The 102,690-nt window shown below is 43.1% G+C and overlaps 1 protein-coding gene across 1 annotated transcript; it reads left to right on the forward strand.

Moving 5' to 3' along the window:
- The first annotated feature begins 33,077 nt into the window (after positions 1–33,077).
- Positions 33,078–102,299, forward strand: KCNQ3 (potassium channel, voltage gated KQT-like subfamily Q, member 3). Its single transcript, XM_011938232.1, has 17 exons — positions 33,078–33,187; positions 35,991–36,124; positions 37,321–37,456; positions 43,059–43,149; positions 44,856–44,982; positions 48,615–48,787; positions 53,347–53,502; positions 54,605–54,715; positions 56,277–56,372; positions 58,482–58,576; positions 65,329–65,355; positions 87,559–87,761; positions 88,714–88,816; positions 90,907–91,038; positions 94,430–94,528; positions 96,885–96,969; positions 99,263–102,299. The coding sequence occupies exons 1-17, from the start codon at positions 33,078–33,080 to the stop codon at positions 99,995–99,997; spliced, it is 2,613 nt and encodes an 870-aa protein (XP_011793622.1). The 3' UTR covers positions 99,998–102,299.
- The last annotated feature ends 391 nt before the right edge of the window (positions 102,300–102,690 follow it).

The following is a 102,690-nucleotide window of genomic DNA, read 5'->3' on the forward strand; positions in this document are numbered from 1 at the left end:
TGTTAGCCAGGATGGTCTCGATCTCCTGACCTCGTGATCCACCCACCTTGGCCTCCCAAAGTGCTGGGATTACAGGTGTGAGCCGCTGCGCCTGGCCTCCATAAAGATTTTTGTGGTACACAAATGTGATCCTGATTGTTCCCTCTCTCCCTATGTCAAACCTTTCAATGGTTCCCTCTTATCTGCAAGATAAATGCTCAGCTCCTTAACACAATGTATAAAGCTCTTTAAGCTCTGGCTTTCATCTTCTTGGCTCTATCTTGTAGAACTCCTTTGTCCTTTTCTTTGCTTGCCTCTTTTTATTTTTCAAGAGTCAGCTGAGGGGCTACTGCTGGAGGAAGAGTTTCAGGCACCCCTAGACTGGGATAGGAACTTCTTCCCAGCACCCTCCCCGAAGAACATACTGAACCTTTACTACGGGGGACTGAAAACATGTTTTCTTGTCTGATTATATATCAGATAGCAATAAAAATTAAAACTATATTTTTTGAGTGTTCACTATGTTCTGGGCATTTTTCTAAGTATTTCCATGTAGTAATTAATCTAAAAGTCTCAACAGTTCTCTGAAGTAGGTACCAGATTTTGAGCTCCTTGGCAGCAGGGACTGTGGAGTGTTTCTTCGTAATTATGTATTGCCAGTGTCTAATTCTAAACCAGACACGTACAAGGGACACATACACACTCTCTCTCTTAATAACTCAGTGAATGGATAGGTGGATGGATAAGTCAGTGAGTTATTCAATGTCATACAGTGCCTTTCTGTCCATACTGCTTACTACAATTATTCATTTGTCACTTTGATGCCTGAATATTTTGGATTCTTGAAGAAAAAAAAAAAAGACCCACTATTTGGGAAATCATATGGACTGACTTCTGTAAATCAAGAAAGTTTACCCAGAGGCAAAACTGTTTGGGTCTTGAAACTATTGACAAATTAATATGAGCACCATCTGACTAATTGCAGCGGCTTTGGTTTTATCAACATCATTTTGCATGAGCAAAGGACTTTTCATCAAAAGCAAGTTACTTACTGTCGAAGGAACTAAACAACACAATCATGTTGGATTTATTGGTTTTTTTTTTAACTTCTGTTTGAACTTGAGTGTGTTTCTTCACTCCTTTGAGCCTGAGCATTATCTGAAAAAAATTGGCATAATAGCACCAACTTCACAGAACTCAGATATGAAGACATTCTAGCACACAATAGGTGCTCTGTGTGAAAGACTACCTCTTCCCATTGATCGTGGTTCTAATTGCCATTTGGTTCCCTCTGCAGTCATACTGAACTCATTTGACTGGTGTGATCACTGGAAGTGCAAGAATAGAACAGATGAGGAACTGAGATGGGCTATGGATTTCTCCTTGGAGCCCCGGGAGAGTGTCATTTGCCCCCGGCACCTCCAGTGTTGTCACCTTCAATCGGGTTTCCACAAAGGGCCAAAGAGGTCCCCTGTATTAGCTTACTAGGGCTGTCATAAGAAAACAACACAAACTGAGTGGCTTAAACTGCAGAAATTTGTTTTTCCACAATTCTGGGGGCTGGAAGTCCATGATCAGTGTGTCAGCAAGGTGTTGGGTTCCCAGAGGCCTTCCTTTTAGACTTGCAGACATCCGGCTTCTCACTGTGTCTTCATGCCCTTTCCTCTCTGCACACATACCCCATTGCCTCTTTGTGTTTTCAAATTTCCTCTTATAAAGACACCAGTGGGGTTGGGCATGGTGGTTCGTGCCTGTAATCCTGGCATTTTGGGAGGCTGAGGCGGGCAGATCATGAGATTGGGAGATCAAGACCATCCTGGCCAACATGGTGAAACCCCATCTCTACTAAAAATACGAAAATTAGCTGGGCATGGGGGCGCATGCCAGTAGTCCCAGCTACCCAGGAGGCTGAGCCAGGAGAATCACTTGAACCAGGGAGTCAGAGGTTGCAGCAAGCGGAGATCGTGCCACAGCACTCCAGCCTGGCAACACAGCGAGACTCCATCTAAAAAGAAAAAGAAAAAATGAGTGAGATATGTTTTAAGTACTTAATTATATATTGTCTTGTATGTGCCACTTCCTTCTCTGTGACTATGACAAGTGACTTAAGCTCTCTGAGATCCAGTTTTGCCTTGTGAAAAATGAAGTCAATGATATTTTTCTCCAAAAATGCTGGGATGATTCAACAGGATAATGGATGTGAAATTTCTAAACCTTTATACGAATGTCATTTCTTATTTTTTATCCCTCAGAGAGTGTTGCCAAAATATGGACACAGTGATATCCTCCCCAGCCGGCCATGTTCATTGATTTCGTTTTGGCAGGATCCACAAGAAGACCCATTTCTTCTGCTTAGTCACAGACTTCAGCTCCAGGAGCTCATTGACACTTGATACCCTGCTGTCTTCCTGGGGTGACCACATGCTAGCCTCATCCTGCCTTTCTTTATACTTCTGCAAAATGGCATGGTCCTTAATAGCTACAACTCAGATTTATTTTTAAGAACACCATGCCTGGTGTGTAAGATTATGTCATTCTGGTTCTGTATTTCTCGGAAATTATAACAATTTGGACTTTGGCTACTTGTCAATTCCTTAGTTTATTTCAGATATACCACAAAACCTTGAATCCCTTTACCTGCCTCCACTGCCCTACATGTGCACGCACACACACACACACGTACATACACATACATACACACCTTTTTCCATCAGCAGGGGATAGAAACGTTATACAGTGTGGTATTTAATTCTCATGTGTATGTTATCACCATGAAATGATCTTAAAATCCTCTGTAATTTTTTTCTTTTTGTTTTTCTTTTTGAGATGGAGTCTTGCTCTGTCTCCCAGGCTGGAGTGCGGTGGTGCGATCTCAGCTCACTGCAAGCTCTGCCTCCCAGGTTTGCACCATTCTCCTGCCTCAGCCTCCCAAGTAGCTGAGACTATAGACACCCACCACCACGCCTGGCTAATTTTTTTGTATTTTTAGTAGAGATGGGGTTTCACCATGTTAGCCAGGATGGTCTGTATCTCCTGACCTCGTGATCCATCCGCCTCGGCCTCCCAAAGTGCTGGGATTACAGGTTTGAGCCACCGCACCCTGCCAAAATCCTCCATAAATATTTTTTAGAATAAGAATGCAGAATCTCAAAGTAGGGAGTAGGCTTCAAGCTCATTTGTTCCATGCCCCTCTCTGACACTTGAATCTCCTTGCTTATATCAGTTGAGGAGAAATGCATTGTTTCCAAGGCAACCAATGCTACCTGGATACAGATCCAGCTCTAAATTTCTGGTTGTATGCAGGTCCTGGTGGCTGTTAGCTTGGGCTCTATAAGTAGTGACCTGCTAGTAAATGTTGTATAACTTCTCTTAAAGCAAAGTCCTGATTCATAGCATTTGCCACTTTCTGTGGTGTAAATACTCCCATGATAACCCATTTCAAGCTGCCCATGTGAAGTGACTGAAATTGGATTTGGAAGGGGTGCCCATAGTTGGCTTTTGCAAGATGGTGTTAGCAGGCTGCAGCACATCACTGCCACCCTCTTGGTAGCATATATAAGTAGGATAAAGATCTTTCAGATCGTCCCAGTTCTTGGTTCAGAATCCCATGTACTCAGCCATCCTGTCTTCTGATGTATCTGAATTTGCATTTGACCCCAGTTGCTTTTTATGAGTTTTTAGAAAAACTTCAAGCTCTATACTGCCACAATCTCCTTCTCACTCCCTAAAAAATGATTCCAGTGATCTTTCCAGGTGAATTACCTGATTTTTCCTTGAATACTTTCAACTCCAGCTAAGAACTCTGTGCCCTCTACCTTTGAGCAGGAACTCAACCCTAGCTACTTTTGTATTGGTCTCATCACATCCCTATTAGAACTGTGAAGATATTTTTTAAAAGTCCTTTTCATTTAGGCACAATATTCTTTACTGTTGCTTCTGCCAATAGAGTGCAGTTTTTCCTACTGGGGCAAGTCCTGCTGGAAATCACTTCCAGATCTCTTCCTGATTTGCAAACAGAGGACAAACTGGTGGGTCTATTCTGTCTCATTCTTTACTATAAATGATTGATTAATGTAGCATCATTCTGTAAATTGTAAGCGCAGGGAAGGAAGGGACCATGTCTGCTCTGTTAATCATTCTACTGGTGCCTAGTGTAATGCTTGGAACACAGTATACACTCAGTAACAAGACCTGACACTTTCCCTGCCGCCTCTCCCATTTTCCCTTCTTCTTCCAATTAGTTGAATAACCATCATGTATCTGATGCGAGTACAACAGATTGCAATGAGCAGAATGGAAAGTTAGGACAGAGCATTGCTGAGAGCTCAAAAAACGGTAACAAAATCAAGGTATTTGAGTGAATATGGACTAGAGAAATTGGCTTTTTTTCAGCTGCTTAGAAAGAGAATTGTCCTGTTCCCTTTAACTTAATGAGCCATAATAAATCTAATTTTAACGCTTTTCAGGAATAGAGAGTATTACAAAATATGAAAGCATGCCTTGGGGTTTGGTTCTTGAGAGTACATTATGTGCCTGCTGATGGATAAACTTATGAGTCAGATCTCACCAGTGGAGACCAATCAGTAGGGTGACCAGTGAGAATTAGGTAGTAACAAGGAAGAATGTTCTTAAGGACAGTTTCTTACTTTCAAGTACATATAGACACTCAGTGCCTCCACCACCAGGAGGCACCCATTGGAATGAGCCTGTTAATCAATTAATAAAATTAAATTTTAAAAAGCAATTAATTCTGTTTATATTTTTAATTACAGGCTAGCTCCATCACTTTCTGGAAGGATGCAAGTATAAATTTTAAATCAATAAATTAAATTTATTTGAAAACAAAATATTGACCAGGTACAGAGGCTCACGTCTAGAATTCCTAATACTTTGCAAGGCTGAGGTGGGAGAATAATTTGAGGTCAGGAGTTCAAGAGCTGCTCTGACAACATAGCAACACCCCATCTTTCCAAAAGCAAAAAAAAAAAAAAAAAGTAGCCTGGCATGATGATGTGTGCCTGTAGTCTCAGCTACTTGGGAGGCTGAGGCAGGAGGATTGCTTGAGGCCATGACTTTGAGGTTGCAGTGAGCTATGATCACACCACTGCAGTATAACCTGGGCAAAAGAGCGAAATTCTGTCTCAAAAATATAATTCTGGTGGTTAGATTTGTTATTGGATTTTTAATAATTTATTATTTGTTGATGTTTACCAAACATTTATTTCAACACTTCCCATATGACAGGTATTGTGCCCCCTACTAAGGAATCCAAAGTCAGTAAGATCCCTGACATGTCTAATTTAATCTCTCTCTGTGTACCTGTCTACAGCATCAGAATCTCCTAGAGTGTGTAAAAATTTCAGATTAATCCAACCATACTCCATGCATACTGTATGACCCTTTAAGGGAGAGTTCCAAATGTATGTTTTTAAATAAATTGTACTGGTCATCTCATGCAGTTTAATGCCATTCATTGCAGTAAACAATAGTAATAGCCTGCATTCGTGCTTTTCCAATAGTGCCATATTTTAGGATCCATACACTGTAGCTCCTTAAAGATCTTAATTATAATTAATACAAATTGATAGCTCCTCCTGGCAAAATGTGCTAAACTCGAATACCAGCACCTCTCCCAAGCTACCCCTGCTCTGACTGATTCCCACAAGTTTTTGTGCATATTTTTATACCTGTGACTCCTGTCAGGTGGGATTGCAGTGATTTGCTCAGCTGTCTGCCTCCCTGCTGGACAGCAAGCCCCTTGAGGAGGAGGAGCGTGCTTCATTCTTGTCTGAGTCCCCAGACCTAGTACATTATTATATTCTTAGCAGGTCCTTAAAATTCCTCCCTCTCACCCTCCCTTATCTTTCCCATCCTTTCTTCCCTCCTTCCCTCTTTCCTTCCTTTCATGAGGAGAAGTTAGTCATTATTCTGTGTATTATCTCACTTCATTAGTTTTGCTGAATGTATGAACTTACACATTTGCAAATGAATAAATGAATAAAAAAAGCACTTCCATCCACAGTGTAGCCTTTGCTGGGACAACCAGTAATGATCATGGATACATTATAGCTTTAGCCAAATTGTTTGTTAATTTTCAGTCATTCTTGCTCTCCTGGATTTTGTCACATCCAAGCTGGCATTGATTTAATATTTTTCTCGTGAAGTAAGTGATACTATCTGTGAAGTCATGTATCTGATGTGTGAAGTTGTGCTTTCTTCAAATTCACATTAAGCACATAACTATGTAAGCACCACTAAATGTGCCCTTGCATCCCACCCACGTGTGTCCCACACTATGAAACTCACTGTCCTTCATCTTCCTGTGACTGACTGCACTAGACACTGGAATGTTCAGTTCTGATTTTAAGCTCATCTATGTCTGGTTCTTAGCTTTCTCTTCCAGCCTGATGTCCTCTTTAATGTACCCAGCACAAATAGACGTGTCTCCCTGACTCTGCATTGGCTTCTCTTAGAATCTTCATGGAATGTTACCTTTTCCACCAACCCAAAGTCCACTTAGAATACCTTCCCTTGCCTTAAGCCTACCCTAAACTCACTCTTCTCAGAATCTAACTAAACCATTCAACTTAGCAACGAATTATATGCCAAGTATCCATTATTTTCTCTGAGAACAGCAGGCTTCTTACTATATATGCACTCACTCAAGGAATATTTATTAACCTACTGTGAATATGTTTTCTAACCACTATCCTGAATGGTTTTCAGATCAATGGGTGGATGTGAGATACCAATTTTAGTTATCATTGTTTGCTCACATGAACTTGATAAAGAGAAGCTTTTTTTTCAGTTGATTTTCTGATTTAGGGACGGATTCACCTCATCATAAAATGAAGATGAGTTATTAGTAGATTCTGGATATTAGTCCTGTATCAGATGGATAGATTGCAAACTTTTCTCCCATTCTATCAGTGCCTGTTCACTCTGATGATAGTTTCTTTTGTGGTGCAAAAGCGCTTTAGTTTAATTAGATCCCATTTGTCTATTTTGGCTTTTGTTGCCATTGCTTTTGGTGTTTTAGTCATGAAGTCCTTGTCCATGCCTATGTCCTGAATGGTATTGCCTAGGTTTTCTTCTAGGGTTTTTATGGTTTTAGGTCTAACATTTAAGTCTTTAATCCATCTTGAATTAATTTGTGTATAAAGTATAAGGAAGGGATCCAGTTTCAGCTTTCTGCATATGGCTAGACAGTTTTCCCAGCACCATTTATTAAATAAGGGATCCTTTCCCCATTCCTTGTTTTTGTCAGGTTTGTCAAAGATCAGATGGTTGTAGATGTGTGGTATTATTTCTGAGGCCTCTGTTCTGTTTCATTGTTCTATATATCTGTTTTGGTACCAATATAAGAACTTAAACAAATTTACAAGAAAAAACAAACAACCTCACCGAAAAGTGGGCAAAGGATATGAACAGATACTTCTCAAAAGAAGACATTTATGCAGCCAACAGACACATGAAAAAATGCTCATCATCACAGGTCATCAGAGAAATGCAAATCAAAACCACAATGAGATACCATCTCACACCAGTTAGAATGGCGATCACTAAAAAGTCAGGAAACAACAGGTGCAGGCGAGGATGTGGAGAAATAGGAATGCTTTTACACTGTTGGTGGGAGTGTAAACTAGTTCAACCATTGTGGAAGATAGTGTGGCGATTCCTTAAGGATCTAGAACTAGAAATACTATTTTACCTAGTGATCCCATTACTGGGTATATACTCAAGGGATTATAAATCATGCTACTATAAAGATATATGCACACATATATTTATTTTGGCACTATTCACAATAGCAAAGACTTGGAACCAACCCAAATGTCCATCAACGATAGACTGGATTAAGAAAATGTGGCACACATACACCATGGAATACTATGCAGCCATAAAAAGGATGAGTTCATATCCTTTGCAGGGACATGGATGCAGCTGTAAACCATCATTCTCAGCAAACTCTCACAAGGACAGAAAACCAAACACTGCATGTTCTCACTCATTGGTGGGAACTGAACAATGAGAACACTTGGACATAGGGTGGGGAACATCACACCCTGAGGCCTGTCATGGGGTGGGGGACAAGGGGAGGGATAGCATTAGGAGAAATACCTAATGTAAATGATGAGTTAATGGGTGCAGCACACCAACATGGCACATGTATACCTATCTAACAAACCTGCACATTGTGCATATTACACTGGGTATTACATACCCTAGAACTTAAAGTATAATTTTTAAAAAGTAAAAAAAAAGAAAAAGTTTTATGCCATTGATATTATTTTTATTTATTTTTTAATTTTTTATTTTATGATTTATGTATATATTTATTTATTTTTAAGATGGAGTATTACTCTGTCACTCAGGCTGGAAAGCAGTGGTGCCATCTTGGCTCACTGCAACCTCTGCCCCCCGGGTTCAAACAATTCTCCTGCCTCAGCCTCCTGAGTAGCTGGAATTATAGGCATCCATCACCATGCCCAGCTAATTTTTGTATTTTTAGTAGAGACAGCATTTCACCATGTTGGCCAGGCTGGCCTCGAACTCCTGATCTCAGGCGATCCGCCTGCCTTGGCCTCCCAAAGTGCTGGGATTACAGATGTGAGCTACCACTCCTGGCCATATCTTTAAAAAGAATAATTACTTGGGAAAAAGTCCATCAGCTCAAGGCTCAATATACTAATTTTGGTCAGCTTCTGCATTCATTTTATCATGTCTGGAGAATCAGCTTAAGGTTGGCCATGATGCCTTAAAGAGTATTCCTTCCATTTTGGGAGGGGCAGAGGTGGCTGTGGTCAGTTTTTCTTATTTATCCCTAATTGCCCTGACGCTTGGGATCTCATGGCCAAGTAGTCAGTCTAGTCTGCGGCAGACTGCTTATAAGAACTCACCCAGCCTGCATGCCTTTCTTTATTCTTGGAATTAGAGGGGGTAGGTTTGGAGGGGGCATGGAGACATGAGTACTTTGCTCTCGACTAATAAATGAATCCACCTAATGGAACTTAGGGAAGACATAGATGAAAAAATAAAGAATGTTGTTTATGAGAAGCATGGTGCAATGGAGAGAGAATCAGAATAAAAATATATATATTATCAGGGTTTTGGGGATTCATGCTCACTCCACAGTTATCTTTCTGGGGGACCTCAGGAATGCGATATGACCGCTCTGGGACACATTTTCCTCATCTGTAAAATGGAAGAAATGGAGTATATTGATCAGATGGATTATTACTTTTCTTTAGTAGCAAAATATTTTATTTTCTTTTAAAGTTTGTGTTGCACCACAATATCCACAGCAGATAAAAACAAACAACAACAGAAAAGCTCTGCTTAAAGAGGATTTGAGGCAGGGCAAGAGGGTTAGTGGCTTATCCTTTCTTGAAAGAGTGTAAGAACTAGAGTGACATCATTACGTTTATATTTAAATAGTTCAAAGTGATTATTTTGTGAAAAAAAATGATTCAAAGAGGCAGGATTACAGGTGCAAAGACCATTTTTAGGTATTATTGTTTAAGCCAGACTGAGAGAGAACAGCAGGGAAGTTTGGGGGCTCCAGGGTAAACAGTATGATGTCCCAGGGACAGAGAAGGGGTAGAGAAGAAGGTAGCTAGCCAAGGTCCGGTGGGGATAGCGAGGGCCTACCTAGGTCTAGCAAGTCACCAGTGTAATTGGTTAACTGGACCTTCATCAAAGCAAGAAGAACTGAGAACTGGCTCCACACAAGGAGATGAGTTAAGAGTTGCTTATAGCTCACTGGGCATGAATAAGGCAGCGTGTGCAGGGACTTGCTCATCAAGGGTGGACTGAGACTCACAGCCTTGGCATCACCCAGGAGCTTGCCAGGCCCCACCCAAGACCTGCTGAATCAAAATCTGCACTCATCAGGGTCCCCAAGGATTCAGATGCACACTGGAGTTCCAGAAAACTGTTAGTGGAAAAGCACTTTAGAAACAGATAAGCCAGATTCTGAGATGTTCCATTTGCTGGTATTGACTTTAGCCAAATCACTTCCCTTTTCTGAATTTTCTCATCCTCACCACAGAGGCCATAGTGTTCACCTCACAGAGAGTTTTGTGGGACAGAGATGCTGTGAGTAGAGTTTAGCCCTGAGCCTAGGCAAAGGCCAATGTTGTAGAAAAATAGTGAAAAACAGTAACAAAGCATGCACAGTCATCCCTCCATTCCTCTGTGGCCAAGGAGAGAAGAGAAGTGAGGAAGGGAGACTGGGCCTCCATGTGTTTCTGCTATGAATTTTTTTGTTTTCAATTTTCTATCTTCCCCAGTAAGGGAAATTCATCATAGCTTTTTTGGAAGCAGAGAAAAGATTTTTCCTTTTAAATTGACTATTTCCAGGAATATTTGCTACCATTGCATAGTACAAGGTATGAGCATGGATTTTGAATCCAAACATACCAGATTTTGACCTCCCTCTGCACTTCCTATCTGTGCAAATGCTGAGTGGACTGCTTACTTCTAGTTTTTCTCACCTGTAAAGTGGGGATAATAAAACCTTCCAGGTATTTGTGGGGGTTAAATGAGATGTGATATAAAAAAAAGCCTTATTCTCTTTATAAATCTCCATCCCTCCCTTCTTTTATTCTGTGATTGTTTTCTGCCTATTGTTATTAGAAGATCCTTTTTGGTCAAATCTGTGGTTAGAATTATAGCATAGAAGCATTCACTCATTCATTTATTCATTCAGTCAAAATGTACTGTGTGCCCACATGTGCCAGACGCCATTCTGGGTGCTTGGGATGTCTGTCCATTTATGTTTCCGTTTTATGCCCCATCGATCCTGTGGGCTACACCTGTGCTAGGTAGTGCCCTAGGTGCTGGGGGTGCAGCACATGCGGGGTTATTATTTTTCTACTTCATGCCCTCGTGGGTTGCATCTATGCCAGGGCTACCTGACATGAATGGAGCAGAGCTTTTTTTTCTTCGTGGGGTACAGGCAAGGTCCATGGTCATTTGTATAGAATTCACAAAGCCTCCTTCATTTATGTTGCAGGGATAAAGCTCATTTTGCAAGGTTTTTCCATACTCTATTAAAAATACACCCACAACCACACACTTGGCTAAGCAAATTAATAACATAAACAAGACTGAAAATATTTAACCTCCTTAGGAGAACAAACTGTTTTTCAAGGAGCCTGGAAGGGCCATTTGCATGCAAACACTTAATGGGCTGCTTTTAAATGATCCTTATCTATTTATTGAAGTAGGCTGGCCAGACCCCTCCTTGGCAGCTCTTTGTTAGCTATTAGTTGGAGCCGCCGCACATGAGCTGGAAAGTCATCAAAAGGCACTTATTGAAAGATACTCAATAGTTTAGACTCCCAGTGGGTTTTTTTGTTTGTTTGTTTGTTTTGTTTTGTTTTTTGAGACAGAGTCTCACTCTGTCGCCCAGGCTGGAGTGCAGTGGCACAAGCTCCGCCTCCCAGGTTCACACCATTCTCCTGCCTCAGCCTCCCAAGTAGCTGGGACTACAGGCACCCACCATCACGCCTGGCTAATGTTTTGTATTTTTAGTAGAGACAGGGTTTCACCATGTTAGCCAGGATGGTCTCAATCTCCTGACCTCGTGATCTGCCCGCCTCGGCCTCCCAAAGTGCTGGGATTACAGGCTTGAGCCACCACGCCTGGCCGACTCCCAGTGTTTTATATGGGCCTTTATCCCAATGAGGTAGAGATTCTGTGAATCAGCTTTGTAGGCTAGCCATGAAGAAGTGGTGACTAAATGTAAATTGTACATAGTAAGTAATCAATAAAATGTTGAATGAATGAATGAAGTAGTTTGATTTTCTTCCTTTGCCATCTGTCTGGACTCTTCTCCCATGGTGTGTTGAGGAATGTTTAACAATCACCTGTCATGTTTGCCAATTTATCTGGTGTAAATACTGCCACCATGGTAAATTTCAACTTGCCAATCTGACCTCACTTAACATAGAGTTGGGCAGAGAGGTGTGCCATTGTATAATAATTCCAAGATACAGATGCAAAAGATATAATTGTAAGGTCATAGATAATAATGAAATGAAAAATCATTAGGTGCTGATGAGTTTTGAGCATTTATTGCCTTTGTTTTTAAAATAATTTATTTTATTGTAAATATATATAATGTGTTCTTTAATAACAGTTTACCAGCCTTGCAAAATTCCAGAGACTCTTAAGAGTTGGCCCACAAGAGTTCTTAGGAATTGGCTCCAGCATACCACTTCTTCTTGCCCACTGAACATACGTAAGCTCTGAGTAACATGACTCTAACAGGTGCCCACTCTGCCCTCTTAGTGTTGTCAGAGAGGACTATGAGCTAATAAGTGCTTCCTAACATGCAAATAACCAAATGATAGTGTGTGCACCCTCCCTCTGTGCAGCACCTCCAACTCTTTGCACCCCTTTGTGTGGCATTTTTCACTTTTCCTATGTGTGTTAAGAATGATTTATGTACTTGTCTCCTAGGCTGGGGTCTATGCAATCAAAATTTCGAAACCCGGGTGTCAACTGAAGTACTCCGCCTTTGGGATCCAAGTGAAATTGGTTCCAATGCATTGTGCCACTAGTGGGAGGCTGCGTCCCTCCCATCCAGTCTGCCCAAAGACAGGGCTGGGGAGGGATCATGTTTGCCTGCTGTCCCCTGGCTGTGAAACCCTGCAGGGTATGCCTTCCTATCCCGGAAAGGAGTCATCATTATGTCCTTGTTAGTGCCTGTGGCATCACAGCCCTGGTGCACAGCACTTTCTCTCTGATGTCCCTCAGAATATCACGCACTCAAAACACTTGGGCATGTAGCACATTTCACTGAGGTTTGGGCTACTTCAGAGTTGTGTTTTGTTGCGTTGTTGTCATAGTTGCTGTTGCTGTTGTCATCACTGCTGTTTTACATTCCCATGTTGAAAGGAAAGATAGAAAGGCTTTACAGAGAATAAAGGGCCAAACAACATGGGGATATATTTACTGATAATCATAGACTCTCAGGTCCAAGTCTCCCCTTTATCTTACGTTGAATTCCCAAAAGCTGGACTAGAAGATGAGGCGTCCTGAGCAAGAGGGAGCAGAGAAGAGAAGGAGAGAGGCACAGACAGAGGGACAACTTTAGCAAAGTCCCACCCAATGGAAGATAGCTTCAGCCTCCGCCCACAGGGGAACTCTGGAATGTGAGTTACCCACCCAGGGCAGGGAAGCCCAGCCTTCACCAGCACCCTCACCTATCAGTCATGGACTAAGCCCGACTCCCACCTGGCAGGCACGTCTGCTCTCTGCTGATGACCACAGAGAAAGCAGTTCCAGTAATTCATGGGCTACTTCCTTCAACAAACAGCAGTGGTTACAGGCTCCTCAGAGGCAGAAGCCTGGGAAGCAGTAAAAGATCCTTGAGGAGAGAAATGGGGCAGAGCATGGACAGCACCTGCTACAGTCTTTCAGGGCAAAACAGAACTGCCCAAGGCTTTAGAACACATTTCTTTCTCTTTTTCTGCTTAATCATCTTCATGGAGAGAAGAAAACAGAACAGAGATGCATCTTCTTCTACTGTGAATTATGGAACTGCCCTTACATATTATGTTGCTGTTGTCCCTGTGGTTGTTAACTGCAACATAAATAACTATAGTTAATTTTGACTTTAAATATTTTTCTATCTTCCACACACTTAGAATTAACTCCGTATTTCTTTCCTATACATAATCTCAGGGCACCCACATAAACATTGCATGAGATAAATGAGATAAATATTGTTATTAATCCCATTTTTCAGTTGATGGAATTAAGCTTCAGAAAGATTAAGTGACTGGCCTAAGGTCCCACAGCTATGGATTGGTTGAATTGAGACTCAGGTGTGGGTGATGGTGCTACAGCTACAAGCTGCCTGAGCGCATGGCTCCATCTGCCTTCTCCGGCCAGGGGGAAGGACAGGTGCACTCCCCTTCATAGAAGCCCGACTGACAATCCAAATTTACAAGGTGACATTTGGAGGTGATCACATGTCCCAGAAAGCAGTCCGGCATCTGTGGATGGGCAGAAGTCAAAGGGTTTGGAGCCCCAGTCCTGGCGGGAGTTGATTGAGGAAGGCCCAGAAGTCCTAACATTCATTCAAAATGATTCCTGGAGCACCTACTGAAGTCCAGACAATGCCCCAGGTGCCGCACACAGCAGTGATCAGAACAGACACATCCCACCTCTAATCTGCCTAAGTCTCCTCACCTGTGGCATGGGGGTGATTTCCCAGCCTGGCAAATTTGTAGAGGAGAGTTAATGAAGGAATAACATAAACGTGCTTTGCCATGTGGCAGTGTCATTTTTGCTTTCTCAGGTAGTGTACTCATCAAGATGAGGATGCTTTGAAAAAGGAATTCTCCTAATTCTGTGTTTTGCAAATGGTACCAATTGTATGTGTGCATATGGAGAAGGGAGATGAGAGGGCACCAATTGTATGTGTGCATATGGGAGGGAGGACAGGATGTCAAGGGTGAACAAACAGGCAGGGTTGCCCCTCACCACCCCACCCCATAATGCCACCAAGCTTTTTTTCTATTATACGACAGTATTGGACTTGTCCCTAAGATTTATTTTGAATAAAGAATTCTGCTCCTAACAGAAGGAAGGAAAGAAGGGAAGGAAGTTGAGAAGAAGGAAAGAAGGAAAGAAAGGAGAGAGAGAGAGAGAGGGAAATATTGGCTTGGTTCATTTAAAATCATCTTCAGTTGCAGGAGGAAACATTTACCTGCTTGTTTTCAGGAGCCCATTGATTGCATAAATTGTGGTCTGTATCTCAGAATCAGAACTAGAAAAGACCTATGGAAATTATCCAGTTACTAGGACGGAACTGTAGCTCAGTGAGGTAAAGTGCCTTGTCCGACAGTACTGAGGTGATTTGTGGGCACAGCCAGGACTAGAACTCAAGTCTCCTAACCCAAGTCTTAGGTCTTTTTACTGTCTCCCTACTCTAGAACTTTATTTATCTTTATAGTGAAGATGAACACAGGGACCTACAATGCCTTAGCTAGGCACATTCTGAGTCATTCTGTGTATTTTCCATGGTTTTTTCTTGTCCTCATTTCAAGGAGAAAACTTAGTGTCCTCACCTCTATAGAGAGAGAGAAAAAAAATCCCATTTGAAATGCTGCACTCATGACAAATTTCTCATGCAGTTTCATAACTTAGTCTTGAGAGGCATTGATTTACTCAGTCCCCATTAGAGCCCCATGAGGTCAAGGGGACCTTGATAAGTGGATCTGGGGTCTTTGTTACTGTGGCTGCGAAGGTTTTCAAACCAGAGCTTGCAATACCTTACTAAAGTGATGGCTGGCTTTTAGATGGGCCCTCTCAGAAAGTTCTCTCTCTCTGCATCCTCTGAGCCTGTGGCCTTTGAGCAAGGGAGGAACAGAACAAGGGTGAGCTCTGCCACCAGCTCAGTGTGAGAGGGGATGACATGCACTCTGCAGTAGGTGAGGGTAACCAAGATTGGGTTGGGTCTTCTGTCCTGACCCTGGGAAGTTGTTAGCAGCTATTCTTGGACACAGAAAAATGAAATGGCCTGTCCTGCCAAACTGGGAAAGCTCCTTCAAGGAGACCAACTCTGGGGCAGAGGGAGTGGGAAGTCTAAACCAGAATCCTTTTGCCCCCCAGGCAGTTTGGGAAGTGAAGAAAGGGGAAGCAATTAGAAATTGCAGAAGGAGAGTGGCACCTTGGTCAGTGAAATGGAGCCTCTGGTCCCACTGGTGGGACTATCAAACTGTCAGATGACGAAGCTGGAAGGGACAATTAAGCTCTGGTGGCAGAACTGAGTTTCCAAAATAATTACAGTGGCTGGTGTTATGGGCTGGGTCTAAGAAGAAGAAATTGAATGAAGATCAATGTGAAGGCCTGTGCTTAGGTCCAGGAAGAAGTCCATTAGACACCATTGATAAATGATCCATGGTTTCAAAATAATGTTTAAAAAAAAAAAAAAAAAGAAGTCTTGATTTTAGTTTTCCATAAGTTCACTTTGAAAGGTCAACAGGATCATGATGCAGGTGTCCTGAACTCCAGTAAATACAGAGGCTGTACACATAGGTTCCTGGTGTGACTGGAAGAAGCACACCTGCTCTGTGGGTAGTGCCAGGAAGTGCAGTGGCAGCTGCCTACAGGTCTGTGTTTGCAGAAGGGCATCCCAAGGATGGCTGAGGCCTGGAGGGAGTCCTGCATGGGGAAAAGCCAAAGTCACAGGCTAGGGGGATGGTGACAGCAGTGGAAGTGAAGCAGAGTGAGGTGAGGAGGATGTAGTCTGTGGGAGGAAGCACATAGTCAACAGCAGAATAACTGAGACATGGCAGGATGCCTTAGTCTTCAGCCAGGATTCCCCTTCTTAAAGGAACCTGGCAGAACACACAGATGGGGAAGGCCTTCTACTTGACATGGACCTGATGAGCCTTTGAGTAGAGTTAAAGATCACTTATTCAATACACAGGGAGAGTGGACATGTCCCGAAGAGAATGATTGGGATGGTAAAGATGCTTGAAAGTCGGTCCTAGAAGACCAGGTTTAAGGAACATGATTCTGAAAAAGAAAAGAGAAAAATTAAAGAGCTGCCTCCCAATGCTTGAAGAGCTTTTCATGGAAGAAAGATGGTATTGCATATGCTTCCAGAGGAGAGAAAAGGGCAATTGAGTGGAATTTATGGGAAGACAGGTGCCTGCTCCTTTAAGGGAAGGATTTGTAGAGGTTTTTGGTGCTGAAGCCAGTGGTGAGGGCCTTTTGTCTGAAGCTACAGGAATTGCAGGAATTAGGTAAACTCTTGAACTGAAAAAGTGAGTGTGTGAGCCCATGTTCTGTGTGTGATGAATCAAATATAATCAGGGTCAGCTGAGCAAAGATGCAAATAATGCATCAGTTGGCACCTGCTCTGTGTTTAGCACTACAGAAAGTAGTAAAAAATGTGAATCCTGATGTAGCTAAGCCCAGGGGGTCAGGGTTGAGAGGTGAGAGGTGAAGGCCATCTCTACCAATTATTAGCCATGGCTTGGGAAATATATGTAACCTTGTTAAAAGGTTTTTGTTTTGGTTTTTGGTTTTTTTTTTTTTGAGACGGAGTCTCGCTCTGTCGCCCAGGCTGGAGTGCAGTGGCCGGACCTCAGCTCACTGCAAGCTCCGCCTCCCGGGTTCACGCCATTCTCCTGCCTCAGCCTCCCGAGTAGCTGGGACTACAGGCGCCCGCCACCACGCCTGGCTAATTTTTTGTATTTTTAGTAGAGACGGGGTTTCACCGTGTTAGCCAGGATGGTCTCAATCTCCTGACCTCGTGATCCACCCGTCTCGGCCTCCCAAAGTGCTGGGATTACAGGCTTGAGCCACCGCGCCCGGCCGGTTTTTGGTTTTTTTGAGATGGAGTCTAGCACTGTTGCTCAGGCTGGAGTGCAGTGGCATGATCTCGGCTCTGCAACCCCCGCCTCTCAGGTTCAAGCAATTCTCTTGCCTCAGCCTCCCAAGTTGCTGGGATTACAGGTGTCAGCCACCATGCCCAGCTAATTTTTTGTATTTTTAATAGAGATGGGATGTCACTATGTTGGCCAGGCTGGTCTCAAACGCCTAACCTCGTGATCCACCTGCCTTGGCCTCCCAAAGTGCTGGGATTACAGGCATGAGCCACTGTGCCCAGCCAAAAGACTTTTTTTTTAATAAAAAAATAGACTTATGACTCTCATAAGTATATAAAATGAATGCACATTAAAGATTTTCTTTAACTCATCAGTCAGTGAAGGAACCAGGCAGATCTTATAAAGGACTCAAAAGGTTATCTGAAAAAGTGACACATTTATAGATCAGAGTATTGAACTAAACAGGCAAATGGAGGCAATTGTGATTCTTCACAGGAGGAGGGAGAAAAGTCAATTGAAACTTTACTAGACAGGACAGAATTCACATATCTAAAGGCGATAATTATTTTTGCATTGCTATCAGTTGTTTATAATTTACAGAGTTGTAAAATAGCTCAAAGACAATAAAAGACTTGAGTCAGGTCACCTGGAAGGGTGTAATCTAACCAATGTCCAGTTTTCTACTGAAGCACAATTTTTTCTCATATGTATTGGAGTCTATTTTTGTCCGTCTTGGAAATGGCAATAATTGTATATCAATAGTTTGCTGCGAGGATTACAAAAGATGATACATGACTTGCATTTTGATCAAATCTTTGATCAAAGCTGGTCACATAGCAAGATTTCAGTGAGGGCCCGGTAGGCTCAAGGAGTACATGGAAGATATGCTGTGATAGAAGACAAGGCAGGCCTGTGCGGAGTGCTGTGGGAGCCCAGAGGAAGACCCAATGCTCTCTGCCATGGGAAGGTATGCAAAAGTGGCTTCTGTGCAGGACTTTACTAATAACATCCATTGAGTGATTATGTGCCAACCCATTTTAATGAACTGTCTTGTTGAATTTTTAAAACCACCCCGTGATGTAGATATTAACTTTCCAGATGACAATACTGTGGTGGACAGAGTTTAAGGTGGCCTCCATGATCTCTTGATATAACATCAAAGTACAGCACCATCTTGCTAGAGTTTTTCTCTCTCCTTTTCTGGCTTTGAAGAAGCAACCTGCCGTGCATCTCTACGGTCATAGGAAATCAAATGAAATCTGCCTACAACCTGAGTGAACTTTGAAGTAGGTTCTTCCCCAGTCGAACCTCTGATGAGAACCCAGTCCTGGCCAACACTTTGTGGCCTTCAATAGGAGACCTAGATAAGCTGTGGCAGTCAGTTGACCCATAAATTCTGTGACATGACAACTGTATGTTGTTTTAACTGCCGTTCATGGTAATTTGTTACACAGTGTAAAAATGTCAAGAAAATAGTAAGTATATAGCTATCAAGTAACTTGCCCACTGCTCCTCAAAGTATCAGAACCATGATTCAAACCCCATTCTTTCTGACTGCAGAGACACAGCCTTGCCCATGGCAAGCACTCACTGCAGGCTCATGTGTTTCTTTGACAAGTGACCAACTAGAGACAGGACTCACCTCCACACAGTCTGCTCCTCAAAGTATCAGAACCATGATTCAAACCCCATTCTTTCTGACTGCAGGGACACAGCCTTCCCCATGGGAGGCACTCACTGCAGGCTCATGTGTTTCTTTGACAGGTGACCAACTAGAGACAGGACTCACCTCCACACAGTCTGCTCCTCAAAGTATCAGGACCATGATTCAAACCCCATTCTTTCTGACTGCAGGGAGACAGTCTTGCCCATGGCAGGCACTCACTGAAGGCTCATGTGTTACTTTGACAGGTGACCAGCTAGAGACAGGACTCACATCCACACGGTCAGACTCCAGAGCCCATGATGAGAGCTGGTGATTTCTTCCTTATGGAAATTGGCTTTTAACCCTGACTGCACATGACTATCACATGAGGAAGTTTAAAAACCAGACCAGCATGGGCTCCACCCAGAGCTAGTGCATTAGAAGACATGTGGGATAAAGATAGACATTGGTGTTTGGTTTCTTAAGGTGCACAGGTTATTTTAATTCACAGCTAGCTTTGCAGACCAGGGTTCCGGGACACTGTGATGCCCAGGGAATCTAGGTCATCATTATATCCTGGAAGAATATCCTTGTTAAAATAAAATTTTCTAGAAAAGATACAGTCATGATTCTTACACAGATAGAAGACAATTTACACACACACACATATACACACATACACACACGTACACAGAGGCTTATTGAATTATGACAGGGTGATGTCCCAGTAAACCCATCATAAATTGAAAATACTGTGAGTCGACAATGCATTTAATACACCTAAACTACTGAACATCATAGCTTAGCCTAGCCTATCTTAAGCATGCTCAGAACACTTCCATCAGCCTACAGATGGGTAAAATCATCTAACACACAGCCTACTTTGTAATAAAATGGTGAATATTTTATGCAATTTGTTGAATACTGAAGTATGGCTTCTACTGAATGCATATCACTTTCACATAATTATAAAGTAAAAAAATTCAAAGTCAAACTATGTAAGTAGGGGACCATCAATACGTGTATGTGTATGTGTGTGTGTGAATTACCTATATTGTACAAAAAAAAGGCTCAATGACAATGAACAGGCCTAGAACCTGATAACCCAGAGCAGGCAGAATTTTCCATTGAAACATAAACATTTTTTCCACACCCAGCTCTTTTTGACTAAGGAGGGCAAGACACCATTCAGTCTGTGTTTGGCTGGCACCAACCATCTTCCCCAAGTGCCCTGACAAGTCTGCTAAAGAGATACAAAGGAAGGGCACAGAGGAGGAGCACAGGTTTAGAGAATGAGGAGGGCACCTTTCAGGGAGGGCAGAGACTTACTGATGGATGAGACAGGCAGAGGCCAGTGAATGGGAAGTCTGACCACCCATTATCCTCAGAGAAGATGTGCCCTGTTAGAATTGCTCCCAGTGTGTCTGGAAGCTCAAATACCCACAAGTGACCTGTCTCTCTTCCCATGCAGATAAACGGTCTGTGAGAAAGGACCTGTCTGCTTCCTGTTGATCTCTATTCCCAGATAATTGAACCCCTGGGGCCTGTGCTGAGCCATACTAGCTTGTCTGCCTCCTTTGCAATAGCCCGAAGCCCAAAATGCTCCCTGCTGCCCGCTCCTAGACCCTGATGCACGTACAAGTTACAAACCTGCTCTAGATCCAGGAGGTGTGTTAGGAGGGAGAGGTATGGAATGAGCCTGAACTGAAGGCCTCCTATGTGCCAGGTATGGCACTAGAATTTTCTGTGTATGCTCTCACTTGATTCTCCCACCCAACCTCTTACAATTGCTCTAAGAAGTCTATTGATTAGACCCATTAGAAGTCTATTGATGAGACCCATTTTGCAGGTGAGGAAATTGAGGCTCTGAGTCAGCCTAGTCCAGTATTGCCCAGGAATTTGGTGGCAAAAACTGAAAATCATATTTTCTGACCCTGATATTCCTTTTCCTTACTACCCCTCTTTTTCTACATATCAAAACATATGCAGCCTGTTCTTACTTTCTCAGGGCTCTCCCAGATTAATATTGTGTCTCATTTCACAAAGTTTAATGCTGGTCCTAGGAGTTGGAAACAGTAGGGCCAACAGAACTGAAGCAGGTGTGGCTCTCACAACACCAGCAGCTAGTGAATACCCTTTTTGCATTTTTCCCCCCAAAGTGAAGTGACTAGCCTTAACTTAGGGGTCTCAAAGCCACAAAATGCTGTGCATTATTTTTTTAATTGCAGCCAATAGCTGGTCACCACCAAGAGCTTGGTAGGGTACTGTTGACCGCCCTTTGTCCCAGCAGAGTAGCATGTGCCATGCCTACCTTAAGGCTGATTAAATTAAGTGGTATAATTGGTTTCCTTATAAGGCCATGCATATCTTAAGGGCAGAACTGATTCTTGGGTCACCTCTGTACTTTGACACAGGGTTTGGTACAGAGTAATTGCTCAGTAAACACATGTTGAACAAAGGACTGAGTAAGTAAATATAAAATCCAGGAGCATTTAGAGATGAACATGGAGCCCAGGGAGGGAAGAAAATTGCTACAACAATCAGCCATCATGGCTATTGTCTCTAGAAGCACAGCTGGGCGAGCAGAAGCTGTCTCTGCCATGCTAATGCTGGTGTAATGCACGTTCTTTTTTTTTTTTTTTTAAACTTTCTCATTTTGGAAACTTGAAGCCACTAAATGTTTCCATTCTAATGAGAGTTCCAAAAGGAAAAGAAAAAGGTCTAGAATAATCCATGTTTGTGTCATGCTGCTGGGAAGCATCACAGGACTCAGATCTGACTTTGTGTCTATGTGTTTGGCTCTCAAAAGAAACAGTGGGGCCATTTGTAGGAAGGTGCTAATGGGATAAAAAAAAAAGTCTGAGATGTTTACACCTTTCAGTTTGAGTCTGAGAGGACCAATTTTTATATCTGAGTGAGAAAAGTCTCCAGGGCATGGTAAGAAATGTAAGTAATATGCCAATTACTCATTGGCAATTTCCCCACTGCCTTCAGCCTGGAAGTGGTTGAAAAGGCTGGAGTCTGATTTGACTGCTGTGTAGGTGGAGAAGGTAAATGCCTACTTGAGGTAATTTTGGAGCTGCTGAGAATTCTAGTTTCCATTTTTCCTAGAACCTCTCTTCCTCAGTTGGGGGTCTGATAAGAAGTGGCTTAGTCCTTTGGCACAAGGCTTTATTCCCTATTAAAATCCCAATTCCAGGTGCCATTTTGTACCTATTAAAGTAGCAATACAACTAGCAAATAGTAATCACCAATGCTGGTGAAATTGGGATGAAAATAGTCCTCATACCTTACCCTAGAGATAGCGTAAAATCACGTCACTCTTTAGTCAAGCCATCTGGCAGAATGGAGCAGAAATCCGTACAGATGTTCAAAGCCCAGAAATGCCAAAGACTTATTATGAGGAGTTGGTCTTAAAGAAAAACTGTATGCACAATGGTATTTCTCATAGTATTATTTATAATAACATACAGTTGGAAGAATCTAAACCCAAATATCTAGCAGTAGGACAATGGCTATACATATTTTAGAGCACTGATGTCATAGAATGTTGCTCTTTCATTAAACATAATTGTTTTGAATATTTTATAGCTAAGTGGAAGACTTTATGCTTTAATAATAAACAATCTAAAAATGTATCTTAAAGAACTAGAAAAGCAAGAGCAAACCAAGCCCAAAATTAGCAGAAGAAAAGAAATAAGAATCAGAGCAGAAATAAATGAAATCGAAATGAAAAAATAATACAAAAGATCAATGAAAGAAAAAGTTGGTTTTTTGAAAAGTTAAACAAAATGAAAAACCTTAACCAGACTAGGAAAAAGAGAGAGAAGATTCAAATAAATGAGATAAGAAATGAAAAAGAGACATAACAACTGATACTGCAGAAATTCAAAGGATCATTAGTGGTTACTATGAGCAAATATATGCCAATAAATTTAAAATCTAGAAGAAATTGACAAACTTCTAGATGTGCTTTAATAATATAAAATGTGGACTACCACATTGTGACAGTGCAACTTTGTGAACATTGTATATGACTGTGTCCTTGGTTTGGAAAGGGAATGGATGGAAATAGTTGATTTATTAGGTTTTGAGTTCAATATAATGGTTCTTTTATTTTGATTTCCACTGTTTGCTTTAGATTGTCTTTTGTGAATTGAGTCTTTTAAACCCAGAGGACTAGAAATGCATAGGACCAAGGTGACTGTCAGTAGACAAGCAAAGTGACCATGAACCAATCAGAAATTGGAACAGTTTGGACTTGCAGTGGGAAATTCAGAAGAAAAGCCTGGCGGGGCAGAATTAGAGAGCTGGGAGGCTGTCTCATTGATATAGGGTGATATAGGGTGGAAGGACAGGGATGACCCAGAGCAGGTGCTCTAGATCCTAGGCTCTGGACTAGAAGCCACAAGCCATTTTGAGACATCCTTATGGCTGGAAAAACATGGGGCAGGACTGATGAGAAAATGCTGGCATCTACTGTGAGCCTATTATAGATACGTCCTCTTCTCCTGGAAAATGTGAGAGGTAGAGGGGAGCCATACTACCTCTTCTCCATTCCTCATACCACCTTCTCACCTTCCACCCTCACATACCAAAGTCTTCTCTCCCCGGGCCCAGGGAAGAGCAGCTGAGGGACTTCTGCTAGAGAGAGAGGTGATGCTCTGCCTTGCACTTCTATTAATACAGCCACTCTAGATATTTCCTGCCCTGGCCTTCCCAGAAGCAGGGTGTTGTGCCCAATACCTGCAGTCACAGCCAGACTGTCATTGAACCCACCTATTGAATATCTCCGCCTACCAGAGGGTCTTCCAGAGACTTTGCATCCTTTATCACCAATTTCTACTATAGTCTCACAAAGCGGACACTGCTGTCACCAAGTTACAGATAAGGAGGCTAGGGCTAAGATCAATTACCTTATTAATTTAAATACCTTAGCCTGAGTCACAAAAACTTGAGGATAAGAGGCTGGGATCAAAGACAGCATCTGGTTCTGAAGCTCACGCTCTTTCCCCAAGTCTGTACTGCTTTTAGTTTAGTACCTTGTACACAGACAGTGCTTTGTAAATGCCCATAGTAGGTGCTCTATAAGTGTTTGTTAAATTAAACATCCTCCTGACGTTTGGCATCATTTTCATGGCAAAGTGGGTGTCCGTGGAAGGAAGGATTCAGACCTCAACAAATACCATCCATAGTGCAGGCAAATAATGTTTGTTTACAAAGCTGACTGGACTTTGATTTGAGGTTTATGGATTTTTAATAACACCTTTGTTTCTCCCACCTTAGAAGATCATGCAGATTCCTACAATGAAGAGAAGTAAGCTTCTCTCTTGGTGCTTCTCTCTTCTGATAGTTCAAGGTTTACCTTCTTATCTTGCTGGAGAGCGAGTACCACACAACCCCATCCAGCTCTCAGATACAATGTGTCCTATGACAAGCTCTTGAAGAAATTAGGAAAAAGTCAATAAAAATGAGAGTGAGTCTGATGAGATTGATGAGAGTGAGCCACCTGGAAATGAAGCTCAGGCATTTTTGTATATCGTCCAAGCTTCCAGGATCAGCTTTCCTTGATGGGCATTAGAGAAGGGCTGTGCTATGCATGTCGGGATGCTCTGTAAGAGGACATAATCTTATCACCATGGCGAAAATTAAGGAAGAAAACAGAGGGGGCGGTCTGCATTTCAGGCATGGAGGATGATGAGAGAGGGTCTGAATTAACCAACTTTTACTGATGCTGGCTTTTCATTTTCTCTGGAATAGCAGTGCTCTGGTATGTAAATATCTACAGTGTCATTTTATTAGCCTCATTTCATAAACAAAGTGCAGTTTCCAGCGGTGAGGCAATGTGATCAAGTGCACATGGATAGAAATGTGATTCAGAAGTTAAACCCAGATCTACCTGACTCCTAAGAAGACCCTTTACTTTCTAATAAATCAAGTTGCCCAAATGCCGAGTGGCTCTGTGTGTATAAAGGGTGGGGGTGAGGAGATGGTGGGTTAGAAGGAGAGAGAGGAGACAAGGAGCAGAACAAGTGTCCTGATGCCCAGTCAAGGCTGGAAGTTAGGCAGAGGATGGGTGACAGGAATGAGGCTGGGGAAAGATGAGTCTTTCTCAGCCTTAGTCATAGACACAGAGAGAGGTAGACCAGATGTTAGATGTTATTTCAAAGGAAAAATGGACACCATTTGCTAGTGGATCAGGTGTGCCAGAGGCTATGCAGGGATAGTGCACAGCTGTGGTGTGGGAAGGGGAAGAATATGAAAAAATAGAAAGGCTTAGGCCAACTAAACCCTGCCTTCATGCACCTGCCATGCTGGTGTTGAAGACGTAGGATCTGCCTCCAGCGTGGCTCACTTCTTAACACTGTCCTATTTAAAAGGTTTGTCCTCAAGGACTTGATTATAAAGAACATTTACCTACTTCTGTTTCATCCGCTCTAAGATGCACATTTTTCCCACTTGGACATCTCTAAAATGAGGATGTGAGACACAATCAATGGCTGTCATAAGTTAATTGTCAGTTTTCCTTTCTTAGTAGTTTGTACAATTATTGTATGTGTTACAATTGATGGTATCTGAAAGACAATGAAATATAGTGTCTCTTGATAGAGGTCCCCAAAGATATATGTTTGACGAAATCCAAATGTACTGTAATAGTGACAGTTGCTTTCAGTTGTTAAGAATTTACAAATTCCCCAGGCACCATGTTATGTGATAATAAAAGTAACAATCGTTAATAATAATCATCCCTGAAATCTATCAAGCACTAGACTAAACATTTTATTATCCCTATTTTACAGATGGAGAAATGAAGGCATATTTAGTTCTCACAGCAACTCTTTGAGTTTGAATGATTCTTCCCATAATAAACGCAAGGGATTGGAGAACCAGAGAGGTTAAGTTACTTACTCAAAGTCACACAGCAATAAATAATGCAGTCAAAATTCAAACTCATTCCCTGTCTGACTCCCAAATTTATGTTTCAAATGATAAATAATTTGCAAGGGAGCATGCCTTGGTCAGCAAATTGGAGAGAAAGTACTATTTACTGAGTCACTACTGCCTGCCAGTAAAGATTTTATATCCATTATTTTATTGAATCCTCTTATGAGGTAGACACTTTATTCTCACTTTAGAGATGAGGAACCAGAAGTCCTGTGCTGAGATTGGGTTTGAAACCCTGATGGGTCCAGTTCAGGGACTCAGGGTCTTCCCTGACAGGAGCTCCCCATGATGCTTGGTCAGGTCATAGGGAAGTTTGCCTCAAAGCCTAAAGTAACACACAGTTCATATCATGCTATGGTTTAAATGTGTCTCCTAAAGTGCATGTGATGGAAACTTACTCCCCAGTGCAACAGTGTTGAGTGGTGGAACCTTCGAGAGGCAGAGCCCTCACGAATGGATTAATGCTCTTATCTCAGGAGGGGTTTGTTCTCATGAGAGAAGGTTTGTTATAAAAATGAGTTTGCCCCTCTCTTGCTCTCTCTCTCTTCCTCTCACCTTGGGATGGGATGATCCAGCAAAAAGACCCTCACAGGACGCCAGCATCTTGGTATTGGACTTCCCAGCCTCCAGAACTCTGAGAAACAATTTTTTAAAAATAAATTACCCAGTCTGTGGTATTCTATTATGACAAAACAAAGATAGAAAATTAGTACTGAGAGGTGGGGCTGTTGCTATAGCAAATACCTGAAAATGTGGAAGGAGCTTTGCAACTAGGTAATGGGCAAAGGCTGCAAGAATTTGGAAGAGCGGGCTAGAAAAAGCCTGTATCCAGAGAATTGCTTGAACCTGGGAGGTGGAGGTTGCAGTAAGCTGAGATTGTAATATAAGTGGTAAAAGCCATTTGGATGAGGTCTTACGTGAAAATGAGGAACAAAGTATTGGCAACTAGCGTAAAGGCAGTCCTGGTTATAAAGTGACAAAGAACTTGGCTAAATTGTGTCCATGCCCTAGGACATTAGGGAAGGCAGAAACTAAGAGCCATGAACTAGGATATCTGGCAGAAGAAATAGCTAAGCAGCAAAGCACTCAAGGTGCTGCGGGGCTTCTTTTGGCCTTCTTGCAATAAAATGATAGAAGAAAAGAAATGAGTTAAATTATAAAGGAATTTATAATTAAAAAAGAAGTAGAATTGAAAGATGTGGGAAGCTCCCAGTATGGCCATGTAAAGAACAAAAAAGCATGTTCAGGAGAGAATACCAAAGGTGTGATCAAGCCACAGTTTGAGAAAGATATTAATATAGATAGAAGGAAGCCTAGTTCTGTTCATCAAAACCATGGGAAAATGAACTGAAAGGCATTTCAGATCTTCAAACTCTAGGACTTTGAGGGCAAGATTTCCAGAGAGGTGCCTGTGTGCCTCTCTTTTCCAGAGAGGCTTCCAGAGAGGTGCCTCAGCATTTGCTATTCCCTGCCTTAGGTCTCTGCTCCCCAAATTCCAGCACAGCACCCCTCAGCCACCCCAGCCATGACCCAATTGGGTCAACAAGTTGTGGCTCAAAATGTGCAAACCATAAACTTTGGCAGTATTCACGAAGAAATACATGATAACAGTACCATGAAACACAAAGAAATGCATGATATCGTGCCGTGAAACTTAAACGTGGTGCTAATTCTGCAGACACAAAGAATGCAAGAGCTATGGGGGCATAGGGACCTACACCTAGATTTCAAGGGATATTGCAAAGAGCCTGGGGGCCTGGGCAGAGACTTGTCACAGGTGCAGAGTTACAGAGAGACCTCGCTAGGGCAGTGCCCACTGAAGTCACGAGAATAGGCAGCCCCTGAGACCCCAGAACTATAGGACCACCCACATGCAACTCTAGCAGGCATGAGGCTCTAACCTGTGAGTGCTGCTGGATGGATTGACTACAGCAAAGACGTAGGGACCATGGCCTGGAGGGTCCGTCCTCCACTCCAATGTGTCCGGGAGGTGGCATATTGGGGAGAGATTATTCCGGAGTCTTATCTTAATGTTTAATGTCTGTGCTGTTGAGTTTTGGACTTCTTTGAGGCCTTTAACTTTTTTCTTCTTACTTGTTTTTTCTTTTCGGAATGGGAGTATGTATCTTGTGTCTGTCCCACCACTGTATTTTGGAAACAGAAATCTAGTTTGATTCCACAGACTCACAGCTGGGGAGGTATTTGCCTCAGGATGAACTGTGCCGTGAGCCTCACTCACCCATGTCTGATTTAAATGAGACTCCAGACTTTGGATTTTTGAGTTGATACTGGAAAGAGTTAAAGACTTTGAGGGCTATTGGGATAGAATGAATGTAATTTACATGTGAAAAGGACATGAATTTGGCCAGTAAAGGGTGCCACAATGTGAAGTGAATGTGTCCCCCAAAGTTCTTGTTTTGGAGATGCAATTCCCAATGCAACGGTGTTGAGAAATGTGGGACCTTTACAAGGTGATGAGGTCAGGCGGACTCTGCCTTCATAAATATGTTAATGCCATTATCTTAGAGATGTGTGTTTGTTATTGCAAGAGTGGGTTTCTTATAAAAGTGAGTTTGGCCCCCTCTTGCTCTCTTGCGCACCTGCTCTCTAGCCATGTGGTGCCTTCTGCCATGTTATGACCTGACAAGAAGGCTCTCACCAAATGCTCACACCATGCTCATGGGCTTCTTAGACAAAATTCTGTTGTTTATAAAATATCTCTGTCTGTGATATTCTGTTATAGCTGTCTGTGATATACCAAAAAAGGATTAAGACACCCTATCCATAAACATGCACCTGGGGCAGCAACAGTGAGTTCAAACAAGGTTGTTGACTTAGTTAAAAACCACTAAGGAGAAGATGAGGCAGTCAGGAAGACACTCATGATAACATATTTAAGTGAAACTTAAATAGATGTTTCCAGAGGCAGATTTATCACAGTACTAAAGAAGCTTAAACTGCAGGCCCTAAGCTAATTTTATTCATAATTTATATTAATTTCTTTAAAGAGGCTTCCATAAAACCTGTATATTCCCCTATTTTATTCCTCTAATCATTTTAAATGCTCCATTATCTAACTCAACAGGGAAGTTTTTAAGATTAGGTCCCCTATATTTAAGTTTTAAATTTTTTTCTGTACAATATTAGACATGTAACATGTCCTCAGGTGGTGCTGTGTGAATTAAATTGCCCTTGTCTCATAGTTTAGATCAGGAGTTGGCAAACTTGTTCTTAATGAGTAAAGTAGTAAATATTATAAGCTTTATAGGCCAGACTATCTCTGTTGCGACTACTCAGGTCTTCTGCTCCATCACAAAAGCAACCATAGACAATAATTAAACAAATGCAGTGGCATAACAAAAATTTATTTACAAAAATGAGCAGAATGCCATAGTTTGCTAACACCTGGGTTAGGTGGTCAAAACCTACCTCTATCTTATACATCTGTGGATTTATAGATGGATAGGGATATGATATAGATATAAACATACATATGGACCTAGAAATAGACATAGATTTGTCTGTGTTATTTATAGGTATGATTTTCTTTCCCCATTTCCAGAATATGGAAGTTTTTAAAGACAATTTATTTTTGTTCCTACATGTATTAAGTCAATTTTGGAGTATTTTCTATGATTATACGATAAGAAGGAACAAGATAAAAAAACTAGCATTTGATAAGTGCCCACTGTGTACTAGAATTTTCAGGCACTTTTACACATTTATACTTTTTTCTTTTTTTTGGAAACAGAGTCTTGCTCTGTCACCCAGGCTGGCGTGCAGTGGTATGATCTCGGCTTACTCCAACCTCAGCTTCCCAGGTTCAAGTGATTCTCCTACCTCAGCCTCCCGCGTAGCTGAGATTACAGGTGCCTGCCACCACACCTAGCTAATTTTTGTATTTTTAGTAGAGACAGTGTTTCATCATATTGGCCAAGCTGGTGTCGAACTCCTGACCTCAGGTCATCCACCCACACAGGCCTCCCAAAGTACTGGGATTACGGGCGTGAGCCACCACACCTCACCAACATTTACACTTTAAATGATACTCTTTTAATCCATTTGATTATCCCACAAGGTAGATTTAGAGGAAACTTTTTATTCTACAGTTAATAGGAATCAATAAAAACCTACTTAAGGGGAGCCTATTGAAAACGAGAACCAATACTTCATACCAAGAGGGAAGACAAAAATGCCATATTAGTACTTTCTCTTTAAAAAACTAACACAAAAATGTGTTTATTGTATCTCACACTTAACAAAAATTCAGGTTATAATTGCAACTGTGCTCTAATTTTTAGAATGAACAAAGACTTAATCAGGTATTAATTGAGGGATATGTTCTTAATGCCAAATTATATATTAATTGAGGGATATGTTCTTAATGCCAAATTACATATTACAATATGACTTTACATTTTATTTTCACAACATTCAGGGGTAGGATTGGATGAAGTTTTTAATCCTTTAAAGTATCAATTGATTTTTTTTTTCTTGCAAGATTATCACCTGTCAATGGCCCTGCCGTATTTCAAACAGCTTTCCATCAGCATTTCTATCAAGTTTGTGAAAGCCTGCATCTTTTGTAAACTTTGCCTTTTTGTTTTGCAAGTGGTTCGTGTTGTACTATTGAATGGTGTATCTGATGGTGAGGCAGAGACTGACCTGCAAAGCCATGATGTGCCCAGGGTATAGGTTGCTGTGATATTGTCAAGGATGTTTGCATAGAGACTTCATTAGGGTAGTGCCTTCAGTTATAAAGGTTTTTGCTGTCCTGTGCAATCTCTTAACCAACAGGACTGAAATGAGGAATATTAAGATAACAGAGATACCTTAATTTTGTTTTTGTTTTGTTTTTGTTTTTGTTTTTTTGACATGAAGTCCAGTTTTGTCACTCAAGCTGGAGTGCAGTGGCACGATCTCGGCTCACTGCAACCTCTGCCTCCTGGATCCAAGCTATTCTCCTGCCTCAGCCTCCTGAGTAGCTGGGATTACAGGCACCCACCACTGTGCCCAGCTAATTTTTGTATTTATAATAGAGATGAGGTTTCACTGTGTTGGCCAGGGTGGTCTTGAACTCCTGACCTCTTGATCCACCCACCTCAGCTCCCAAAGTGCTGGGATTACAGGCATGAGCCACTGTGCTCGGCTGTTACTCCTGTTTTATAGATAGGAAATTGAGCTTTGGAAAAGTAAACCTGCCAAAGATCATCATGTTGCTAAGTGGTGAGCTAAGGTTCAGATCCTGACAAACTGGTATTAGTTATCTATTCCTGCCATAAAACTTAGCTGAATACAACACACATTTATTATCTCACACTTTCTGTGGATCAGGAGTCCAATCATAGCTTACCTGGGTCTACTGTTCAGAGTCCCTCACAAAGGCTACAGTTAGTATTGGCCAGTGCCGGGGGCTCATCCGAAGGCTCAACTGAGGAAGGATTCTCTTCCAAGCTTTCTTTTGTGGTTGTTGACCAGGAGCCACATTTGGCTCTATACTACATGGGCTTCTCTAGCACAGCAGCTTCAAAGCCAGCAAGAGAGACAGTCTACTTGCAAGACAGAAGTTGAAATTGTTTGTAACCTGATCACAGAATTGACACCCTTTATTGTAGTCTATTGACTGGAAACAAAGCACAGGTCCCACCCAACTTTAAACAGAGGGAATTACCTAAGAATGTGATGAGCAGAAGGCAAAGATCACTGAGAACCATTTTAGGGTGTACTTGCTACAAATAGACTCTGAAATATTTACTCTTTTCCTTTTTGGCACCAGCTTATGCGGGAAACATGATAGGTACTTGCAACATGAAGATGCCTAAAGTGTAACCTTACATCACTTTGTAGTACCTATTACCCTGGCGTGAAACTTTTGGATGTTTAATAAAATGCTTTGCTAGTGATGAGACCTCAGTCCACAAGAGAAGGCAAATACTTCAGTCCCTAGCATGCCTGATACATAGAAGGCATGCCACAAATGACAAATCAAATGTCACCAGATTGACCTTAGCATCCCAGGATGTATCAGAAACATGGTTTGTCCTGGAGAAAAAAGGGAAAACATCTGGAGATAGACTGTTTCTCTCTTCTTGCTTGGCCCAGATTCCCACTGTGCCTGCCCACTCAGTGTGGCCAGAGAATCATGTGGACTTGGAAGTTCCTAGCTAATGGCTTGTCTCTAGCCTACAGGGAGAAAGGAATGTGACTTGCCAGAGCTTGACTAGCATTGCTTTGATATGCAAGTGTCAAATGAGAACAGAGATAGAGAGAAGGTGTTGGAGGCAGTGTTAATGGGGCTGTTGTATATTTTAGCTGATGACAGTGTTAGTGTGGAGGAGGACATAGGCATGGAACAGAGCTGCTTGTCCTGGTGAAGGCTGAGAACCCTATTCTAGGCAGAAGCCTCCACTGCAACCCCCACCCACCCAAATATGGCATGCGTAGAGCAGGTTGGCTGAATCTGGGAATACTGACAAAAAGGAGGTCTTCAGAAATAGACAAATGGTTACTCAGACTGGAATCGATGGGGCAAAGGACAGTGTGTAAGGGAGCTGAGACATCATCTTGCTAGGGGTTCTACAAATTTTTAGTTGATTTGCTCATTATACATAAAGGAATCCCAGGTCTCATAAAATGGCAAAAAAAAAAAAAAAAATTACATGAACCATGGTGGGACACAGTTATTGGCCTGACCATCTAAACTAAAATTCACTCTTGCAATAGCTAACACATATCAGCCCTGTGTGCTGTGCCAAGCACAGCACTATGTAGTCTGTGAGCATTTATTTTCACAACAGCCCTGAATTAGGAGCTATTTTCATCCCTATTTACGGATGAGGAAACAATCCCTTAGGTGCTAAGTGGCAAAGCTGAGGTCTGAACTCAAGTCTATTTATCTTCGATAGCCTTTCCAGACCCTCCCACCAGGGTTATTGGCTCAAAGGCTGAACCCATGATAACAGACCTGACAGGCCTTGGGGACCATCTGCTTTAATTCCTTCATTTCACAGATGTAGGCACTGAAATCTGAGGAGAGGAAAGAACTTCTCCAGGCTTCTACAGTGAGTAAACAGCAGAACTGGAAATAGATCTGAGATGTGTAGTTTCTTCAGTCAATCCTTTGGGTTGGGCACTGTGATCCCAAGAGGAAAATGGTAGCATCTCTGCTTCTCCAGATTGGCCTACGAGAGAACACAGTAGCATGGGTGCAAGCACAATGTGATGTGCTCTGTTCATCATTGAATGCCCAGGGTCTAGAATGGTAAGTGCATGTCAAGGAATGGGTGGATTCTGTGAGGGGATAAGAATAAAATCCTACGGGAATGCACAAAAGGATTTTTCTAATGTTGACTGGTGAACAAGAGAGGATGAACAATTAGCTCCTAGGGGACAATGGACTGTCTATTCCTAACTCTTGGAATACAATGAATGGTCAGTAAATATTTCATTGAATAAATGAATTAATAGAGGAGGTGACATTTGAGCTGAGCCTTAAAGAGTAGAAAGGAGGAGTCATTTGGATGAGGGAGAGGAAGTATATGATGGAGAAGAACCGAATTTTGAAAGGCCTGCCACATTTTGATGAAATTGTAAGTTTGATGTGACTGGAGGGACAAAGAATGAAGAAGTAAGCTTAGGAAAGAAAACTGATATATTTTGGAGATCTATTAGGTGCATATTAGGTATGCATGTGTTTATAATTGTAATGTCTTCTTAATGGATTGACCCTTTCATTGATAGATAATGTCCTCTTTTGTATCTTGTAACAATTTTTGTCTTCAAGCCCATTTTAAAGTCTAATATTACTATAGCCACCCCAGCTCTATTTTGGCTCCTGTTTGCGAGGAAAAGCATTTTCTATCTTTTCACTGTCAACCTATTTGTGTCTTTGGATCTAAAGTGAATCTCTCATAGACAGCATATAGTTGAATCATGCTATTTATCCTCTTTCATGACATGATCTGATTTGGAAGAAGCTGGTTTACCTTTCTAAAGAGTTGGAACTTTACCCTGTAATGGATATGAGGAGTCCACAGCTGTATTTAGACAGGGATTTGGCATAATAAGTATCCTCGCTTAGAAAAATGGTACTGGAAGGCATGTACAAATGAGTACATGGTGAAGGGCACAATCTTCCAGGACCGTCTCCTGTGCTCTCTTGTCCTCACCAACAGCTCTTGCTGCCTCTTTCCAGCTCAGAGGGCTAAGTAGCACTGAAGACCCCATAAGGGGCCATTGCCTGGCTCAGCTGTGTCAATTTGTTGACCCTGAAATGCAGCCTCACAACACGGGTGTTTATTTGCCTCCCGTGCTCTTCTATTAAATAATTGTGAGTTTTGCAACTTTTAAGATAGTATTAAGAGATGGAATCGTTTTAAATGACTTCAAAATTATTCCTTGCACTTTTTTATGTGTTGTATAAAATTCTGACATTTGACAGCATGGTTTATAGTGCCTAACACTTCATAGGCAAATAAGCACAAGACATATTTGGAGAGAGAAAAAGTATAAATGTTAAATGAAGAAAAACAGTGGTCAACTCTCAAAAGAGAAGGTGAACACATCGGTTTTGTTTTAATTCCCTGAATGACCCTGGTCATTCAGCCTTCTGCCCTGATGTTGGTGGGGTTCGGCAGAAGGGGACAGGTCGTAATCAGGTAAAAGAATAGCACAAATGTCCATAAATATGCACTCTTTGATTTACCAGAGATAAAGTAGAAAGTGGCACAGTGGAGGATGCAGCAGGCTGAGAGTTGGGAGACCAGAATCCTCTTTCTAGCTCTGCAGGGAGCTATTTTGTAGCCATAAGCAAATCACTCAGAACTCTGATGTAGAAATTTCCTTTCTGTTAGATGAAAGAGTAATAGGTCCTTCTTAAGGTTTCCTGAAATTTCCAGCTAATCAAGTTTTTGGAAGAGCTTGGCATGAGTCAAATCAGGAAGAGGAAGATTTAGAAAAACGATTTTAGCTCTGTCTTATGTTTTCATGTCTGGGTTCCAAGAGAATGGCAAATGGTTGGTCTTTTCCTGCCCCTGTGACAGACATCACGAATCAATAATGGCATTTCCCCCCAGTTAACTTGGCTGCAATCTGGATTCTTTTCAACACCCATTCATGGCAGCCTGAACCAATCCATCCTAGTGGGTTTTCAAGATAAAAATGATTTATCAACCCAGTTCTTAGTGGGTGGAACAGTTCTCATTAGGAGATAACCCAAACATCGTTTTTGGGGCTGACTCATAGAAAATAAAGAAACCCCTGGTGCACAGTGGGTGCTTTACATCTGAGGCTTTTCAATTGAGGGTCAGTGGGATCCTCATGCAGTCTGAGGTCTGTCACTGCCTTTTAAGGTTATGTCTCCTGGTTAAGATCAAAGATCAGTAATGGTTGCCAAGGGTTAGGACAGGTGCAACTAACTATGATATAGTAATGCCTCTCTTTTAGACAATTCAATTCTGCCTTCATCTAGCTAGGGAAAATGTTTCTACACATCGCTATTCAATGGCAGACAGACAAAGATTCTAAGAAAGGGAGTCTAGTGCTACCTTCTAGGACATTTTGAGGGCTGCAGATGCTCTGAAAGCTGTCCATGAACAGCTGTAATTATTGCAGGAGCCAGCAGGAGTTTCTGGGAGCTATCTGGAATGTTACTAATATTTTTTCTGCCAAATCTCAGACTCCAGAGGAAGAAAAGGGAAGACATTGACTTATCCCAGCTGAACTGAGAGCAGCAGGCCAGGCTGCTTTCCCTGCTCTCCCTCTGGCTCTGACCACACCTCATTCTCTGCAGATTCTCTTCCAAGGCCCCATTGGTCTCAGCACAGTATCTGACTCTTCACTCCCTTTGTGTCCCTCCTGCCTGAGCTTGGAGGCTCAGTTCCCCATCTGTAAAATGGGGATACAAATAAAATGATAATCTCCTTCCTCACAGTGTTGCTCTCAGGAGTAAAAGAGAAAATAATGCATGAAAAAATTCCTGCATCAATGTTTTCACCGAGTTTGTCTCACTGTGAATGAAGCCTGTGAGGGGATGTTTGGCTGGAAACCTTGCCTCTTACTTCCAGCAGGCTCAGCTTTGGAGCCTATAAATGGATGCCAGATATGAGTGAGAAGAGGCAGCAGAGATTTCCTGGTACCACTGTGGTCATCCCTCACATCTGCATCTGCAAAAGCCCTCCTTGCCTGCTGCCTGACAGAGGTTAGGTATCCAGTGGGCTTGGACAGCACGCACTAGTTCCTGTCCCAAGGCCCCTGCATTTGATGCTTTAGAGCCACCTGCAGCTACAAAGCAGGCTTCCTTGTGTCAGTTCCCTTTTGCCCTCCCCAACCGGGGCTTGGATGGAAGATGGCCAAGGGTGAGGAAAGAATACTGAGTGTGGAAGCATGGAGGCGATGGAAACTGATTTAAGGGCATATTTGTGACTGTTGACCTTGACTGGCATCATTTGCAAAGACAGCCTGGATGCTTCAGACAGAAGACTACTATTGGCTCTCGCCAAGACTCCTGGCCACAAACCCTTGCTCACTCCTGCAGGGTGTAGAAGGGAGAGAGAAGTGGTGGGCAAGGCACAGAGGAAGGAGGAACAAGAGAGGAGAGGAGCAGTGGAGGAAAGGATGCAGGAGAAGGAGAGGAAAATGACTCAGGAATGTCAGGGCAGTAAGAGAAGAGCAGAGGAAAGGAAACAGTCAAGACTATAGAGAAAGACCAGGTGCTGTGGCTCACGCCTATAATCCCAACACTTTCCAAGGCCCAGTTGGGTGGATCACCCGTGGTCAGGAGTTCGAGACCAGCCTGACCAAAATGGTGAAACCTTGGCTTTATTAAAAATACAAAAAAATTAGCTGGGTGTGGTGGTGCATGCCTGTAATCCCAGCTCTTTGGTAGACTGAGGCAGAAGAATCGCTTGAACCCAGAAGGCAGAGGTTGCAGTGAGCGGAGATTGCGCCACTGCACTCCAGCCTGGGTGACAAAGCGAGATTCCGTCTCAAAAACAAAAAACAAAACAAAACAACAACAGCAGCAGCAAAAACCACCAGACTATAGAGAAGGAAACTGAAGTGACAGGACAGAAGAAAAGGAAGAACAGGAATAATTGCTGAGAGTGGAGAGACAGGAAACCAAAACAGGAAGAGAAGCAGAAAACCAGGAAGAAAGCAGCTGGGGGCAGCTCTCACATCAAGACCCCCAGGAGCATCTCCAGCCCCACGTTCAGCGCCACATCGTTGTCCATCGGTGGGACTGATAATGTGGTCTCCGTCTGAAATCAAGTTCATATGTTAAGGGTAAATTGAAATATGCAAGAAACTAAGTTGGAGTGCTTCCCCTTCTCAGGTTAAGGAGGGTTTCCTTGATGCTTTTAGCTGTATAGATTAATGATTGTTCTCCTGTCTTAGAAAGAGGGTTCCTGAAGTTGCTGGTGAGGCGTGAGAAGCGAGAGGCTACGTCCGGCCTCTGCTGCCCCCTCCTGGCCAAAGCGTGGCTCCGCAGGCTCCCTGCGGGTGGGAACTCGGCTGAAACTGCATTTTGGTGGTTAGCGAAGGAGGAATTATCCCTTCTCCTTGCTCTAAAATCAGACTACAAGAGCTGAAAGAGAGTTAGATATTCAGCCCCGACCTTTCCCCTAAGCCTTAAGTTTAGATTTCCATCAGCTGGATGGAGATTTCCACTTGGACCTCAAGTGCAGCAGGACCGCAAGTAGCTTCTTATCTTCACGGTGCTGCTGGCCCCACTGCACAGCTTCTTGATGTCTGCGAACAGCACATTGTCCTCTTTCTTCCCACCCCAAGACCTTCGAGTGCTCCTCTTGCTCGATCTTTATATCCCACTAGTCACGACTCCTGCCAAGACCGCAGGATGCTCTCTCATGGGTCCCTTGTCATCTCTCCAGTGCACCCTCCTCCTCTCTGGTCAGCTCATATACACACACATATATGTGTATATATATACACATACATATACACACACATATCCATCTTTCTACATATATCTATCTGTATATATATCCATCCATATATTCCATATATATATATATATAGAGAGAGAGAGAGATAAGTATATATGTATGTGTGTAGATAGATAGGTAGATAGATCTTCTAGGCTGGGCATAGAAGCTCATGTCTCTGACGCCCATGCTTTAAGAAGCTAAAGAAGGAGGATCTGTTGAGTCTAGACTTTCAAGACCAGCCTGGGAAGCATAAGGAGACCCCATCTCTATAAAAACAAAATTAACCATGAGTGGTGGTGCACACCTGTCCCAGCTACTTGGGAGGCTGAGATGGGAGGATCACTTGAGCCTAGGAGTTAGAGATTACAGTGAGCTATGATCACGCCACTGCCTTCCCACCTGGGTGACAGAGTGCAACCATGTATCTTTAAAAAAATTGTCTACTGCAGAATAAAGCTCAAACTATTCATTTGATCTACAAAATCTTTCATATCATGCTCCCAGCCTGTCTCTCCAAGTTCACCTTATGTCCCTTGCCTTTAATTTCAACAACCAAGGCCATTACTAATTGCTGAAATTATTTGTATTCATTCTCTAAACATATATTGGTTCTTAATAAGTGTCAGGTTTGAGCTATTCACTAAGATACAGAGAGGAACAAGACATAGTCTCTGCCCTCCGGGAGTAGAGTCTAATAGAGCAAATGTACCCGTGCAGCCCAGACCTCCTTTGGGTTACCCTGCTGTATAAAAGTGAGATGCACTCGGTGCAGATTCCCATTCCACACGATATTCGTTTTCTGTTGCTACATAAAAAATTGCCTCTAACTTAGTGGCTTACAACAACACACAATTTTTTAATCTCAGGTTCATGAAGAGTCTGGGCATGGCTTCACTGGGTCTTCTGCTGAGCTTCTCATGAAGTAGCAGTCATGGAGTTGACTGAGGTGTGTTCTTCTCTGGAGCTTGTGAGAGGACTCCCCAGTATCCCATGATTGTTGTTCCTTGCAGTTCCAGAACAGGTCCCACTTTCATGCTGGTCATCAGCCGGGGGATGCTCTCAAGTCCAAGAACCCCACAGTTCCTTGCCATATAGCTCTCACTGGCCTTTCAGAACAGCAGCTCACGTCAAGAGCAGCAGGAGAATCTCTAGCCCCAGAGTCTCATATAATGTAACATAATCACAGGCATGACCATCCAGTTGCCTTTGCCATATTTAAAAAAAAAAGTACACAAAGTAGTGACACCCTATCTCTTTTGGTATATTCTATTGTTAGAAGCAAGTCACAGGTTCTTCTTGCACTCAGAAAAGACAGTTATGCCACTGCCTGACTCATTGGAGATTACTTTAGGGCATGCCCACCATACACACAACTTGAATCTTTCACGATAGATGGATAGATAGATAGAGAGATAGATAGATAGATAGATAGACAGACAGACAGATAGATGTTTCCGAAGTACAGGGAGCTGTGTAAAATCTCAGAGTCCAGCTAAGGACTCCTTTTCCTGCCAAATTAATTCAGCTGTGGGACACCAACCTGTCTCCTTTCCCCATGCACTGATCCAGCCATGGGTTCCAGCACCAGGATTGATGCCAACTAAAAACAAACTCATTTACGGGGCTGTGGTTGATGACTTGCATTGTTGGACCAAGAACTTAAAATTTTAAACAATCTTGTTCTTAAAAATCCTTCAGCATGTGACTAGACCGTATCCTCTTCTCTCTCTCTCTCTTTTTTTTTTTTTTTTTTTTGTCATTTTTGGCCCTCAACACCAATCCCCATCTCTAATTTTTGGATAATTTTTTTTTCAAGATGGAGTTTTTGCTCTCGTTGCCCAGGCTGGAGTGCAGCGGCACGATCTCGGCTCACCACAACCTCTGCCTCCCAGGTTCAAGCGATTCTCCTGCCTCAGCCACCCGAGTAGCTGGGATACGGGCATGCACCACCACACCTGGCTAATTTTATATTTTTAATAGAGATGGGGTTTCTCCATGGTGGTTAGGCTGGTCTCGAACTCCCGACCTCAGGCAATCCATCTGCTTCAGCCTCCCATAGTGCTGGGATTACAGGCATGCGCCACCGTGCCCAGCTGTTTTTGGTTAATTTTTATTGCTAAGTGGTTTAGCAGTCTCATGTTTTTAGGGTTGCAACTTTTACCTCAATTGAATCAATAAAGTATTTCCCTAGGCAAAGGCAGTTCCTTCCCTTAAAGGAGTCTGTTTTCAGGTGTTGAGACAGTATGTTTTATTTAGCACATGATGTACTCAGTTAGTTACATGATGATAGTGGCTTGTGGTCCATGCTGGAGTAGAAATGAATCAGGGTGCTCTGGGATCCCAGGGATGAGATCACACAAGGGAGCCTGTAGAGAGCTGCTGGGGTCAGGGAAAGCTCTAGAGGCAAGGCATGACTGGCGCTGCCAAGACATTAGCAGGTTAATGATGGGGATATGGCAAAAGTGGGCAGGGAAGAGGACCACCAAGACAGAAGGCACATGGGCTCAGATAATTTGAGGAAGTTCTGTCATTCCTATGACCAGTCTGGGTGTGGGGAAGCAGTGGGAGATGACAAGGCTGTGAGGAGGGCAAGGCTAGATCACAAAAGACTCACATCCCTTGTTAAGAAAAATCAAACCTGGTTCTTTGTCCATGAACTTTTGTACCTCCTGCACACATACATGTTGTTCATGAGGCCTAGGGGTGCAGACTCCAGGTCAACACATAAAATGGGGAATGTCCTGGATAAACTTGGACATATGGTCAATTGCAGCATAGCTTTGAATTTCCTTCCGACCTCTTGGTTACAGCCCCTCCAGGATGCTCCCAAAGCATGTGAACACTTGGGTCATAACCTCAACCACATTCTGCAGTAATTATGTGTCTTGTTTTCCACATTGAATTAAGGAGTGCTTGCATAATGAGGAATAGGTTTTATTCATGTTTGTATCCTTAAAACCAGTACTATGTCTGAGACAAAAGAGGCACCAAATAAATTGGTATTAAATTGCAATAAATGATGGTTAAGTCTTACTGAAGGCTAACTTTTCCAGGCATCTGACATGGATTACATCATTGAATAATGGAGGATATGGACGTTTAATTGGATTCATTTTACACAGAAGGAAACCATGATTCAGAAATGTTTTGTATTTTGTCTAAGAACACACAGGTCATAAGAGAAAGAAAATAATTGTAAGCAAGGTCTTCTCTACAGAGCCTATGAATGAATAAAATAAGGTCGAGTGAATCATAATGTGGACTTGCAGAATCTTCTGAGAGTGATTAAGTTCCCTGCCTTCTGACTGGCCAATGATGAGCATGTTTCTATGAGAGCACCATGATCCTCAACAATTGACTTAACAATATCCCACATCAATTATTTCCTGAAGTCCTCAGAATCATGGTATGGTGAGCTCTAGGCAGATTCATTATTCTCATTCCCCAATGACTGGGATCTACCAAGTCAATGAGCTGCTCAAAATCACATAAAAGGCACCAGAGCTTCCTTTTAAGCCCATGTCTTTGGACTCCAAGCTTTGTGGTGGTCATTTTACTGACAACATAGTTACCCTGATGGTAGTGATTCTTTGTGATGAATTTCTTCATCTCTAAAACGAGAATGGTCATATCTAACTTTGCAGGTTGTAGTAACAGTTACTGATGTTGTTACCATCATCAGCACCACCATCAGCAACATCACCACCACTGTCATCACGACCATCACCATCACTACCACCATCATCACCACCACCACCACCATCACCATCATCATCATCAACTGTGAAGACTTGGGGCTTAGGAGAGGCAGATATCAAACATGGGTCAAAGTCGAATTTCACATAAAATGGCCAAACACAAGGAGTTGGGGATCTTGTTTGGGTTCCTGGGCATGATTGGAGACACAAAGATTCAGGTCTGAAGATCAGCAGGTTTATTTATCAGAAAATATGATCAGGATCACAAAGGGTCAGAGGCAGAACTTGGTCCCAGCCAAGGTCAGAAGGAGACATTTCCATCCTCCTTACATCATGGTCCTTATTGTCACACCATGAGACAACTTTCTGTGTATCTGGACTGTGAGCTCATGAGGACAGATCCAGCTTATTCATCATTGAATTCCAGCTCTGTATGCTTAGTGTCTGCCATTTAAATATTGAATGAATGAATGAACAAAAGTCACAAAAGCATGGGTAGAACCTAAGTAGAACAGAAAACCAGAGTACCTGGAGTAGGAGAGCTTAGAGTATGTAGTACCAGGCTTCACCCATAAACCCTAGCTTGTAAATTCCCTATTGGACACCCAGGGAACCTGGTACTGACAACTAAACCAAAGACTCTCCACCAAGAGGGAGAACCATTTTCCTTGGTGAAACAATGAAACATGTACTCTCTCTCTCTCTCTCTCTCTTTCTCTCTCTCTCTCTCTCTCTCTCTCACACACACACACACACACACACACACACACACACACCTCTCACAGAGTTTATAAAGATAACAATCTTAAAGAGTTGCAGTTCGCTCCTGCCTGAGCCTGGGCATGAACCAGGTGACCTCTCCGTGAATTTTAAAGAACCAGCATTCTGAATCCTTCAGTGTAGCAGTTCCTCTTCTTTCTAGCTTTCAAAAACAATTCCAAAGATCCCGAATTGAAAGAGATTCTTTCCTTTTGTATCAATTGACTGTAAAAATGAACAATATTCATACTTGGTGACAGAAGCCTTTGCTGAATTTTTCAATCTTTGGAATAAATTTGTGTTTTCTTCATTCTAAGAGAACATTTTCATATATTTTTAAATCAGTCTTATGTGTGTAGAACACATTATAAATTAATTCATATTCTTATTGACTTGTGAAAAGTTGTCTTGACTTTTGGAATTTCAGCAATGTCCTCCAGTTTGGAACCAGATGATCTAGTTTAAATTATAACTAGCTGATTCTACTAACAGGCTGGTTAAGTAAAAGTATGTACATTGGTCAACTTCTCTCACCTTGTTTTGTCTAACTGGAATGATTGTTTCTGCCTGCCTCGCAGGTTTGTCATGAAGATTGAATGGGATAACATATAAAGCACATGTCAATGTCCAGCGGAAGTTGCAGCTTCATCCTGGAAGACACCTTTCCCCATCTTAGCCTCAAAGCAAGCATGACTCAAAGGTTCCTTAGTCTTTCTTTCTTCCCCTCTAGGTTCCTGATTGTCCTTGGGTGCTTGATTCTGGCTGTCTTGACCACATTCAAGGAGTATGAGACTGTCTCAGGAGACTGGCTTCTGTTACTGGTAAGATTGCATTCTGGGGTAAATGCTTCTGGTTGGGCTTCCACAGTGATGAAAAGGAGGTTGCCCTTGAGTACACTCCTCCCTGACTGGTTGCAGCTTCCAGTCAAGTCCAGGCCCAAGGAAAAGCAAAGTCTCCCTTTGGGCACTCCGCCATGGGCACATGTGGAGTGAAGAATGGCATTCCTGGTAAAGACTTGCTATTCCACATTAGTGAGAATGGGAAATAAAGTCAAAGCAAAAACCAGTGCATGTTATTCAATTATAAAATACAGCTTCCCAATCCTCTAAAAGTTAACACAAAGGCATGTTTCATTCTAAAACCTGTCTCTGCTTTTTCTTCCTGGTATCCCACAATCTAAAGTCCAAGAATCTCTCATTCTCTTCAAGGCCAGGTGCAGAATTCCATTTATACCTAAAACCTCTAAATCTTCCCTCCTGGGGCCTCCATTTGTTTTCCCTCTCTGTCCTCCATCAAGTGGTGTGATGGAAACAGAATAGGGTTAGAATTCTTGGGCAAGTCAGCTAATGTACCCCTGACTCTGTTTGCTCAAGTCCTTGCCCAAAATATATAAGGTCAGGTGAGCAGCAAATGCAGACATAGGCTGGGCCCAGCCTCAGTGCCTTGTTGAAAGGAGGCTCTAGCAAGGGTTTGCTGCTTCTGTAGCCACAGGACAGCACTGGTCAACTGGCCCCTTGAATGACCACACCCTTGCATGACTAGGAGTCAGCCCTGCCTCTTCAGGGCAATGCCGACTGCGTGGGGTGAGGCTCCATCCTGCACACAGGGCAGTCGTGTGGCGCCTAGTTAGAGCTTTTAAAATAGTGGAGACTTCTTCTCACACTGGGCAAGCCGTCAAGGCACCAGAGTCAGCACTTCCTTCTGAGAGCAGGGGTTTGCAACGGCATGACCCAGAGCTGAGACCTCAGTGTGGAATTCCTTGGAAAGCACCCAACTCCAGGAACTAGGCTCCAAGGATTGTTGTCAAGCAGCAATGCCTTAGGGGGCCCAGGGAGGTCACAAAAGAGAGAGAAGCAGAGGTGTTGGTGTCTGATTATCAAGGGAGTTGCAGAAGGAAAAGGAGACCCTGTGTCCTGGAGAGTGCTTAAGCTCCTGGGCGCTGCTGCCTAGTTACTTGAGCCTGAGATCCCTTCTTCTCCACTTCATAGCCTTGAAAAACTTGTTTAACCACTCCGTGCCCTGGTTTCTCAAAATGTAAGATGAGAATAATATTATCAAACACTTTGGGGGCTGTCTGGCCCAGGGGCCAGGCTTAATAACCATTAGCCACAATTAGCAACACCAGGGTACAGGCACTGGGTGGAATTAATAGATTGTGTTCGCTGATATCTCTCTTTTCAACCCGACTGCACTTCTTGGGGGCTTTTCATTCATTAAAGGGACTTTTAAAATAATCTATTGGAAGAAAAACATAGAAAAAAGAACAAGCAATCACTGTGCCAGGTTTAGCAGCATTAAGGACAGTTAGTACATCACAATGAAGACGGGAGGCCTCCAAACTGAATGGCGGTGATGGACCTGTTCTCCCCATTCACCTTCCCTGCCCCCATCCCCAGCCATCCATGCCAACCAGACAACCAGCAACAACACAGAAATGGAGTTCTTCAGAACTTCCGAATAGAAATCACCAGCTCCCGACAAGCGGGTCCTGGTTAATCAGTGCCTCTCCATATGCTCTTCCATGCAGGAGACATTTGCTATTTTCATCTTTGGAGCTGAGTTTGCTTTGAGGATCTGGGCTGCTGGGTGTTGCTGCCGATACAAAGGCTGGCGGGGCCGACTGAAGTTTGCCAGGAAGCCCCTGTGCATGTTGGGTAAGTCCTGACCCTGAGCCTCCCAGCCTCCTCAGTTCTCTTCTTTTGGGGCATTGTTTCTCTGAGAAAAGTTTAAGCAGCTATTCTGGGAAATCACGGCACTGTGGAGGCCTGCCCAGCCCCTGACACTGCCTGGATGAGAAGGGACAGTGTCAACCTTCCAGGTCCTCAAATTCCTCCTTCTGTGACTGGTCCTCATAAGGACTGCACAGGGCAGGGATTCTTAATTGGCGGTGGAGGGTGTCACTCTTGGCAACTGGGTTATGGAGCAGCAAGCAGGTTGCAGTGCCTGGACTAGTAGCACCCCCAGTCACTGTGACAATCAAAGATCTCCACAGATTTCCAGACGGGTTGGGATGGAAACTGTAGGCGTGACACCATGACTGGCTGAGAATCTACTTCTACAGCATCACGTTATGTCCATTGTACAGAAATAGAAACAGAGGATCACAGAACTGAGTCATTTTTCAGTCATGCAGGAAAGAGCGGATTCTGTCCTAACACCCAGGTGTGGTCTTGCTTCTTAATCCAATGGTTGCTTTGAGAGGTGTCACTGGAATCCTTCCATTTGTGTGCAGGCAGTTTGATAGTAGAGAAGGTGGAAGCTCTCACCAGCCTACTGGCTCAGTGTGGACTAAAGTCTGTGGATTCACAGGACAAAATCTCCTTGAGTGATGGATAGGAGTCTTGGAGCTTCAAATCCATGGGAAGGTTGGAATTACAGGATCATAGTTTCAGGGCTGAAAGGACCTCCAAAGGCATTTAGTCCAACTTACCATCATGTCTGATGCTCCAGTCCCCAGCAGCAGCTGTTAAGTGGTCACCTGGGCTCTGCTTGCATGCCCCTAGTCACAAGGTGCTCACTACTTATCTGGGCATTTATCTTATTTTAACTCCTCTGACACTCTTCAAGTATTTGAGTCTAGACATTTTATTCCTCCTCTCCACTCCAGAAGAGTCTTCTTTTACCAAGGAACAATGTTATCAGTGGCTTCAACTTACCTTACATCATGCATTCTCAGCATCATACTCCCTCTCCTCTGAGCATGCTACTCATTCTTCACTTTACTTTTGAAAAGTCATTCCCAGGACTGAACACAGTCGTTCAGGGATGGATGGCCAGTTCAGAGAAGAGCTGGACCATATCCTTTGTCCCAGGTGCCAGGCTTCTCTCCATGCAGCCTGGAGTTGCATTGTCTTGCCTACTCCCAGCTGAAAGCTCTGCCCTATTCCCATCTACTGCTAAGGTTGGACTTATGAGGTTTTGGGGTTTTTCTCAGCATTTTGAATATATGGGAGGTATGTGAGTGAGTGTGTGTGTGTGTGTGTGTGTGTGTGTGCAATGTTGGAGGACTTTTTTGATGATTTTTTTATATTTCTTCTCTCTTCCTTTGCCCTGTTTCAGTATCTAATCCCCACTTTTCTTTCTTTCCTCTCTCCTTTTCCTCCTTCCAAGTTTTTTGCAAGTGCAATACAATTAAGCAGACTTATTTTTCTTCTTTGGTGTGACCGATCCAAGGCTGACCAGAAGTTCTGAGTGTGTGGGTGGTAGCTTTATGATGGACTGTGCCCGCATTCAAAGGGACTCCTTCCCAGTTTGAGAACATCCCAACAGATGGAGCCCAGACCCCTGCAGGACAGGTGCATCCCCCATGGGGCAATATCCACTATTTTAAGATCAGTTGCGGTCATAGAGCTCCAGGTCCCCTTCCACCCTCCCTGGGGAGATGAAGCTGGGCCTCAGTATCACACGGTCCTTGCTTAGTGTTGCCATGTTTTCCAGTGTACTCACATCCACTTCTTCCATAATGTGGCCCTATGGGAAATATTGTCTTTCTCTGTTTTAGAGACGAGTATGGTTATCACGCCCATGAACATGATGGCCTTCACACTCAAGGCAGTCTCAGACCCTGCCATTTTGAGTAAAAATGGTTCAGAAATGCCTCGTGGAGCGTCTTAGATCATAGTGTTTACTACACATCTTGGCGTTCTTTTGTTTTCTCTACAAGCGTTATAGATGGATAGTTTTGCACAGATAATCTGAGAAGCCTGGCAAATAATGCAGATGTATCAGTATCCAGAGGTTTGACCTCTAGATGTTTCCAAAGGTCAGGTACACCTGGGGGACACTTTAACAAGGTAGGAAAGACATCAGGTTTTTGGCAAACGTGACTTGATATGAGTTGAGGAGGTTATTCCAAGCTGAGAGACCAGAACACACAAAGATATGAAGCTATGTGCTCAATGAACTACAAAGGCTTCTAGCAGATTCCCAGGAGCCAGATCACAGAGGGCTTTGCAGAGCTTGGACTTTTCCCAGTGGACAAATATTTCTTTAAGTGTATTTCCTGGAACCCTTGGAGCCCTTGCAAAAAATAGTTCTGTGGTCAAAATATTTTGGGAAAGACTATACTTCACTTGTATAATTGAGAACCACAGTGTATATCTGCAGATTAAAGACTCTGTGAAGCCCTGCAAACCCCATAAATATGTACAATTATTGTGTTCCTATTAAAAAAAGTAATGACACTGAAAATAAATAACACTAATAATTTTTTAAAACCAACTTAATGGAGTTTTTCTCCAAATTTACTTGGCCATGTGGTCCTTTTTACTTGGTAACTCTCTGTGGGAAAGTAGGGTGATAATTGATATGGGAATTGACTACAACAAGGAAATAGAAAAGAGATCAGTTCCTCCCTCTTCCATACTAGATGATTTGATGTCAAGAGCCTACTTAACCATCTCAAGTGTCTCATCCCCTTGTTCCATCTCTGAAATGTCTGTAGTGGACATTTTCATGCCATCTCCTGTTACCAGCATCGCACGTCATGGGTGAGCCTATCTTCTTTCCACAATCTACCCCAAGGCCTTCTCTCAAGCTTAGGGAGATCACTGGGCCAGTGTAGCTCAGATGTGTAGGGGCGTTGACAATGCTATGGATGACCCTCAACCAGCAGGAGGCAAGAAACAGATGTCCCAGCCTTCCGTTTTTCAGATGGATAGTCTTGGAAAGTCTGTCTGCAGCTCAAAGGACTCAACAGTGACCTTGATAACACCCCCTTACATTGTGTATGTGGTTTTTTTTTGTTTTGTTTTGTTTTGTTTTACATTCTGTCTCTCTTTCTGCCATGACATCTGCTTCCTAAGATCATCTTCCAATAAGTTACTTGAACCCAAGTTCCTACCTCAGGTGATACTTTTAGGAGAAACACATATGGAAACAGTGTCTGAGTGTCAGGCTTCACCTCCATAGACTGAGCAGTTGCAGATCTCCTCTGGGGGCCCCAGAGTGAATCTCAAGGACCACACTGTGGGAGGCCTTGGTGAATTGCTGCTCTGCAGCCAGCATTAAAGTGTGGTAGGCCTATTTCCAATCCCAACCCAACTACTTCTGGCCAGGTGGCCTTGGAAAGGCACTCAGGCTCAGAGCTTCAGCTTCCTCATCAGTGACGAGGGAATAATCTCACTTACCATGTGTGGTTGGTGGCAAGATTCAACAGCAGTGCTCAGATTGTCCCACTGTTTGGCACATGCTGATCTGCCAGCAAACAACACCTATGATGATGCCAGTGCTTTCGCTTGACCTTCCTTTCCCTCTTCCCTCCCACTCTGTCTGCCCTCTCTCCCAGACATCTTTGTGTTGATTGCCTCTGTGCCAGTGGTTGCTGTGGGAAACCAAGGCAATGTTCTGGCCACCTCCCTGCGAAGCCTGCGCTTCCTGCAGATCCTGCGCATGCTGCGGATGGACCGGAGAGGCGGCACCTGGAAGCTTCTGGGCTCGGCCATCTGTGCCCACAGCAAAGTAAGTGTGGTGGAGAAGCTACAAGACCACATGGGCTTCCCACCCACCTGTGCCCTTCCATGGCATCCCTTCCTTTACAGTGTCCCCAGAAGGCAGTCATTCTGCCACCCTTGATGATAACGACAAAGAGCAAGAGGAGGAGGAGGAACAGGAAGCGACTGGGCTGGGGTCGGGGGATGAGCAGGTGTGGTGCAGGGAGCAGGAACAGGTGGAGCTGAGCTTAGGTATGGGCTCCACCATATGCAAATGACTTTGGCCAAGTTGCTCAGCCCTCTTTGGCCCTCAGTTTTCTCACTTTTAAAATAGGGATGATAATGCCTATTCCTTGAGCGGATGGAATGAGCTCATTCAAGGCCACATGCAGTGGGAGAAAAAGGCTTGGGAATCACACAGGCTGGTTTTAATCTGAACTCTGCCTCTGTGACGTTGAAAATTTTTTGTGCCTCGGTTTCTGCATTTATAAAGTTAGAATAATAATGCACTGACCTCACAGGGTTAGATGAAGATGAAATGAATTGATATGTGAAGAGCACTTAGAAGGTACCCAGCTCATAGAGATTGTCCAGTTGCAAGCGTTATATAAAGCCCAAAGCACAGTGCCTACAACTTAGTGCTTGACAAGGACTAGCTCACCTCATGAATCAGGCACTATTGCCACCCCATTACACTGATAAGGAAGAAAACATGAAAGAGGAAGTACCTGCTCAAGGTCACACAGTGGGATACAAACCATAGCAGTCCACTTCTAGGATCTGTGTCCAGTGGTTTCCTGCTGGCTATGGTGGTGCTCACCTCTCCCAAGTAGATCAGAATCCAGGAGGGGTGGAACTCAGTCCATTCCTTTTCCAGAGCCCCATGTGGTTGAGCAGGTATGGAACCCAAGCAGCCAGAATCCAGTTCATTTGGATTCATGGTACTGCCTGTGTTTCTTTCCTATTCTTAGCCCAGGACTTTGGTAGCACTTTGTTTTAATCTAGCTGCTTTAACTGGATTCTAAAGGAATGAAGAAAAACCCCTGTGTCTCAGCTCAGGCAGAAAAAAAATCCCGAGAGGAGAAATCAGAAGGCGAAATCCCTGGGATGCATGTTCTTTGGGGGTACAAAGCCAAGCTTACCTTGCTTCCCAAGAGAGCATCTTTTTGCACCGGGCAGGCATAATAGATGCTGTTGTTGTCCCACCTAAGTCCCTTTTAATAGGAGCCCTGTGACCATTTCCTCAATGATGACATGCAAATGTGTCACTAACACTGAAATCCCTTTCTCGGGTTCTGTTTCTGGGGAGCCGGACCTGAGGCAGTGAGCCCTGGGCAATTTGACATTAAGGAGGTTAGAGTTTTCCTTATGCATGTTAACGTGACCATGCCGCCTGTAGCTGGACACCTCCAAAACATATCCACACAACCCCTGGTTCTTCTGTCTCAAGGATGCACCTAGATAACGTTGAAGGGGTAGTGGTTTCCTATGAGATCGCATCTCAGAGTAGAATATGAGCTTGAGAGTCAGAGAGCAACTTGGCTCAAAATTCAGCACTGCCACCTTCCAGCCAGAAAGCCTTAAAGATGTCATTCTATTTTTATGAGCTTCCTCAGTGGTAAAAATGTGAATCCTCCTGGGTGCTCATGCGAGAAAAGGTGCATTTAAATGCCTGGTAAGTCATAGGTGCTCATTAATAGTAATGTTTATTATTCTGAATATGCTGTTCCTCACATACCATACATATAAGTATGGACATAAATTGGAGTGAAAGTATAAAATACCTGGGAATCTTTCAGCTTAGAATGCAATTTCTTGCCATCTGTGTTTTATTTTTCATCTGTGCTGCTTCTGGCTGCAGAATCATTGAGGTCAGAGCATCCTTTACAGGCCCTTTTCTTCCTCCTGACCTTCTATTTTATCTTTTATCAAAGGACATGTTAATAAAACCCCTATGGGTTCAGCCATAGCCCGTATCCATGGAGCTGAGTTGATTTACAGTTCTGGTCAACACTGGTGCTAAAAATTGCTGATTTAGGCCCTTGTGCTGTGTTCCTCCAGATTTTAACAGATCCCCGGTGCCTGCTGGCTTTTGCCATGTAATTACCAGAGACCATTGGAAGTTTGTGATGTAATTCCTCAGTAAATATGGTCTTGCACTGCAGCCAGACCCCAGTGAGGCAGATACTCTTTCCCAGGAGTGGGAAAAGGCTCTGGAGCAGAGTTTTCTGCATACAAACTTAGATTTACAGGCTCTTGTTAGACTCCAAAGTACATGTTGTGAGTCCTTCTGAAAGCCTGTGCTACCAGAGCTGGGAGGAAGCTCTTCCCCAAGGGAATCACCAACAGTACTGGCAAATAAATGGACATTGATCAACTCATTTCTTTATTCATTTCTTCATTGTACTCTGGGCCGGGTTCAATGGCTGACTCTTCTGGGCACTCAAAGATGAAGTGTGGGAGGCTCTGTTGCACAGGGTTAAACTTTCAAAGTTAATGCTTTCACTAGGGGATAGGTCAGGTTCTCCTCCCAAAATAAATGAGCCCTAGAGCTCCCACCACCTAGCACAAAAACCTAGACATCTTCTGGCTCACACTGTATCTGATGTGTGCTGGGTGGGCCCCATCCATCTTGAATATGAGGACTTGAGTCACCAAAGCAGGGGAGAGGAACCTGGAGAATCCTGCAGAATGGATTTAAGGGACAAGGAGGGATTCACTCTCATCACTTTCCCATATTGGCTGAACCCCAGTATCTTAGCCTCAACTTGACTGCAGGGGAGCCTCAGCAGGTTCAGGAGCTACCTGTTGGGGAACAGTCACAGGTTCTGCCACAGAGCTGCTGGCAAAAAATTGTATAAAGTCAGAATTATTTGGAATAACTGAAAAGTAAATGACTACAAAGTACAGAATTAGGACCCATTTTCACTCCTTATTGGTGACTGTTATACCATCCCTTATTAATCTAGAACAGTCAGTTTTTATGTGCACACAGAAACAGACAACTATTTCTTTGCTTAAGTGCCAGATGAAACTTCTGACTTGCATTTGGGGGCCAGAGGGTATGAAAAAACATATAAGCAGTAGGACCACACTCCACAAGCCAGAGGCTTACGCTCAGGCGATCACTGGGGAAGGACTAGTCCGTGCACTTTTCCGTTCTCAAATTCCCTGCAGCACAGAACCTCGCTCATCAAAGGGAATGGCTGGCTGGGTTGCCTGTATCATCTAAGCAAACCCCTCTGCTATAGAACAAACTCACACCAGTACAACGTGTGTGTGATGCTGTGGGCAAGGCTAGAGCATAATAGCAAATGATAATAAAATGTTGGAGGCTTGGAGAAGTATGTTTAGAAAATGGGGAGGGAATAAAGGAACCACAGCTGAACTCTATCTTTCATTGGGGGAGCAAACATTAGAAAAATTTCATAGTGGAGGTGACATGAGTCTGAAGATGATTCCATGCTCTTTGGTTGGTCCCATTGCGGGAGGGCTATTCAGACTGCAGGACCCAAGTCCTGCAGGGAGGCAGGAAGCAACCCTGTCAGGAAGATTCTACTGGCCCAGAAGGGCCAGTTGACTGACCGCAGATGGTCAGATATAGGAAAGATACCAATGTGAACAACTTTGTTCTCTGAGATGACTCAGCAAGAATGACAGACAGTCTGAAATCTCCATATTGTGTTTACCCATAACCTTGCCTTTCTTCCTGCCCAACCTACTATGATAAACCTTGAAACTGGAATAGGATGAGAGAAAGAGAGAAAGTTGGAGCTGGAAGGAGCATTAGGTCCTGTCTCCATTAGGGGTTTTGAAACTTCATTGAAGTTTCCGTCCATACCATCCTATTACTTAGCACTTTTCATTAAATCACCTTACTCTTGTTTACTTAGTCATATGTCCTAGTCTATTATGTGATAATATCCATGAAATTACAGGCTTTATGCCTTCTTTTGCTGCTTTTGCATAGGCTCTAAATCAATATTTAATGTAAAGCTGCATTTCAGCAGTGGTACACATGACGATTTCAGGAACTCTGTGGCTCTGTCCCTTCGTGTGAAAAATGAGGATACTGACATTTAGGAGAAGAGGAGAATTTGCCCATGGCCACACCATAAACTGGTGTCAGGGCTGGGTCTCTGTCCACAGCCCTGTCCACTATGCAGTGCTGCCTCTCGCTTGCTGCTGCTTTCCTTGTTGTACTGAGCTTTCTCCTTGCTCTACGCAGTCCTGCATAGACCTGAGTCTCCTGAGTCCTGAGCCTTGTATCAGAAGAAGCAGCCACTTCCTCCTGCCTTCTGGCCTTCCTCTGAAGCCTCTTGAGCTGTGATATTGAAGTGGCCCTAAGTTAGAAATCTTCCTCTCCTCTTGGAGCCATATACTCGTTCTGTTAATTAATGATGAAATAACTACCATGTTACTGATCCCATTTTACAGTGATGGAAGATGAAGATCAGAGAAGGTGAGTGATTTGGCCACAGTCACAGAGCTGGTGAACTTGGACTCCAACTCTGTTGTGTCTGGCTCCAGCATCCACTCAATGACTCCCCAGTGACCACTTTTCATGTCCACTGCTGATTCTTTCAGGAACTCATCACTGCCTGGTACATCGGTTTCCTGACACTCATCCTTTCTTCATTTCTTGTCTACCTGGTTGAGAAGGATGTCCCAGAGGTGGATGCACAAGGAGAGGAGATGAAAGAGGAGTTTGAGACCTATGCAGATGCCCTGTGGTGGGGCCTGGTGAGTCACTACCTTGGAGGCCAACTCTGTGGGATTGACCCTCAGAGTCAGAGAGAGGTGGAGGGCATCACATGAGCATGTTCAGCCAGGCAGCTGCATTTTGCAGTCAGAAGTAAGAGCTAGACCTGTTTCAGCTTGGAACCTGCTGACAGGAGACCCTCCTTCATGGTGTGCACTTGGAATTGACTTTTCTCTAGCGTTTATAAGAAGCCAGGGCTTGGAACAGCCTGGTTGCATGGTCGTTTAGGGACCTAGTCTTACCAGTCATAGGCTATTTTCAGCCAAGCCATGCTTGTGCAAACAAACCCAGTGACAGATACACATGTGTGCTCACACAGATCTGTGTGTGCACAACCCTACACCCACAAGGACACGCAGTACTTAAGCTGGCATTCACTGAAGGCTTACTTTGCTCCAGAGCATGTCTCTGGGTGCTTTACTTTCACTAACCTACTTTAAACTCAAACAACTTCTATCATTAGCTCTTTTTAAAAATAGGGAAACTGAGGCATAAAGAAGTTAAGTAACTTCACGGTCTTTCAGCCAGTAAGTGGCTAACCTGGGATTTGAAGTCAGACAGACTCCGGAGGCCACACTGTCAACTGCTCTGATAATCCTGCCTTTCACATGCAGGTACACATGCATAAGTACACGTATACTGATAACATAAACATGTAAACACACACAGGAATATACTAAACACACCAGAATAGACACATACACAGACATTAGACGTGCACACATGTATATACAATACATACAAATATACTCACAAGCACACATATATTCACAAACATGGCTATAAATAAAATCACAAATTTGCAAATATACACACATATGAATGCTCATGTACATACACATTTGCAATTATTGAAATATTTGTTGACTGACTGACTAAGGTAGGAAACCCTTAACTTATCAACAAGTCTCAAGGCATCCATACAAGTTACTAGGTACTTGGTGTCTTTTCTACTAAGGGAACCTTGTTATAAGTGGTAGCATTGGCCAAGCTGATAGAGAGGCTTACAGGTAGAGCTCAGGTGACATTTTCCTGAAATTCCTCTCCATGGGGTACTCCATGTCTGAACTCTTCTCTCTTCAGATCACACTGGCCACCATTGGCTATGGAGACAAGACACCCAAAACATGGGAAGGCCGTCTGATTGCTGCCACCTTCTCCTTAATTGGCGTCTCCTTTTTTGCCCTTCCAGCAGTAAGTACCTTTGATATATGACATCCCCAATGTGATGTGCAGGACCCCTTGCCGCCTGGCCCCAGCTCAACTTTCCAGTCTCATCTTCTATCCTCTCCTACCCTACCAACTCCCTAGCCATTCCCTTAAGCATGATGATCCTGCTTTTCTGCCATGGGCCCTGCTGCTTTCCTTTGCCAAAAATTTCTTCAAACATCAACTCCTCTTTCAATGCTGCCTTCTTTAGGCTGAGTTAGTTGCTCTGGGTGTAACCCTGGGAATATTTATGTAAAGGAGTTTCTGGCCTTATGCTAGGATTACACATTTCCAGATCTGACTCCCCCAGAGGACTGTGAACTCCTTGGGTTCTGGGATTATATTTTTCATTCATGCATTCCCAGTGCCTTGCACAGAACAGGGCCTTCGTTTATGTGAGCTCCTTTCTCTTGTCCTGTTACTTACTGGCTTATGTAAAAAATACATTTCTCTCAAGAATAAGCCTTGACCTATGTATGATAGAGTAACTTCCCCAAAGCCTGGTGTCCAGATATGTAATAATAATGAAAACAGATTGCATTTGTTGAACACACTATGTGCCTGAATCATGCCAAATGCTTTACCCACATTATTTCATTTAATCTTCATGGCAACATTATGGGTTGGGTGCTGTTTTTATATCAGTTTTTCAAATGTGAAACCTGAGACTTAATTGGGTTAGTAAATTTTCTACAGTCACGAGGCTATTGGGTTGTAGAGCCAGGAATCGCAAGTCCACTGGTTCTAAAACCTGGCTCTTAATCACGAAGCTTGAAAAAACTTTCAAGTAACAATCTCCCTGCCACCCACTTCACCTTCCATTCTTTCATTGGCAATGTTCTGTCTCTATTCACAGCCCTACCTTGTCTGATTTTTATTTTTCCTAAGCTATTTGACCTTGAGCAAATGACCTTCCTGAATCTCAGTTTTCTCATTGATGAGTCAGGGCCATAGGAATGTTACAAGATCTTCAAGTTCTCTTTCAGCTTGAAAAGTGTGTGTTTCTGACCACTTAATCCACTGGCAAGTCTGACCTGAAAATCAAAACAGATCCCAATTCTGGGAAGTTCTGGCTATAGTCAAAGTATGAAGTGAGAGTTCAAGCAGCTAAAATATTTTTAAAACTCAGTTAACATTACTGGGCATCTATTTTGTGCAGTACCCCTTACTGACAGTTTATACAGATTATCTCACTTTTTTCTTAACAAAATCATACATTAGGTATTATTATCCCACCTCCTTGTAGAAAAAAAAACAAGATGCAACAGGGCTAAGGGGCTTGCCCAGGCCCTCACACCTGGAAAGTGGCAGTGTCGGAATTGGAAGCCAGATCTTTCTGACTTCAGGGCTCATTTCACTTAACCAAGCTCCCTACTCTCTTCAAGAGAAGGAAGGGCTCTTTCCCCCTTGCCTTCTTTGTACAATGTTGTCACCACAGGGACTTGGAGTGCAGTTCAGCCCTACAGTCCCCATTACCCTGGCAATGGAGCGGGAATGCTGGGAGAGTCTAGCTGGGGGCTGAGTTCCTGCCTGCCTCTCCCTCCAGGGCATCCTGGGGTCTGGGCTGGCCCTCAAGGTACAGGAGCAACACCGTCAGAAGCACTTTGAGAAAAGGAGGAAGCCAGCTGCTGAGCTCATTCAGGTCTGTCTGCCTGGGAATGAACTGGAATGGGATTAAGATCCATGCATTTGCATATATGTGTGTGTGCGTGCATGTGTGCACATGTGGAGGGGACATACTCATGAACTGGGACAGGACCCAGGATTCTATGTGTGTCTGTGTGTCTTACGTGTCTGTGTGTGTGTGTGTGTATTAATGTGCCCAGGCAGGAGCAGGCCTGCTTATACATGCTTACTTGTGGATGGCTATGGAAGTTTCCATGGGTATCTATTTCACCTGTTCCTCTGGGTATTGAAGGTGACAATCCTGTCACTCATTCAGTTTCTAAGCCAAGCAAGAAATAGACACAGAACTCAAGGATCAACCTGTCAGCTTTTTTTTTGATATGGTGGTGTTTTGAGCTTTTTTGAGACTCTCTTGTCTAGGCTGACATGTAGTGGTGTGATCATAACTCACTGCAGCCTCCATCTCCCAGGCTCAAGCAGTCCTCCCACCTCAGCCTCCTGAGTAGTTGGGACCACAGGCACGCACCACCACATGCACCACCATGTGCACCACTAGACCTGGTTAATTTTTTAAATTTATTTTTTGTAGAGATGAGGTCTTACTATGTTGCCCAGGCTGGTCTCAAACTCCTGCACTCAAGCCATCCTCCTGCTTCGGCCTCCCAGAGTTCTGGGATTATAGGTATGAGTTGTGGCACCTGGCCTCAGCTCTTTTACTGATGGTGTGCTGGAGATGAGAATTTGGTGTGGACCTGGGGCTATACTAGGCTTTCTTCTCCTTCTAGTTCCCCTCAGATTTGACCTAGGGACCCACAGGGAAGAGTCAGCCTAAAGTGCAGGTACCTAGCCAATCAGCTACAGGGAGAATAGTCTCTGTCATATCTGCCAAGCAGAGATCCCATAAGCCAAGAGAGAAAGAGATGCCTTACATGTGCCATTTGTGCTGCCCAGCAGACAACCATGGACCAGAGGATGTTAGACATGCAACTGCCAGCCGTCTGTCTCCATCACTAGCCTCACATGGGCTGGGGGTTGCGGGGAGCAGTGAGAGGTGATGAGAGAGGCAGAAGTGTTCCCTGTTATATTTCAGAGGGAGTTCCTGCTTTGTTTTAATGGGTTATTGGAGGATGAGGGCACAGTGAATAGGAAAGCAGAGTGTCCTATCAACAGCTGTCTGCTTGCGAGGGCATGGCCACCCACTTGTGAGCTTTCTGCAGTCATAGCGAGTGTCTGTGTGGTTCTGTGTGCCTGACTCAAGATGGTGCATGATGTCATCCTGCATATTATGGTTCTTGGGCCAGTCCCAGTTTCCAAGAGCCTGTCCCATTAACTCCCCACACCCCAAACCATCAGAGAATCCTAGAGATTCTAGGATATTTGTGTCAAAACCTCATCTTCTAGGCTCTGTCTTGCACCCAGAAATGGTACAAAAGACTGTTTTCCTATCTGTTTGACTGAGAAGTCTCAGGGAACCTTCTGGAAAGAGTGGTGCTTGTTTCGCTTTATTTTTAAATATTTTATTGTTTACTTTTTTTTAGACAGAGTCTTTTACTCTACAACCCAGGTTGGAGTGCAGTGGTGCGATCATGACTCACTGCAGCCTCGACCTCCTAGGTTCAATTTATCCTCCCACCTCAGCCTCCTAGGTAGCTGGAACTGCAGGCACGTGCCACCATGCCCAGCTTTGTTCTTTTTTTTTTTTTTTTTTAGAGATGAAGTTTCATTATATTGCCCAGGCTGGTCTCCAACTCTTGACCTCAAGCAATCCTTCCACCTTGGTCTCCCAAAATGCTGGGATTACATGCATGAGCCATTGCTCCGGCCTTTACTACTTGTTCCTTTCAGGGATTTTGTGTCTACCACTCTTTTCTCTTCCTCCATTCCAGTTCATCTCTCCATTCCCCCACTCACCACAACACCAATTATAGCTCCCAGATGGTCAGGAAGTTTTTCTTCCCAAAGTAGCTTCAAAAAGCCAAAAATCTCGGTTTTTCTGCATGTTGACTCAATGCACATTCAAATTCTTAGGAGTCCAGGGCTTAAACGTTGTTCTGATGGTATGGGATTCTGTGCGAAAGTTTCAGGTGGTGCCCACTCATTGTTGCCCCTCTTTTCTGCCCCTCAGGCTGCCTGGAGGTATTATGCTACCAACCCCAACAGGATTGACCTGGTGGCGACATGGAGGTTTTATGAATCAGTCGTCTCTTTTCCTTTCTTCAGGCAAGTGGGGACTCACCTGAATGCTCAGCATGACCAGCCATCTCTCCTGCGGTCTGTATTCGTGTCTGTGGCCTCACGGTTCCCTGGAGAACACTCTTCAGGGCAGTGGTCCCCAGTTTGGGCTGTACACTAGAATTATCTGGGAGCTTAAACAGTTCTGGCTGGGCATGGTGGCTCACGCCCATAATCCCAGCACTTTGGGAGGCCGAGGAGGGTGTATCACCTGAGGTCAGGAGTTCAATTCCAGCCTGGCCAACATGGTGAAATCCTGTTTCTACTAAAAATGCAAAAATTAGCTGGGCATGGTGGTGTGTGCCTGTAATCCCAGCTACTCAGGAGGCTGAGGCAGGAGAATTGTTTGAACCCAGGTGATGGAGGTTTCTGTGACCAGAGATTGTGCCACAGCACTCCAGCCTTGGTGACAGAGTGAGAGTGAGACCCTTTCTCAAAAAAAAAAAAAAGAAAAAAAGAAAAAATAATCTGATTCCTATGCCACTCCTCAAGCTAATTAAGTCAGAATCCCAGGCCTGGGGCCCCAGCATCAGTTTATTTGGAGCTCCCCAGGTGATTCCTCTCTGCAGTCAGGGCTTCCCAGCTAGCCAGCATGGAGTGGCTGATAAGGAAAGGTCCAATCAATGTGTGAGCAGGATCAGTGGGTTGAGGAAGTGGGCAGCCCACACAATGAGCCACTCTGAAATATTGGATGCTCCTCCAACCTGGGCATGGCCTGCACCCACAGACTACTCTGGACTCCAGGAAAGGAAATGCAGAAGAGGACAGCAGGAAAAGTCCTCTGGTCACCCAGAGATGCTGTTTCGTGTTCTCAGAGGTGGGAGATTGAACTAAAGATCTCAGAGACAAATAAGAACCTTTTTCCATGGTTATGGAAAAGGGAGAGGAAAATTAATATGCATTGGATGTCCACTATGCTCTAAGCATTAGAGTTCAAATTTCATTTAATCCTCACAGTTACCCTGTGAGATAAGTCAGAAGATTTAAGGTGCATCAGACTCAATGGGGGTATTGTGCAAAGGTAGATCTGGCCTCCACCTTCAGCAATTCTGATGGAGGTGTGATGGTAAATGCATCCTAAACAGGAGCCCCTGGGGTGGGGCCGAGCCGGTGGCCCAGAGTCCACACCTGGAGCCAGGCTGAATGGTTTGTACTCCCAGGCTACTTTCAGAGAAGCTAGCAGAGTCAGGCTCTGACACTGAACCAATGTCAGCTACATCTGGAGGCCTTCGAAGCCCGTGGTCTTTTCACTACTTGAGCTTCTAGAACAGACTGCTTTTTTTTTTGTTTTTGATATTGGGGGCCTGAGTTCAGATTTTTAAGTGTATGCGTAGTGTGCTGGACTCCTAGAACCCTTGACTTGGAAAGAAACATAGATGGACAGGTAGCCTCATAGTTGGGGCTGGAACCTGCCTCAAAGCAAGTTTCTGTCATTGTGTCTACAGGTTCAGTGAACCCTCATATAACCCAATACTACTAGATGGGGGCTCCCTCTGTGCCCAGCCACAACTCATCTGCAGACGCACGCATACACACACACACACACACACACACACACACACACATATACACACATTCATTATCCTCAATTAATCTTTCTACTCCCTTCTCCAGATTATGGAAATAGAAGAGAATTGCAACTCATTTTCCTGCATAAAACCTTCCAGTCAGTGACCATGACAAAGTAAAGAAAGTCCAAAACCTGACCATCACCTCCAGGAGCCTAAAATATTGGGCCCCTGATCACCACCGCCATGCACCTCCTATCTTGCTTTCACTCCTCAAAAAGTTCTGGTGGCAGGTACCACTTTCTATTCAGGGCACTCAGGGCACTCGGTCCACTAATATTTTTGATCCCTTGTATGTGTTATTCACTGGGACAATCATGGAAGATCACGGGTGACTTGCTGAAGAATCTAACTTTGATCCTGAAGGCAATGAGAAGCTAGATGAGCCAGAGAATGACATCAGTAGATCCATTTTTCAGGAATATAATAGCAAAGAGTGTGGAGGATGGATCTATGGACTCAAGTCAAAGCAAGGAGATCAGCTAGCAAATAATTGCAGGGTTCAGAGTAAGAGGAAATGAGGGCCTAGATCAAGGTAAAAGCAGTTAGAAGGCAGAGTAGCAGGAGGACCTGAAAGAGAACAGGCAAAAGGGACCCATGACTTGTGGGAGAGTTAGAGAGATCAGAGGAAGCAAGTCTTCAATAAAAGACTGGGAAAGTTTGGGTATACTTACTTGTAACTGGACTTACTTGCTCAGACAGTGACTTACGTGTTTCCATTTGATTCTACAATGCTATCCTTGTTATAATCATTGAGGATTTGGGATAGCATAAAGTAGAGTCTTCTTAGAATGGGCAGATGACTTCCCCATAAGAGACCACAGTGACCTTGAACTCAAACACGAACACTTTGGATGCAGAACCAAGACAATTTCCATTTGATATGCATCCCAAGGTGTTGGCAATGGGCCCCATTCTTTTGGGTTGATGTATTATAAATAAGGCATTGTTCTAGCTGTCAGAGACTTGGAGGAATACATTGTGCTGCAGACAGCTGCTGTGATATGAGAATGATTTTTAAACTAAGAGAGTACATTTCTTTCTTTTTTCAAGGACAAAAGTATAATATCCCTAGAGAAATTCATTTAGCAACCATTCTGAAGCAAGGCAGTCCCTTGGGAAAAGAATGTCCCTGAATTCCAACCCACTCCGTATATTAATGGCAAAGAAGTAGCTGACAACACACTGGTGTTTTCTCACCTACCTCCGAAAGGTTTTCTTGTCTTTTGTTTATGCTTGCTTTAATAACAACTTTCTTGAGATACATTTCACAACCCATAAGAGGATTTTACATACCATAAAAGGTACCCTTTTAAAGTGAACAGTTCGGTGGTTTTGAGTATATTCACAAATTGGAGTATCAATCACCACTATCTAGTTCTAGAACAATTTTATTATCCTAGGAAGAAAGTCTGTCCCAATGAGCAGATACTCCTGGTTCCCTCTTCGCCCCAGACCCTGCAATCACTATCTACTTTCTGTCTTTATTTCACCTATCCTGAACCTTTCATAGTTTAATGAAATCATATAATGTCTTTCTTTTATGCATAGTTTCTTTCACTTTGCATAATGTTTTCATGTTTCATTTGTGTTGTAGTGTCTATCAGAACCTTACTCCTTTTTATAGCCAAATAATATTTGATTATATATACCACATTGTGTTTAATGATTCATCAGGTGTTGGAAATTTTGGTTGTTTCCACTTTTTGGCTTTTGTGAATAATGCTACTATGAACATTCACATACACGTTCTATGGACATATGTTTTCAACTCTCTTGGGTATATGCCTAGGAGTAGGATTGGTAAGTCTATGTTTAACTTTCTGAGGAACTGCCAGACTGTTTTCCATAGTGGCTGCACCATTTTAGATTCCTGCCAAAGGTTTGGAAGGATGAAGTAGCGTAGCCCATCTGCAACATGATGCCGTATCACAATTTTCAGCTTAGTGTAGTTCTTTGTTAATTTGCAAGTATCTATGTTTTGGGGGCTAGCAGTGATGGATGGTGGTGGTCCATTCTTATATTTTTATGCAAATTATAATTATAAACTCATTGCTTTGGAATTGCAAAGAACTTCAAAAAGTTTCAAGCCCGAACCCAATTTTCTATGAGAAGAACCTGAGAGCCCCCAGAAGTTCAGGAACCCCCAAGAAGTTCAGGCCACATATCATATTGGGCATAACTAAGGGCAAACCCAGGTCTTCTGATCTGCTGACCAGTGGAGACTGAACGGACTTAAGGCAGATGCTGGGGTAGGAGTGATGGCAGATTATACATTCTTATATACAAGCAGGGATGAGGGAAACTGTTAAAAATCAGACATTGCTTTTTATCAACAGAACACATGCACTGTTTTATTCCTGGTAGGGAGAGTGGAATTATGTCTGACTTTTCATTTTCTATAGCTGCACTGTTCAATATGGTAGCCACTAGCCTCGTTGGCTAGTGAGAATTTGAGGATTACCAGTGCAACTGAGGAAGAGATTTTTTAATTTTAATGTAAATAACACTTTGTGACTAATGACTACTCTATTGGACAGCACAGCCCTGGAATTGTTAGCTATGAGAACTGAAATGGAGATGAGAAGACTTTGCCCACGATGTAGAAAACACTTGACCAAGAACAGGTAGTTCATTGTGTAACCAGGACTTGTTCCTTTTATGACCAGGTTCAAGATTATTGGAGTGCTTAGAAATGGAGAAAAGGGACTATATGCACTAGTCATTTCCTATGGCCAAATAACATTGGATCTGCTTTCATACATACTATCTTATTTAAGCTTTAGGATGTCCTGGAAGGTAAGTAGAAGGGGTAACCATTTTTCATAACCCCGCTTTTATAGGTAAAGAATAAGAGAGTCAATGAGATTAATTAGCTTACTTAATGTCACTCAGCTGATAAATGATGGAACAAAGATTGGAACCCAGGTCTTGTGCCAAAACCTATGTTTTTATTTTGCTTTGTATCTCTGGGAAGAAAACATTATTTAGGGAGAAAACTGGATAAAATGATGATAAAATGATACAAGAGTCATTTTGATAATAAAACCCATTCTTGAAGGTTGTTGTTTGGATGGTCAAACTGAATAAAATGTGTGAGAGTAGTTGTCTTAGTCCCTAGCCCATAGCAAGTGTTCAGTCTGTGCTGATTGAATCTGGGCTGCAATGGAGTATTGATGCTGAAGGGGAAAGGAAGCCCCTGAATTACTGCCCTGGGAAACCACTGTTAGCAACCACGATCTAGAACACTCTGGAATGTTGTTAAAACCCTTTTATTCATCTATTCCATTCATTTAGCATATATTTATTGATCATCCCTTATGTGAACTCTATTTGGTATTGGGGATCCAACGGTTAACTGGACAGGTCAACTGCTCTGGTCCTATCCTATCATAAGGGTAGTGAAGATAAGATAGGGATGTGCTCATGGGATGTTGTGACTTGGAGTTTGCTGGGGCTTTGGCTGGAGCAATCTCAGTGGAGTACTGGACACAGAAGCCAGATGACACAAACTAAAGGGTGATGAGGAAATGAGCAAGTGGGGACAGTGACTGTAGGTGACAGCTGGAGTGGATGTGAGGCCAAGAATTTTTTATTTGATGAAAAGGGTCTAGTAGAGAAGGATAAATGTGCATATGGGGGGAGGGGAAAGACTAGAGGCGAGAGAAGCAGAGATGGCCAGGGCTGTGGAGCATGGGCCTTCATTAAGAGCATGGGCCCTTCATCCACTGGCACAAAACAGAAGTCCTGTGGGTGGCCAGATGGTGAGACCATGGGTAGATCTCAGTGAGAGGGGAGTCAAGGTCATCAGCTGGGAGGAAGGTGTAGAAGTGAGAGAAGTCTGATGGTAGAGCAGGAAGCATGAAATACTCATCGTGGAGAGTGAAAGAGGAATGGACAGTGTAATCCTTTAAACTTTCTCCATACCATGCCTTCTCTTCCAATATGCCCATCAGCTGCCCCCTTGCCCTTTCCTTCCCCTTAGTATCTTTCCTACTTCTCCTGGCCTCAGAGACCTAGAACATCCTAGAAAGTCACAGCTTTCTGTATCCACCTGCTTTGTGATCAACTAACTCATCATTTTATTGTGCTCTTGGGGAAATGGGCCCAGAGAATGTATGACCAGCCCAAGGCCACACTGTAACCAGATGCTGAGCTGACCCTCAAAGCAGAAATTCTTAACTCTCCAACTGGCCCTTTTACTTCTCTGCCATGATTCTCTTGTTCTGTCTCCATCCCTCCCACCTGTGGATCCCCATGTTAGACCAGTCACGCTTTCAACATTAATAAGCACTCTCATGTGCTGGGCTGCAGAGGGCTCATATTTTAGACAATAAAAAAAACAAACCAGACTACATGTAATTTTAGTGTGATGTGATCCACGTGATAACGACAGAGTACCATTCCATTGGTGAGAGGATTTTCTCTGTCTAGACCTTGGACAATTGAATAAGAACCTCCAGGAGGGCCCCTCCAGGTGGACATAAAGGAAGAGTAGGACTGTTCCAGGCAGGGAAAAGAAGAAGGGAGTTCCAGGCAGAAGGAGAGCCTGAGAAAAGGCCTGGAGTCATGAATATGTGTAAAGCACGGCTGGTACACCTCCCAGCTAGGAGTGAGGGCTCCAGAGCCAGATCACATGGGTTTGGATCCTGACTTTGCTGTCTCCTAACTGTGAGCCCTTGAGCAATTCATTTAACCCCTCTGTGCCTCAATTGTCTCCTCAGGGAAATGGGATGATAATAGTACTTCATAAGGTTGTTATGAGGATTAATTGAGTTAATGACAATGGTGGTGATAAAGTTATGTTGGGTGTGTGACTGCTACATTATGACATTCCTGGTTTCTTTCCCCACTACCAAACAAATTTTCCGAGCTCAACATGAGAGCTGAGGCAGAGTAAGTGCTCAGCAACCATTTTCTAGATGAATAAATGAATGAATGAGTGGCTGAAAAGAGCCCTGAAAACCTCAGAGCCAATGGGAGTAACATGGGCTGAGGTCTGGCTGGGTAAACCTACCTCCTTCGTTGGTTCCCTCCACACTGACCATCCTGTCCTAGAACTCAACTCTGCTCCATCATCTTCAGAAGGAAGCTTTGCAACAATCTTTCAAGGAAGAATACAACTGTTTCACGTAATTTATGCTTTATTTTTTTCTCCCTCTTCCCTTCCAGGAAAGAACAGCTGGAGGCAGCATCCAGGTAAGTTTCTGATATAAATTCCCTTCTTCCCATCTTTGTGTCAAGACAGAACATCCTGCTCCATATGGCGTAGGGTCCCATGGGTGGTCATGCTGGTCCCAAGATAGAGTTTTTGGGGTCACATGGTTGCTGACCACCATACTCCTCTGCCTGGTTTCCTTCTGGTTGATCTGAGGGCAACTTAATAGGAATCATGGCAGCAGCCTCTTATTGAGGGTCTGGGTTCTGTGTCAGGAGTTCCGCATATGTTATCTCATTTGGTCTTCACAACCACAACGTAAGATAGGCCCTAATATCGTCCTTTGTGGATGAGGAGACTGTGGCTCAGAGAGGTTGGGTTGAGACTGAGTGGCAAGACCAGAATTCAAAGTCAGGTCCGAATATTAAGACCATGTTATTTTCATGATATATCACTTCGTCTGCTTCTTGGGCGCACAGATGGTAAGTGAATCAAGACTGTAATTCATGATCCTCATGACTGTGGAGGTTTCTCAGTAAACCACATCTATCTATATGCCTATATGACGTGTGGAAACCATTTTTAAACTATTATTATTGACAAATCACTTGTGAGTCCTCACAATCAATCTCCTGGACACTAAGTCCAAACGTTCTCCTTCTAGTGCTGACAGAATCTGGCCAGAGGAGGTGAGAGGACCCTGGACTGCCTTATAGGGGAGCCACTTGAGAACAATGGCCTTTGGGAGGCCAAGTCAAATCCTCCCAAGTGTTTCCATGGAGCCCCATCCACACAAAATCCCACTTGGAAGAGACAGTTACTGATGGTGTCAGTTCTGTTTCCTTTGGGTGTGTTTTCAAATGGACTATGTGGTTCTTGCCTGGACCCACTTTGGACTGTAAGGGCCTTTGAGCAGATTGTAAAGGAGGGTTAGGTGAATGACAGTAATGGTGTTGGGACATTCACTAGAGAATCTGCAGCAGCTCATGGCTCCCAGAGGCAGAGTGAAAGGACACCACAGAGATCTCTGCAGATATTTCTATGGAAACCAAGGTCCCTGGAGAGGACAGGCTCATCCCACATCATACAGCCCATAAGCACCAGGAGTAGATAGATGATCAAGGTCTCAAGATTCCCAACAGGGTGTTCTTTGCTTTCCTTCTTTCATGACCAACAGGGTTTTAAATCATGCAGATTTTGACACTGCAAGTGAATTATTAAATCTACCTTTAGGGCCTTTTCTGTACAGACATGAACAAAATTCATTGACATATGCATGCAAATATCACAGTGCCTTGGATTTAGCACTTCCGGTTTAATTAGGACTCAGATAGATGCATTTTGAGGCTTTCTTGGGGATGCCTCTCTAGAAAAGAGGCTTCTGATATCTACTCATCAACTTGTTCATGTCCCTTTCAAGAAATCCCACTCTGCTAAGAGCACAGAGGGAAAATCTGTCCCATGATTTCTTCGAGTCAGAGTTGCTGGGTGTTTGGTGGCTCACCCTCCTCAGAGAAGAAGAGCAAAGTCATTATATAAGTCACTCAGTCTCCTTCATCCAGGGCTGGGACAGAGTCAGGTTGGCTGATGCGTTAGCAGGTGAGATGCCAGGTGTGATTATAGCTGACAGCCTAGAGGTGGAAATGAGATCTGGAAATGGGATGCAAGAATTGTCAACAGAGGAATCAATTCCTTTATCCAGGAGGCAGGAAACCAGGTGACTACAGAATGTCAGGAATGTACGTGTACATTAGAGTCACACTTGCTTGTTTGCATTTTCCACCTTACAATAGCTTCTTAAACAGGCTGACAGCTACCTGGTGTTCCAGCCTTCCTTTATTCATATTTCTTTTTCTTTTTTTTTTGAGACAAAGTCTCACTCTGTTGCCCAGGCTGGAGTGCAGTGGCACAATCTCAGCTCACTGAAACCTCTGTCTCCTGGGTTCAAGTGATTCTCCTGTCTCAGCCTCCCAAGTAGCTGGGATTATAGGTGAGCACCACGACACCTGGCTAATTTTTGTATTTTTTTTTTAGTAGAGACGGGGTTTCACCATGTTGGCCAAGCTAGTCTCGAACTCCTGCCCTCAGGTGATCTGCGCATCTTGGCCTCCCATAGTGCTGGGATTACAGGCATGAGCCACCATGCCCAGCCCCTTTATTCATATTTCTAAATAGAGTCAGATTTGGAATTCACCTTATTGCCTTCTTCTAGCATAGGTAGCCCATACACTTGTTTATTTGTCAGCCTGATGAAAGGATTATATTCTCTGCAATTTAACATGCTGGTGCTATACTGTGGATAAGAAAAATGACTTTCCAGTCAGGTTATTGGAAAGAGCTCAAGTCCATATTTAGTTGTAAAGCTATGACTTTATAAGGGCTGCCTTGAATGTTTTGATTTACATGGACTTGTTTGTAGAACATAAGCCCAGCTGAATTCTTACAATGACCGGGAGGTTGGCTTTGATAATTTTATGCAAAGTATTTTACATATGTCATCTTATTTGATTCTCATGAAAGTGAAGGCAGCTGACACCCTCCCATCCCTTCTCACATAGTTTAGATGCCCAACTCATGATGCCCTGAGGGAGGACTCAGAACTTCCCTAATAAAGCATATATACTTTATAACATTGGGCCCCTAGTAAGCCCACAGTAGAAGTTAGACTCTCTTCCTTTTGATTAACCTTAGAATCAGCGATCCTGAGAAGGAAGCATAAAATTATCAAAGCCAACTTCCCACTCATTGTAAGAATTCAACTGAGCTTTTATTCCTCAAATAAATCCTCATAAATCAAAATAGTCAAGACAGCCCTCATAAGTGACAGCTTTATAACCAACTATGGGCTTTATTTAAAAGTTATTATATATCTGATTTAAAAGTTATTATATATCTATACAAATAAACTGATTTAAAAGTTATATATCTATGCAAATATAATAAAGTTCTTGCTTTATATATGACATAAATATGATACATATTTATATATACACCTGTTAAATCATCTCTTCCTCTCTAGACCGTGAGCTCCACAAGGCTAATACTCTGCCTGAAATGTAAGATGTACCCCACAAGTATTTGCTGAGTGACTATAAAAGATGACCTAATTCAAGGATGATTTGTACCTCTATTTTACTTATGAGAAAACTGATCTCAAGCATTTACGTAACTTACATCTAAGTCAAACATAGAAGATGGGCCTTGGAGATGCACGGGGAGTCCATGAGCCTTCCTCCACATCAGCTGGACTCTGCCTGCAGCACAGGTGGCTGTCATGCCCTTGTTATCCGTGTGTGCAGAATGAGCTCGGCTAATACAATGGACGCATGATCTCAACCCTTGTCTTCCCTTGGCCAGAAGGTCTTATCTCACATCTTATATGGCCCTCTCCTTCACTTCTTTTGGGAGCCTACCTAATGTCACCTCCCAAGAGAGATTTTTCCTGACCCTGTGCCCATGCCCCTGCCTCTGTCCCCATGATCCTACGATGATTGCCTGTTATATATATTAAGTCAGTTGCTTCCCAGGGGCTAAGGTCTGTCTGTTTTATTCTCTGCATTATCTCCTACACCTGACACACTGCCTGGAACAGAGCCTGACACATGGTTGGCTTTTAGTAGATATTAACTTTGTGAGACAGTGAATGGATGAATGGATAGATAGATAGATGGATGGATGGATGAATGGAGGGATGGATGGATGGACTCACTATTCTACAAGTGTCATAGTGTTTCACCCAACTTAAACTGAGGGAGGTGTACTGGTTCACATAGCCAGCCATCAGAGAGGGTGGGAACCCCTAAGAAACAAGGAATGGGACTCCAGGATTTTCTCTCTTCATCTCTTATCTCTGTTTCTCTTTTTGTGACAATTTTACTCTCTCAGCCGACTTTCTCCATATCAGTGAAGCAGTGGATACTAACAGTTCTAAAATCACATATATTTCCTCTGTCCTCTGTCCATCTACCCTTCATCCAACACCAGTTATTAAAATCCCAGAGAAGCACTCAGATTGACCCAGTCTGGGTCATATATTCACACCCTGGACAACCTCTACCCCTTGAAGAGTAAAAGCTGCTACTGCCTAAGCTCTGGACCAGATTTCCATCTGTTAGAGTGGGTGGGTGCTGGTGTAAGATACTATGCTTAGCAACCCCCATTAGAGTCACATGACTGAAGTGGGATACTCAGTTCTTGAAAAGAATAGGGCCCTTTTTCCTCACAGAATGAGGGATGAAACATCAAGCAGACAAAACACGATCGTTGTTCATTACAGGCATAAATTCTACCTGTAAGTTTTCAAGTTCCTAATAATAATATTGCATTAAAAAACATGAGCAGTTAACCATATTAAGACTGGCATTTTGTGTTAGGTCCATCATTTTGAACAGCAGTAATAACTATTCAGTAGACATGCAACAGTGCTGACAATTATAGACATCTTTTTGATAGAAACTAGCATTTTTTAGATTCTCAAAATAGATAACTGTGTTGACAGCAGTTGCTTGGCTGAGCCCAGTGGTTCACTCTGTATTTTCTACGAACTCAGTCTGAACAGCAGTCTTCAGGAGTCTTCTCCTCTGTATTCATATTTGCAGAGGGAAAAAAATCTGTCCCAGGTACCATCTTTCTCTCTAAGTGATGATGATGTCTTTCCCATTACAGAGTGGTCAAATTTAGTAGAGAATCATTCTTTGGATCAAATAATCCAACAGTAACTTACAAAGAATGCTGACTGCTTCCCTGGCATAGTTGTAAGCACCTCTCATCTTCATAACCGCCCTAAGAGATAGGTACTATTTTTAATCCCCATGTTATAGTTGAGAAACTGAGGTCAGATAGATAAGTGACTTGCAGAAGGTCACAAAGCTAGAAAGTAGCAAGAGCAAGACTTGGATCCAGTTGGTCTAGCTCTGTAGTTCATGGTTCTTACCACTATGCTCCTCCTTCCAGTTGTTGGGAACAGTTACCTAGTCAGTCACAGAAGGTGTCCCTTTGGCTCGTTTTGTTTTCTTCTACCCTTTATTGGCCCACATAGCTGAGGTCCCTGCCACAGGAGGAGGCTATAGAGGCAAGAAAAGGTACAGAGCCAGGGTCATCTGTGGTGTGAAAGAGCATTTAGTTAGGTGCTATAATTGACACTTTGCCTTCTCCCTGTGACATCAGCCACATGAAATTTATCTCACAGAGTCATGAACAATGTTGGCAATCAAACACCTTCCATGCTGCAGAATCAATGACTACTGAAGGTAAACATGAATTTAGAGCTCAATCAATCCAATCCCCTAATTTTACTGATGAGGAAATTGTTAACCAGAGCAAAACAAAAGGCTTGAACACAATGCCATAGCTATTAGTATTTTCTCCTGCTATCCAGACCCTGCAACATTATCCCAGAATGCAGAGTAACTGAAATGCAGAGGTGAGATTTGGACCAATTTTATTTAACCTCAGAGGGATCCCAGATATGTCCTGAAGGCTTAGTCTCAATTTTCCTCTTGGGATGGTGGGGTGTGGGGGGCTATGTATAATACCCCTTCCCCTCTGAATTATGAACCAATTAAGAAATATACCTAGAAGTCAAAGGATTAAAACATAAGTTATCAAAGACCACATGTTCTCACTCATAAGTGGGAGGTGAACAATGAGAACACATGGACACAGGGAGGGGAACATCACACACTGGGGCCTGTTGGTGGATGGGAGCAAGGGGCAGAAGAGCATTAGGACAAATACCTAATGCATGTGGGGCTTAAAACATAGATGGTAGGTTGATAGGTGCAGCAAACCACCATGGCACATGTATACCTATGGAACAAACCTGCACATTCTGCACATGTATCCCAGAACTTAAAGTGAAACAAATAAAAATAAAAATATAAAATAAAATAAAATAAAACACAGGTTACATTTTCTGGATAAAGCAAGATTGGCTCTGGGGGCAACACTTCTCACCAAGTGTGTCCTTGGAAACAGCACAGGGACAGAGCAGACACTCTCCCAGTCAGCCACTGGGCACTGAGAGCTAGAGAGAGAAAGACCATGTCTGAACACTGACATTTAATACAGAACTCTCCCAATCAAAGAACATGGGCAAATGGCTGTTGCACACACCATAACCTAGTTGGGTAATTCACTTCCTTCCATGGAGAGAAGCTAGTAGAGCTATCAGCTTCTTCCCAATTCTTTTAAGAGTATAGACATTCCATTTTTATGACTTCAAAAATAGAGAAAAGATGGTCCTCCGTATGGTTCATGTGACCTTCTCTCTACCTATGAGCCTGGTATCCCTTAGCACCCAAGAATATGCCTCAGCTCCCTGACTTGGTTTCATCAGTCTAAAAGCAGAACTTTTCACTAAGTACATTCACCAAGCCCTCATTTGCTATTAGATTTCTACAACAGCCATAACAAATTGCCACAAAATGGGTTAACTTAGAACAACAGAAATTTATTCTTTCACAGTTCTGGAAGCTCGAGGCCTGCCCATGCTCCCTCCAAAGGCTCTAGACCAGGGTCCTTTCCTGCCTCTTCCTAGTTTCAGGTAGTTCATGGTGATCCTTGGGCTTTTAGACCCATTCCTCCAATCTCTGCCTCCCACTTTACATGGCTTTCTTCCCTCTGAGTGTGTCTGTGTCCCAAATCTCTCTCTCATTTATCTTATAAAGGCAACAGTCATTGGATTAAAGGCCCACCCTAATTCAGTATGCCCTCATCTTTACTTGATTACATCAGCAAAGACCCTATTTCCAAATAAGATCACGTTCCCAAGTATTGGGTTAGCAATAGAGCATATTTGTGCGGGGCAGCACACTTTAACCCTCTATGTTTGCCAAAAACAAGTGTGGTAGGTTGCACATGGTGGGAACCTGTCTCAGCAGATCCAGGATACATGACTTTGAGATAGATATTTATGAGAGATTTGGATTTCATTATCCCCCTACACCAATGGAGATACTAGGGATTAGCAAGGTGAAACAATTCACACAGGGGCTGGGATTTTAACCTGTGTCTGCCTGGATCCCTCCAGATCTATGGTCATTTCTTCTCTTTAACTAGGGACTAAAAGTAACTAGGCAGTAGAATTAGGAGTAGTCATAGGCATAGGGACTGAGGACACAGTCCAGAGTTAGACTACTAGACTTCAAAACCTGACTTCCCTTGTAATTAGCTGTGTGCTCCTGGCAACTTATGCAGCCTCTCTGTGTCTCCATGTTCTTATCTGTGAAGTGGAGATCATCATAATGCTGACCACATGGGCTGGCTCAATCACACCTATCATACCTTGAAGACTGCTCAGCCTATAGTAAATGCTCACTAGAGATCAGTGCTGATCAACCGGTGTGTTATTCAGACAAGAGATTTGGGTAAATTGAGAAAACATTTCTTACGAGACCAGAAGAAAATAATATGTCGCTCTCCACATTCACATCAGTGTCATTGGAGTACCAGTTGCAAATGTCCTGGAATCATCCTCATAGATCCTCAGACTCACTGGGTTAGAGGGAACCAAACAGGCCCTTGAGTTCAGCGGAACTAATTTTGCATACCTGTTTTAACCCAATTAACACATCAGAGTTATTTCAAAATCATGATGCTGTTCCTTCCAATCGAGTGGTCGGTCTAATCACAATCCTGCTTCCTCCTTGCCTTATCTGTCCTTCCCCTTCCCCAGGATAGCCAGCCTTTTGGGAATCACCTGCCACCTGGGCCAAGGTCCCTTATCTCTAGAAGTCAGAGATTGAGCTAGGTGATTTCCAAGCCACTTCTGATCCTTTGTTCTATGAGTTTCCAGCCAAAGTAGTAGAATTGGAACCATGTTGTTTTGCCACGTTAGGCACTGCAAGTTACAGATTACTTTTAATAATGTTGGCTGCGTGATTCTGGGCACATTACAAACCTCACTGTGCTTCAGTTTCCTCGTCTATATGATGGTTATAATAAGGGTACCTATCTCCTAGGGCTGTGGTAAGGATTGTGTACTTAGAATAGATCCTGGCCCATGGTAAGTATTATTTAAAGATTTGCTTTTATTATCATTGTTATCCTGATTTGCACCCATATTTCCAGGTTTTCTTGGCCTGGGGTTATTTCCATAGGGTGTAGAGCTAGTTTAGGAGTCAGATCAACCTAGATTTGAATCCTGGCTTTGCAACACTTTTCTCCTTGCTTCCATCCATCCTTCCTTCATTCTATCCTCTGCCTTCCCTAACCTAAACACTGAGCATTAAGAGCTCTGCTTTTTGTCAGCCCTGAAGATTCTCAGGGAATTGTAACTCATGTTCTAATGGGAAAGGCCCTCACAATCTGATCAGGGGAGCAGATGTGTCAGCCGAAAAGAATAATGTAGTGTCGGGAGTGCTGGTAGGGAGATGTTAGAGGCACAGGGGCAGGAGAAACAGGCACAAAAGAAGGAAACTCTAAGCTCTACCAGAAACAAGAGAACAGGGAAGAATCCACTGAAGACCTTTCTTCTGGCCTTTCAAGGGCTAAGTAGATTTACACTGAGCTGAAGGAAGAATTAAGGTCCTAATTTTATTCGTTACATCTTTTATTCTTTCGTCCTTCAAGCTTTAGGGGCCTAGGCCTGTGATCTTCTCTCCAGTCACCTGATTCTGTTGTAGGAAAAAAACGAGTTCTTGTCACATGACCAGGAAAGATTAGGCATGCAGGCACTTTGAAGAGTGAGAGGTTACAAAATTTATTGGGTGAAAAGGAAAAAAGAAAAGGAACACAGCAAAGTGAGAGGGGTTCCTGTTCACAGGTTTCCATCTCTCAGTTAGAATCCCAAGTCACCACCCAGGAACAGGAGAGGCCAGGCTCCTTCTCCCTGCAGGTTGCACAAAATTCCTGCAGCCCCACCCCATCATCCCAGTGCACAGGCTGGTTAGGGATTCTTCAGGGACCTTATCACCTCCTGCATCTATCATTCCCTACTCTAAAGGAGTACATCTAACTGCCATTAGAATAAGGATAAGGATAAGGATAAAGACAGATCTTAACTGCTTCCTGTTGACAGGGGTGCTGTTTTGGGAAAACAGCAGTCAAATCACCCTCAGAGGCCTATCCAAGGGTTCCCATCAGAAGGGGCCATTGCCCAAGGCTCCAGTTGCATGACTGGAGTTTGATGGCCTGAAGAAGGGACAAACTGAATTATTAGAAAACACGTATAAATATGAAATAAGAGGGTGTGGTAAGGACAGCTCAAAAATCCCGAGGACTTTTACCAGTTTGCATGGGGAGAAGGGGACAAAAAGCCCAATTGGTTAAAAAAAAAAACACTTTTACTTTTTGATGGCACATGAGGCTTCTGGGTTCCCTTCCCCTGAGCCCAGGCCTAAGCCAACCAGTTTAAGGTTTGGGAAATTAACTTTTCCCAGTTTGGAGGCTCCATCTGAAGGGAGTCTCCCATAATATAGAGACACAATTACCTATCATTGAAGAGAGCACAGAGGAGGAAAAAGGGAGAAAAAAAAAAAGGCATTTTTTTTCAAAGGCATCCCAGAGGTTCAGGATGCATTTGAAAGGGGTACAGACTGAGGATGAATGACTACTCAACTACAAAGAGGGGAACAGGTGTCCCTGGCTCCTCTCTCTTCCTAGCAAATACCTAGGGTATATGAGGGAGGGAAAATGAGGCATTCCTCTTTCTCTCCTTCCTCCTTCTATCCCTGAGTCCTGGTGACTATGGCAGGGTGCCACCCATGGATGTTAAAGAGGCTTTCACCCATGTTAATGGGGGGGCCTGCAGGGTAGGAGTATCCACTCTTACCCACATATGCCCTCTCTCCCCTGCTGTCCATAGCCTTGAATTACCTAGACATCATTTATGCCATGAATACTAGTGTGATATAAGAGGGTGTTTTTATCCATGAAACGGGAAGCTTGGCTTACTCAGCAGGAATCAGTCACGCTCAACTGTGCTGTGTCTTTTAACTGCTGTTATTATCTGCCTCTGGATCCCTCAGATCCAGTTTTCTTTCCTAGGGCTTTGACCCAAAGCTTGGAATTGAGTTTGGAACAAAAATGTGTCTTGGGGGGACTGCGTGGACTCCTTATCTTAAGCTGAATACTAAAGTGAAGCTGTGGAATTAAGTCCTTCTCTAACAAGAGAGAGAAAAGGATGTCTTATGGCACATCCCGGGAGAGAAAAGGATATCTTTGGATGCATGGTGCTTGGCTTTGGTTATCTCTCTTGGTCTTACTTTCCCAAAAAGGAAACCTCTGGGTTAGGGGCACTCTATTTATTCCCATCGTCTGGCAGGATTTGCAAGATAATGGCTCAGAACTAGAATATTGATCCAGATTTTTACATTACCCATCCCTCTTGTTTCTTCTGAGCTGCACCCAGAGATTTCTGGTTAGTTCACAGGAACAATCAGGGTTAGTCTACAATGTAGGCAAAAACTTAAAAAACAATGAATGAGTTTAGAATTTAATGACAAACTTATGATAGGTTTTGAAACATAATTCCTCTCTCTCCAATACTCATTTTTGTTAAAAAAAAAAATCATGATAGGATGGAGTTGTTTGCAAAATAGATTTTAGTCTTATACTTGGCTGGGTTATTTGCATAAAGTGCAGCAAGAATAATTATCTCTACATAGGCCTTTTAGATTGGCTTTGATGGAACTCTGTCCCACAAGGAATCTCAGATAAGACCTTTTAAAGCAGAGCCCAGTCATGGGTTTGTATCCTCAAATACCTGTGAGTTGGGTGATCCTCTCCTCTTAAGGTCCCAAGATAAACTTGGAGATCCTGGGCCTGTTAGAAAGTGACATTTTTTACTGATCACAGGTCAGGAACCCTGTACAGGGAGTGTGTAGACAAGGGTATAAGGCCAGTTTTTTCCAAGGGGTTTTTATTGGCTCTGCAAGTCAAGCTTGACTCCTTAAAAGGAAGAATGCTCTTCCAGTCAAAGCCTTGGTAAAACAACCGGTTTCTACAATTGTGTCCTGTTGCAAAAGAAAATGGATTCTTATTGTACTGATGCAAACAACTGTATTGCCATGAGTAAAGAATAGTCACAACTAGTTTCCAAATTGTAGGACAAGCAGGCAGAGAGAAAGAAACATGCTCCAAATTTTGTTCACAGAGTATACCTTACTCAATAGGTAAAGGCTGTAAATAGTTCAAAATAAGTTTCCTTGACTCTGAAAAAGAAAACAAGAACCAGCAATATTCCAAGCAAAAGTAAAAAAGATTGCTTTGGTTTTCTGTGAGTTCATTCAGTTAGCTCTTGTTTTGCTTAATATTCATGAACATTTTTAGCTTTTCATGAGTCCTGTACATTTTTTCGTTATTCCAATGGCACAATCTCCAAAGTTATCAGAAACCTATATTTGAGAGCAACTGTCAATGTTCTGTAGCTTATTATCAACCGTCTTTTGAAAGAGGTTAAAACAAGGCAACAATTGTCAAAATATCCAGGATAGTTAGAGTTAGAAACACAATTGACAAAGAAGTTTGGTTATCTCATGGTATCCAGTAACTTATCATAATCTTAATTATGATAGCATGTACTTAGACATTAAGATTTTAGAAATCCCATACAATTTTAGAATATATATTGGTATTATTCACCAAAATATAGCCTAAAGAAGATTGAATACCATTGTAGCAATCCCATGTACATAAACATGTCAAATAATCCTGTTTACTTCTCTTTTCTGGATACTCCAGAGGCCCTCTGAAGCATCCGAAAATCCAGATATCAGGAAACACAGTTTTGAAATTGAAGTTTGATTTGGGCAAGCCTGTTAAATATGTTAGAGGCTTAAAACAGTTTACATTATGAAATAGAATTACATACCACCATAAATTATTTATTTTGCCAAAACGATGACTCAGAAATTTTTAAAAAACCAAAACCTTTTATAACCCTTTACAAATTTTGCTAAAGAGAATATTAGTGCCTTAAGAATACCTCGTTGTGCTTTTATTTTAATGCTCAATTTACAGAAAAACAATATAATACCCTTTTGTATTTAATCAATATATTCACACATGGAATTTTTGCAAGATTAATTTTTACAATCCCTCCACCACGTGTTTAAACTTTTAGCTTTGTCATATCTAATTTAAAACAATTCTTTAACCTTAGGTGAGAATTTATATTTTTATACCTTTTTATAACCTTTTATTAAAAACACATTTTATTGTTCTTACACACCTTGCACATAAATCTGTTTCCAGTAGTCTCAATTACATGTCATAATGGTAACTTTTAGCAATTTTTAATGTAAAACCTAGTAAGTTGTTTTGATTATGTGCTAGGTGCAGCCAAGGTTTGACGCCTTCCAGCATAATTAAGAGTGTGGTTAGTTCCATATGTCCCCAGGCCTTACCAGTTGTGAAGCCGGCAAATTAAAAAATTCTCAAATGCCAAAAACGCAGCCAGTAACCTTAAAACATTTAGTCAACCTAGTATCTGACCTGCATAATTTAGTCCACCTATTTATATTTTGATGACATCTACTTTTTACCAATAATTAGTAGGGCTGTTTTTATTTTTCAAAGATTAAAGTCACGTGAAATGAAAGGTACCACAGTTTTTATCTTCCTTTTAAAAAATATTTGATCCAAGCACTTGTCTTCCTTTAGGCCAATTAATTAAAGCTCTTTTTATAGACATCTCACACACACAACACATATATAACTACACAGACAGGCAGAAGAAAACCCAGTCCCCATAAGATCTTTTGTTTGCCAATCTCCTATTTGGATTTTTGGCCTCCAGGTACTTTTAATTACTGGGGTTCTATGAGGAAAAGAGAGGTCTCTTACCTCTCATGTGTGCATTAAAAGTGGCAAGGCAAAAATGGAGAAAAATATTTTAGTCAACAGAAAAAAATCCTTTTTGCAGCAAAACAAGGTCCAAGAAAAGGAAAACAAAGTCCTTGTAAATGTAACTATAACTTGGATAATCCACTTTTAATTAAGGTTAGCACTCCTTAAGAAAATCCTTTTAACTCCCTTATTAGCCAACTTTAGCCATGCCAAACAGCCAATATTTCTGACTTTCAAACTTTACTAAAGGCTCAGAGAAAGGAAAATCCAAGGTGGTTCATGGAGGGTAAGGGAATCAACGAACAGCAAAAGTTCACATACCAAACCAGAAAGGACTCATTCCCTAGGCCAGGATTGAATTCAGGCCACCCAAAGGCTGAACAAAGCCCTGCCACAAGGTTACAGGCCACGCCCTTAAGGATGTAAATCAAGATGGAGGCCTGCAGCAAAGTTTGCTAACAGCCATACAGAAAGACTTGCAAAGCATACCAGATTGGCTATAGCTTAAGACTAACCTCACAAATCCTTTCTCACAATTAAAACTCTACCAAAAATACAGTGATCCCAATCATTTCCAGCCCAACATAATGTCTTCCAAAAGGAAAAAAGAAAACAAAAAACAAAAAACAAACTCTTGTTTTAAAGTCATCTGCTGACAGGGTAGAGAAAAGGAGGTTAAATGCAGGGCTGTGTTAACTGCTGACAGGGTGGAGAAGAGAAAAGGATGACTGGGAGAAGAACCTCTTATTCTTATGGCAAATGGTTTCTGCATCAGGGAGATAAGCTTAACTATTGTGGGAGAGAGCTGGAGTCTCTGGCTTGGGTAGGTGGGGACTCTGTGGACACGTGGTGGGGAATGCCAGCCAGTTGCTTGGGGCCCAGGCAGCAGCTATGGCTCATCCTTACCCTGCATGGTCATTGGACACTGCACACACATGAGGCACACACCACAGCCATGCACTCCGGCCGGTAGGGAAGTGGGGGTGGGCAGCTGCCTGGTCCAACTGTCCTGTACGCATGTGTCTGTGGCCCTTGGGGTAGGTGTGGACCACCTCCAGTATTGTATTGTAAAAGGAAAGATAGGTGTCATTACTGTCCCGAAACAAAGAAGATGAATGCCATAGGACCAAAAGGCTCAGAAGCAAAAGTTAAAGGCTTTGGGTCCCCATTTCACCCTCCCTTCCTCAGATTCCATGTTCTGGGTACCAAAAAAATGTTGTAGGAAGAAACCGGATTCTTGTCACATGACCAGGAAAGATTAGGCATGCAGACACTTTGAAGGGTGAGGGGTTACGGAACTTACTGGGCAAAAGGATAAAGGAAAAACCACACAGCAAAGTGAGAAGGGTTCCTGTTAACAGGCCCCCATCTCACAGATAGAATCCCAAGTCACCACTCAAGAACAGGAGAGGTCAGGCTCCTCCCCACTGCAAGAGGCAGGAAATTCTTACGGCCCCACCCCATCCTCCCAGTGCACAGGCCAGTTGGAGATTCCCGGGGACCTTCCCCCTTATCTGCCTCCTGCATCTATCAGTTCTATATGAGAAATCTCTAGAAGTGTCAACTGATTAGATCAGCTAAGAAGCACACCCGTGTCCCAAGAAAAATGCACAGAAAACCTAAATGAACAGCGAATCTTTATTTCTAGCCACAAAATAATAAATTCCTCTGTAGAGAAATAAAGTGTATGGTCAGAATTCTCCAGTAAACAGAACCAATGGAATATATCGAGGTGTATAACAGAAGATTTATTATGGGAATTGGCTCACATAATTATAGAGGCTGAGAAATTTCACAATCTGCTGTCCGCAAGCTGGAGAACCAGGAAAGCCAGCAGTGTAATTCAGTCCAAGCCCAAAGGTCTGAGAACCATGAGCTCCAATGGTATAAGTCCTGGAGTTCAAAGACCTGAGAACCAGGAGCTCCAATTTCCAAGGGCAAGAGAATATGAATGTCCCAGCTCAAACAAAGAGAGTGAATTCACCCTTTTCCCTCCTTTTGATCTATTTGGGCCCTCAAAGGATTCGATGATGTCCATCCACATTGGTGAAGGCTGATCTTTTCTGAGTCTACTGATTCAACTGCTAATCTCTTCCACCCTCACAGACACATACAGAAATAATGTTTTATCAGCTCTCTGAGGATCCCTTGGCTCAGTGAAGTTGACACATGAAATTAACCATCACACAAAGGATAGGAGTTATTTGGTTCTCCCAGCTCTACCATGAACAGTGTGAAAGCTGTAAAGAAATTGCCAGCCTTGGCAACATGGTGAAACCCCGTCTGTACTAAAATACAAAAAAGTAGCCGGGGGTAGTGGTGTGTGCCTGTAATCCCAGCTACTCGCGAGGCTGAGGCAGTAGAATCGCTTGAACCTGGGAGGCAGAGGTTGCAGTGAGCCAAGATTGTGCCACTGCACTCCAGCCTGGGTGACAGAGCAAGACTCTGTTGAAAGAGAGAAAGAAAGAGAGAGAGAGAGAAAGAGAGAGAGAGAGAGGAAGGAAGGAAGGAAGGAAGGAAGGAAGGAAGGAAGGAAGGAGAGAGGGAGGGAGGAGGGAAGGCAGGAAGGAAGGAAGGAAGGAAGGGGGAAGGGAAAGGAAGGGAGGGGAAGGGAAGGGAGAGGAGGGAGGGGAGGGGAGGGAAAGGAAGGGAAGGGAGAAAGAAGAAAGAGAGAAAGGGAAATTACCATCATCTTCTTCAATGTTTATGCCATTTAAGGAAGGTCCGTCAAGTCCCAGGCCCCTTTTGGCCACTTCATGTTCATTATCATCTCATCTCAAATTAGCATTTCCCATTTTATTTTAAAGAATAAAATATCTTAAGAAATAAGTACAGACAGAAACTTTCAGTTATAATCTTTTCTTGGAGAGAAAAATAGGACACCAAAGCCTCAAAAGTTTGGCATGTGGTAGGTGACAGGTGTTTATTACCTGTCTGCTTTCTCTGTCTCTCTCAGGGTACACCAAGGTGCTAGGAAGCATTCTAAAAGTACTCTTAAAGGGGACTGCAGATCTTTTGTTAGTCCTCAGCCTTTCCACATGAAAAGATGAGAGGATGAAAGAATGAAGGAGAGAAGGCCTTGACTCCTATAAGTGGGATTGGCTGTTCTGTGCTGCACGCTCAGTCTGCACCATTGTACTGAGCACTCATATTAAAATGACACAAGACAGATTAACCTTTTCTTCAAAATACTCTTTTTGGCTCTAGTGACACTGCTTCCATTCATCCGTCATCCATATATCCATCATCCATCCATCTATCATCCATGTACCCATCTTCATCCATCCATTCATCTCTCTATCATCCATTCATTTATCCATCCATTCATCCACTATTCAATGAATATTTATTAAGACACTCCTGTGTACCAGAAACCATTATAGAGTCTGGGAATATAGCAATGAATAAGAAAGACACAGTCCCCAACTTCTTACTTGACATGATGCCTCTCAGTCTTCCTAAAAGTAACGTGTCCCAAACTCCACTTTTGATTTTTTTCTCCACACTTGCTTGTTCCAAGTCTTGCCCAACTCAAAAAAAAAATAGCTTATAGTGATGGTTATAATAAGGGTACCTATGTGATTGCACAACTTACCTGTGCCACAAGAAACCAGGGATGGTTCTTTATCAGTCTTTTTCCTCGCAAACCATCTAGAACCCATCAGGGAATGAATATTGGTGTACTAGTCAAAAATCTAGTCTTCTCATTCTACCCACTGCAATCACACTACTCCACAGCAGTAGCATCTTTTGCCTGGAGGTCTTCAGTGGCTTCCTTTTCAGTTTCTGGTTTTTTTGCTTCCCATGGATCCATTCTCCACCAAAAAGCCCATTGTGTTCTTTTTAAATTTTTTTTTAAATTGTAGTGAGATGCACATAACGTAAAATGTTGCTATCTTAACCATTTTTAAGAGTGCGGGTCTCAGCCAGGCGCAGCAGCTCACACCTCTAATCCCAGCACTTTGGGAGGCTGAGGCGGGCGTATCACCTGAGCTCAAGAGTTCAAGACTAATCTGGCCAACATGACAAAACCCTGTTTCTGCTAAAAATACAAAAATTAGCCAGGCATGGTGGCAGGCACCTGTAATCCCAACAACTCAGGAGGCTGAGGCAGGAGAATCACTTGAACCCGGGAGGCAGAGGTTGTAGTCAGCAAGATGGCACCAGTGCATTCCAGTCTGGATGACAGAGTGAGACCCTGTTTAAAAAAAAAAAAAAAGTACAGGTCTATAGTATTTGGTATATTCACATTGTTATGAAACCAATCTCCAGAACATTTTACTTTGCAGAACTAAAACATCATTCCTATTAAACGATGCTCCCCTGTTCCATACCCCCAGGCCCTGGAAACTACCATTCTACTTTCTGTTTGTATGAGCTTGACCACACTTGATATCCCATATAAGTGGAATCACATAGTATTTGTCTTTTCATGAAGGGTTTATTTCACTTAGCATAATGTCCTCAAGGTTTATTCATGTTGCAGCATGTGTCAGGATTTTGTTCCATTTTAATACCAAATGGTATCCCGTTGTATGTCCATTAATTTTTTGTATCTGTTTATCCACTGATGGACAACATTTGGGTTGCTTCCACCTTTTGACTGTTGTGAATAATGCTGCAATGAACAGGTATGTGTTTTTTAAAATGCAAACTTCATATACTTTATCCTCAAACATCTTTGTGGGCCCCAGGTACATTTAGAACGCAAAGGAAACTCCTATTTTCTATTTCTGTTTAAATTTTATTTCGTTTCTTAAGTCTCTGACTTATCTGAACTCTGATCTCATCTGGTGCCACTCTGCCTCTCACTTAGAATATTTTGGCCACATGCCCTCCCTTTGGTGCCACAGTCCAGTCCTCATGCCTCTTGCACCCACATGCAGTTCTTCTGCCTAGAGAGCTCTTGCCTCCTTTCTTTGAAATCCAGCTTCTACCCTTCAGATCTCAGCTTCTGTATCTGGACCACCATCATCTTAATCCTTGATTAATAATCCTGAAATTGGTTTCCTAATTCATCTTCCCATCCACTCAGATGCCTTCCTGAGCTGCCCTACCTGTCAACCTCCCGTTGTTCTTCATTACTGCATTCTCTTGGTCTCCTTGTCAGATTTCTAGTAATGAATGTGTCTGTTTACTTATTATATGACTTCTTGACTTTATCATAAGCTCACTAGAGACTGAAAACCACATTGGTTTTAATCACCAATGTATGTTCAACAAGTTACCTTGAGCCTGGGATTTACAAAGTGTGGAACACATTTCTGTTGAATGAATAAATATTAGCTTTGTTTTATAGATGAAATTGTATCTGAGTTAATGACTTTCCTAAGTGAAATATAAACCACAAGCAGAGATTTGAACTCAGTTCTCTTACTCTAAAGTCAACTCTCTTTCCACTATACAGCAGTCCCTCTCTCAGCTGAGGTTAGATGCATTTTGTTAATCAGAAGATTGAATGTTTTATTACTTCCTTCATTCATTCAGCATTGTAGTAATACTTTTAGTGCTGGCAACATGCCAGACACTGTGCTAGATCCTGTATATACAAGTTGAACATGGTAGTTTCTGGCCCAAAAGCTTACCTTTCAGTTTTTCAACCTCAGCACCATTGATATTTGCTACAGATAATTCTTGGTTGGGAATTTCCTGTGCGTTGCAGGATGTTTAACAGCGTCTCTGGCTTCTCACCACTAGATGGCAATAGTACTTCTCATTGTTATATCACCAAATATCTCAGGCATGGCCAAATGTCCCCTGGCAGGGGGATCAAAATCACCCCCAGTTGAGAACCACTGATTTAGTAGGGGAGTCCCTATTAAGTCAAATATTTCCCTGCAGTGGCCGAGTGCCATGGATGAGAAAAGCCTGAAGTGGACTAGGGGCACAGAGAATGGATGTCTAATGGATCCCAGTAGCCACTACATTGAAAGTCCAGATGTGGGGCTGAGGCTTGGACCATGTTTTAGATAAAAATAAGAGTCATTTAGATGAAAAAAGGGGATGAAGGTTTTCCCAGGTCGAGTTCACAGCACATGCAAAACACAGAGTGTGAAGAAACTACACGGAGTTGAACATGGCTAAAGTTCCCTGTGCTGTTACCTGAAGGAGGAGCCCAGGACAAGAGCCGCATTGTCCAGGGTAGAAAAACCTTGATTTTACTTTGCCATGTCCAGTACATCTATTTGCAGTTTGTACAGTTTGTATTTGGAAGTTGTTTGCCTGCACTTAACATGTCAAGAGCCCTAGCTTTTGAAGAAAATCTGATGTCAGCTCTGGGGAAGGCTTTTCTTGCAAGATCTTCAGTGCCCTCCTAGAACAACACCTTAATTATGCACTGGAAATCCATACAATGTAGAACAGAGATGGGTTGTGAGTTTCATCAGTGAACTTTGCCTTGCATTTGATTATCCTTTGGGGTCTTGGGTTTCAGGCAACACAATTAAGAAGTAAGCTGATCATCCACTTTGCTGGAGGAAGAATTCCATAAGCCTCTTAGGTGCAATGGCTGTGAGTGATTCTGAGCCGAGACTTCTGACTTTGTTCCATGCATCTGGATTCTTAACACCGTCTGAACTGTCATCTGTGACCAATGGGGTTTTAAGTGAACGTGGCCAAAGCAATCCAGACTGTTTGAGGTTGCAGTAAAGCATTTAAGTGCCTAACAAGCAAATCCTAAATCCCAGCACAGATAGAACTAAGAAAGTCCTCTGATTATCTTCCTTATGGTCAACAATTATACTGAAACTTCAATTTCAGGAAGAAGTGACTGCTATTAATTTTGTCTTGCTTTGTTTATCTGGAATTAAGCTCCTCATATACTTGTCTCCTACGGAAGTAGAGTGCAATGACAATGTTGAACTTTTTAGACTAGCATTAAGAAGTACTGTAAAATAATATATAAATCTGTCAAACTCATCTCAGTTCATTTAAACAACAGCAACAACAACAACAAAAACTTTATTTATGGCCCAGGGAATTGTATCCATCCTTTTCACACACACCGTCAGCCTTCTTCTGCTTCTGTGGGAAAAGGATTACTTACCCAGTTAATAATGAGCGCTTCCTGAATCTCAGTTGGCTGAGCACTCGACATGCATTACCTCATTTAACCCTTAAACATCTATGAAAAGCATGGACTTATGGTTATCATTTTGCCCATGAGGAAGTTGGAGACCAGAAGGCGTAAGTCATGTGTCCCTAGGTCACACGATTTGTCAGGATGTTTCCACCAGGCTGGTTTTGCCCATGATCTTAGTTGCTGTACTGAATATTCGGATGTTCTGAGCAGGGATATGTGCCGTGTTCAAAGATAGCCAGGCAGAGTCTTTGCCTAGCTAGCACTACCTAGTTCAGTGGACCTGGCAGGCATGGAAATGTACTATCTCCATACAGTGCAGTGCCAGAAAGACTTCAATGTGTGTTCAGCTCAGTTCCTGCTTCATTCACTATTTTTAGCCCCCGAGTTCTGATATATTCTCTGTCCTATTAGTCATTTATCTAGTAGCAGCCAGGAAAGCAATTCCAAAAAATGTTGACTTCAGTTCAAGGAAGATGGAGCTGGCTGAGCATTGGCGTTTTTCTAAATTTATCCTGGGCTGGTTATTAATGGAGTTCCTCAATCAAACTTCTGGAACAGTGCTGGGTGAGAGAGAACAGATCCAGAGGAAGTCAGGAATAACAACTGCTCACTGCTCATTCATATACTCATTCGTTCATTCACTGGTTTGTTTTTTCAAGGATTTCTTAATGCCTTCTGTATGCCGGACTGTAGGCAAGAAATGTTACATAAATTATCACGTGTAATACTCCCTAACCCTCTATGAAGCAGCTGTTGTTAGGCCTCCATGACAGACAAGGACCTGGTGTTCAGAAAGCACAGGGTGACTGTGTGGCAGGAGGAGTGTTCACTCCTCTTTCAGCAGCCACAACACCATGACCTCCACACTGCACCCAGCTTCAAAGGTAGCAGCAGCTTCTGGCAGGGGCACATGACTATCCTAACCAGACATGCTCTTTAGAAAACACAAAATTATCGCACACCCATGCAGAACTGATTGGATCACCCATATTCATTCACTCTCTCATTTATTTCACAAGTACATGAGTGAGTGCCTCCTGTGTGCCAAGCTCTGTGTGGGGTAAGGGAGCAGAAGCTGCTGCATTGAGTATACCACTGGGTGAAAACACGCAATGTGGCGCTCTCTGGAAAGTACCACAAAAAAAGGCTTTATCCTTTGTGCTCACTAGGGTAAGGGGGCAAAAGCTGAGAAATGGAAGAAATTAACATGTATAGAGCACCTGCTGTGTGTCACGCTCTATGCCAAATCCTGGACAAACATCATCTCATAGCAACCGGATAAAGCAGAGAATGCTTATCCCTACTTTACAGATGAAGTAACTGAGGCTCAAAAAGGTCATAAATCTGCCCAAGGTCAGCCCGATGGGAAGGGTGGACTTGGGCTCAAGTCAAGGTGCAGGTGGCTTTTTGCACCAGGGCCATTTTATATTGGCATTATTAACCATTTTCTTTGTACCAGGAACTCTTTTAGCAGTATCGTGAAGGCCATGGACCCCTCCTCAGAATAATTTTGAATCTATAAACAAAATACAATATACAGTTACAAAAGAAGCTGATTATATGGATACAGCATTATCAAAATCTTTAAAATTTTGAGATGTAGTCATATATGTGCATTTTAGTGATGAACCTGGTGGCAGATTGAATACCACCATAATCTTGAAGCCATCATGAGCATAAACAATACCTTGAAATAACAGGATATAAAATGATCTGTGATTTTTGTTGTGGACAGTCACAGGCATTTAGGATATTACTGGAGTTTGTTGCCTACATTCATAATGGAAAGAGATGCTAAATTTTAGTTAGAAGTTATAAATTAAAAATGTATTTTTCCCCATCCAAACTCATGGACTGCCAAATTCTATCCATAAGAGTCTGTTTGTGGACACCAGATTAAGAGCGCTGCTTTATGTCGTTTGTGTTGTCAGGTTCTTTTCAAGGAGGAACCCTTTGATAAGGATTTGTCTGTGTAAATCACTATCCGGGCACCATGGGATGATACACAGGAGAGGCAGGAAGTTATTGATGCAGGAAATGGGCATGGGGAAAGACGAATCTCTGTAGCTTACTAGGATGAACTAGGCAATTTGTAGCCTGCATCTCATGTAAGCGGCATTTAAGCGTATGAGAAAATTGACATGCAGAGAAGTTAAAACAAAACTCGCCCAGGGCGTAAGAGCTAGCAAGCTGTGGAGCTAGGATCTGAACCACGCCCTGTCCGATTCCAAGCTGCTGAGTCAGATTCAGCGCTGTGAAATGCACGGTCCTCATTCCTCCTTGGAGGAGCATGTGTGAGTCTTTATGGAGGGATGGGAAATTGTAAGAGCCTGCACTGAAGGAGGAAAATTGTTCACTTTTGCTTATTTTGTAGCCAAAAGCTGGGTCTCTTGGATCGGGTTCGCCTTTCTAATCCTCGTGGTAGCAATACTAAAGGAAAGCTATTTACCCCTCTGAATGTAGATGCCATAGAAGAAAGTCCTTCTAAAGAACCAAAGCCTGTTGGCTTAAACAATAAAGAGCGTTTCCGCACGGCCTTCCGCATGAAAGCCTACGCTTTCTGGCAGAGTTCTGAAGGTAATGCCTTTTTATGTCCCTCCCTGTCTCCTCCACTTCTCCCTCCCCCAAGCGCACTTCCTTCCTCACCTCTCCCTCTCCCCACTGAAGAACCTTTGAGTCCACAAGGTAACTCTCTCCCTTCCCTCGCCAAGCCATCTCCTTGCTTCCCTTACTCCTCCTGTCCCTTGGGCGGAGGCATTGTGATGTATTCCCAGGAGTCTAGGGCTGGAGGCTCCCAAGTTAGGAGCCTGGAAACCTGTCGCCTTGGTTTCTAAGGGTGTCCCCCAGCCACCCTGCCCCATGATTGAATTGTTATGGAGGTCAACTTGAAGGATGGGGTGGTGCCATGTGCCAAGCGATCTAGAGACCAGGGCATGGGAAGAGGTGGCAGAAAAGCGCCCTCTGGAGGCTGTAGGAGCCATGGCCTCATGTGCCTTTTACTTATGCAAAGGGAGGACAGGCAGAAAAGCCTGTGTCCTCAGTGTCTGAGCCCACCCAGACCCTCAGTCCTCATTGCATCATTCATTTCTCTCCAAGACCCCTGAGGTGTGTGTGTGGCTCGGAAAGTGACCTCCCCAAGGTCACCAGGATAGAGACTGACAGAGCAAAAGTCCCAGCTGAGGCCTGTCTGGCTCCAAGGCCTGCACAGTGTGTGTCGTTTGCTGGCTTCTAGCTCTGGGGGCCACTCTGGCACTGCAGAGCTCACTTCTCCTCCCTGCTAGCCTTGCCCTCCACCACCAGTCATGAGCTGCACACACTTTTGACTTGGACTTCCGGATAATAGAATGAGGGTGCCAAGAAAGGCTGAGCAGCATCACAGCTTGAGAGTACTGTGGGGTCTCACAACGTGGAAACAGAGACTCTGGGGATCGACACCTCCAGAGGCGTGGAAGGCTTTGACCAAACGATGGGGTCCCCAAGCCTTTTCCAGCGCTGTGGCCTGCCGTTGATATGCATGTCTTCCTCCCAGATGCCGGGACAGGCGACCCCACAGCAGAAGACAGGGGCTATGGGAATGACTTCCCCATTGAAGACATGATCCCTACCCTGAAGGCCGCCATCCGAGCCGTCAGGTAATGCCCCCTCGGCCCCACCGGTGCCTGTGTGCCTCCCCAGCTCCAGCTCAACTCCTACAGGATGGGGCTTATAAAATTCTCTTGCACTTTGGGAAGGGGGAAAAGAAGCCCCTCCACTAACCCTGAGTCAGGTCCCAGAAGTGAGTAAATACTGTATGCTGCCCCAGGAAAAATGGTCCAGACGTTAGCGAGTCATGCTGGGTGAGTCTTGGGTGCCTGCCTTGTTATAAACACGCCCCACAGCCCTCCCGACGGTATTTCCACCTCCTCTGTTCCGCTCTGGCTGTAATCACCATGTATTTTAAAGGGCGTCAGGGTGGAGGGTTTTCTTCCTGTAGAGGCTTCTTGCTCAAAATGTTTTTTCTTCTGCCTAACTTCATCCATATAGTTCTTTTTAATTAGTTCACATTTTTAACAAGATAATAAATGATAGTTTTTTTGTCTGTATCAGCAGAGACCATGATCCAGTCTAGCTATTTCTGTTCTGCTTTAAAATTCTGCAAGAAAATGAAAAATGCTTGCTACTACTTAAACTTTATCAGCATGTAAGCAATTCATAAAGGTAGCAGTGAATTCTGGAAACTAAGGTGAATTCTGCAACTCATCATGGTCTTTTCAGCAAGATTCTCATTCCAATAGATAGGGAAGCACAGTAGTGTCACAATGTGTAGACCTCAGCAAAGCCTTGGACGTGGATTTTCCTGACACCTTTATGTAGGATATGACAGAAATGTGGTTGTATGAAAACACAGCTATCTGGATTCCTCACTGGCTGAAAGCCTTTATTCAGAGAAAACCAGTTAATGAACCTGTGTTGACCTGGAGGGCGATCTCTGCTGGGACACTGCATAGTCTGGTCTGTGCCCTCTTCTTCTCTTCTTTTAGCATTTTCACTGATGTCTTCATTCAGAGGCCATCAAACTTTTCTGGAAAGGGTCAGATAGTAAATGTTTTAGGCTTCATGGTCCATAGGTCTCTGCTGCAAGTGTTCAGCTCTGTCGTTGTAGCACAAAAGCAGCCATAGACAGTGCATAAAGGAGTGGGTGTGGCTGAGTTCCAGTCAAACCTTACTATCACAATCAGGCAGTGAGCCAGAGTTGACCTGTGAGCCTTAGTTTATAGATTCTCACCTGTATGGAACTATGTAAAGAGAAGGCTTATAAAATGGCACAAAGATGGGAAGGATGGCAAGCAAATTAGGTAGTACCATAATCAATATACCAAAAATAATGTTTAGAGGCTAAAGCCATGTGCTATGGCAAACAAAATGAACGTTGAATGCACCATTAAAATGACTTGTGCAAGCACCAGATAGAAGGGCCTGGGAAGGGCTGTGACCTCCTGACACTGACCTGTGATTAGGGGTTTGAATAAACTCTGTGCTCAGCAGGAGTTAACTCCACGATGTGGCTCCCAAGGAACACTACCCATCAGGGGTGACTTGATTGCTTTCCAGGGAGGAACCAATAAAGGATGGAAGTGAGGCTTTGATTTCATCTACCAGTTCTGGGCACCCCACTTTATAAGGAACCTGAGAAAACTCAGGGAACAGAAACCAGCTTTTCTTTTCTAGGAGCTCCCAAGCAAAATAATTCAAGAGGCTCTTGAGGATGAGTACATCAGCTGTGCTCAAATAGAAAGCAGTGTGACAGTGATTAAGAGCACCAGCCTTGTCAGCACCCCATCTGGGTTTGAGGACCAGCTCAGCCCTTATCAGCTGTATGGCCCTGGGATGAGGCTGAAGCTCTGAATCACAATCACATCTCTTATAAATGGATCTGTTATCAGGATTGTTCATAAAGCATTAAGCTCGTGGTCTGGCATACAATGAATGCTCAATAAATGTTAGCTCTTATTAATACCATGATTTGCTTATTATTCAAATGATTGAAGGGAATAATCCTGATGGAGATGTACTAACTCAGTGTGTTCCAAGGGGTAGAATCAGAACCAAACATTGGAAGTTCTTCCAGCAAGCTGTTTTCTCTTTGGTTCTTTTCCCCCTGCCTTGGATTTTGCTAGCCTTGTGTTACAGCTCCCTGCACTCTCCATCCATGATGCACAAATGCCTCTACCTTGCCTTGCAGAATTCTACAATTCCGTCTCTATAAAAAAAAATTCAAGGAGACTTTGAGGCCTTACGACGTGAAGGATGTGATTGAGCAGTATTCTGCCGGGCATCTCGACATGCTTTCCAGGATAAAGTACCTTCAGACAAGGTGAGACAGTCACATCTGGAGGGACTGCGCTCCCCTCAAAGCCCTGTGAACCTTAGAGTTTAAGGTGAGAGGTATTCAGAAATAATTCAAAATGCAGGGAGAGATTTTGAGAAGAAAAATATCCACGAAGCCTTGTGGATGTCCAGGCCAACGATGCACCAGATCGGACAGACTGTGAAAAAGCTGGATGCCATTGCCATGGCCAAGGTCAGCACCCTGATCAGGCCTGTCAGAGAGGAGAAGACACGCGTTTAAATGGCTTCTGACTGTGATGTTTTCAGCGTTGCCAACAAAACGGGATCATCTCAATGATTCGGCTGCCTGATTCTAAATATAATTCTTCACCATGTTAAAAAATGTTCATCGGGTATTACTTATAATAGTGACAACTAGGGGAACAGCATCAATGCCCAACTAATAATTGCCATCATTTTTATGGAACTCCTGAGTACTCCACCTGTTAAAAAATGTTAAAAAATGTTCATCGGGTATTACTTATAATAGTGAAAACTAGGGAAACAGTGAAAACTAGGGAAACAGCATCAATGCCCAACTAATAATTGCCATCATCTTTATGGAACTCCTAAGTACTCCACCTGCATGTTTATACTCCCTGATGAAAACACAAGGCATTGCATTACAGTGCCATTTTTCCAATGTGGAAACCAAAGCTGAAAGGACCGAGGACCTACCCAGCTTGCAGGGAGCAGAGCTGGGAATCAAACCAGCTCCAACTGATTAGAAAGTCTCTATTCCAACACACCATATTTCCTTAATTATAAAACAACGGGTAAGGAAAGAATGGTACCTGCTCTCATTAAAATGTTATGCAGCCATTGGTTGGGTGCAGTGGCTCATGCCTATAATCCCAGCACTTTGAGAGGCCGAGGCAGGTGAATCTGTTGAAGTCAGGAGTTCCGGACCATCCTGACCAACATGGGGAAACCCCCTCTGTACTAAAAATACAAAAAAAAATCCAGGCATGGTGGAGCATGCCTGTCATCTCAGCTACTTGGGAGACTGAGGCAGAAGAACCACTTGAACCTGGGAGGCGGAGGTTGCAGTGAGCCAAGATTGCGCCACTGCACTCCAGCCTGGGCGACAGAGTGAGACTGCATCTCAAAAAAAAAAAAAAAAAAAAAGTTATGCAACCATAAAATAATATTTAGAAAAAGTATATAATGAGATTTTTTAATTATTTGATTTGTGGATATATATGCATGATATAATTACCAGTAATACATGCGGACATGTGTGTACACATATATATGCATATGTATATATTTATAGCTGCATATGTATGTTTATGTATCATATATAATATGTCACAGGATTAATAGACTCTGCCTAGACCTTATGATGATGTTTACTAATATATAGGCATGATTCTAAACACATGCACACATATGCTTATTCAGAAATACACAGGACATGCACACACTTTCCCATACTGGGGCCTGGAGAAAAGGAGTAGGACTTCCCCTGAGAGATTGCAGTAGCTGTACTGAGATGATGACTCCATATGTGACTTTTTTTTTCTACTTTTAAAATGTATCAAATCTTTCATAAGTTGTAAAACTGCACATTTTTTTAAAAAACGGGCAGTTGTGATGTCAAGAGTCATGGAATAACAGTCAGGAAACCAAACTCCTATTGCAGTTCACTCTCTGACTGTGTGGTATTTCCAATGGACACGCGTCCTCTCTGGGCCTCAGCTTCGCTGTCCGAGTGATGTTGTCCTAGAGAACAGGAACATCACACTGACTGGGTTGGAAGTTAATGATGCTGTCACATTGGAGGTGTGCTTCTCCATGGCCTTTTTTTTTTTTTTTGAGATGGAGTCTCACTCTGTCACCCAGGCTGGAGTGCAGTGACACGATCTCGGCTCACTCCAACCTCTGTCTCCCGGGTTCAAGAGATTCTCCTGCCTCAGCTTCCTGAGTAGCTGGGACTAGAGGCACATGGCACCACACCCCCTGATTTTTTATTTTTAGTAGATAGGGGGTTTCACTGTGCTGGCCAGGCTGGGCTTCCTAGCATAGTGGCAGGCACAGAGTCAGTGCTCACTACCTGCTGAATGAATAGATATGTGAACAAATTCTGAGCCTAACATGCTGTTATTTATGCAACTATGGCCCTCTGAGAGACAAGGATGAAGCATGATGTCTAAGGCATGCCACACTCCAAAACTACCAATTTAAATAAGCATAGAGTGGACTATGACAGTGTCATCGTTTTTGCTACTTATTAAGCAAATGTGTTTCTAGCGTTTGTGGCTGGAGGGTGAACATCTGGATCTCTGATTGCATATCTCCAGCCGTGCTGACCTTGCAGGGCAAGAGAGAAAGGAAATGCCATCAGTGGTGGAGCAGCTGGGTTTCCAGGGAGGAGACAGAAGGAGCCATGGCTATTTCAGGGTGCATGGTCTTAATGGTCCTGGACCTGTGATAAGCCTTCAAGCCTGCTTTCCCTCCAGCCCTTGTCCCAACCTACAGCATGATAGGCAACATTTCTTTCCTATTGGTCCAGGCATAGAGAAGGAACCGATGACTCTCAGAATACTATGCAGCCATTAAAAAAGAAGAAAATCCTATCTTTTGCAGGAACATGGTTGGAGCTGGAGGCTATTATCCTTAGCAAACTAATGCAGGAACAGAAAACCATATACTGCATGTTCTCACTTATAGGTGGTAGCTAAATGGTAAGAACTTATGAACACAAAGAAGGAAACAACAGATTCTGGGGTCTTCTTGAGGGGGTAGGGTGGTAGGAGGGAGAGGAGCAGAAAAGACAATCCCCATGACACATGTTTACCTGTGTAACAAACCTTTACCTGTACCCCCAAACCTAAAATAGAAGTTTTTTTAAAAAGGAGCTGGTGCCTCATGCAGAAATAGAAGCAGGAGTGGAAGCTGGTGTTGGATCTATCTTTCTATTGGCCAGAGATGCCCACAGAGCAGCCGTGATGTGTGCAGCTGAATATGTAGCCTAGGCTTTGTCTGTAAAACTCCCTGACTAGATGTTTTTAGAAGGGATAAAAGAACTGGAAGACAAGACAGGTTTGCAGTCCACCTGTGACATTTCCTATAGAAAAATATATAACAAGATGCAGCCCTCACCTCTCTCAGTGGTTTGTCTGCCTCCCTCTCCCCTGGGATAGAAAGATCCTTCCAGTATCACCAGATCAAAAACAAGAAGAAGAATATACCGAGGTTATAGGTTCTCTCTGACTCTTTCTTTCTCTCTGTGGCTAGTATGCACGCTCTCTTCCTCTCCTCTCCTCTTATATATTCTAAACTCATATCTCATCCCAGAGAGAATAGAATGATTTGGTTTACTGTCAAAACAAAGCTCTGTGTAATTTAATCCCCACTCTGTTTGTTTCTTTCAGAATAGATATGATTTTCACTCCTGGACCTCCCTCCACGCCAAAACACAAGAAGTCTCAGAAAGGGTCAGCATTCACCTTCCCATCCCAGCAGTCTCCCAGGTGGGGCCAGTGGACATGGACTGATGGGCCAGGGGTGCAAAGTTTGTAGAGCATGCCCACCCCCGAACCTCAGCTGGGGTCCTTTCTGTAGGTGCAGTTGTCACTCTCCTAAGTCAAATGAAGAAAGAGTTTGAGGCTTGTTTCAGTTGGTGGCCATTTGAAAGGTTTCTGTACAAAAATCTTCTCACGCCTCTTCCCAGACCATGTGGGTGATATTTCTTCCTACGACTTTTGAAAATGAAAATAACCCCACCGGTTTCCCTGTTATAAAACAAGAGGAGACTTATGAACTTTATTGAAACAGGAAGAAAACTTCACATTAGCAGAACCCACAGCATTCTCCATCCTGCATAATTACCTTTTGAGTTGATTGATACCCCTCCCAGGACAAAGCCAGAGAAGTCACTCAGATATCAGCGCCCCCGACAACATTGTAACACAGAGAGCTTTGTCCCTTAATAGAGCCACTCTCCTCCTTCCAAAGCTTTAAAATTTTGAGTAAGATTTTCTTTAGAAAATCCACTGCCTAAATTTATTTCTCTTTATTCCCAAATGTCTTCAAGGCAGGTAACACAATGAGTGAGGGAGTTAGGCTTAAGAAATATTATGAACCTTCCACTTATGAAAGAACCAAGAGGCCAGGTGTGGTGGCTTATGCCTGTAATCCCAGAACTTTGGGAGGCCGAGGCGGGTGAATCTTGAGGCCGGGAGATCGAGACCAGCCTGGCCAACATAGTGAAACCCATCTCTACTAAAACTACAAAAATTAGCTGGGTGTGGTGGCACGTGCCTGTAATCTCAGCTACTCAGGAAGCTGAGGCAGGAGAATCGCTTGAACCAGGGAGTCAGAGGTTGCAGTGAGCCGAGATCACACCACTGCACTCCAGGCTGGCGACAGAGTGAGTGAGACTCTGTCTCAAAAAAAAAAAAAAAAAAAAAAAAATCAAGAGCATCAACATGATGATAGAAAGCATTTAATATTTAACCTCAGCTCTGGGGATAGAAGAGGGAGTGATGGGACTGTGGGCACCTGGAGGACGTAAGGAAGGTAGGAATGAAGGCCCTCCATTCTTAACGGAATGAGGGTCCTACCTCCTTTTAGGAATGAGGGCCCTACCTTCTTTTAGGAATGTGGGTCCTCTGTTTCCAGAAAACAGAATATCCAGCTTTTACATGAAATTCTCAATTTTTGAGATGGTTTACATGTGTGTGTGTGGTTTTTTTGTTTGTTTGTTTGTTTGTTTTTGTGAGACTCTGTCGCCCAGGCTGGAGTGCAATGGTGGGATCTCTGCTCATTGCAAGCTTCGCCTCCCAGGTTCATGCCATTCTCCTGCCTCAGCCTCCCGAGTAGGTGGGACTACAGGAGCCCCCACCACACCCGGCTAATTTTTTGTATGTTTTAGTACAGACAGGGTTTCACTGTGTTAGCCAGGATGGTCTCCATCTCCTGACCTCGTGACCCGCCCACCTCGGCCTCCCAAAGTGCTGGGATTACAGGCATGAGCCACCGCGCCCAGCCAGCTTACATGTTTTAGAACTCCGTGCAGGCCAAAGAAAACACTAGTCGGCTGGATTTAGCACATGGGCCACCAGTTTTTGACATCTTTTTAAAATTTAAGGCTGCTCAGCCAAAGACTATCCTACTAAGCAGGATTTAGTAGCCTATAAGAGAGAGAAATCAACTATTGAGAAAGTGCCTAGCATGAATGGGTTCTAGCAAATAGCTAGACTCCCTGAAAGTTCTGATCTGCAAAAAACATAAAAATGTAGAAACTAACCAGAATTTAGTCAGATACTGTGGATAACCAAAAATCAAATTCAGCACACATTTCAATTCCATTCCTCGCCAGTGTCATCTTTTGCATCATGTTCAAGGTTTGAGATTTTTCATTCTTATTAAAATTGGCCAGATGAAATATTTATACTCACTGTAAGTAATTTCAGGCATTAGATGACTCCATCTCCACCTGCACACACACATTCAGAGTAAAAGTCTCAGATCTCAAATCTAAGACTGAAAGGCTAAGGAATGTAATTTAAACGAACTAGATACTCTAGGTACTGTTAGGTGCTTTATAATCTTTAACACAAAGCAAAGCCTCCTTAATAGCAGCTTGATATTTAGCTTCAGATTTTCGTACAGTGGAAGTAAACATGAGATACCAGTGTTGAATGCAGAAAAACTCTGACTTTTCCTGACTCACATATGCCTCCAGAGTTGAATGGTGCTCTTTTATGCCACACAAGTGTGAGGGTGGGAGCAATGGCTCTGTTGGCCATGGCCTGCCTAGCCAAAATGACGTTACATAGCAAAAATAGGTATAATGATCTTACGGAAGTGTTCGCTTCTTCTTAGGAATGAACCATATGTAGCCAGACCATCCACATCAGAAACTGAAGACCAAAGCATGATGGGGAAGTTTGTAAAAGTTGAAAGACAGGTAAGTCTTTTCTTCACTTCACCAAAAACTAGATCTGTAAAATTTATTTTCAAATGTCTTTTCTTTCTTTTCTTTTCTTTCTTTCTTTCTTTCTTTCTTTTCTTTCTTTCTTTCTTTCTTTCTTTCTTTCTTTCCTTTCTTTCTTTCTTTCTTTCCCTTCCTTCCTTCCTTCCTTCCTTTCTTCCTTCCTTCCTTTCTTTCTCTCTCTTTTTTTTTTTATGAAGTTTCACTCTGTTGCCCAGGCTAGAGTGCAATGGCACGATCTGGACTCACTGCAACCTCTGTCTCCCGGGTTCAAGTGATTCTTCTGCCTCAGCCTGCTGAAGAGCTGAGATTACAGGCACCCGCCACCATGCCCAGCTAATTTTTGTTATTTTTAGTAGAGATGGGGTTTCGCCATGTTGGCCAGGCTGGTCTTGAACTCCTGACCTCAGGTAATCTGCCCACCTTGGCCTCCCAAAGTGCTGGGATTACAGGTATGAGCCACTGTGCCCGGTCCCACCATTGTTTTCCAAAGGGAAATAAGACACTTGAGTAGTACTACCTACCATTCAAAAAAGATGTGGAAATTAAATCACTGATTCAGCATTTACTGAGTGATCGCATGCAAGTTAATTAATTATTCTGAGCCTCAGTTTTCCTCATCTGTAGTATGGGGGTTATAATACCCTATTAGGTTGCTGTGAGGATTGAGTTGATACATGAAAATTACCTATAATATTAGCGGGCACACAGTGAACACTTGATGGTAGCTACAGTTATCATGCATTTCATGGTGACCCCTTAGGAAATGTTAGTGACCTGCCCCTGCATGTTGTGTGTCTGCCTTTTCTCAATGTCCAGGCCAGTGGGTGGTCTGTTTGAAGAGACCAGGAGGAGTGCAGGCTACAGGTGAGATCCGTTCAAGGTGGAACGAGAAACCGCTCACTCACAGCACCATGCAGCTCACTCTTGCTTTCATAGCAAAGAGCTCATAATCTAGCATCATCTGCCTAACTCTACATTAGATAAATGGTACTGCCAGTTTTTCAAGGATCATATTAATCCTTTTGTTTTATTCAAAATCCTAAATGGGACTCGTGCAGGAGAGGTAGGAGCAAATCTGAATTATTCCTTTTTGTTATGTCAGTAATTTTGTTTTCATTTAAAATTTTAATTTATAATTTCCACTGTACATGATTTCTCTGTGTCTCTGTTCTCTTGCCTGTGAAACAGAGATAATAATAGTATCCATCTTGGAGGACTGTTGTAAAATTCACATGAATCAATAAAGCGCATAAGACAGAGGCAAATCGTAACTTTTCTAAAAGGGTCAGTTATTGTTGAGACTCAGATGCCATGCTAGCATCTGCCGATCACGGTGCTCGTATCCTCACCTGTAAAATGGGGTGACACACCTGACGACAGCGTTTCCTGGTGAGTCATGAATTGTCAAAGCAAGAACATCACACATCTATGCACACACCCTCATGTGTATTCATTCACAATTTAGGCAGGCGAGAGCAAGCCGCTAGGTAAGGTCTTCAGTTCTGAGAAGCCCAGTTCTTGCTAACCACTGCCCTTGTATTTTTAGGGCTTCAATCACCATGTAGGAGAAACATAGACTAACAATCCACGTGCTTCTGTCTAAGGAAATGTTCATAAATTGAGAACACTTGCTCCTTGACCCAGGCAACGTTAGGAAGGCCACTTCCTCCTCTAAGGGACACAGCAGGCCTGTAACACTTCAAAGCATCTCTCTGCTTTCTGCCTTTGCTTCCTAGAAAGCCCTTGCCTAGGTCTTCTCTAGATTAGCACTAATACATGGTAGGCAAGGCTTGCAAGTAGGAGGCACAAAATAAATTATTAACTGCTCTTCTTATTAAGAGTTGCAAGAATTCTGTTCCCTTCTGAAAAGTAAATACAGTATTAGAATATTTCCTCCCGGCCAGGCACGGTGGCTCATGCCTATAATCCCAGCACTTTGGGAGCCCGAGGCGGGTGCATCACGATTTCAGTTCAAGACCAGCCTAGCCAAGATGGTGAAACCCCATCTCTACCAATAATACAATAATTAGCCTGGCATGGTGGCGGGCGCCTGTAATCCCAGCTTCTTGGGAGGCTGAGGCGGAAATTTGCGTGAACCCGGGATGTGGAGGTTGCAGTGAGCTGAGATTGCGCCACTGCACTCCAGCCTGGGTAACAGACTGAGACTCCACCTCCAAAAAAAAAAAAAGAATATTTCCTCCCAACCAGCAGCAATGATCCCCACCCTCAGAGAAAGTGGTAACTCACAGATCCTTTGCTTTTCCAGGTTCAGGACATGGGGAAGAAGCTGGACTTCCTCGTGGATATGCACATGCAACATATGGAACGGTTGCAGGTGCAGGTCACGGAGTATTACCCAACCAAGGGCACCTCCTCGCCAGCTGAGGCAGAGAAGAAAGAGGACAACAGGTATTCTGATTTGAAAACCATCATCTGCAACTATTCTGAGACAGGCGCCCCGGAACCGCCCTACAGCTTCCACCAGGTGCCCATTGACAAAGTCAGCCCCTATGGGTTTTTTGCACATGACCCTGTGAACCTGCCCCAAGGGGGACCCAGTACTGGAAAGGTTCAGGTAGCTCCTCCTTCCTCGGCAACAACGTATGCAGAGAGGCCCACGGTTCTTCCTATCCTGACTCTTCTCGACTCTCGAGTGAGCTGCCACTCCCAGGCTGACCTGCAGGGCCCCTATTCTGACCGAATCTCCCCCCAGCAGAGACGTAGCATCACACGGGACAGCGACACACCTCTGTCCCTGATGTCGGTCAACCACGAGGAGCTGGAGAGGTCTCCAAGTGGCTTCAGCATCTCCCAGGACAGAGATGATTATGTGTTTGGCCCCAATGGGGGGTCGAGCTGGATGAGGGAGAAGCGGTACCTCGCCGAGGGTGAGACGGACACAGACACGGACCCCTTCACGCCCAGCGGATCCATGCCTCTGTCATCCACAGGGGATGGGATTTCTGATTCAGTATGGACCCCTTCCAACAAGCCCATTTAAAAGAGGTCACTGGCTGACCCCTCCTTGTAATGTAGACAGACTTTGTATAGTTCACTTACTCTCACACCCAGCGCTTACCAGCGGGGACACCAATGGCTGCATCAAATGCATGCGTGTGTGTGGTGGCCCCACCCAGGCAGGGGCTTCCCACAGCCTCTTCCTCCCCATGTCACCACAACAAAGTGCTTCCTTTTCAGCATGGTTTGCATGACCTTACACTATATAAATGGTTCCGCTAATCTCTTCTAGGATACACATTTATCTGCTGTTCTTACTTTTAATCACGATTGAACCGGTACAGGGAGAAATTACTGATGAGCCATGCTATTTGTCTGTTTGGTTGGCTGGTTTGGGTTTTGGTTTGGTAAGCAGAGAAAGTAGTTTAAGTTATTTCTAGGAACACTGCCCTCTTATGTAAAACACTCCAGCAATCAGCTGTTTTTGAAAGCAGAAAATAATTTTCTCAACAATACCGCATGGTGTATCAGTGGGGCTGCCTACTGAGCTAACATTAGGAAAGGAATGAGATAGTCATTGTGTCTCTAAAACAAAGAATTTAAACAAATATTTAAGAGAAAAGTGGCAAAACCTTTTAAAAGCTCTCAAAAAGACCTCACTTGGTCTGATGTTATTTAGTATCATGCCTCAGTTTCCTTATCTGTAAAAAGTGGTGGTAATCCCAAGAGTAGCATTTCTGATGAGTTACGAATTAGGGAGAAACACACACACACACACACACACACACAGTTAAAATAGTTTCCAATTTATGTAGCCAAGGACAATGAAATTTATCAGAAATGAAGTGCCCCTCTGGGCAGGAGCAAGTTCAGTGCCTTTAAAATGAAGTTTCAACTCCCGTTTCTCCCTATGATACTGAAGTACAAAATATCCATCTACAATAGAAATTAAAATCTAGAAGGCACACAGAAATTATCTAGTCCATTTTATAAGTGAAGAATCTTAGGCTGAGGTAAAGTGACACACCCAGATTCACTCAGTTGTCCCATAGAGAACCGGGACTCAAAAGTCAGATCTGCTCACTCTCTCCCTGCCCTTATTTCCCCTCACCACACCACTCTTCCATTTGTATAATGCATCCTAGAGATTGTGTCAAGATATATGACTTTGTGTCATGTGGAAAGCACTCAGTTTATCCAGCAGGAGGGGGATTCCCACTTTTATTGCTAAACATGCTTGCTTGATGCATTGCATTTTAGATCTAGAAAAAAAATAATACAAGCAAGCTACGTTTACTGATGTGCAACCAGGCAAAATTTCCAGAACCATCCGATTTTACTTTTCCAAATGTATGGAACCAACCCAGATTTTTAAAATGAAAGTACTAAAACCACATGTAACCACAAGACAAGCTAAAATGTAAGCAGACAGCCTGGGAAGCACCGCCCTACTGTACAGGTGTGATATTAAGCACAAGCCATCCTCTGGCCTCTTATGAGATGTTGTTATGCTCTGAAAAACTTTGATGGAAAAGGTTTCTTTTAGGCTTAGAATGAATTAGTTAAATGACCACACCACAGTATTATTGTATCAGTCTTCTCACACACCTAGACACTGGTTGTGGATAGTTGCCATGGTGACAAGATAATTCGGATGACCTAAACAAATGTCTGTATGCAGCTGACACTGCTATTCTCCCTCACAGTCTTATCAAGAGCCACAGTAGCTATGGCAGACATTTGGTTGATGGTTTCATCATCTCCTAATACAAGAGTCTGGCACTATGTTGGAGAGAGGAGTCACTTCCTCAGAGATAGGTTCCTTTTAACTCACGTGTCAACAGGTACTGTACAAAAAGCTCAGAATACAGTAGTGATTAGAGCTTGACCCCTGACTTTAGGAACTTACAGCCAAAGCCCTAAGTCCCAGGACAAGGGCAGACATTGTGAGTGGCAGAAGGGTGTTTTTCATTGAGAACCCCACAAATCGATGGGTATAGACCTTGACGTCTGAGATAGAAAATACACCAGAATTCTCAATGCATCAGACATGAAGCCTGTCCCCTCTGAGTTTCCATTTGACATGCTGGAAATCTGAAGGACAAAGGGAATGGGTGATTGGGGCCTTTTCCCCACTCCTTCAGTATGCCTCAAAGTGCCACTGGGGATTATAACCTAAGAAACCCTATGCCCCTTCCTGAGGGCGTGATTATTGAATCCTGATCTTCCTGGAATCTTTCACTTGAGATGATCACCTGCCTAACATCCAGCATGTTACTATGTACATGAAGTTCTTCTTTATGTACCCGAGTTACTGGAAACCAACAAAAAAGGAGAGTGAGTCACACTCTCCACATATGCACCAATTAATTTTTAACTTATTAATATTCTTGAAGAACTTACTATCTTAAGTATTTTACGAATAGATGCATTTTCCAGCAACTCAATGGAGTTCTAGCTTAAAGTATTTACCATTGATCCAAAATTGGAGGAACTACCTTAGGTTCTTTTAATAACCTAGAAAGAATTGGAGCTTGTATTATTTCCTAAACCATAGGCAGGCAGTCTAGCTTCCTTGCTGGAACATAAGACCAGGACAGCAGAGATTAGGTTTGTATTGATCAGTGGTAGGGAAGTATTGATAGTCTAACATCTAGTAAGTTGTCTTTATCAGTATAGACATAGACAAAATACGTGTTTTATGAATGAATAAATAATAAGAACCTTAAGAACTGT

The sequence above is a fragment of the Colobus angolensis genome, unplaced genomic scaffold (genome assembly GCF_000951035.1).
Source record: "Colobus angolensis palliatus isolate OR3802 unplaced genomic scaffold, Cang.pa_1.0 Scaffold17, whole genome shotgun sequence".
NCBI lineage: Eukaryota > Metazoa > Chordata > Mammalia > Primates > Cercopithecidae > Colobus > Colobus angolensis.

Excerpts from the sequence above, each read along its gene's own strand:
- KCNQ3 (XM_011938232.1), top strand. The coding sequence starts at position 33,078 with ATGGTAGCATCTCTGCTTCTCCAGATTGGCCTACGAGAGAACACAGTA. Across the intron at positions 36,125-37,320 it reads TTGCCTGCTGCCTGACAGAG|AAAGAGGGTTCCTGAAGTTG; the intron begins GTTAGGTATCCA and ends CTCCTGTCTTAG. Across the intron at positions 65,356-87,558 it reads CAGCTGGAGGCAGCATCCAG|CCAAAAGCTGGGTCTCTTGG; the intron begins GTAAGTTTCTGA and ends CTTATTTTGTAG.